Below are 137,509 nucleotides of genomic sequence, written 5' to 3'. Positions count from 1 at the left end.
AAGCCCCTCAGGCTGCCGAGGGTGCCAGGGAAGAAAAACTGGCCAGACCAGGATTCCCCTCCCCCACGGGGGCTTCTGGAATGAGGCCTGACCCTGTCCTCCTCTGGTCCCCTCCGCCCCCTTCCTGTTTCTTCCTTGTGCAGACTCAGTCCCCACTGGACCCTGGAGGGAGTTCAGGGCCTTCCATTCCCTGAAGTGCTCTGCGCCCCTCTTAAGGACAACAAGGACCCTAGGTGACATGGCCCAACTCTCTTTTGAGTTCTTGTCCTGACGCATGCCCTGCTTTCTTTTCCAGGCTATATGTGCTGACTTTGGTGCAGAAGATATGCATGTGCTTAGAGGTTCAGTATCGCTTTCTCCCCCTGGCTTCTTTGGGAAAAGAGATCCAGAGAGGTGAGAAATTTTTCCTAAAGTTACATAGCACTCAGTAAGGATAAGGAAGGGCTAGAACAGACTGGAAACCAAGCTTCCCAAGGGAGCTGCCTCAACTCTCTCCACTTCCTCACTTGCTCCATGGTCCACTTCCACCTTGTCTTCCCCATCAGGCCACTGGAACAGCGTTAAGATCACAGTGACTTCAGTGTCACTAAATCCAATGGACATTTTCTCTTTTCGTCTTGACCTCTCAGCAGAGTTTGACTTTGTTGATGATTTCCTCTTCCACCTTGAAGTTCTCTCTTTCTTTGCTTCCAAAGCACTTTGTTTTCCTCTCTCTGCTCCGGTCACTTCTTAGTCTCTGTTGCCGGAAACTGTCCCTCCAGCTGATAAAGTTGGCGCCCCTCGGGGCTCAGGTCGAGGTTTTCTTCCCACTGTGCAGTCTTGTCCAGACCCACAGTTTCTACCACCAACCAGTGTCTCCAGCCCTGACCCCTTCTTTATGCCCTGACTGCCTCCTAACTGATGTCGTTTGGGTGCCTCAGGGACACTGCAAACCTGACTTGTCTAAAACTGAACCCATGATCTTTCCAAGTCTCCCGAGTTATACGGCCCTTCTGGGCACCCTTGAGCAAAGCAGCATCTTGTCCATCTCCCAAACCTAGTCCCCTTTGTGCTCTGAAACTCTGTAAATAGGGCCAACCAAACAGTGTTGTGGGCTAGAAATCTAGGACTCTTTTTTTTTTTTTTTGGTCTTTTTAGGACCACACTTGCGGCACATAGAGGTTCCAAGCCCTAAGGGTCACATTGAAGCTGTGGCCTATACCACAGCCACAGCAACGCCAGATCTGAGCCAGGTCTGCGACCTACACCACAGGTCATGGCAACGCCAGATCTTTAACCCACTGAGCGAGGCCAGGGATGGAACCTGCAACCTCATGGTTCCTAGTCGGATTTGTTTCTGTGTGCCACAACGGGAACTCCTAGGACTCATTTTGGATACCTCTTTCTCTCTCTTCCACACCATATGCAATCCATCAAGTGGTCCACCACCTTGAACAAGCCACCATCATCTCTACGGTAGCCTCCTGCTATCCGGCCACAGTCCAGCATTAGAACAAGAGATAGAGGGCAGTTAGTGCAGAAAGGGGAACAAGAGGCAGTTGTGGACTGACTCTTGAGATGATGGCATTCTAGCACACATTCTACAATTTGGATTGTTTTTCTGCAAGAAGATAATTCGTGAAATTACATCAAGTTAAGAATGCCAGATGTGGTAGCAAGTGCACCTTCATTTCAGCCATGTAACATCAATTGTGCTAAATTGCTTGATACAGAAAGTGGCTTCAGGTGTGTAGTTGTTGGCCTTTTATACCCCGTGGCTTTGAATTCCTGTAAGGCCATTAATACATGTGGTAGCAACTTAAAAATTTGAAAATAATACCCAGGTCAATGAAAAGAAACTAGGGACTTTCAAAATAATTAAAATTCCCCTTGATAATTATTCAGAGATGAAACTGAGTACCAGAAGGTGGGACTCACACCTAATTTATCATCGTGTCACCCATAGTAACCCAAAGTGCTAGCACACAATAATTCCCTATAAATGTTTTGAATAAATAAATGTGTGCCATCTAAAAATATGAGACTTCACCCTTTATTCATTAGTTAAGTCCTAAAAAATACCAAGCATAATTCAATGACACAGGAAGAGCTAAAGATTACCCAATTTCTATCTTTCTTCCTGGCTCACCCTCTCTGTCAGTTTAGTATTTGCTAGAATAGCACCTTTATTGATGACCCAGGCAGGGCAGGCAGAAGCCAGGTAGCTATAGTTGTGGGGTTTCTGGGAGGGGGAGCTGGCTGACTGTTACTTTTCTGGTGCCTGGGGTCTCAGTTTGAAGATTCCAAGCATTTTTCAGGGTGAGCTTATTAAAAGGCTTCAGGTCCCACTCCAAGGAGGAAAAGTAAGTTGGGGACCCCTTGTCTCCATGTTGCAGAAGAGTAAAGCAAGACCTAAAGAAGAGATGTGATTTACAAAGAACACCTGGAGAATTGGTAGCACAGCCAGAACCAGAGCTCGAATCTCCAGGTTCTTTCTCTAAGGATCTATCCACTGTAACAACTTGCCTCCTGGGATGGCTTGGGTGAGTCTCCCCAATGACAGGGGCCTTCCTGTAATTGAAATCAGTTTGAAGTCATCAAAGCAATATTGAAACAGAACAGAGTTGGAGAACTCACACCTCCCAGTTTTAAAACTTACTCCAAACTTACAGTATTCAAACCAGTGTGGTATTGGTATTAGGATAAATATATAGACGGATGGAATAGAATTTAACTGAAATAACCCAGAAATAAACTCATGCATCCATGGCCAACTGATTTTCAGCAAGGGTGCCAAGACCAGTCAATGGGGGAAAGAATTGTCTCTTCAACAAATGGTACTGGGACAACTGCATATCTATATGCCAAAAAATGTAGTTGGACCCCTTCCTCATGCCATATACAGTAATTAAGTCAAAATGGATCAACAAACTATATATAAGAGTTTTATAAACTGTAAAACTCAGTGGAAAAGATAGGGATAAATCATCATAAACTTGGACTTGGCAATGTTTTCTTAGTATGAGTGGCAAAAGAAAAATAGATGAGTTTGGGAGATCCCATCATGGCTCAGTGGTGACAAACCTAGTATCCGTGAGGATGTAGGTTCGATTCCTGGCCTCACTTAGTGAATTAAAGGATCCGGCGTTGCTGTGAGCTGTGTTGTAGATTGCAGCCACGGCTCAGATCTGGTGTTGCTGTGGCTGTGGTGTAGACTGGCAGCTGTAGCTCTGATTAGACCCCTACCCTGGGAACTTCCATATGCCACGGGTGTGCCACCCCCCAAAAAAAGGACAAAGGTCTAAATAGACATTTCTCCAAAGAAGGTATACAAATGGCCAAGAAAGCACATGAAAAGCTGCTCGACATCATTAGAACTTAGGGAAATGCAAATAAGAGCACAATGAGGTACCACTTCACACCTACTAGAATGGCAGTAATGATAATTAAAAAAAACTCTGAAAGTAACAAGTGTTGAAGAGGTGGAGAAATTGGATCCACTGTATATCACTAGAGAGAATGTTAAGTGGTTCAGCTGCTGTGGAAGATAGTATGGTGGTTTCTCAAAAAATTAAACATAGAATTGCCACGTGATCCACTTCTAGGTATATGCCCAAAATATAGAAAACAGGTGTGGGAACACTTACATGTGAATGTTCCCAGCAGCATATTCGTAATAGCTAAAAGGAACAGCCCAAATGTTCATCAGCAGATGAATGAATAAACAAATGTGAGTATACATACAGCTGAATATTATTCACTCATAAAAAAGGAATAAAGTGGAGTTCCCATCGTGGTGCAGTGGTTAATGAATCTGACTAGGAACCATGAGGTTGCGGGTTCGGTCCCTGGCCTTGCTCAGTGGGTTAACGATCCGGCGTTGCTGTGAGCTGTGGTGTAGGTCGCAGGCACGGCTCGGATCCAGCGTTGCTGTGGCTCTGGCGTAGGCCGGTGGCTATGGCTCCGATTTGACCCCTAGCCTGGGAACCTCCATATGCCGCGGGAGCGGCTCAAGAAATAGCAAAAAGACAAAAAAAAAAAAGGGATAAAGTACTGATACATACTTCAATGTAGATGAACCTTGAGAACGTTATGCTAGGTGAAACAAGCCAGGCACAAAAGATCACATACTGTAAGATTACATTTATTTTGTATTTTAAGTTTTTTTCTTTTTACGTCCACACCCTTGGCATATGGAAGTTCCCCAGCTAGGGGTTGAATTGGAGCAGCAACTGCCGGCTTACGCCGCAGCCACAGCAACTGCAGATCTGAGCCGCAGGTCGTGGCGACACCAGGTCTTTAACCCACTGAGTGAGGCCAGGGATCAAACTTGCATCTTCAGGGACACTCTGTGGGGTTCTTAACCCCCTGAGTTACAAGGGAAACTCTTATGATTCCATTTATATGAAATATCCAGAATAGGCAAATCTAGAGAGACAGAAAGCAGGTTGCCAGGGGCTTAGGCAAGGGGGGATGGGGAGTGCCTGCTTAATGGGTGTGGGGTTTTCTCTTCGGGTGAAAATGTTTTTAAACTTGATAGTGGTGATCACTGTGGTTGTACAACATTGTGAATGTACTAAATGTTACTGAATATACACCTTAAAATGGTTAATTTTATGTTATGTGAATTTGACCTCAATTTTTGTTTTAAAAAAGAGTTAATTCACTCGGAGAATCATTAAGAAAGGAAAATATTTAAGCCTGCTGTGTGCTTCTTATGGAGCAAATAACTATGTGACTGACAACTTTTCACATTCTAGCCAGTGTGGGAAAAAAGAAAAAACAACCCACATCTATTTTCTGGAGCATGCAGAGTTGCAAAACATGTGTACTGAATAAAGTGAAATTATGAATTGATGGAGCCCAAGAGGCCAATCTACCTAGCTGGCTGAGATTTTCCCTTCTAACCAGATGTGTCCCTGCCTCCAAGCGGCATTGTCTCCTTTCCCACCTGGCCACATCTATTTTTCCCCTTTTACAAAAGTTCAGCCTTCCCATGGGATCCTGGGCTGGGGGATAGGGTGGGATGAAGAGGGGGGCATATTCTAGGAGACTGAGCTTCCACATGCAGCAGATTGGTTGTGATAAGAGAGAGAGCATTCTTGTCAGCTGATGGAGGATCCCTTAGAAGCCCAGAGGTAAGAGGCTGAAGCATTTGGTTGAAGAGACCCTTAGAACAAAGCCTGGTACCAGATCTGACCTCAAGCCCATCACCAGCCAGGTGCACATGGAGCTCAGGAATCAGAAGTAGAAATATCTGTGATAACGGTGGCAGGCAGCAGGTAACCGTTGGATGGACTAGCCTGATAGATGATAAAGGAATCAGGGTCCTGGCGTGAGCTGAGTGATTCAGGATAGGATGGTGAGCAGAATGAGGAGGCTGGACCTGAGAGAAAGCAGTACTGGGGATGCCTGGAGGGACCTCAAGAAGTCATACCGAGCCATCTGGCCTGCTCTGGGTAAACAAGGTTGATGACTCCTCACCTAGATGGTCCAATCCAATGAACTACCAGGTTTATAGGATTCTTCTGCACTGGTTCCCACAAGTGACCCTCAGATATCTCCCTTCTGGCTTCTGTGAGCACTCTGTCTCTGTCTCTGGGTCCCGACTGCATTCTGTGATTGACGTTTATGGACGTAATTAAATCTCTTACTGACCCTAATCCCCTTTTGGTCAGATGAATCTGACTAATCTTTGTTTTCACCACAAAGCCTAATATAGTCCTTTATTCTGAGAGGGTACTGATGAGATGTCTATTGTGTGGGTGACTACTGGGGACAGGTTTTTTTTGCCAGCAGGCTTTCACTGGGAGAGCATGACGTGAACTTCACATGGGTCTGATGGGGTGTCAAACACGGAGGTCTCAGGGATGGCCCAGGGTTGACCTGGCTAGTCCAGTTCTAACTGTTTACTCCTCTCCCCATTGTGATTGATTCAGATGTGTGATCAGAGCAGAACCATCAGAATCCCCTCATGGGAGGTGACTCGTGGACTCTGGAAAAGTCTTTCTTTCTGTAGGACCATGAACTGCTAGGCTGGAGCCTAGAGGGCCCCCTAAGTTCTTACCATGTTGCGAGCCGTTTGTGGGAATCAAGACAATTGATTGAGGCAGCAAAGGCTGTGTATGGAGAGAGGCTCGCAGCCCTTGATGATTGCTGAAGTCATTATGGCTCTGGATGCCCACCTAGAGGGCCCATCTAGGTTTGAGTTTTGGGTTTTTGTTCTTTGTACCCAAGAGTCCTGACTAATCATGACTGGATCATTATTGAGAACACCCTATTCTGAACCTCACTTGGCAGTCGAAGGAATCTTAGGCAGATTTTAGGGGGAACAGTAGGAACTTGGTATGAGGTAGTCCTGTGGTCGCCTCAACTTTTAGAGATTAACTGAAAGCTAGGGCACTTGGGGGAAACCAAGGAATGCTTAGGAACTTGGACTTGCCAATAAACAAAATGCCTGGGTGGTTGTGATGAAATTAGCCCTGGCGGCTGGTGGGGGGGGTGGGGGTGGCGGAGTGTGGGGGCTGAGGTAGAGACGGTGAGAGTGAGAAGACTGAACCATCAGGAGGCTAAAGGCCAAAGATACTGGGAATTCAGGCCAGTTGGCTGCAGAACCAAGAAAAGCATGGCTGAAATGAGTAGAAATTAGGCCATATGCATTTGTCTCTCCCACCCTCCATCCACCCATCGTGTATGCCAGGTGCTGTGTCACCTGCTGAGGTTATGAGGGTGAATACAGTGACATTGCCCCAGCCCTCTTGGACTTCCTGTCTGGGAGAGAAGACAGGTCACTAAAGTACAGAGGACTCTGTAGCATGGAGCAGGGAACAGGGAACCACACCTAACATGGTCAGGGGTTGGGAAGGCTTTATTGAAGAAGCTTATCTTCAGTCTATTTAAATTTATGTAGCTATGAAATCCTTGGATGTGGGAATCATACTTTCATTTATTTCTTGTTAAAACAAATGGAGCAGGGAGGGCAGCCCAGCTATAAGCACACTGTAGGGTCATGAGTAAGTAGGTCATGTGCCTGACATACAGAGGACACTGAGTAAGTCATAGCTATTACTTATCATTTCTTGATTTAGCAGAGAAGGGACACCAGTCAATGGTTTCCATGTCAGTAGTTTCGCCTGCTCTTCTGTTTGTGGACTGAACGGTTGGGGATGTGGATTAGCAAATGGTGAAAGCGGACATCTTCCGCTTGGTCCAGTCCCTTCAGTTCTGCTGTGCTCAGTGAAGGTACGCTAATTGAGTGGCCACCCACCCTTGTTGCTGATAAATTATTTTAAAAGCAAAGTCTTTCTCTTGGTATTTGGAAACATATCTTCGAGTCTATGTAAACAGTTCTGTGACCACTTTTTTTTTTTTTTTTTTTGATAGCAAACCATGCATGGTGGTCAGGGGCTACATATTTGCAGCCTAATTAAACAAATCCAATAGACATTGATTGGATGCCAACTATGTGCCGAGGCTGAGCTGGGCGCTAAAGATAGAGAGATGGAAGGAGATGATGGCAGAGGAGAGAGAAAATGCGGTCGTTACAATCTGAGGTGGTTTCAAGGGAGAGGAGGTGCTTCTCAAGAGTTGTAGAAGGAGCAAGGAGCAGTGACTTCTTCCTGGGGAAGGATGAGGGATAGCAGTAGGAACTTGGAGTCGGGAGGTATAACATTTAAGGATGTGACTGTCACCAAGGGGGTGAGGCCATTGCATGCTGGGAGCTCTGTGGGTGGAAGCCTGGAGACGCCAGGGTGTTCTGTAGCTCCCACTCGGGCTCTGTGGGGAGGAAGGTGGAGAAAAAGGCTGGAGAGCAGGTGGGGGTGGATGCTTCGTAAGGGCCCTGGACTCTGCCGGTAAGGAACTGTGAAAGGTGTTGGTCAGGATCTGAAGTGATCAGAGTGGCGTTTCTGGAAAGGCCCTCGGACAACAACGTGAAGGGTGGACTGGACAGGGCAAGCGGGGGCTGCAGACCAGCCTGGGGGGATTGAAATAGCTCAGATGAGGCACAGTGGTGGGCTGTACCAGAGCTGTAGCTGAGGGAAACTTTGGGTGTAAAATCAACAGGATGTGGCAAAAGAGGCAAGAGGGCATGGAGGATGACTCGCAGGCTTTGAATTCAGAGGGTGCAGGAATGGGGCAGGGTGGAGGAAGAACCTAGACTGACTTTCCTGGTCTGGCCTCACCAAACTCTGATTCTCTGGGGGCAGAAAGATGGGTCCTGGGCAGGTCATAGGAGTGTGGGTGATCTGGACAGGCAGTGGTCTCAGCAGGGAAGCCCACTCTCCTGAAAGAGCACACAGAGTCATATTTGGAAGGAAACAAACCATCTAGGGGCTGGAGGAGTGGCCAGACCCTTACACAAATGCCTCAGGGAGCAACATGAGCTTTCCAAAGCTGCACGTGCTTTCCCAGTGGGCTTGTGTGGGCTTCGGACACAGTGGGGATGAATGTAGGTGCACTTTCAGAAATGGAGGAAGTGGAGTTCCCGCTGCAGCACAGTAGGATAAGAATCCAACTGCAGCGGCTCAGGTCCCTGCGGAGGTGCAGATTCCACCTCTGGCCTGGGACAGTGGGTTAAAGGATCGAGAGTTGCCATTGCTGCAGCATAGGTCTTGGCTGCAGCTCGGTTTCAGTCTCTGGCCCAGGGACTTACATATGCTGTGGGGGTAGACCTAAAATGACGGAAGGGAGGGAGGGAGGAAGGGAGGAAGGAGAAAGGGAAGGGAAAAAAGAAATGAAGGAGAATCTGTTAGTCTCATTTTCTTATCTACTTTCCTTCTCTAAATGAAGTCAAGTAAAAAAAAAAAAAAAGGAAAAACTGCGGTTTCAAATGTGCAGAACGAAGCAGTGGGTTTGTGTATTCAAAGGGCTTCTGTTCCCTGAGATCTAAAAAAGATTGTAAACTCTCCATTTAAACCTTGTTCTCTATGCGGTTTTCCTGCAAAACTAAATAATAAACATCACCAGCCAGGTTAATTCAACCCACTTCAGCTCAAAGCTGAAGATGGGCCATTCTGGCAGCTTCTTGTCTCACCTGAGTCTCAGTTAAGTTCCTGAGATCTGACCCTTCTTATCACTAGTATCACACTTTGATTTTTGTTTTCCACTTAGTTGGATAACTCAATGAAGGAAAATATGCTAATAGAAGACAAATGATCTCATTAACATGCACTACTAAACTCAGCGATGGTGACATGGCCCAGAGCCGTCTGTTTGTATCTGGGCAGCATCATCATGTGAAAGTTCAAAAAGTAGTTTCAAGAAATGTCATCCAGAGATCCGAGATAGACCTATAATAATGAGTTCCTAAGTGTTTATGTTTGAAAGTATGGGCTATATGAGGGTTGCATGTTTAAAATTGAGGACTACCTGGCTTTAATTTACAGATTTATTTTCGTAAAACTTTTTTTTTTTCTATTTCTTCACTTAAAAATTATGTGGAGAATATCCAAGGCTCTTTTTTTTTATGCCATGTGTGCAATTTATATGAAATGCCTACTCTACTGTGATCCCCTGTGGGAAGGGGAAGGAAAAACAGGAGGGATTGGAAGTGACATGCAGGGAGACCAGGTCACCCATCAGCCATGTCGTCTCCGGTGAAGGTTGAGGTGCTACAGTTACTAAATAAAGTGTTTTCTGGTGGAACCTGAGCTGGGGGGGGGGTCTCCTGTCTCAGGGGCATCTGGCAGAGTGCAGGCGGGGGGCCTGAAGCATGACGATGACCATGAGGATAAAGAGCAGTTGGCAAAGAGAACCGTCAGACCCACACCAGCACCCACCTCTGCCTCAATCCCAGAATGCAGGGGTCTTGTGCTGTTCCTGAGATGGGAGCTGCAGAAACCTTCTCCCCCCATTCACCATGGTGAAGACACCCCCACCCCGGACTTAAGCCCCTCGTGCACATAGAACTTCCAGTGGGTCCTGCAGTGACCCAGCCAAGAGGTCACCATGCATTTGAGGAAAATACATCAAAGAGAAACCAAGACAAACATTAAAGGAAACTGAACGTAACACAATTTGAAGAGCAGAAGAAAACTTAAGATAATTAATTAAAATAACTGTAATTAATATATTCCGATGATAAGACTTTGCCTTAATGAAATAAGACTAGAAGTTACGAAAAAGCAATAATCAAGAAACAGGAAAGATCTCTTGGAAATTAAAATACAGCAGAAGAAAAGGATTTTGTAGGAGGGTGTAAAGATAAAGTTGAAGATATCTTCCCAAAAGTAGAACAAAAGATAAACAGAAAATAGGGAGTTCCCGTCATGGCTCAGCAGTACTGAATCCAACTAGTATCCATGAGGATGCAGGTTTAATCCCTGGCCTCTCTCAGAGGGTTAAGGATCTGTGTTGCTGTGAGCTGTGGTATAGGTCGCAGATGCAGCTTGGATCTGGAGTTGCCATGGCTGTAGTATAGGCTGGCAGCTGAGGCTCCAAATCAACCCCTAGCCTGGGAACCTCCATATGCCACGGATGTGGCCCTGAAAAGGAAAAAAAAAGCAAATAAGATATGAGACATTTAGACTGTTTAAGATGTCTAATATCCAATTAATACATGTTCTAGAAGGAAGGAATAGAGAAAATGGGAAAGGATAGAAATTAACCAAGAAATAATACACGATTGTCTCCCCAAATTAAAGGAGATAATGTTTCCAGATTGGCAGTCTGTTGATTGATTGTCCAAAATAATGAATGAAGAGACATATTAAATATCACAGGTACAGAGAGAAGTTCTTTAGAGCTTCTAGAGAAAAGAGCAAGACAAGGTCCCATACAAAGATTATGGAATTGGAATGGTGTCTTGAGAGATCTGACAGCTTCTATAAACTAGAAGAAGGAGCAGTCCTTCAAAAATACTTTTACAATTCTTTTAAAAAAGGTTTCTAATCTAGAATTCTATACCTTACCAAATGAAAAATACTCTTTCTTGAGAAGGTACCAAAGCAGGTGCTCTAGCAAGACAAGGGAGTAAACCAAGAAAGTGGAGGCCACAAGATCTAGGAAACAGGGTTCCAGCAGTATTTTTACTGTCAGAATAATCATCAATTATTATTTTATTCAAATATTGTAGTTATATTGGCAGGATGAGAGAGAAAAAGGAAAAGCGGAGCAGTGTAAAGTTACTGAGCTCTCATTTGCCATAGGAAGAAGCCATTAAAACTGATAAACAAAAACATGGCAACATCAGTACATTATTCAGAAACAGGCAAATGTCAGAAGCAGCACCAGGGGTTGACAGTGCTTTGGCTGCCCCTGGAGCAGAAGTGGGGTGGGGAAGGGAGTGGACAAGGATGGGAAGATGGATAGGGAGGCGCTGGAGTGCTGGAAACCAGTTTTGTTGTTAAACATTCCCTTTTACTACTAATTGATTTAAAATTAAAAATTTGATTTAAATAAAATTAGTAAAAACTGTACATATTACTTTAAAAAAATTTTTTAAAATTCTGAGACTCGAAGAGTCAAGTTTACATGTGGGCAATGAACACAGTCAAGTGACAGTCCTGGGGGCGTGGAGAGAAGTGTTGGACTTCCATTTCTGCATAACCCTTGGTTTTTCTGGCTGCTGCAAGCCCCAGGCTTGGGAACCCGAGACTCCAGTAGCTGTCACTGTCGCAGGCTTCTAGGAGGCAGGGCGGGAGAAACACTTTCACCAACGTGCTAGGTGGGGACAGAGGTAGACATCCTCTATTTGCCACACCCAGAGCACCCCCCGCCACCTCCACCGCCCCCGTGTCCCCAGCGCTCTGGGCACTCTCACCCCCTCAGCCTCCTACCCCCTGCACCTTGTCTGCCCGCCCCCCATCGTCCGAGGTGCCCTCCCCCAGCCCCACTGGCGGCCACCCCTCCTCCGGCTGCTGCCTGCGGCCACTGGAATCCCTGTCGCCCGGACTCAGCTGACAGCGGACAGACAATGGTATTTCCCATCAGCCTGGGTATCAGGAGCCGGCCTTATCCAGCGGTGTTTTTCTATTAGTCTAACACCCCATTGTCCACCCCTTATCACTGAAATGTTGATGTCATGCCTGGCTTGGAAGTGCTTTCTGCATCTCCGCTTGGGACAGCTTCGCTTTAATTGGGGGAGGGGGAGGGGTGGAGAGGCCCATTTATCACAATTCTCATGAGAATTCACCCCTCTCCTCTGCTCTGGGGCTGCTGAGGGCGCCACGGTGGGGTGATTCCCAGTCACCGTTCCTGGCCTTTCTCTCAGGCTCAGAAGCTGAAGTGCTGGGGGGTGGAGGATGCTGGGGTGCCTTGCCCCGGAGGGCTTTGGGCTGTGGGCTTTTGGAGAACTGTAGTCCCCTTGGCAAGCTCTGGGTGGGGAGGGCCCATGCTCTTCCTTCTGTGAATCTCCTGCCGCCTCTGGAGGCTCCACCAGAGCCTGTTCTTGGGGGGCACTGGGTAATTCTACATGGGATAAAACCAGAGGGTGGTCCAGTCTGAGGGACCCGCCTTCACTTCTCTTCCATCCTACCCCCAACTCCCCCTTGCTAAATTACGCCAGCTTCTAAGGAAAGTCCTAAAAATATGATCTATGCTCTCCCCGCATGCTCAGTCCTTCCAGATTGTTTTTTTTTCCTTTCTTTTTTTTTTTTCTCTATTTTTTTTGGCTGATCCTACAACATGTGGAAGTTTCTGGGCCAGGGAGGTAACCCACACCACAGCAGTGACCCAAACTGCTTCAGAGGCATGCCGGATCCTTAACCTGATGTGCCACAGGAGAAATTGGCTTCCTGGATTCTGTTCATTCATAGTGGAGGTCTGAGCACAGGAGACTGTGTGTGCGTGTGGGGTGGGGGAGGGGTGTTGCAGCTACTGTAGTTATAAAGCCCCTCAGAGAGTCTGGTTAAGAAAGAAAGTGCGCCCCTGCAGTTTGCTGGGTGGAATTACTTAACCTTTCCAAGACACAGCTTCTTCATCCATTAAACAGGTCCAGTAAGGGGGCTTCTCAAGGGATGGTCCTGAGGCCAGAATTGAAACAATTAAGATGCTCGGCTGAGTGTGTGGCTTATAGTCACATGCAGTAAATGGTGGCTGCTGTGTCTGTAGCTGTTTATGGCTTTGGCATGAAACCTGGTCTGGGGAGTTGGTGAGCAGGGCAGAGGAGAGGTGCTAGTAGGGGTCAGAGGTCATCCTGCTGGCCTCCTCCTGGAAGAGCTGGGGCGAGGAGGAGGTGGGTGCGGTGGGCTAGGCCTACTGTGTTTGGTTGCCAGAGGGCAGGTGACACCATGGGGCCTCAGGTTTTGACCTCAACTTTGAGTAGAAAATCAGTGCACACTGTAAGCATTTGGAGACTTCTGTTCTCTTTGGAGTCAAAACGTAATACAGTGGGTCTTTTTGAAGGGCTCCTGGGTAAATTTAATTTGAAACATAGTTGGCAAGCTCCCTTTGAAGGTAGTTCTTTCTGTGCAGAGTGGCCTCGTGAACCCACCTTTATACACACAAACCCCACAGACGGGTACTGCTCCTGCAAGAGGTGAGGGGCTTGAGGCCATTCCATCCATCCTCCCCCCCGCCCCAGGGCTCTGGAACCCTAGGCTGATAGTAAGTACAGACCCTAAAGTTCAGGGTCCACATGGGAACCCCACGCCATTAGGTTCGCACCAGGCCCTGTGAGCTGGCAGGCAGTCTCCATACCTGAGGGTGCCGGGCTTAAACAGAGCTTGAAGGCAACCCTGGGTCTTCTGAGTCCACATCCAGGCCTTTTCCAGGACATCAAGTGGCAGCAGATAAAGCGCTTGGCTTTGTCTCTTAAACACACATTCCAGGGACAGAAAGAAGCTTAGAAAACAGAGGCGGGGACTGTCTGCTTTGTCATTGTGTTTGCTGGGTGATCTTCGTTCAAGGGGTCTTGCCACATTCTCTGGCATCCCTGGGGATCTTGGCCCAGAGGCCAGGGCTAAGGGGCCGAAGGGGTCTAGAAGTCCAGCATTGGGGTACACTTCCTTGACCCCAGCTCCAGGCCACATGGGATCTGCCGCCTTCCTGATGGGATCTTCTTTGGGATATTCCACAGGTTGAATACTACAATGAGACAGAGGCAGAAATAAAGTGCCCTCTGGATAGGAGATGGTGTTTTCCAGGGCAGCTTTAAGCAAAGTAAATTTTCCGCCCCCTAGGTCTCAAATCCACCAGTGATCTGAGCCCCATCTGCAACCTACACCACAGCTCGTAGCAATGCTAGATCCTTAACCCACTGATCGAGGCCAGGTATAGAACTGGAGTCCTCATGGATACTAGTTGGGTTCATTTCCACTGAGCCACAATGGGAACTCCTCATCTGTCCCACTGTAAGTTGCAGATATATCCAGGTGGGCCACACCTCAGTCACAAAGACCTTAGAGCAAGTGAGGAGCTTGCATGCATTCTTCTGAGACTGCAAGGTGCCCTGGGAACAGACTCAGGGCAGACGGGCCAGTCCAAGAGGAAAGGGGCAGGGAAACAGAAGACAAGTGTTGCTGCTCACTTGTCTAGGTTTTTCTTCTTCTTCTTTTTTTTTCCATGGGTTGGGACCTCGCTTCCTTTCCAGTTTCATATTTGGAACACGTGTTCCTTCGGTTCCTTTGGTCCAAGGCAGCATTTCCTGGGTCACTTTGCTTAACCAAGCACTTAGGCTCCTTAAGCTTTGATGATCTCAGAGCATAATTTTTGAGAGGTTAGAGGGCTAGGCTGGGTTTCTTGGAAGATTCTTACATACACTGAAGTGCCTCCTCCCTGCCCAGGTAAACAATGGAGTTTAGAGCGTTATCAGAGCTTTACAGATACTGAGTTAGCACACAATGCTCAGCTCGTCCCTTTCTCCTTTCTGTCTTCTGCCTCTGTCCTTGGCCTTTCACCTTTCGCCTTTCACCTTTCTCCTTTCTCTTGTGTGATCTGCAAGTTTGCATGTGAAATACAAGTAGTCTGTGGCCTGGATGAAGAAGTTGTGTATTCTTCCTTGACAGGCACCCCCACCCCAATTTCTTTCTCTTTCTCACAGAACCCTAAATAGCACATCCTGTGCTTTATAATGATCATGTGTTCATTTCTTGTCATTACCTCTCAGTCGAGAGCCCCATCAGGTCTCATGTGTCCCCACATTTCAGCCCAGGCTGGCACATAGGTGTTCAGAAAACATGGGCCAAGTGAATGAATGAGCTGGTGAAGGAGTGCTGTGCAGAGAGCAGTAATTGTGGGGGATGGATGGACTGTGCCCTCAACGTCCAAGGCAGGTTTTGTGGAGGACAAGCCAAAGGGCTTGAGTTCAAGCAGGACGGCCACATGGGTTAGTGATGGCCACCCCACACCTCAGCCTCTTGGAACAGGATCCAGAAGTGATGTTGGAGAGAGAGGACGGAGCAGGAAGCGGAGGTTCGGGATAGATGCTTGTCCAGGGTCAGGCTCGGGGAGAGGAGCAGATGCCTCCAGGCTCTTCCTGACGATGGCTCCGCACTGTCTCTCAGCTCCGCGCCTCCCCTGGCTCTGCAAGGAAGCGATGGCGAGAGTGTCACACTGCAGGGTGACCAGGTCAGAAAGCCCAGGCGCCTGCACAATGCCTGCACCCTGTGTGAACGGCAGCACCAGGCTGCTTCTCAGGAGGAAAGCAGAGTGGGAAGTGGTGTGTGCAGAACAGTAGACGTGCGCTCGCATGCACGCGCACACGCACACACACACACGCTGCGTGCACAGGCTCCCCAAGTCCCCTCTGATGTCCGAAGCTGAAGGAAGCCATGGAACCATGCGGCTACTGCCCAAGCCTTCTTGGTGGAGCATCTGCTGCTCTGGTCACCAGAGACCCTTCATGGCCGCTCCTGAGGTCGGAGGTCATGGGGAGGAAACAAAGCATCGCTGAAGCCACTTTCAGGGAAGATGAGGAATCAGCCATTTAGTTGAGCCCCTACTTGTACCTGCAGCAAACAGCCCTGGAGGGACCTGGGCTTTTAACAGCCCACCCTGCACAGCCCTTGCACTCAGGACGATTAGGAACTCCTGGGGAGGGTGGGGTTTGCCTGGGCCTGAGTCTAGGGCAGCATCTGCTCCCTGGACAGAGGCCCGCCAGTTCGGCGCTTCTGGTGGGTCTGTCTCAGTGAGGCCTTCCTCCCCGCTTCCTCACCCTCTTCCTCTCCCCTCCGGGCTCCTCCCTGGCGCTGGCTCCAGGGGGGAGGGGGTGTGCTGCCTGTGTGCCGCCCCTTTATCTTGTCTCCCCGTTTCCACTTCTATCAGCCACTATCTAGCGCCATCCCACCCGGGCGCGGGCAGGGCAGGAAGCTGCCCTGACTCTCCTCTTTACTCTCCATCCTCTTCCTTCTCCAGAGACAAAAGCACAAACAGCCTGTTAACAGATCTGCCATTTCCCTGGCTCCTTGACTTCATTTCCCACTCATTTTCTCACAGCCCCCACTTTCCACCGCAGGCGCAGGGCTGTCCCCTCCCAGAGCCGCCTGCTCCCTCTTATCCTCCCTGAGATCAGCCTGGCCCCAAGTGACCGACTAGACTAGCCGTCTGCAGGGATGGGACGAGTCGGCACTCCAGTCTGCCTCATGGACCACATGCATGGCTGTGGCTCCGATTGTAGCCACAGGAGGATTTTTTTTCTTTTTTGTTTTTTGGGTCAGAGAGGATCATACATCCATTTATTATGTCACCATTCACTCAGATATTCACTGCGTACTTCCAACGCTGCTGCTGGACACCCAGAGAGGGCACCATGCAACCTCTGACCTCAAGTAGGCTGTCACTCATGGGGGCGGGGAGGTTGCTGGACTGAGTTAAAGTGCTCCACCCAGAGTCACCAAGTGCAACCAAGAGCTCGGAGAGCTCAGAGGCGGGTATGGACACTAAGCTCTGGTGTTGTTGCCTCGCTGTGTCCTTGTCCTCGTGGCAAACCCTTGGGCAGCTGTGATTATTATCTCCAGTTTGCAGAAGAAAGACTGAGGCTTAGACAGCTGAGTCACGGCTAATGCATCCTACAGCTGGGGTCACAGCTAGAGCCCCATTTTTCTTGAAGACCTTGCTCAGTGTCCCTTCCGGCTTTATCCAGCCTTTCACACCTTGGTCTTCAGCGAGCACTGGTGAGAGAGTGAGCACTGGAGAAATTACTGGCTCAAGATATTTAATTGCTTCAAGCCTCAGTTTTCCCCATCTGCAAAAGGGGTGATAACAGTACCTAGCTCCTGGGTTTATTGTGGGTTTTAAAGGGATGATGTGTATAGGGTGCTGATCACAGGGGCTGGCACAGGGTTCTATACTTGGTAAATATTAGCCATGAATATTTTTGTAATTTTCATTGTTAGTACAGAAAAGGTACCAGGGGGGTGCTTTTGCAGGAGACATGGGTCTTGGAAGTGGACTGTCAGGTATAAATTTTGCAGTTCCAGTTGTAGGTTAAGGATCTGGCATTTCTGTGGGCTGTGGTATAGGTCGATGATGCGGCTTGGATCTTGAGTTGCTGTGGCTGTGGCATAGGCCAGCAGCTGCAGCTCTGATTTGACCCCTAGCCTGGGAATTTCCATATACCGCAGGTGCAGCCCTAAAAAAAAAAAAAAATTGTATCTGTTTTCCAAATGCTGTCAGTGCAGCATTTGCACTGGGCATGATCATCTCAGACTGAGAGGATCTGGATGGACAGAGCCCCAGAGTTTGTCTTTCCATTTTCTCTCAAGTTTGCCCTGAGTCTCCCTGGTGTTCAAACAACCTGTTAATTTCAAAGACATCCAGGTCTTTCAAAAGCCTGAGCCCCCTCTCTTGCGTTTACCAAGCTTCGTTTTTCCCCTTTTAAGAAATATTGTGGTAAAATATACCTAACCTGAAATTTACAATTTTAACCATGTTACGTGTACAGTTCAGTGGCATGAAGTACAATTCCCGCCGCTGTACAGCCAATCCCCACCGTCCATCGCTGGAGCTTTATCATCATCACAAACTGCAAGTCTGTCACTGTGAAATAAGAACCCCTGCTCCCTCCAGCCCACCAGCCCCCGGCCCTCTCCTTTCTGTCTCTATGACGCTGACTCCTCTAGGTGCCTCTGTGAGTGGAATCATACAGCATTTGTCCTTTTGTGACTGGCTTCCTTCACTCAGCACAGTGTCCTCAAGGTTCTTCCATGTGGTTGTCTGTGTCAGAATTCCCTTCCTCTTTAAGACTGAATAATATCCCACATATGGAGATGCCATGTTTGGTTTATCTGTTCGTATGTCAGTAAGCACTTGGGTTGTTTTCATGAGCTTCTGTGTCTCATGCTGCTCTGAACATGGTGCACAGATATCTGTTGCTGGATCAGGTGGTAATTTTGTGTTTCACGTATTGAGGAGCCATCATACTGGTTTCCATCGTGGCTGCACCGTTATACACTCTCCCAGCAAGGCACAAGGGTCTCCACTTCTCCACATCGTTGCCAAGTGCTTCAGGAATCAGTTTATTCTCTATGGGTGGGGGTGAAAATGTGATTGTTGGGAAGGTCAAGGCCTCCAGTACCCTTTACAGCCATCCTGGGCTGGCCCCGGGAACCAGCCAGTCTAAATCTGCTCCTTGGTTCCTTCCGCAGCCTGAGCAGCCCCTGCCCCTCGGCCAGTACTGCTGGATGCTGACATGGGGTTTCCTCCTGCTTGCTCCTGAGGTGCCCCCCACCCCACACCAGAGGGGGCACAGACAGGACAGGGGGACGCCGCTCCCTTTCTCAAGGAGGGTGAGTTATTGAGGGAACGCTGGCTCCCTGAGGAGCTAAATCATCCCCTGACTCAGACAGCAGCCCTTTGCCCCACGGGGAGCATCACTCATCCCGGCACCCGCGGGACCAGGCTCTGTGTCAGGGGAAAGCATGGCTCCCCGTCCCCTCACCCGCAAACTCATTAATCATCCCCATTAGAATTTCGGCTCCTCAGATTAGACATGGAACAGCTGGCTGAGCCAGGGCTCCCGAGGGCGCCAGCAGTTTGTTCTGGGAGGCAGGAGGGGATGCCTTAGGGACAGGGGACCCCAGATGCCAGGACTCTGCCCAACCTTCCTCCAGGCCAGCAATTCCCCCACAGCTGGTCCCTGTGAGGCAGGAGGACCTCAGGCCCAGGGTCCCCCAAGGACGTGAATGGCTGGGGGAGGGGAAATGGGGAGTCCAGCAGTGGGCAGTGGCCACATGGCCCATTTGTGGCTCTGGTCCCAGCTCAGTGTTTCTTGGATAAATGTTGTAAATCTCTGCCCTAAAGTAACATGGGTCTCTCCATCCCCAACTTCCTCATCCATAAGGTGGAAGAAAGCCCGGACCATTGATATGGCTCCTTCTGGCTCTGTCTACAACATTAACATTCAATGCTCCGTGTAGATTGGCCACAAGTCAAAGTCCGCTGGTGCTGAGGTTTGCTTGGCTGTTTCAGTTGGAGTGGTGGATTGGATTGACTGTTCTGGAATCTCTCTAAACCGTGAACATATCACCAGACGAATGAACAATGGTTTTAAAGAAGCAACCTGATCTGTAGTCTTAGAGTGGCACAGCTGGGTTCACAGACAGTTAGGTCATTTTCCTGACTGGGGGGGTGTATGTTGTGCCTGCTTAGTGGACCCTGAATTCCCTACAAGAGGCGGAGCCTAGCGTTGGCACCACTGCTAACTAGGAGATTGAGAGCAATGCTGCCCCAGCACACCTCACCGACAGCTGGGTGGTCACGGGCAAGGATGGAGGATCCCCACGTAACAGTTTTGACCATGGCTGCAGGTGATCTCATCACAAATTCTGGTTGACTGGTCCCCCGATGTGAGCTGAGGGCCCTTACATCTGCTACAGAGTTGAAATAGCACACATCCATTCTTCGCACTGGGTAAATAAGATCTACCATTGGGTGGAGGATTGTGAGCAGATGGAGGAAAAGATGCCGCATTAGGAACCAGAACACGGGAGTGCTCACCTCGCAGCACCACCAATCAGCTGGGTGACTCGGCAGACAGAGTGGATAGAGGGGGGTTCTCCTCTGCCCAGCCTCCCCCCATGAAGCCTTGCGTCACCCACCACACCGCATGCTTAGCCAATCACTGATGTCGACCCTCCGATACAGTGGCCAGTACATGTTACCAGTAGGGCCCTCTAGTAGGGTCCTTTCCTGGGGTGTATACAGGCTGTGGGGAGACAGAAGTTCTTATTGAGGTTGCTGAATGTACATTAGACATCTAGAGCTGTGGTTGTCATAAAAAAGCATGAAATGCTGCCATTTGCAGCAACACGGTTAAGAACCTGACCTAGAGATTATCATACTAGGTGGAGCAGGTCGGACAAAGACGAATATCACGTGATACCAATAAAACAGATGATACTAATGAACTTGTATATGTAACAGAAATAGAACCACAGACTTAGAAGACAAACTTATGGTTACTGAAGGGGAAAGGGGGAGGGAGGGATACCTTAGGAGTTTGGGATTAACATTAACACACTACTGTATGTATAACCAACAAGGAACTACTGTATAATGCAGGGAACTATACTCAGTGTTTCCTAATAACCTGTAAGAGAAAAGAATCCGAAAAGGAACACACACACACACACACACACACACACACATAAATGTATAACTTAATCACTTTGCTGTATACCTGAAATTAATACAACATTGTCAATCAACTATACCTCAATTTAAAAAAAGAAGTCTAGGAGTTCCTTTTGTGGCCCGGCAGATTAAGAACCTGACATAGTCTCCGTGATGATTCGGGGTTTGATCCCAGGCCTTGCTCAGTGGGTTAAGGATCTGGCATTGCCGTGAGCTGAGGCATAGGTCACAGATGTGATTTGGATCCGATGTTGCTGTGGCTCTAGTGTAGACCAGCCGCTGCAGCTCTGATTCCACCCCTAGCCCAGGAACTTCCATGTGCCATGGTGTGGCCTTAAAAAGAAAAAAAAAAAAATCTTCAGAGCTGTTGTTAATTCCTTTCCCCCTCTGTGTGGAGGAAGTCTGCCAGCTGTTGCTACAATGCGGTGTGATGGAGGAGAGAGCGAGCCAGCAGCTTTGAGAGCATCCTATGAGTCTCAGGGCCCAGCGGTGTCTGATGTCCCAAATATTTCACTGTTATTTAACCAGGTCTGAGTTGGATTTTGGTCACTTCCACTGAAGGAATTGCAATACAGAAGGCCACGTCACCTCTAGGGCTTCACTGACTCATTCAATTCATTAAAATAAAGATACTGATATAGGTGACTTTCCCAGCTCTGTGATTCAACTTCTGCTACAAGAAGCAAGAAATGTGGTCCAGTTTCCTTAGAAAGCTTACAACAATTTTTTGTTTGTTTGTTTGTTTGGGGGCCACACCCAAGGCATATGGGGATTCCCAAGCTAGAGGTCCAGTTGGAGCTACAGTTGCTGGCCCACCGCAGAGCCACAGCAATGCCAGATCTGAGCCACGTCTTCGACCTATACCACAGCTCACAGCAGCTACAGATCCTTAACCCACTGAGCTAGGTCAGGGATCAAACCTGCAACCTCATGGGTGCTAGTTGGATTTGTTTCCACTGTGCCAAAATGGGAACTCCAGAAAGCTTACAACAATTTAAGGATGTTAAAAAATATATAAAAATTAAAGAAGAAAGAAACCTTGCAATAAACCTACAAACTAGGCTTTTCCCTCCTCAAAATCCTGATATTCACTCCTCAGGCAAGAAGGCTAGGGTATAGACAGTGGTTGGGTGCTTATCCTCTGTCAGGAACTACAAATACATGTATTTTCTCATTTCCTTTTTTTTTTTTTCTTTTTAGGGCTGCACCCGTAGCATATGAAGGTTCGCAGGCTAGGGGTCTAGTCAGAGCTGTAGCTGCTGGCCTACGCCACAGCCACAGCAACGCAAGATCCCAGCTGCGTCTGCGACCTACACTATAACTCATGGCAATGCCGTATCTTTAACCCACTGAACGAGGCCAGAGATCAAACCCACGTCCTCATGGGTGCTAGTTGGGTTTGTTACTGCTGAGCCACAAAGGGAACTCCTTTTCTTATTTACTTTTCACCAGCTCTTTGAGAGAAGTGTTAGCCCCCTGCCTGTGTTTCACAGATGAGGAACCCAAGGCTCATGAAATTATATAACTTGCCCAAGACCACAGGGTTAGTGAGACAGGGGATTTGAATCCAGATCTGTATGACTCAGCCCTGGCTTCTCGTCTTTGTCACAAATAATCCCACCAGAATTTTTATGTTAGTCAGAAGTAGGCGCCCACGGCACTGACCTGATTCTGGAGGCAGAAGTCTGACAGGCTCTGCCAACACTGAGTTCGTCTTCAGCCATTCTCCAGGCTATGCAGTCCAAAAATGTTATGTTTTTTTTTTAGTCTCTGAAGCAATTCTTAAGCAGCTGAGTTCTTTTTGAACTGGCTTTTGAAAATCCGTCTCCCATCTTCTGGCTGACAGTTTCTATCATGTCTTAAGATCCTGCCTGGACTCAAGCTTCAAACTTGGGTGGGACGTGGCAGGAGTTTAAAAACTCTGGGGAGAAGGACAGCAGCCCCCTCTGAGGGTTGTGCACCAGACCTCCAACAAGACCCTAAGGAGGACAGGGAGTGGTCCCAATCCTAACAGCCGTGAGTGCTCACGGAGCCTCTGCTGTGTTCCAGGCGCTTTGGATAGCTTGGCTGGTCCTTACAATCATTCTGAAAGATTCTCGCCCCCACTTCACAGGTGGCAAAGTACAGGCTCAACGAAGTGAAATAACTTGCTTGGATGCCAAACGCTTCCAAAGTGCATGTTCATTCTGACACCATCAGAGGTGCCAGGAGATGCCTGGGGATTCCTGCGTAGGTGAAGATTACCCCTTGCCCAAGGCAGAGCCAGGCTTCACCATCTGGAGCAGGCGAGTCAGGCAGGGGCGGGGTCTGTGCCTCTGTGGGTGGGAGATCTGGAACACAACTAAGGCCTCTGCTTGTCCACTGATGTCTCCTGCTTCATTGTGGCTTTGACCACCATCAGTCATGTCAATACAATACCTGGAACATACGAAAGAGCCACTGCTTTGGGGGAATGTGCTCAGAGCATAGATGCCTTTTGGTTCCTCACAGCCAGAGGGTATAAAGTCCTTCAGGTCTCAGAGTTTGGTCTGGATCCAGTTGTTCACCTTTGGGACATGGAGCCAGAAAGACCCTTCGGTCCCTCCACGAGCCTCCTGTGGAGCTATCCAAGGTCCTGCAAGTGTTCTGACCTGTGCTCCCTGTAATCAACTGACCCTCCACCTTTCTACCTGTGTCCTTGGTCTTCTGGCCTTCCCTGAATTTGGACCCCACCAAAGTTTGTCCATCTGATTTTTAGGACTATCCCCTTTCACTCATTTTCTAGGTTCTGCTGACCTTAGCTCACTGACCTCCCCACCAGTCCAGGGCCCCCTCTTAGCTACCGTTGTCCATGCTGATAATCAGCTGACCCAACCGTCCAGCACTGCATGCCACTCTGTCTCCCACCTCCTCCCAGAGCTACTGGTTTCTTGAATGGTTGTTCCTTGGAATCTGGTTGACTTCTAAGAGACACCCAATTTACTGATTTTGTTCATTCTTCTTTCTTGACCCTGTAACCAGCCACGTATGAAATGTTTCCTGGCATTAGAGCAGTGAGAATAGTCTCATTCAGTAAGGTCCATGCCTTGAGGAGGCCTGCAGCTCTGTCCTGTCATGTGGTTACATTTATTCTATGTATCTCGAGACAGCAAATTGATTCTTTCAAGAGAATTAATTAGGAAGCAAGCTTCCATTAAAATGTGCCATTCTGCTCTCTTGAGAGTCGGAGCTCTGGTGTTCTGGTCTCAGCATTGCTCCTGACCAGCTGTGCGACCTTGGGCAAGGCACATAAGCCAAGCAGCCCTTTGTATCTCCTGTCGTTCATTTGCTTTCTTGTCAAACTTTTACTCACCATGCATCTTGCCCCAGGCACTAGGCTAGGTGCTGGGGATGCTCCAAGGAGAAAGATGCCGTTTCTGTCTTCAAGGAACTTACAGTCTAATCTGGGAGACCAATATGCATATGGTTAAAATAAGGTAATGTAGTAAATCATTCCAACAAGAGGAACAATGTGCCGAGGGTACACAGATGCCAAATCTGCCCTTGCTGTTCCCTCTGCTTGGTAGGCTTTTCTCTCAGACACGTGCATGAATCACATCCTCACTTTTGCAGATCTTTGGTCAATGTTATGTTATCAGAGAGACCTTCCCTGACCACCCTATTTGAAATAAGAACCCCACCCCTGGCCTGGCACCTCCCTGTGTCTCGCTTCTGCTTTTTTTTTTTTTTCATAGGATTTATTATCCCCTGGCAGGAAATAATCCCCCAGCTGTGAGTTGGAGGATTCAGCTAATAATCCCAGTAGTGGGTTGAATGGTGTCCCCAAAATATACATTTATGTCCTCGCTCCAGAACATGCAAATGTGACCTTATTTGGAAAAAAGGGTCTTAAGATGTACTTACGTTAAGGATCTTAAGAGGAAGTCATCCTAGATTTCCGCTGGGTGAACTAAACTTAATGACAACCATCCTTTCAAGAGATGGAAGAGGAAACACAGACACACAGAGGAGAAGACAGAAGCAGAGATTGGAGCAGTGCAGACACCAGCCAAGGAAGGATTCTCTCCTAGAGACTTCAGGGAGCATAATCCTGCCAACACCTTGACTTCAGACTTCCAGCCTCCACAACCCTAAGAGAATAAATTTCTGTTGTTTTAAGCCACCAAGTTTGTGATCATTTGTTATGGCAGCCTCAGCATATGATGCAATCTCTGTATATCCTATGGTCATCTTCAGGCCAAACCATCTGAAACCTGAATCAGAGTTATGGCTGTGAGATTGTCATTTAAAAATGCCAACATTTTCAAAGACTCTCATCAGCGGTATTTGTGGAAGTAGACACAACTTGGGAAGAACATCAGGTGTTGTCGGTCCCTTCCTTTGCACGGTGCTGGGCACACATATAGAGCAAGGGGTGCTCTCTTGCTGTTTCCAGGATAAGGAAGATGCATGATCATCTGGCCCCAGTGGGGAGATGAAAACCACCAGCCTTGCTAGAAAAAAGGTAATAAAAGGGACACATTTTAATTATAACATGACTTGTAACAAAAAAGAAATGAACAAGGACCCAAATTTCTGCAAGTAAACAGTTATAGAAAGTGTACTACAGCTGCACTGTGGAAAGGCCATGTAAACATCTCTATTCTACTTCGGATGTGTGAGGACAGTATATGAGCCCGTCCAGTGTATCACTGCAGTTTATTAGAAACATGCACTACTGCTGAATGTCCCCACAGAGGCACGTAAATCCTCTGAAAAGACCTCTAGGGACACAGTTCAGCTGATGGCACTGATTACACTGGGGAGGAGGCAGGATTGAGAAGTGTTCAAGGGGATTTTCACTTCATCTGCTTGTCTCAATCTTTTTACAATGACTTGAGCCATTAAGTTCTTTTATTTAAAGATTTATCATTGTATTGCTCTTATGATACAAGGATCATCAATTTAACATGTGAATAAAAATATTTTTTAAACAAACAAATAGAGAAGAAAGGAGCCCAGCTGAGAGTGTGTCACCGCGATTACTGGCTTTGTAGCCAGCTTCGAGGTGGATGGCGGAGGAGTGGTGGAGTGGGATCTGCGGTTCTCTGAGGCTCCAGCTTATAAACGGATGCTTCTACTGCGAGTTCTTTTCTGCTTCCTCGTCATCCTGATGGGGCCTTGACGTGAAATCTGTGAACAGACGCAGCCCTAGAACCTTGCGTTCCAGACACAGAGCGCTGACCTGGCAGACCCTGAGACGTGTCCCTTTATCTCCACTCCCGCAGCCCGGAGGCAGGGCCTTCGGTGCCCTCCTCCAGCCTGTTGGTGAGGATCAGCCAGCCACAGCCCCACCCGGCCCACCCCACCTCCTCGGCCAACCAGGTTCAGAGTGGAAGCATCGCCTCTGACCTTGTGGTGTGTGTGAACCAGAGGCCAGCAGAGGACTTCGGAGAGAATGGACGCCACTGCGTCCCCACCCCCATCCCAAGGGCTCAGCCAGGGAGGCAGCCTTTCTGGTCCCAATAACACAGGACGCCTGGGACCATTGGGACGAGGAAAAGGACCCGGGCTGTCACACGGTGGGAGAATCCTAAAATTATGTGTTTACTAATGTAAATTAGTTATTTTTTTAATGCAAAGGAGAAAATGGACTAAGACTTTAGGGCTTCTTCAGCGAACAGATAAGGCTCATTTATAACCAATGTATGTTGTTGATAAGCCAAATGATACAATACTAAAAAAAAAAAAATCACCTTTTTCTCAGAAAGCCCTTCAGCTCTTTCCCCGACTTCCTACTTCTGTGCATTAGTACTTTTCTTAGCTGCATCTTCCAAATTAAAAAAAAAAAAAAAAAATCAGGCCAAAACTGTCACAAGTCAAGAGACGCCTAAGGAAACTTGATGACAAAATGTAATGTGACATCTTGGCTGGCATCCTGGCACAGAAGAAGGACATTAGGTGAAAACCAAGGAAATCTGAATAAACTGTGGACTTCAGTGAATAGTAACATACCAGGATTGGTTCTTTAATTGTACCAAGTGTATCATATGAATGTAAGGTGTTACCAGTAGTGGAAACTGGGAGGGGGCATGTGGAATTCTCTGTACTGTCTCAGCAAGTTTTCTGTAAATCTAAATCTATTCTAAAATTTTAATTAATTAATTTATTTTATTATTATTATTATTATTTTGGTCTTTTTGCTATTTCTTGGGCCGCTCCCGCGGCATATGGAGGTTCCCAGGCTAGGGGTCAAATCGGAGCTGTAGCCACTGGCCTACGCCAGAGCCACAGCAACGCGGGATCCAAACCGCGCCTGCGACCTACACCACAGCTCACGGCAACGCTGGATCCTTAACCACTGAACAAGGCCAGGGATCGAACCTGCAACCTCATGGTTCCTAGTCAGATTCGTTAACCACTGAGCCACGACGGGAACTCCAATTTATTTATTTTTGTTTGTTTAAAGAAATCAGGCAGGGCCTGGTTTAATTGGTGCTCATGCCAAATGAAGCTTACAGGGGGTGGGCAGAATTCAGCGTTTAGGGAGTTTATGATGAGTTGATTTGACACAAGACACAAGTGCTTTGCTGTCAGCGGTCTTCCCGCTGTTGCTGTGGACCCTACGTCAGCTTCGTGAGGTACTGTTATTCCCATTTTACAGAGGGCGAAACCAAGCTCAGAGAGATGACATGGCTTCCCGCCACCTGCCCCAGTTGGTGCTTTATTTGCTCCTGTAATCTGGATAATTTATCAAACTTGCCTCGTCTCTTCATGCGTCAGTAGGTTTATCAAGCGCTCACTCTCTCTTCTTTTCTGCCCAGTAAATTGTCCAGCCTTTTCGACCCTTTTAAAGTGTCCTCAGATTTCACTTCCTCTGTGAAGTCCTCCTGGATGTTCTCATGATTAGTCACCCCATTCTCAGTGCTCTTTCTGAACTCCCCAAAATGAATTCTCTTCTGGATTTACCTGACCTCACATTGGATGGTGAGCAGCTTGAGGCCTGGGACTGTGTCTTTTTCCTCTTCGAATCTGCAGTCTGGCCTGGTGCCTGGCCAACCTCAGCTGGACAATCTCTTGAACTGAACTGAAGCTAGTATGAAATAGGATTAGTTTGCTTGGGCTGCTGTGGCAGGTACCACAGACTGTGGGCTTCAACAGCAGAAATCTATCCTCTTACAGTTCTGGAGGCTCAGAGTCTGAGGTCAGGGTGTCAGCAGGGTTGGTTTCTCTTGGGGCCTTTCTTCTTGGTGTGTAGACCACCACCTTCTCCCTCTGTCCTCACACGGTCTTCCCTCTGTGTGTCTGTGTCCTGATCTCCTCTCCTTATAAGGACACCAGTCATATCAGGTTAGGGCTCACCCTAATGACCTCATGTAACTTAATTAGCTCTTTAGAGACCCCCCTCTCCAAATACGGTCACATTCTGGGGTGCTGGAGTTAAGACTTCAACACAGGAATTTAGAGGGGATGCAACTTAGTCCACACCAAAGCCAGGGCAGGCTGTGGGGCTGGAGAGGCGTGGAGAGGGGAAACCACCACCACCACTTGAAAAGATGCAGGTGACACGTGGGCCTGAACATTTCTAGGCTGGAGTCCTCAGGGCATTGCTGCTGTTCCAGAGGGAAGGATGCAGGAGGGGCTTGTCCTCAGAAAATGATCTGAGATTGTGAGATGCAGGAGCTAGGAAGACGCTAGTTTTTATTTATCACCGCTAACAACTGCTTCAGCCAGAAGAGGATCCTGAGAGCCTTGGGTCTGTGCTGTGCTTTTTGGCCTTGACCTGGCTATCATTGCGCTCATGGTCTCCCTCGCACGCCTCTTTCCCTTGCACTGTTACTTTTGCCTGGTCCAGCCCACACAGCACGCCACATCCTCAAGGCCTTGTGCTCTGGGGCAGGGGGAGGCCTGGAATGGAATTTCAGACTAAACTTGCACTGGCAAGCTACCTTCTCAAGGGCATGGCCATGTCCTGGACAGCAGCTGCAGTGGCCCAGGGGGAGCCAGGAAGCTCTAGTTGCTTCTTGTGCATGGAAGGGGATGGTCCTGCCAGACAGCCCACTCTGGGGAGGGTCCTGCAAGCCCTGTCCCCAAGGTCCTGGTCGCCTAGAACCCTGGGAATGCACAAGGACAAGGGCAGCTGGTTTTGTACCATCAACTCTGCTACTTTGGGAATAAGGGTTTGTTTTGTCAGGCGGTGGCTATTTATTGAGCATGTGGTGAACATCATTTTCACGACTTAATAGTTGGCAGAGTTGCCTCACAGACAGCTCTCCATTCGATCTGCACGGATCTGACTGTCCATATCCCCGTCCTGCAGGAGGGGAAACTGAGGCCCAGCAAAGTGGCATGAGTCACCCAGTTGGCAGGGGGTGGAAGTTGCATTGGGGAACAAGCCCCTGGCTCCTGGGACTGGGTTCTGTCCCTGTGCGAGCTCACTTGGTCCCCTCAACAGCCCTGACAGGAGGGGCTGGGGCTTCTCCTCTCCAGTGGGGATGATGCTTGGGGGTTACGTGAGTGCCTGCGGTACCAGCAGCACCCACTCTGATGACTTCTGACCTCGGGTGCTTTCTTCTCCAGCACATCACTGTACTGGCACAGATGGGACCCAGTGGGTTTGGGACTGAGCCCTGCCCTCCGTGTGCTCTGGCTGCTTGAGACCAAGGTGGTGGAAGGATGTGGAGGCAGGTGGCGGTGTATACACCGGCTGGGGAAGGGGTGGTGCCACTTCTTGATGAGCCAGGAGTTATGCTGGCAGCAGCTCCTTGTCCACAAACACGGGAATGCTGTCCCTTCACCAGTGCCTCCAGAGAGGAGGCTTAATGGAGAGAGCATGGGCTCAGGAGTCAGACAGTCTGAGTTCATATGCTGCTGCTGCCAGAGTCGAGCAGCACAACCTTGAGTGTGTTAGTTAATTTCCCCGAGCCTGTTTCCCCACCTGAATGATGAAGGTGGTAATGCCTTCCTTGCAGGACCGCTTAAGAGGTGAAAATGAGACAATCAATGTATTGTCTGGCACTGTCCCTGAAGCCTGGTAGACGCTTAGTAAGTGGCAGGTGATATGATGACGATTAGGGAGTTCCCGTCGTGGCTCAGTGGTTAACGAATCCAACTAGGAACCATGAGGTTGCAGGTTTGATCCCTGGCCTCGCTCCGTGGGTTAAGGATCCGGCGTTGCCGTGAGCTGTGGTGTAGGTTGCAGATGTGGCTCGGATCTGGCATTGCTGTGGCTCTGGCATAGGCAGGCAGCTGTAGCTCTGATTTGACCCCTAGCCTGGGAACCTCCATATGCCATGGGAGCAGCCCTAGAAAAGGCAAAAAGACAAAAAAAAAAGATTAAAAAAAAAACAATATGATGACAATTAGCACGTGGGGCTAAGTACCTGGCGTAGTGTCCTGAGTGATGTGTTGGTGCCCAAGGCGCAGAACAAGCTCTGGGGGTGATGTGTGGGTCTCTGCACACCTCTCCTCCCTAGCTGCAGACCCCAGGCCTAGCTGTGCAAGTGTGAGGATTGCTAGCTGTGGACTTGGGCACTTTTCTTCATCCAAGTCTCCTTTGCTCATCTGCAAGATAAGAATATAAAGTGCCTTCCTCACAGGGTTGTGAGAATCCCATGAGGTCATGCAATGTACACATCATTATCATCTTTATTGTCTCGTGTGCCAGCACGACCATCTGTGCCTGGAGATCCACGTAGAAAGGACCAGCGGCCTTGCCTCACTTACCGGAGAGGGCTGTCACCGATCAGTGACGTGTGCTGAAAGTAGATTAGGATCATGAAATCCATGAGCTTCCCTTCCTGAAGTAGATGATCCCAAGATCCTGTTAGTCTAAAGCATGACTCCTGGAGTTCCCCTTGTGGCTCAGTGGGTTAAGAACCTGACTCGTATCCAAGAGGATGCAGGTTCAATCCCTGGCCTCACTCAGTGGGTAAAGGATCCGATGTTGCCACAGACACGGCTCAGATCTGGCATTGCTGTGGCTGTGGTGTAGGCCGGCAGCTGGAGCTCTGATTCGACCCTTAACGTGGGGACTTCCATGTGCCACAGGTGCGGCCCTAAAAAGACTAAAAATAAAAATACAGCATGACTCCTTCTTACTGTGGGTTCTAGCCGTCTTTTTGTCCATAAGGGACTCAGGCTGGCTGATCTCTAAATTCCTTTTTAGCACCATCATTCTGGAACCTCAGTGACTCTCTGCCTTGGCTGAGCCAAACATGATCCAAAATGCTCCTCTCCAGAGAGCTGCTGCCTCAGGGAGCAGGAAGGAAATCAGCTCCTCCTGGCCCTGCCTCTCAGGGCCTCCGGAAGGCTCCACGACTTAGTGGGCGGTCCCGGGTGGTCAGGAGTGCTCCCCTCCAGCCACGGGTCCCAGCCTGGTGGGGAGAGGTGGGTGCAGCCTCTCTGCTGTGCACTTTGTCCATATCAGGCAGCTGTTGAGTCTGCTGGTGTGGCCATGAAACAGGGCGCTCAGAGCTGCTCAGCTGTAAGGAGCGATGGACCTTGACCGCCAAAAGGGCCTGTGAACAGGCCTTAGTCATCTTCCCAGAGGAGAGAAACATTGAAAACGAAGCTGGAGAAGAGAATTAACATCTGCCAAACTTCCCACTCTGTCAGCACCATGTAGTTTCTCAGGATATGGAGAGGAAGAAGACAAGGAGTCTACTGTCTAGGACACAGACAAGTTGCTTAATTTTTAGAATTTTAAAAAATGTCTGCTTCCTCTAACTTGAATATAAGCTGCAGGACAGCAGGGAGTTCCTTCATCCTGTTTGGCAAGGCATCCCTGGAACTGGCAGCGTGTCACACACGTGGGAGACTCTCAATAAACACTCATTAACTTACTGGAACAACTGCAATATTGCAAAGTAAGAATGGAAGTGTGATCAAGGTGCTGGAAGAATGGTGGAGAAAGTAAAAGCCAGAGAGGTGACAATGGGACTGGGTTTTGAAGGATGAATAGGAGTTCATCGAGGAGTGAAGGTATCAAAGTTGTTTTTTTCTTCTTGAGTTAGATTTCAGGATAAACTTTATATATATATATATATATATTTTTTTTTTTTTTTGTCTTTTGTCTTTTTTGTTGTTGTTGTTGTTGCTGCTATTTCTTGGGCCGCTCCCGCGGCATATGGAGGTTCCCAGGCTAGGGGTTGAATCGGAGCTGTAGCCACCAGCCTACACCAGAGCCACAGCAACGCGGGATCCGAGCCGCGTCTGCAACCTACACCACAGCTCACGGCAACGCCGGATCGTTAACCCACTGAGCAAGGGCAGGGACCGAACCGGCAACCTCATGGTTCCTAGTCGGATTTGTTAACCACTGCGCCACGACGGGAACTCCAGGATAAACTTTATATTGATGATAGTCATAAGCTATGATAGGAGGTGAAGGTATGAGTCATAGAGAAAGAATAAATGTCTTGAGGTTACCACATGGGGGAAGAGAATTGATGGATATTAATTGCATGCCTTGTATGTGCCCTATGCTGTGCCAGGCACTTAATGCATATGATCTTACTTGTTCCTTCTAACCCTTCTGTGAGATAGGCGTTTGACAAGTGGGTGTGCAGGCTTGGAGGGCTTCAGTAACTTGCTCTGGGCCTCAGGGTTGGAGGCTGGAGTAGACCTAGGGCTTCCTACCTCTAAAGCTCCCATTCTTTCCTGGCCAGGTTGACCCTCCTTCCAGGCAGGGGATCTGGCCATCTTAACCATAAAATAAATGAATTAAATGCCCCTCCAGAAACAGAGCCTTCTGTTAAAGCTCCAGGCCCCAAGGCCAGAGCTTGAATATAAACTCTAAACTTTTTAACCCAAAAAACAAGATAAAACCAAAACCTAAAAACCCAAAAAACTGAGCCAGTGGCCTTTGTGCTTTACTTTCTCCCTGTCCAGGGCCCTCATTGTCCATCCTCCAACCCAAGGCCTTGGGACCACTCAGAAGCTCCAGAAGGAGGCTGGAGCCACTCCATCCACCAAGACTTGAAAGGCCCAGGTCAGGTTTGGGGGCAGGGGAGAGGGTCGGGGAGCCTGGTTGTTCCAGAGGGGAATCAGAGCCTGGAGGTCCCTAGCCCTGTTCTCTTGCAGGGAGGGGATTGTGGGGGTGGGAGGGGATGGAGGGGCAGAGGAGGAGATAAGCCAGTGGTCATTTGTCTTTTTAATTGGCTCAAATGCTCAGAGGAGAGCGGCGGCGTTGTTATCCTGGCTCAGGCGCTGGACCGGATCCAGGCTCCAGGCCTCGGAACTGCGCAGCGTGGGCTGCAGAGAGAGGCTCTGCTCTGCCCTTCACCCAGGAGAGGCCCCTGGCGGGGGTAGGGGGGGGCGGTGGCTTGGGAGACAGGCTGGGAGGCAGCAGCACGTGGTTGGAGGCAGCTTTTGCTTCTCTGGCATTTCAGAAATTTAAGACTAATTCAGTGACTGAAACAGACATATTTTAAAGCATCCGTGGCATCTGAGGGCCCCTCCTAATTCATCCCTGTGCCTGTGGATGAAGCCTGTCAACCAGCTACGGCTAGAGGTGTCTACAGGGAGGGGCAGTTTGGGAGACGTTTGTCTGTAACTTGAACTTCCCTTAACTGAGGATGGTATAGATACTGCTCAAGCAGGATCGTAACATATGCCCTCATATTTGCCAGCCCGTTTATAGTCAGCAACGTCCTGTTGCGTTTATGCCACCATTTGGGTCTCTGAAACAATCGGGTGGAAAAGGCAGGACAGGTACACCTTCCCACGTCACAGGTCACCATGAGGAAACTGCAGCTCTGAGAGGTCGGTGACATCAGGACACTGGGCTCTGTGGCTGGGAGTCAAGTCCAGGTCCTCTAATTCTGCATCTGTGGGTCCCCAAAGCTGTCCACCCCACAGATGAGCTGCACAGGTGATGCCTGGCATGGCCTCGTGGTCCCCAACAACGGTCATTGGCATAGCTTTGAGGGGGACAGACAACTCAGTTCAAGTTCCCATTCAGAGCCCTGCTCAGGCTGGTGAGCCATCGCGGTGGGGGAGGGGCACTCCCAGCCATTGAGGTGGGGAAGGAGGAGGACCGGGTGGCCCCAGTTAGTACCAGGGTGTCCAGGCAGCCAGGAAAGCAGATTCTGCCAGGCCTGAGCGGGTATTTGTGGCCGAGGGTCTTCAGGATGCTGAAGGCTGCCCTCATGCCTGGCCCTCCCAGATCTCTCTCCAAGGAACCTGTACCCCATCTCTGACTAGAATGTGCATCCATGGTCTCCATATGTTTAGGCCAAAGTTCCCAGTTTTCATCTCTGAACCCAAAGCAAAGGAAGAAATGTTGCCTTTGCATCCCTGAAGCTCCTAGGCCTTTGGGAGGCAGCGGCTTGGCCTCAGAATCCTCCAACTGGTCAGTGGGCATCTTCTGGCCACCAGGAGGCCCAAGCCTTTGCCCTCCAGCCCCAGGCCCCACTTACCTGCCCTTGGCTTCCCTCTCTGCACCTTGCCCTGTGGAGCGCCCAGTGTGGGGAAAGGGGAAGCAGGTGCCACTGTGGGGCCAATGACCCAGGGGGAGCATCCTGCTCTGAGGGAGCCAGGTGGCAGGTGCAGAGATGGTGTGTCCCAGCCTCTCCCCTGCACCCCCTGCCCCCTGGCTCCTGGAGGGGCTGGCAGGTTGTACAGGTGGAGGGTCCCCAGGCATCCCTAGGGTCTTCCTGTGCCTCCCCTGTGGTGCTGTGGGAGGGACCCAGGAGCCAGATGGGGATGCAGCATCAGAGAAGAGCTGGCAGCAGCAGGGAGGGGCAGCTAGAGAGAGGCTCCGGGTGGTTCTGTGAGGTGAGGAAAGGACTGGAATGGGGCAGTGCTGGTTCAGAGTCCTTCTAGGGCCTATCGGGGAGGTGGCCTGGCTGAGGGTGAAGTAGCTTATCAGGTGGGTCCCCCGGGGGCTCAGAGGCCCAGCTGGGGCTGAGGATGGGCCACATCAGGCTCAACTGACTGCAAGTTTGTCAGCCTGGGGCTTGGACCTGACTCACATGATCTCACCTCCTGGTCCCCAGTTCTGGGCTGGACCCAGCTTTTGCAGACTGGGGTGGAGATAGTGGTTCTGGGATTCCAGCCCCCACTGCAGGCTCAGGGCCCTGTGCTGTCTTCCAGACACATGTGCGGGATACTTGCCCCTGGCCCAGTCCCTCTCCTCTGTGCCTGGGCCTCCCCAGGAACTGACCCATATGGCCCTTGGGCTTCCTGGGCCCTTGGGCTTCTGGTGAGTCTGGCCCATGTCAGGCCAAGATATCTGAGGGTGAAATACTTGCACGAGGGTGACGGCAGGTGCTAAACAACTGTGTCTCCGTCCTGGTTCAGTCCTGTCTGCCCTCACTCCAGTGCTTGTGCTCCCTGGGGACAGGCCCTCCCTGGTCTCCATTTCCTCTGCAGGGCCACCTCCTGCCTCTTCATCCTGGGCGGCATCTTCCCGCCTGTTCTCATCTCTGGGGCCTCACCGCCCTCTGTTAGGCTGCTCAGCAGTTCCATCACCTGAATAAGCAAAGTTTAAAAACCCCACTACTTTAAATCAGGGAGCAGATTTGTTTTTCCTAGTTGGACCTTGACCAATCATGTCCTGAGGGCAGCAATGGTGACCCCATTTTACAGATGAGATTGACCAAAACTGAGGGGCTGGGTGACTTGGTCAAGTTCACAAAGCCAGGAAGTTGGAATTTGAACTTGGATCTGGTTGAATCTCCAGGTCAAGTCCTTTTTGTCACAGCCACCAGCAACAGTGTCACCACACACTTCGTGTTCCTGTGGTTTATTAAAGCACTTTGACAAGGCTGTTCCTCATCCACCATTTACGGTATTGTCACACTCCCTGATGAGGAGACAGGCTTAGAGATGGGGGTGACTTCTCTGAGATAAATGGCTGTATATTTAGGAATATTCAGGAATTCAGACTCTACTTCCTGTCCTGGATGGAGGCCCTCCCTGCCTCTGCTCCTGCTGTCCAACCTCCTGGAGTGCTCCCTGCCAGTCTTCAACCTCCAAATATACCTTCCCTTTTTGTTTTTAATTGTGAAAATATACATGACATAAAATTCACCATTTTATTTTATTGTATATATATCTTTAAATTTTTAAAATTTTTGCTTTTTAGGGCTGCACTTGTGGCATATGGAGGTTCCCAGGCTAGGGGTCCAATCAGAGCTACAGCTGCCGGCCTACACCACAGCCACAGCAGTGTGGGATCTGAGCCGCATCTGCGACCTACACCACAGTTCACAGCAATGCCAGATCTTTAACCCACTGAGCGAGGCCAGGGATTGAACCTACAACCTCATGGTTCCTAGTCGGATTCATTTCCGCTATGCCAAGACGGGAACTCCTTAATTTTTTTTTTTTGATAACGTTCACCATTTTAATTCTTTTTGCGTGTACCATTCACTGGCATTCAGTCCACTCACAAGGTTGTGCGACCATAGGCACCCTCGGTCTCCAGGACTTTTCCCATCATCCCAAACTGAAACTCTGTATCCACCCTAAGCACCACCTGCCGGTGTTTTCCTCCCTACAGCCCCTAGCTACCACCATCCTACTTTCTGTCCCTATGCATTTGATTACTTAGAAACCTCATATAAGTGAGATCATATGGTATTTGTCCTTTGGTGACTGGCTTCTTTCACAGGGCAGAATGTCTTCTAAGTTCATCTGTGTTGTAGCCTGTGTCAGAATGCCCTTCTCTTTTCAGGGCTGAACAGTATCCCATTGCATGGAGAGACCACGTTTTGTTTACCCATCAGCCATTGGTGAATACTTGTTTCCACCTTTCCTAATCTTCCTACCTCTTACGATTCAGCTCAGATGTCACCCCCCTTCCCCAAATCGATACTGCACAGAGGGTTGGAGGGCAAGGCAGCTCCTCCCCCACAACAGTCTTCAGGATAAAGAGCAGTCGACTGGTTGCCCAAACCTGTGCCAACCTGAGGCCTGGCATTGTGTTCCTAACACTGAAAGTCACTGACGGGATCAATCAGACTCATAGGGCGACCTCTCCTCCCAAGAAGGAAATGTCTGTATCAAGTCCATGTCAGACACCACTGGTGGGACGCTATGAGGGCAGGGTGGGACCTCTCATGGGCTCCAGCTCAGCCCTCAGACCCGGAGGGAGTCAGGATGATTGAGCTTGGGCTCTGAGCACTCCTGGGGCTCGGGGTGGGAGGATCATAAAGCTGCTTTATTCTTTAGCAGGTGTCCATAATTGGCTACTGCAGACTCTCTCCATCTACCCCTGAACCGGTCAGCAGGGACTGGGGTCCTGGGCATGAAGCACCAATGCAGGAAAGAAAATGAAAGAAGGCATCAAGGAAAGGAAGAGAGTCAGGAACAGAGGCTGACAATTTTGGAGGAGTGCTCTAGATGCTTAAGAATTTTTTGCTTCTTCTCTGAAAAATAATTTCAAAAAGTCACTTTGGGTTTAGATTACACATCGCTGACCCCTTCCAGTGTTGGGACTCCTGAGCTTTTCCTCTCGCATTCCATGGAAAAGAGAAGCTCAGTGTTTGTCACTGAGAGGACCAAGTCCCAGGGAAGTGGCGCACTGTAGCAGTTTGCCAGCAGGTGGCAATAATGTGTCTCAGGGAAAGGCCTTTCTGTCTAATTCACAAATGCCCTGGATGGGTTCCTAGGTGGCCTGGAGGGGTGGGGGTGGGGTGGGGGGAAGAGGTGTGGCTTAGACACTACCTGACTTTCCTTGACATCTGTCAGATGCAGATTAAGACCTGCCAGTGGGTTAGAGGCTACTCCATACGAGGTCTGTGGAGCTGTTACACCCCTTCTACGGTGCCTCAGAGACAGGAGTAAGACCAAGGAGTAGCTATCATGGGAAAGCGAATTGCGTTCTGACCCAGGATGACCTTTACAATAATCAAAGGTGTCAAAGGTTGATTAGTGAGGCCCTCATCACCAGAAGGATTCAAGATTGAGCAGATGACCCACCCTTTCTTAGTGACATTGCAGAGGATCTTCAAACATTAGATGAGTTTGGGTTAGGTGGCCTTTCCAACCCGGAGAGCTCTTCCTCTTATTTTACTAAGAAGAAAATGACGGCGAGTTCTTGAGCTCATTGAAGGCTTTATTTGCCAGTGACTCACCTGTCTCTAGAACAGAGGCCCATGTGGGAAACATGTCAGTAATACGGCAGCCTTATTAAACATATGGAGGCCAGAGGATTGGGATCGGAGCTCTTGTTAGCTCACCTGAGCAACTTATGAAACCTCCTCATCAGGCTGATGGTAAACGAGGACCCTTCCCACCTCCCTGATGGTGCCCCCCACCCCAGTGTAGATGTGCTGGTTGCCACATCTACACTGCCATCTTGAAACTCCAGATGTGCACTCAGAGAACCCCACCTCCAAACACCAGCCCTCAGCATCTACCAGACACAGGGGGGTGAGGACAGTGGTCACCAAATGCTCTTTCACTTTTCCTCTCTGTCTCTCAGGAGACAGAACAAAGCAGAAGTGACACTGCGGCTGCGCAGCCGTCTGGAGAGCTGGCCTATATCCAACCAAGGACTCCCAGTGTCCTAAAAATACCACTCCCCATCGCAGTGTCCCATCCCAGCCCCCACGTCCAGAAATCCCTGACAGTAACCATATGCCAGCACCAAGTCAGTCCAGGCAGCGTTGGCCAATGTCAGCCACAGTTGCTTGTAATCTTCAGGGAGGAAGGGCGGTGCCAGAAGGGACCGGCTTCTTTATCCACATCACCCAGATATAAACAATATCGGGGACTCATGACAGGGTGCGCCTCCCAGGCCAGTCCCCCTGAACCACTTCTCCATGAGTGAAGTTACCCTCAAGCTCGGGGCCTAATGGTTCCCGGGATTTCGGCTTATTACTCTTATCTGCTGGAGGCAAAAGCACCTCCGTGAAAGACATTTTTGGTGCCCTGTTCTGGATGGCTCGGTAATCCTCTCATTTATGTATGCAGACAAGGAGATCAAAGCCCCGGGGAGATGCATAAAACATGTCAGGGCTGGGAGCTGTACATCCATTAAAGCTGACAAATGCTTTGTCCAGCTGATGGGCGGCCAGATAGCCACCCTGGGGGACAGGAGAGCGGCCAGGCTCAGGGATGGAGGCCGGAGAGGCCGGGCCAAGACGGAGACAGAGCTGGACACTCAGGGGGAGTGTGGTGCTCAGGCCCCAGCCCCTAGGCACACCCCGATGTTTCATGCGGACGACTGAAGTTTTCTCAGTCTCAGGACAAGTGCTGTGTAGAAAAGCAGGTTCAAGATGCTCTTCCAAGAAGCCTTCTGTTGATCAACTGCAGGGAGCAGGAACGGAATTCCTGAGAGCAGGGAGGGCAGAGAAGAGGAGCAGGAGAGAAAAAGGCAAGGCAAGGATGTCCTTGTTCTCTTTTAACCAGTGCAAGACCAAAGTGCTCGCCTGGGTCCCAGCCTGTCCCCTCTGCAGCTGCCATCATGTCCTCCAGTTCTTTGGCGAGGACAGGAGTGTGCTCGCTGGGATCCGAGGAGAAGGGCCTTTTGGGAGTTCCTGCCCAAAGGAAATCATCCGTTTCCCTCAGCTTTTGAGGGGGGAGGGGGCGCTCTGCAAACAGAGGAGCAGAGCATCTCCGAGGGCCTGATGCCCTCCTGGCCAGTGGGAGGACAGGCTGCTATTTGTCCCCAAATCAGGAGAGGCCTAAGTGAGAATGTGCTTGGGTGTGTGTGTGTGTGTGTGTGTGTGTGTGTGTGTGTGTGTGTGTAAGAGAGAGAGACAGAGGCAGAGAGAGGGACAGAGAGAAAAGGATAGACTCAAGGACAGAGAAAGAGAGACAGAAAGACAGGGACAGAGAGAGAGAGGCAGAGACGAAGAGACAGAGACAAGAAAGCAAAGGATAGAGAGACACAAGGACAGAGAGAGAGAGACAGGGACACACAGAAACAGAGAGACAAAGAGAAGGGACATTGAGAGACAGGGACAAAGAGAGAGAGAGACAAGGACACATCAGCAGAGACCAGCCCCAGGAGCTGAGGCTGCAGCTCCCTTAGGACCATGGCGCAGAAGGCTTCCTTTGAACATGCAGGAACCTGGAGTTCCAGCTGCTGAGCTGCACCAGCACCTGCAAATATTGCTTTGCTTTCCTAATTTGTATGCCTTCCAAGGGAGCCTCCTGCTAACTGCACAGTCTGTGGTGGCTTTGTATGGGAAGTTTCCCTTGGAAGAGGCAGCATGTGCCCCCTGCCAACCGCCCGCCATGGAGCTTCCAGGGAGGCCTTGTCTTTAGTCCTGAGAGGTGTTCTGCTCAGGGTGTGAAGGCAGCACCATTGCTAAGAGAGGAACTGGTTCACACAGTAGCTCTGGCTTTGCCCCTCTCCCTCTGGTCCCTTTGTCCAGTACTGGGCTCATGGTAGCAGTTAGTTCTAGAAGGAAGAGCTCAGTTGAGCTCTTCCTCACGTGAGGTGGTTGGGATCTGCAGTCCCCATTCCACCTCCATCCATCCACGAAGACCTTGTCTGAACCTTAAGGCTAAGAAGTGATGGTCTAGGTGGCCCCTACCTATGGGTGGGCCTGACTGGAAATAGTAACCCATCTCCCCATGGAGACAGGGTAGTTCTTCTACCCCCAAACCCCCACATCTGTTTAAACCCATTGCTTAAAATGACATGTATTTGCAACAAAAAGACAGTGCTGTTGCAAACTCGTAATATCAGTGAACAAAATAACAGATTTAATGAAGCAGTCGTTTTCCTTTCCTAAATGCTAGTTCTTGAGGAAACATAATTTTTTTTTTTGTCCTTTTTAGGGCCACATCTGCGGCATATGGAGGTTCCCAGGCTAAAGGTCTAATCGGAGCTGTAGCCGCTGGCCTATGCCAGAGACACAGCAATGCCGGATCTGAGCCGGATCTGCAACCTACACCACAGCTCCCGGCCATGTCAGATCCTTAACCCACTGAGTGAGGCCAGGGATCGAACCTGCAACTTCATGGTTCCTAGTTGGATTCGTTTCTGCTGCGCCACAACGGGAACTCTGGAAACATAAATTTTTAGTCGGAAAGAGGTGGAGAGATAGATGGAGGGGTTTGGCATGCACCTGAAGGGTTTCCTGAGTAACTACGAATGCTGTGATGACACTGTTCAACTTTTAAAAAATTGTTAAAACTTAAAAATTGTTCAATTTAAAAAATTTAAAACCTAATATATTTTCCTCCCATTCATACAGATCCTTTTCTATCTTTTACTATGTATAATTCACGTCATTTAAGAAAATCTCCCCTGTTCTGAAACAAAATACTAGAAAGAACAAGAGAAAGCAAGATAGGAAGGGGGCGAGGTTTCCCCTGAGAAAACTGGGCCTGAGCTAAAGCAGAGATACAGGAGTTAAGAGGGGACATGTGTGTATGTGAGCAAGTGTCTGATCTGGAGTGAACTGAGTTTGGGACAGAGAACCACAGAGTGTTACAAAGAGGAGAGGGCTGAGTATAAGTAATTCCTTCAAAAAGGGAAATGGAAGGTGGCCTGCCTGGAGACCTGTCTCTCTGTTTTTGTTGCCAGCCACCAGAGGGCAGCACTAGCTCAGAACAGTTTTGTTGCTCAGCAGTGAGTCTCTGGCGGGTGAGACCTTTGGGAGCAGCTCTGGCCAGAACCTGTCTGGTTCTCAGATTTTATGAAGCTCTTCCTCCTCACAGCTAAGGCCACCCTCACTCCAAGTTCTGAAAAGAATCTTGATCTCAGGTCACGGTTTTAAGGAGCTCTGATTTTCATGCTTAGCCCCTAATCTTAGAACCATGTCACCAAAGCTTTTGATTTTTGTCCTTAACACCAAGATCTCACTTGCATCCTCTTCTACCTTCTAGCCACTACTTCCTCTTTTAAGAAAAGCTTCCTAGAGCTCCTTTCTCCCCTGTTCCCCCAGGATTGGAGTTCTGCCCCATACCCTGGGGACAGAATTTCCTGATGGTCTGCCTGACTATGTAGAGACTGGTACCCAATGTCACTGCTGACTTCTCTGATAAAACTGCTTGCCTGGATGCTGCCTTTGCCCTGTCTGAGGTCTGTCCTGTCCCCTGTGCTGGGGTTGCCCTTTCAGCTCCTGATCCTCCTGACCTGCTCCAGGCTATTACAGTTGACCTTTAGATCCTTTTCTCTAGTCATCCCCTGAGTAGGCTCTTTCTGTTGGTGTTTCAGAGTCCCAATAGGCTTTTCCATCCTTCTAGAGCATCCTTCTCCAGTATGAGCCTGGCTAGCTTCTCCACTTGATTTAAAGCTCAGCTCCAGCAGCTTGTCCAGTGGGAAGCCCCCCCCCCCATTGCCTGACTTGGGGTAGGTGTCTTCTCCCAAATGTTCCCTGACCCTACAACTTCTGTTCAACTGTCTTGTGGAGTTACACAGCCCCTACTATGCCCATGGGGTCCCCTTAGTTTCTGGTGGTCCGGGACCCATGCACTCCACACCCCAAATGCCTACACAGCACAGCCAGTCTTTCTGAATGACCATTGACTGTTCAGCGAATCCCGGAGTGAGTCAAGGGTATTTGAATGATACACTTGCGTTTCCCTAAGTATGTTCCAAGAAATCTTATTTCCACAGAATGATAGGTATTAGTGCACAAAGGTTTTGGTAGACAATTAATTTGGAGAAATGCTACCTTAAGTAAAGTAAAACACACTTCTCTTTTGCAGTGTTTTTCCTTCTTGGAATATGTTAGTACATATTATTATCTCAAGGAGTCTATGGTTACATAGGACTGTGGGCACATCTGTTGGGAAACTCTGTTAAAACCCTTCACACGAAGCATCCCAAGAGACAGCAGTGTGATCATTCTCATGGAAATAAGTCCCTGTGGCCACAGTGACACATATCCAGCCTATGTGTGTAATTAATCATGCAGCCAGTACACTTACCTATGCCTTATACTAGTTATTCAGTCTTTGAGATCTGTGGAAACCCGATTAAACTTCAGCATTCCATACTAGAAATTCTTTATATTTTCTTCATCATTTCTTTAGATTTTCAATCCAGCTATCCCTTTAGTCAGGGACCCTCCTCTTTCTTCTTACCAGATGGAATTCATCCGCCTAATTTGTGAATTTCGACATTATTTTTTCATATTTTCCCACGGTGCCCTTTTGCTGCACAGTTACTTCCCTGGGTTTCAGTGGGACTCTGCAGTCACCAAGTGGCTACCACTCACCTCTTAGAAACCCAAGAAACTCAGCTTAAATCCTGCATTGCTCTGGCTGTGGCTGTGGCTGGGAGCTACAGCTCCGATATGACCTCTAGCCAGGGAACCTCCATGTGCCGTGGGTAGGGCCCTAAAAAGCAAAAAAAGAAAAAAGAAAAGAAACACAAGAGAGGGACCCCAGAATGGCGGCCCACACAGACTCTAAGAATTCTGTGTCCTGCCAAAGGGACTTCCTGAGGGCCTATAACCCTCTCCAGCTCTGGGAAAGGCCCCATCAATCCTCAGAACACTTTATCTGAGCTGACTCAGAGGGGGCTGAGTCCCAGTCTCATCCCTGTGCTCCCTCCCTAGCCCTGCGAGGCGTCCCCACCTGTCTCAGAGCTCCCTCACTCCTCTCAGGGGAAAAGAATGGAGTGGGTGGGTGTGGGAGGTTTATATCAGAGCAGAAAAGACAGCAGAATGTCCCATCAATCACGGAGCATTAAATACATGACCCAGGGGTTAGGGAGACCTCTTCTTTACAGCCTTTAAGAACTTAGGCATGGGTGTCTGGAACGTTTATTCCTGGGGGTGGGGTAAGAGTGTGAACCAAATGACCTCCAGGGGTCCTGTCTGCAGGGGGCATCAGAACCACGTTGGCTGACGCCTGTTCTCTGACGAGGATGGAGGAGGGAAGACGGTGGGTGGAGCGGGAGGCAAGAGTAAGGGCAGGCAGGCTTCCCACCATGGCTGTCTCAATGCGTGCATGCATCAACTAGCTGCTGAGTGCCTACCATGTGCCAGGTACGGTTTAGGACCCATAGGACATAGCGGTGAGCAAGGGGGCTGACTCTCTCCAGATATCTGCAGGGTACCCCAAATTCCGAATCGAAGATAACTTGATCAACAAATAATTTTTAGGTCTACTCTTTGCCAAGTTAGGTGCCGACTTTGTGTTTGTCTGTTTTTTGTTTTTTTTTTTCTTTTTCTTTTTAGGGCTGCACCCATGGCATATGGAGGTTCCCAGGCTAGGGTCAAATCAGAGCTACAGCTGCCAGCTTACACTATAGCCACAGCGTAGCCAGATCTGAGCCGCGTCTGTGACCTACACCACAGCTCACGGCAAGGCTGGATTCTTAACCCACTGAGCGAGGCCAGGGATCGAACCCGAATCCTCATGGATCCTAGTCGGGTTCATTAATGGCTGAGCCACAAAGGGAACTCCCCTTAGGTGCCAACTTTATATTTCTTTTCATTCTTCTATTGTGGCAAAATACACATAACTATTGCCACCTTAACCATTGTTAAGTGTGTGGCTCAGTGGCATTAAGTACATCCACACTGTTGTGTAACCATCGCCACCGTCCATCTCCAGAACCTTTCATCTTCCCAAACTGAGACTCTGTGCCCATTAAACACTGACTCTGCATCCCCCTCCCCCAGCCCCTGGGAACCATCATTGTATTTTCTGTCTCTATGCCTTTGATTACTCTCACAGAATCATACAGCATCTGTCCTTTTATGACTGGCTTATTTCACTTAAAGTCCTCAAGCTTCATCCATACTGCAGCCTGTGTCTTTTTAAAGCTGAAAAATATCCCATTGTATGTATATGCCACATTGTATTTATCCATTCATCCGCTGATGGACATCTGGGTTATTTCCACCTTCTGGCAGTTGTGCATAATGCTGCTATGAACTTGGATGTACAGCCAGCTTCAGTTCCGTTTTACCAGTGTAGGCATGTGCCATTTCCGGGGGGAGAGGCGGGAGGAGGAGGCAATCCTGAATCACACCAGGCAAGTTAGGATGTCACACATCTAAAGTGGCCGACTCCATGAGTGTTTTGTGACTGTAACATTCCAGTGGATCTGAGAGGCAGGAAACAGAAGGCTAGAGACTCCAGGGAAGATCCTGAACTCATCTGAGGTGGATCTTGCAAGTTCGATCTAAGGAAGAAATAAGACATGACCTTGGGGCTCTGCACCTCCTCTCAAGGTGAGTGAGGCCAGATTCACAGGATGAAGGACACGAGCTGAGGGGCAGGTGTGAGACTCACTTAGAGACCACCCTGGATGTAGACAGACAGTTGATGAAATGGAATCTTGGGGTCTCACTGGATCCGGAATTCTCACACCCTGCAGTCCACGCACCACTAGCGTGGTTGGGGTGGGTGCTGGAAACACAGTCTGGATTGTTATATGTGGATTTTCCAGACCCCTCGTTTCCCATCCTGGCATGTCTTGCCACCTCTTCTTTGCTGCTTATTTACTTCAAGACGTGGGCAGAGTAAAAGAAAGTTGAGGAAGTGTTAAATCTTTAAACAGATTCTTTTTTTTTTTTTTTTCTTTTTAGGGCTGCACTTAATGGCATATGGAAGTCCCCAGGCTAGCGGTCAAATCAGAGCTACAGCTGCCGGCTTATACCACAGCCACAGCAACGCGGGATCTGAGCTGTGTCTGCGACTTACCTCGCAGCCTGTGGCAACACTGAATCCTTAACCCACTGAGTGAGGCCAGGAACTGAACCCCCGTCCTCATGGATACTAGTCAGGTTCTTAAGCCACAGCGGGAACTCCTAAACAGATTCTTATGATTGGTCCTGACCAAGGATAGGTGATCAACATCAAGGTGTTTTAAGTATGTGAAGATGTCAATGCATTGATCACTCGCTGGCCAGTTATTCCCTGATTCTCCGACCCTCTGAAGCAAGTAGAGGCTGGGACAATGGGCTGGGCTGCTGGCTCAGGTGCAGGAGAAGTTGGAGGTGGAGGCAAGGACAAGGTGGTTTGAGGACACTGGAAGCCAGATGGGGTGACAGGGAGAGAGGAGGAGCCAGAAGGACCCAGGACAAACATAAAGGATGGCAATAACGAAAGATGCTGAGCACTTTTTTTTTTTTTTTAAAGCTGAGCACCTTCTATACGCTAAGGCCTGTTCTAGGCCAGGGATCCAGCAGGGAACAAAGGACTGCTCTCATAGAGGTCTTGCGTTCAAGTGCTTTGCAAATGTCCAAACACCTTGTGGCTATTTCTCCTGGTCAATATGGATCAGACCTCATGGATCAGAATCTTACCCTTCCTTCCTCCCTCTCCTTCCTCTCTTTCATGTATTAATTTATCAATCAATGATTAATTACAGGATTGGTAAGTGGGTGGAGCAGGGGGATGCTGTCAACATTGATTTCCCCTTTGGTGTCATGGATTTCGAGTGGGAAGAGGAAGGAGAGGCCAGGAGCCAAGGAGGCATCATCCTTGGGGGAAAGATGCTCATCCAGAGCTGTAAGCTGACCTTTTTGTAGCCATTGTGACTCTGTCCTGAGTCACTGGGGACCCGGCTGATACTTGAGCTCAGAAGCTGACAGGATTGTTCAGAAGGAAACCAAAGCAGCCCCACCCATGTTACCGTTGGTGACGAAAGTCTCACACAGAGAAAACAGGGCAGTATTGCACAGGGACCAGAAGGAGTAGCTCCAATTTTTAGAGTTCCAAGAAGGTGGAAGGTGTGCGTGGAGTAGGAGCTTAACACATGAGACTAATGGGCAGAGTGTTTGGAAAGAACGGTAGGAAGAAGGGCAAGAATTTTGGTGTCAGAAGGAACCCAGTTGTGGTCCGATCTCAGCTGACTGCCCAAATAGTCCTCAGTTTTCTCATCTATAAAAGGAGAATAAGAATAGGATCCACTTCATGAGGGCAGAATGAAGTAAGAGGATTAGCCTCCGAGGGTGTGGTGAGCCCTTGGCCATAGGAAGCCCTTAGTAGATGGTAGCTGCCATTTTTTTGGTGGTCACAGCTATAATTTGGCCATCTCCCCCTCCAGGCAGGGTCTGAGCCTGAACACGTGTTCCATGTGTCCAGCAGTGCTGCCCACAGGAAGACTGAAGAAGGATGTAGGGCGTCTCTACCTTGGGGTTGGGGGGGGGATGATGAACAAGCCAAGTGTGTGGAGGGCCCAGCACACAGAGAGCGCCCCCAGATGCCAGCTGTTAGTATTGGATTACGACTCACCATTGCCAGAGCCCAGCTTCAGCCCTGGGCTGCTCAGCCCAGAGCTAGGACTGGCGCCTCTGTGGGAAGTGGGGAGGCTTGGCGGTCAGGCAGGGTGGTTATACCCTGGCTAAGTCGGGGAAACTCTTAGCTACTTGAAAAGGGTGTGAATAACTCGTGAGGCTGTGTCTCATACCTCACCTCATTTTGGGTGGGGGTCAGTGAAGCAGATGCTGTCACCCCCGCATGAGGACCCAGATGATGGAGTCCGAGAGGCCAAGAGCCTTCTCTAAGCCCACACGCTTCATGAGTGGAGGCCCCACCTGAGCCAGCCGACCATAGCCCCAGGGCCCTTATAAAGGAGAGAAATGTGACTGGGCTAGCTCAGCTCTGTGGGGGCCTTTCAGCTTCATAGTTATATGATTCTATCTCCACGTTCCGTCCCTGACAGATGTCACAGACCAGACTGCCTCTGTGGCACATCCCAGGGTCCTCAGCATCCTAGGAAAGGACTTTTGGAGAGGGCAGAGCACAGAGCAGGAAGGTGCTGACCAGCACGGGGGGGGCTTCTCTGCGCCTGGATGCTGCACTGGGCACCACACGATCCCATGCTCACGAACATTCCAGGCCAAGGAAGAGGAGGCATTATTCTGCACTGGCAGAAGAGGGGACTGAGGTTCACACTGGTGCCATGGAATCCAAAGATGTATATGGGGGGATGCCGGGAGTAGGTAAGTCAGAGGGGCAGTGTTTCAAGGAAGGGGGCCTCCCAGGACATCCCTTAACCCACCATCTGCACAAGGTACCTTGGGCACACCAGTGGCCACTGGGTCCTTGGCTCAGGTCCTCCTATGCTGGGATCTGTCTTCTCAGCCAGGACCCCCTCCCCCCAGGCCTGTGGCTCCTGGCAGAGGGCGAGATGCTTCCTGGCTCATCCAGATTTGACGCGGATGCTGTCATGTCCATCTCGGTGTTTACACCATCGCCTCCGAGAGCCCTGAGCCTCCAACACAGGCCCCCATCAGCAGGGAGCAAGGAGAGATCCGGATGCCTGAGCAGCTGCTGGCCCCAGGCTGACCCCCGTGACCCCAGAGTTATCGCAGGGACTTAGTGCTGTGGTGGGCCCAGGACCACCAACGATGCAGCCAGGACAAGGGTGGGGGTGGAGCAAAGAGGGAGGCTCCCCGGGGCCCTTGGACCAGTCCACACGGTGTTTAGTGAGTGCTCGCTGTTTGCCTGGACAGTAATGCAACACTGGCTAGCATCTCCTGAGCATGTTGCAGGCACTGCCTCACTGACCCTCACCACGGCCCTGGAGGTAGGCATGGGTGTTACCCAGACTCTGTGCCCGAGGAAACCGCGGCAGCAGAGAGGGGGTAAATGCCTCACCCTGGGGCACTCCGCATCCAAAAGTGACAACACTGGGATTGTTCTTGAGACCCACCCCTGCTCCTCCCTACCCTCCCGCCTCACTCTACGTCTCTGGACCAAAGCCTACTTGAATTCCCACCAAGCCTTGCATCACTGTCTGTGGTCAGCAATCCTTGTGGGACATAAGAAACTGGAGAGATGAGGGAGGGAGGAGGGGGAGGGTCTCAGTGTCAGTGGGTAGATGGCCCACCACTGGCCCCACCCCAGGCCCACCCCAGGGGACACCACCTTCAAAACACGGCTTGTTAACTTAGGGCTCACCCAGCCACAGGGAAGGGAAGGGACTTATCCAAGACCATGTGTTTGTCACCTCCCCTGGGTGGGTGGCGGAAGTAGCGGGTAAAATTTCTATGGGGTCCCAGCCTTTCCCCAGTAAGGTTGATCACAGCTGCAATGAAACTCAAGGGACAAATCTTGGAATCCTCGAGCCAGAGAGAGGTCATTTCCTCCAACCCTTGTCTGTAGACATTTTTAAAAAGATTTTTTCCAAGTGCTGTTAGGTTGAGCCATATGAAATTGCTAATTTCAATTATTTTTGTCCAACAAAAATGACAGTTTTATATGGACCCTCTAATACTTGAGAGAGACCCGAGAGAATTTTCTCAAAAGACCTAGACTGTAACTCCGATAACCCTGCTTTACTCAGAGTCCTTTCTCATCCATCTGCCTGTTCTCAGCACAGTTTATCCAGAGCCATTTTTGATGCTAGCAGCTGGGTCTCAGACCTGCCAACGTCACCAGCTGAGGAATAGTCAAAGGGCACTGAGCTGGAAGTCTACAGCCATGTGAGTTTGAGCAATTCATCTACCTTCCTTGGGCCTCAGTTTCCTCATCTGTGCAGGGTTTTTACCATCAGACAAAAGGAAACCTGAGAAGTACTGAGCTCCAAGCACCCAGTCAGGGCTTGTGCAGTGTGTGCTGGGTGAATCCGAGTCACCAAGATCCATGTTCAGCTCAGAAAGAGTCCCCCACTTGGGCATCAGCCACTCCCACCCCAACTCCACCATGGAGGGAGCCTTGCAGGTGCCCCAGGCCATGCCAGCTGCCACCGTGTCCACTTCAGCCTTTCTCTACCCACCTCTACCTACTCCACCTCTTCCACCAGCCTGCCTGGTGTTGTTTTGCCAGAAGCCTTACAAACATGTTCCATCCTGCTGGCGGGGGCTCTGGGTTCAGGAGACGGCCACCCTCCACTGTCCTCAGATCCTAGACCCCCTCCCCCTCCCCCAGCCTCCCCAAAGCCCACCACTTACAGCATCCTCACACCACGACACACCTGCCCCAACAGACTCCCCTCCTTCTGTGATTTACTCACCCCAGGGTACTACCACCCCTACAACACACCCAGCCCTTTGTGACCCCCTACTTCCCCCAGAGCCCACCTGTCCCCATGACACCCCACTGCTCTTTGATTTTTCCCCTGGACCCTGGGGGAGGGGTCCCCAGCACTTTTAATCATCCTGGGAAATGGAGAGAGGGCCCCTCACTCACTGCCGAGGATAAAGGGGCAGAATGAGCCACTGCTGGGGTTCCAGGCCCCCCTGGGGGAGACTCAGGGCTAGAGCTTACAGGGTCCACCAGGAACCCCTGCTTTCTGGGAAGATGTCCATTCAGTGGCCTGTGTCCAGATCCTGGTTCTGCCACATACTTGCTGGCGACCTTGTTCGCTTAACATCTCTGAGTATTTCCTCGTGGTAAGGATGGGTTGGATGTTAGGATGGTATAAAGATTAAGTAGCAAGAAGGCAAGCCCATCACCTTGCACAGTGGCAGACTCATGGTAGGTGAGCCATCTGTGCTGGGTGCCATTACTGTTCTTATAGGAAGAGGATGGCCTGAGGCCTGAAGACTGTCACGGGGATGTTGTGGAGGGAGGAGGTAAGTTCCCACCCCCACCCCATTAGGATGCTGGCCTGGGCCCAGGAGAGGGGCTCGGTCACCATCAACCAGCCCAGATCTGGTCCCTGGACCTCCCACTGGCCTCCCTCTGTGCAGGGCCGATAAGCCTGGTGACGGCACATTAAAGGTGTAGTGTAGGGCCGGCCTCCCCTAGAGGAGGCTGCTGATAACCTGCTGGGGTGGGGGGCGCTATCTGGAGAGGAAATGGGCTGGACTGGGGGGGGGGGCGGTAAATGGGGCCCAGTGTTAGGAGGTCGCTTAGAGCCCCAGGGCGGGACCCCACCCTGGGGTCACGTCATCCCTTCTCTGCCACCAGGCACAATTGCATCGCACAATCCATCACTGACGATGCCTGGCTTTTTTGTCCTCCAAATGCATTAATGCATTCTCATTCTGAAAGATACTGGCAAGCAGGAGACAGTAACCGGTGAGCCCCTCCCTCAGCTGCCTGTTCCCTGAGCCCCGCCCCCACCCCAGCCCTGCTGGGCTCTCATCTGTGAGGGTCATTCTGGTCCCTTTGCCGCACATTTACAAACACATGAGGGGGTGTGTGATAAACACGAAATTGTGTGTGTGTGTGTGTGTGTGTGTGTGTAAAATCACGCCATGTGTCTTTTTCTGCACCTTCCCCATCCCAATCGACTTGACGTGTCTTGACCGTGTTTGTGTATTGTATTCATTTTAATGACAAGGCTAGTCCACAGAATGCACGTACCTGCATCTGCTCACATCTTCCCATCTTCCCCATCGTTGTACCTTCAAGCTGTTTTCCGCGTTTGCTTTAGCTATGACAGCATGTGGCCGTGAAGGGTATCATTGGCACATCTTTGAGAACGAGGGCGCATCTTAGCGTGTAATGGTTTTCTAGAAATCCAGTTGCTCCACCACTGCGTATGTGCCTCCCTAACTTTGAGTGGTGCTGCCAAAAATGCTCCCCCAAAGGCATTATGAAATGACACTCCTGTCATCACTAGATGAGGGTAAACATTTTCCCACATCATCCAATGCTGTTGGCTATTGGTGGTATTGCCATTTTGCAATCAGGTATTGTATTACTATTTAATTTGCACTTTTCCACTTACTGCTGTGGTTGGGCTCCCTTCCCTATGTTACTTGCTCTTTGTAGCTCTCTTTCTGTGCAGTGTCCATGCCAGTCATTTGGGTTATTTAGAACCAGGGAGGACTCCTTAAGTTTTCTTTGCAGTCGTCCTTTGTCATATAGGTACCGTGAATATTTTTTCCCCATCTGACACTTTTAACTTGTTCCCATGTCCTTCCTGAGATGCTCATGTCCTCAGGAGTGATCCCTTCTTTTACTTCTAGATGTTTAGCCCACATATTATCCTGCAGAAATCTGGTACAAATAGTAACAGGTACCCTTTTACTGAGTGCCTGTCATGTGCCAGGTTTTCTGCAGAGGACTAGAGAGGCACTGACCGTCCTGCAGAGTGGGTGCACTTGGCAAGGGAGGACTCAGACTCCAGGGGTTGGCTGAAGGCCACTAGGCTGAGCAGGACTCAGCCCCCAGAGCCACGACCACTGGCTCTTTCCTTCCCAGTCTCAACCCATTTCTGGAGTGGCTCAAACCATCCTTGCCTAGGCCCTGATTGGCCATGTTGTTTTGACTTCAATATATTACTATCTGTGGGATGTGGGCAAAGAGCAAAATAGTGACTTGTCCCCATTCATTCATGTATTGGACAAATATCCACTTGAGCACTTTCTATGTCCCCAACTCTGTGCCAGGGGCTGGGGACATGGTGTGGAAAAGACACTGCCCAGGAGTTCCCATCGTGGCGCAGTGGTTAACGAATCCGACTAGGAACCATGAGGTTGCGGGTTCGATCCCTGGCCTCACTCAGTGGGTTAAGGATCTGGCATTGCCATGAGCTGTGGTGTAGGTCGCAGATGTGGCTCAGATCCCGCGTTGCTGTGGCTCTGGCGTAGGCTGGTGGCTACAGCTCCGATTCGACCCCTAGCCTGGGAACCTCCATATGCCGCCGGAGTGGCCTAGGAAATGGCAAAAAGACAAAAAAAAAAAAAAAAGACACTGCCCAGCTGAAACAGAAGGGACAGTCTGGCCAAACCTTTCCTTGTTTTGCTGTATCATTTGCTCACTCACTCAATAAATATCTGTGGATCACCTGGGATTCAGGGGACACTGCATATTTTTCTTAGTCTCTGGTGTGGCACGTGGGATGCAGTGGGCCTCCTGTTTAATGCTAGGGGCTATAAATGAGCAAGAAAAACACAACATAGCATGTTTCCATTGTGGCTCAGTGGAAATGAACCTGACTAGTATCCATGAGGATGCAGGTTTGCTCCCTGGCTTCTATCAGTGGGTTAAGGATCTGGCATTGCTGTGGCTGTGGTGTACGCAGGCAGCTGCAGCTCTGATTTGATTCCTGGCCTGGAAACTTCCATATGCTGCAGGTGCGGCCCTAGAAAGTAAAAAAAAGGAAGGAAGGAAGAAACAACACGAGCCAGAGATGATGCCAAAAAGCTTGCACAATTCTGTGATTAAGTCTCTTCTGCGGGTGCCCTGGTCTGGTTGGTTTTGCATGCAGGCATGCCCCCCCCAGGCACACACATGACACCCTCGCATGCACAGCACCCCCCACCCCCCTTGTCCAGCCTCCAGGATGGAGGACACATATTCTGTTTGCTCCGGGAGGGCATACAGCCCAGCCCGTCCTTGCATGGCCAGGTCCTCATGGTTCACAGGAAAGGCCATTCAGTCCAGAGCGATGAGCAGGAGGCTAATTTTAACAGGAGTCATGGAGTGACCTTGGCACAAAAGGAAAGCCTCCAGCAGAGGCGCCCCCAGATGGTAACCTTGTCCTTGCAGAAGACATCAAGCTGAGATTAGGGACCCCCGCCCTCCTGCCCTCCCTTCATCGCAAGTGATGCTGTCAGCTCACAGGCATGTCCCCTTCACCTCATCCGTCCTTGGTAATCTGCCTTCAGACCCCTTGGGACTGGCTCCCATCAGCCCTGTCAGCCTCTGCTGCCCGCAGGGGCCTGGTGGTCCAGGGCCCAAGCTGATTGGAAACGGGGGCAGATGGGTGGGGGTTGGGTAGGCCAGGCTCCCACACTTACTCCCAGGGGACCTCAGGGAGATGCTGTCCGGCCTACACCCCCCACCCCATGGTGTGTGGGGGAGCTCGTGCATGTACTAACCTCCTACTGCATACATGACCCTGTTTCCTAAGTTTTATGCACATCCTTCCAGCTCATCCTTGGCTTCCCTTTGAGGTGGTACACTTATATCCTTTCTAAAGATGATGAAACTGAGGCTCAGAGAAGTTAAATAATTTGCCAGGGATTCCACAGCCAGTAAGAAGGAGGGCCGAGGGAGAACATAATCACCACCTGGTTCCTCCAAAACCCATCCTTCTGCAACAGGATCAGAAGGTGGCCCAGGAGAGAGGCCACAGGGATCTGGGCCCAGCTGGCCAGGAGGCCTGGGGCAGCTCCGGCCATGCCCCCAGCAAAGCATCACCTCTCTCGTGCTCCCAGGAGACTCCCGCTGGAGAAGGCTCTGCCCAGAGGGCCACCTGGGTTGCATCCCAGATGCCTGAGCTTGACGGGTGGCCTCACCTCTCATCTGCAAAGGCGACTCGTACCAGAATCTACTTCTGTGGGTTGTTGGGCCAGCTAAACACAGTTGTGTACCTGAAGCAAGGCGCTGGCAGGTGTCAGGGGTGGGCGGCACACCTGGCACACTGCTGCATATTCCCTCAACAGGCTGTAGTTAAGGCCACTTTGGGAACAGGTTCTCATCTTCCTCATGGCAGGATCAGGGCCAAGTGAGGACCTGAGATGTCATCAAGTCCCTGCAGGTGCTAGTCAGACCTTTTTGTGTGCCCACCATTCTGCCCACAGACTTTAGTTCCCCCTGGTACTTTCTAGACACTCCCCAAGGGCTATTTTTAGGGAGTTGGCTGCTGTCAGGCTGAGTTGTTACCCATGAGTCATCAACAGAGTCCTGACCTCCCTCGCAGGGGCTCTGGCCACCTCCCCTCCCTGGGACCACAGTTAACTGTCTCAAGGATGAGACTCCGTCCAGCACAGCAGCCGCATCAGCACCAGATGTTTCTCTTCCTTGCTTCTCCCCCAGCAGGGGCTCCGAAGCCTCCTGTCATCCTCTCTGAGCCGTTTGCTTAACCTTATTAAGAGGGTGGCCCCGCACGGCCAGTCAGCAGCCTCGAGTGGGTGGTATCCGCCCCGCTCCCCACTTTAATCTCAGGGCTGCTTGCTGGGCCCCTCAAGTGCTGGGCGTGGAGCCAGCAGCCTAGGTCCAGTGATGCCATGGCAAGTGTCAGGCTCGGCCCCGCTGTTGCCTCCCCTCGTCCAGGAGGAGGAGGAAGGAAGGTGGCTGTATACTTGAGAGGTTGTGTGAGGCCACGCGGAGCAAGGGAAACTCCTTTGTAAACTGTTGAGTGCTGTGCGCTTGGGAGCCCCATTCTCATAAGTAACTGTTTCAAAGGCAGTAGACTCTGTTCCGTGAAATGAAAGCCATTCTGGTTCAGAAACAAGGTTTCCAGGGAACCAACTCATCAGATGGGGAGAGTTCACAAATAGAAGGATTTCCGTTTTCAGAAAAACCTGGAGTAAACTAATAACAACCCACCAGGAAAGCAGGTGAGTTGGAGTGGGCAGACGAAGCACCAGGTCTGGAGGGCAGGGCCCTGATATGGGGGCTCTGTGCAGCTCTGGGTTCTTATCTGAACCCCCGTTTCCATTTGTGAGAGGGCGAGGGTGGAGGGAGCTTTGGATTGGATGACTGCTTTCCAAAACAATTTTAAAGCCTCTCTCGGTTTAAATAATGCCTGAGAGGCAACTGAACACGTGAACTGGAGGCAAGTGGGCTGCTGTGCTTCAAGTGGGTGGGTGGGCCTTCCCCTCTCACCCTCTCCCACTGTAAGCCCCCTACTCCTGACAGCCCAGCATAGATGCCCAGGGCTCTGAGGAGCATGGTTTGAAACATCTAGAGCAGATTCTTTTTGGAAGCATAGTTGAGATTCCTCATTCCACCATTTACAGCTGTGTGGCCCTGGACTGGTTACTTACCCTCTCTGTGCCCCAGTTTCTTCATCTGTAAAATGGATCATAGAATCAACCTCTTTCTCTACACCCAGTAAATGCTGATGGATCATGAAGGCTCTCTTTAGCTAAGATTCTAGACCATGGTGCCAAGTTTGGCTATTTCTTTTTCTTTTTCTTTTTTTTCTTTTATAGTCACATCGACGGCACATGGAAGTTCCTGGGCTGAGGGTAGAATCGGAGCTGCAGCTGAAGGCCTACACCACAGCCACAGCAACACAGGATCTGAGCCCCATCTGCTACCTACACAATAGCTCATGGCAACACCAGATCCTTAACCCACTGAGCGAGGCCAGGAATCGAACCTGCAACCTCACAGAGACAACGTTGGGTCCTTAACCAGCTGATCCATAATGGGAAGTCCAAGGTCAGCTTTTCCTCTCATCCAGAAGACTCTACAAGCTCAGTGTGGCCATGGGATGTGCTGACAAGCTGACGTCAGAGACCCGGTTGTCTGTTTCCTCTGCTCTGCCAGTGGGTCACAGGGGCCACCGCCCTCGGTTCGCACCCCCCTGCAGCTGGATGCTCAGAACTGGACATGTTTTATCCCTGTGAACACTTTAGGGCAGAGGTCTGAGCATAAGCCCACCAGATGCAGACCTGCCTGGGATGTCTGGTGGGCGCCTTGGGGGAGTTAACCCTGAAGCAGCACCAGACAGACTTGGGGTGCAGGAATTGGGGGCTTGGGGGCAGAAAGGCTCTTCCCCCAGAATAGAGTCCTCCTCCACCCAGCTGGGACCCTTCAGCCAGGCCCATGAAGCCCCCACCCCCAGGCCCAGTAGGAAGCCTCAGGACTTCTGAGGCACTGGCCTGAAGAGGCTTCTCCTGAGCACATATGGGGACAAACTGGAAAACTCAGACATTAAAGAGGACCCAGGTGCTGAGGGGCCCAGAGCCAAAGAAACTTGGGTTATTACTTTTGAAATGACACCATAGAATGGCTATTATCAAAAAACAGAAGAGGTCAGGAGTTCTCGTCGTGGTGCAGTGGTTAACGAATCTGACCATGAGGTTTTGAGTTCAATCCCTGGCCCTGCTCAGTGAGTTAAGGATCCGGCATTGCTGTGAGCTGTGGTGTAGGTCACAGACGCGGCTCGGATCCCATGTTGCTGTGGCTGTGGCCTAGGCCGGCAGCTACAGCTCCGATTAGACCCCTAGCCTGGGAACCCCCATGTGCCTCAGGTACAGTCCTAGAAAAGACAAAAAGACAAAAAACAAACAAACAAAAAAACCCAGAAGAGATCAAGTGCTGGTGAGGCTGTGGAGAAACCAGAACCCTTGAGTGCTGCTGCTGAGAATGTAGAATAGTGCAGCTACCACAGAAAACAGGTGGCTCCAAAATAGAACTACTAGGTGATCCAGCAACGGGTCTCAAAGAGATATTAGTACAGCAGTATTCACTGCAGCATTACAATACTCAAAAGGTAGAAACAGCCTTCGTCAAACTATACACGAGTGGATAGATAAAATGCAATATATACAATGTACAAGGGAACAGTGTTCTGTGTTAAAAAGAAGGGAATTCTGATACACCCTGCATATGGATGAACCTTGAAGACATTATGCTGAAAGAAAGAAGCCATTTGCAAAAGAATAAGGACTGTATGATTCCACTTGTATGAGGCTCCTAAAGTAGTCACATCCAGAGAGGCGGAAAGTAGAATGGTTGGCCAGGGCTGGCATGGGGGAGGGGAGAACAGGGAGTTAGTGTTTAATGGAGCAGACTTTCAGTTTGGGAAGATGAAAACGTCTGAAAATGGATGGTGGTGATGGTTGTACAACAATATAAATATACTTGACACTACTCAATAGCACACTGAAGGGCCCGAGATGGCCAGTCTTATGCTATGTGTATTTTACCACAATTTAAAAAACCCAGACAGCATAAAGCCTGGGGAAACTTGAGTATTACTTTTAAAGAACCCAAAGGAAGCTGTGGTGGACCCTTTTATAAAATTAATCATTGAAGACAGTTTTATCCTTTGTATAAATCTGGATTTTCCAGAGTGACTTTGCTGAGAGCTGGTCCACTAGTTTTTCCAGCTTTGCTTTGGAGCTTCCTTATTCCTAGATGGGAAGTTGATTCCCACCAAATAGTCTTCATCTTGGAAACTAGTCAGTTATAAGAATATACTGATACCTCTGTGTGTCCAGCTCTGAGCAGGTGTAGTGAGAAATACAAAAGAAGACACAGTCCGTACATCTGTGTGTTACTATTTGCTATGGGCTGAATCCCTGCCCCCCCATTCCTGTGTTGAACTCCTACTCCCAGAACCTCAGGATGTGACTGTATTTAGAGATGGGCCTTTTAAAGAGGTAATTAAATTAAATGAGGTTATTGGACTGGACCCTGATCCAACGTGACTGCTGTCCTTGTAAAAAGAGGAGATTAGGACATACACACAGAGGGAAGGCCATTTGAGGATGAGAACACAGGGAGAAGACAGTTGTCTGTAAGCCAAGGAGAGAAGCCTCAAGAGCAACAACACTGCTGACACCTTGGTCTTGGACTTCTAGCCTCCAGAGCTGTGAGAAAATAAATCTCTGTTGTTGAAGCCCCCCCAGATTGTGGTGTTTGTTACTGCAGCTCAATATACTAAAAGTCTCTTTATTTTTTACTTTTGCTTCTTAGGGCTGTACCTGCGGCATATGGAGGTTTCCAGGCTAAGGCTTGAATGGGAGCTGTAGCCACCAGCCTACATCACAGCTCACAGCAGTGCCAGGTCCTTAACCCACTGAGCAAGGCCAGGGACTGAACCCACATCCTCATGGATCCTAGTTGGGTTCATTAAACCACTGAGCCACGATGGGAACTCCTAAAAGTCTCTTTAAATCCAAACAGTCCTGCAAGGGAGTCATTGTTCTCCCCTGTTTGTAGATGAGAAAATGGAGGTTCAGAGGACTTGAGTTACTAACCCAAGGTCACGTAGATGCAAAGGGCCGCATAAACCCAGGTTCTTGACTTCAAACCCGAGTGCTCTATTTTCAGTTCTGCCCCGAGGGTGGAAGCAGGATGAAAGCAGACCAAAAAAATCCTAGCAACCAATAGAGAATAAAACGTCCAGGGGCACAGTTGGAAACCTACACCCCCAGTCCCCTGGCCTGAGACAGAGAGGACAGGGGAAACCCAGTTAAGGGTGATGGAGGTTGTGGATCAGGGTCTTTGGAGACTTTCTTTGGAGGCTATTGTAATCATAATGTTTCATAAGCTAACATCTCTGAGCATTGTCCATAAGACCGGAACTGGGGTAAATGCCACACATGTACTGTTTCTCCTGAACCTCGAAACAAGCCTATAACCTAGGAGTTGTAAGTGTGCCCATTTTACAGATGAAAAAAAAAAAGAACCTGAGGCACAGAGAAGTCAAGCAAAGTATCTGAGGTCACACAGCTAGAAGAGGAAGTGCTTGAATTTGAGCCAGGTCTATCTGACCCCAAAGGTCTTGCTGTTGCTCATTTTACAGTAAACACAGCAAGTGTGCCCCAGCGCTGGGGAGAGAGGGTGACAGGGAAACAAAATCCACAACGGTTGTGAGGCTGGGGCGCATACCTCACCAGAGCGCCAGGTGGTGGCAGCGGTCACAGTCTCCACCGTCTGAGGCCAGGGCCCCTTTGCAATACTCTCACCTGCACAGGTGGCTGGGAGAAAACTCCTCCATACTCATGAATAAGAGGCTGGGGGCAAAGAGGGGGTTCAGATCCAGGGTCTGGCAGCAGTATCTGGAGGGAGAACTAAGAGCCTCTGGACAGGCCTGGGTGTGGAAGTCCCTGCCCGCCTCCTCATTTGGGGAAAGAGCAGAGCTATAATAATGACGACCCTTCCTCCTTCCCTCCCTTCCTCCCTCCCACCTTCCCAGGGCTGGGGAAGCCAGCATGGGGACACGCCCTGGAAACAGCAATACTATGCACACCTGTGTCCTTCTCTGCCGGGTCACTTCTGTGCCCTGCAGAATTAGCCCTTCCCAGCCCAGCATTCCCCCCCCCCCGCCCCCTCCACCGCCCACTCTGCTGCCACAATCCCCCAGCTCTGCTTGGGGCCACATCCCCTTCCCACTACTGATGAGCCCTGTGACCTTGGGACCCCGCAAGCTCTCTGTGAAGCAGTTTCTTCCTCTGTGCATTGGTGGGAGTATTTCCAGCTCTTTGGTTGTCACAGGATTAGAGGCAAATTGTGGCCACGGTTTTGTGGGGAGGAAGGGAGAGACAAATAGGTGGAACGAGGGGATGGCACCTCAACTTATTCTGCGTGCTGGTGTTAGGGGGAAAACCTGTTATTATGCATGTGCAAACCCATAGAATACAATGCAGAAGGGTCCTAATGTAATCTATGACTTCAGTTAATAATATGTCAGTGTTGGCTCATCAGCGGTGATGTATCCCATTGTCCCAACATCTTATTAATATTATCATTTATAATGGGGGAAATGGGGGCGGTGAGGAGTAAATGGGAATTCTCTATACTTTTCACTTATTTTTCTGTAAACCTAAGAGTTCAAAAAATTAAAATCTATTATAAACAAAACAAAAACATGACAAATGAGGAACTTCCCTGAACAGCTTGGACCCTGGCACCTCCCTTTGTATTGCCATTCCCTCCACATCTGTTTATGCACCTGATCCCTTGACCCGGAGCCCAGGGTTTGGCCATTTCATTTGTGCACGCTCCCAAAAGGCGCTGTCACCACCGCGGGCTCTGGCTCTTTGTTAAGGGACCTACCCCTGCTCTCCGCGCCGCACCCCGCCCCCCAAAACCCGGATGCAGAGGATTTGTGAGGCGAGGGCGCCACCTGCTGGCCTTACCCAAGCTCCCCTAAATGGCAGCGACAGTTGGGTCTGTGCAGATGTCTGGGGGCTGGGGGCTTGATTTCCACACAGTGTCATCCGGCGAGCCCCTAGAGGCACCACTCATGCAACCAGTAGCGAGGTCAAGGCTTGTCGCCAGGGACGACACGGAAAAGGTCAGATCTCCTGACTTTATTACAGGAAAGTCCCAAAGTGCTGACGCACAGTCTGGGTCAAGTGGGAACCCAGGGACTCAGGTCACCTGAGGCCGACTCTTTTTGCTTTTGGTGCCAGCACAGGGAGCCTTATAGGACAGGTGACAAACACTTAGGAGTGTGCCGGGCACTATTAACACCTTACCAGGTCATCATCATGAGGAACTTAAGAGGTAGGTACTATTGTGGTTCTTCCCATTGAACCAATGAAGAAGCGAAGGCACAGAGAGGCTAAGTAACTCTCCCAGGGGCACACAGCGGGAGAAGGGTGGGGCTGCGATGGGATTCACTCCAGAATCCAAACCTTGACGCCCCCCCAGGCCGCTCTACCTCTGGTTTCCCCATCTGAGAAATGGGCCTGTCAACCCCTCCCCGCCTTTCCCACCCATCGGGGGCTGAAGAAGTGCGGGCTGGACAGGCAGGCAGGCCTAGGGCTGCAGCTCGTATTGGGCCTCGGTGGCCGTGTGGAAGTCCTCGAGCACAGACTGCAGGAACTCGAAGGTGGGCCGCTCCTCGGGACGGCTCCGCCAGCACTCGGCGATGACCCCGTTGTACAGCTCGGGCGGGCAAGAGTCCGGGCGCGGCATGCGGTAGCCGCGCTCTAGGTTGCGGATGACCTCGGGGTTGCTCATTCCTGGAGGTGGAGGGGACGCAGGGCGCGGCTGAGGGGCGGCAGGCACCCGCCAAGCACCGGAAACGGTCTCCTCCCTTGCAGGCCCTAGGTGCCACCTCGCTGCCTCCCTCTATTGACTTTTCAGGGCTAGGAGAATAGCTGGAATCCAGGCTGTGGAGTATCTGTGTGCGGGGCAGTTCCTCCTAGACGGAACTTACCTCGCTTACCTGTGATTGCCCAGGCACATAGCCAGAGCATATCTCTCACGCAGGTGACCTGAGGAAGGCCCCCAGTGGCTGAGGGGGACAGCTCGCTGCTTTCTGACCTGCGGCTGGGGGGCTGATGAGGCTTCCGGGGAGGCACCCAATGAAGGCGAGAGAGGGCCCACCTGTCCTCAACTGAAAGCAAACCAACTGGAGGAAACCTGAGTTCAGACCCTGACTTTTACTTAGTTCCAGGTTTGGGGGCTCACTGACTTCTGCTGCACCAAGGGGATGCAGCCCTGGTGCCAAGAGCAACTGTTGAGGCAGGGGCAGAACCCCTTCCCAGAGGGGCGCGCCTGGCTTTCTGTCTCCACCATGGGGCACCCTTGTGACACGCAGGCAGGCAACCCTGGGCACTGAAGACAGGACGTGTGTCATCACAGCCATCTCAGGACCGTCCTGAGCCAGGAGAGTCACTGCAGGACGCAGCCACCTACCTGGGTAGGGCACACGCCCATAAGTGACCATTTCCATCAGGAGGATTCCAAAGGACCACACATCCGCTTTGATGGTGAACACCCCAAAATGGATGGCCTCTGGGGCAGTCCACTTGATGGGGAACTTGGCCCCTGCAAGAAAGCCACCAGCAACTTTGTGAGGCTGTGACTGACTGGCCCTCTGCACCCCCAACCCCCTGCTTGTCCTCCCCTCCCCACACTGCCTGTGGAGCTTGGGCCAGAGGTGCATCTAGGGAGTCACTCAGACCCCTAGGACATATGAACAGGTGTGTGCAGGCCCTTGGGGTCCACAGCACAAAATGACAGCATGGACACAAATACCACCCCTGCCGCCAGCGCTGGGTCTTTACCAGGCAGCTGGAGCATGTGTTTCTATCTTTTCCACCTCCTACGAGGTTTGGTTACTAACAGGCGCCCAGGGCTTGGGCAAGTCATTTAACTTGTCCCTTTGCTGCAAAACAGAAATGATGACACAAGGCTCATGTACCTCCTGGGGTCACAGTGAGGTACGACCCCAAATCCTGCTACCCTGTGAAGCCTGGAGGACGGCTGCAGCCTGGTGGGCATCCAGACCTGTGGCTTAGCCCTTGATCAGCCCCCCTTGCCTGGCTTGCTCGCCTGAAGTTCCCTGGGGGAACCAGCCATAGGGATCTTTCTCTTGTATCAGCTGATAAATCCTCTCAGCTAATATCGCTCACTAACTTCCTTGAAGAAGTGGATCTGATGGCTTCAAGTTCTCTTGTGAAGAGATTTGGGCCTCAGTTTTATGAACAAAGTAAAACTGAGTGCCTGTGGAGACTTTCATTCAGGTATTAGGTTTTGCTGCTCATACTTTAGAGCTGTGTTTTCCAAAGTATGTTCTGTGAACCCCTAGCTCTGTGGGAGGTTAACAGAAGCTATGTGGGAAAAGTATTTGGGGCTCAAAGTAGTTTGGGAGACACGAGGTGAAGCAAATGTACACTATTCCTTAGCTGCAGGACTTCTCAGTGCCTTTAACGTGCTGCTGTGTTCTGAGACTCTCCAAGGGGGGCGGGGCTGGTGGACTGTGTGATTTCTCGAAATCTATTCTGTCACGGAGCCATTCCTCATGAGGCTCCAGGGCTCCGAAGAGCATATTAGGGACATACTGATGTGCTGGGGCAAGGCCATAATAGCGGAAACCATACTGCCTCGTGAAACCACACTGCTCTCCTATCTCCCACGCAGAGCTCCGCTGTGTGTGACAAGAAGTCCGAGGGGGCTTGGGGAGTTGGGGGCTCTGCTTACCCTCTTGGGCTGTGTATTCACTGTCAATGATCCGGGCCAAGCCAAAGTCCCCAATTTTGCAGCACAGGGTCTCAGACACCAGGATGTTGGCTGCCCTCAGGTCCCGGTGGATGGAGTTCATCTGCTCGATATACGCCATCCCTTCAGCAATCTGAGGAAACAGACACACATGGTGAAGGCCAGCCCCATGGTGGGTGGGGGAGGGGGAACTTCACCCCCTCCAGCCTGGAAGGGGAAGCAGAACCTGGATGTTTGGTTTGGATTTTTTGGGCAGGTGGGGCTGGAGAAGAAGTAGGTGGAGTAGGAAGATGACTTGAACTGCTTCTCGGATGAACAAGCTATAGCCTCCGGGCTCTGAAAGCCCAGATAGGCAGAGATACTACCCCTCACCCACCTCTCCTGCCCTTCTGAGTGACGGCAGGGGAGGAAGATAGCAGAACGAAGGCAAGAGAAAAGGAAGGTCTCTTGAGAGGGAAAGAGAAGCAAAGGAAGGGACTCGAGGGGAGGAGAAGGCAGAAGGGGAGGGAGAGGGTTTCATTTGCGATCCTCAGATTGGGGTCATTGCTTAATCTCCCTGGTGGGGAGTGGGGGTCACTGTCCTGACCCAGAACATGAGGGGAGGGGTCTCCAGGGCCAGGAGCTGGGGTGAGCATTAGGTAGGACCTGGTGGAGGATCTCAACCTGGCACCACCCACGGCAGGCACCCAGGGTCCCCATGGAACAGAGGCGGTAAAAGAAGAGTCTTGCTTCCATCCCAGATCACCAGCTCTGGGCCAGGAGGAGCTGTCTGTGCTGCCCTTGGCCCTTCAGCAGAGGAAACTAGCTCAGGCTTTATTCACTGCACTCCCAGCAGATAGATGAAGAAACTGAGGCAGAGAATATAGAGCCAATGCACCTCTTCAGAACCAGCACTGGAGTTGACCCTACAGTTGACCCTGTTCCCATTGCATTGGTTTATTAACTTATTTTTATATTATATTATATTATCATTACAGTATATTATATGAAGTCATACTATATATTCATATCAATCCCTTCACTAAATCATTCCATCAGTACACATTTGTTGGTGTGGTACTGTGGGGACTACAACACCATATCACATATCCTTTGTATCTGGACGGCACTTAGCAGTACTCATCCCATTAACAAATATATACTATTGTACATATCTATCTATGTGTGTACTATATGAGCAGTATGAGAAATTTCAAAAAAACCAAGAGTTCTCATTTGTGGATCAGTGGTAATGAACCCCTCTAGTATCCATGAGGATGTCGGTTCAATCCCTGGCCCTGATCAGTGGCTTAAGGATCCAGCGTTGCCATGAGCTATGGTGTAGGTCACAGACATGCCTCGGATCTGGCGTTGCTGTGGTTGTGTCATAGGTTGGCAGCTGTAGCTCCAATTTGACCCCTGGCCTGGGAACTTCCATGTGCTGTGGGGTGCGGCCCTAAAAAAAAAAAAATTTAAGACCGGTGGAGCAGGACCCAGATCTGCTTTCAAGAAGAATCCACCAGGCACAGTGCTATGAGGACACATAAGCAAGGTGCTCTCTGCACTTTCCTATCCAGGGAAATTGAATAGAAGTGACCTTGACCCAGGTAGTGAATGTTGATTAGGACTCTGCCAGGTGAGAAGAGTCAAAGGTATCCTTGGCAGAGGGAACAGCTGGGCAGAGGCTCACAGGTGTGACAGGACAGGGGAGCTGCCGTGTGGCTGCAGAGTGGGGCATGTGGGCTTGTGGTTGGAGGGGAGCTTTGCATCTCATGCCCTCGAGCAGGAAAAGGAGCACCCAGAAGGCGGTTTGTGCGTGTGCATGTGTGTGTGTGTGTGTGTATGTGTGTGTGTGCAGTGAGGCATTGGCATCATCATAATGTGGTTTAGAAGCCATTCACCTGGGAGGTTCTGATTTTTTGGTTTCCTAACCTTCAGATGCTTGACCACACCTACTTAAAAACTCAGGTTGTTTTTTGCACCTCTTGCCTCCGGGTGGCCCAAGATTTCCCCAAGGATTGACATCAGAGAGTGAGAGAAGGAAAAGAAAGGGGGAAGAAGAGAAGTGGGCAGGCTTCTCACTGCACTGTGGTTTGAAACCAATTACCCACGTTAATTTTCCGAGACCATCCCGCCAGCCTGTTCAGCCCAGGCTGTGCTCACCTCAGTGGAAAAAAGGGGTGGGGACCTCAGTTCCTGCCCTGACGCTAACAGATAACGGACAAGCTGGGGAGGGGGCGGTGTGGGATGGGGGAGGTTCCTCTCTGTAGCAGGATGTGTGCCTGAATGTGTCTCACAGGCTGACCACAGACCAGAGCTTTTCTGCTGAGAGCTCCAGTTTTAACAGACACACACTCAGAGCCCCAGATGTGCTGTGCTTCCAGTTAGAACCCTTGGCTGAAAACCCCAGGGAGGAAAGGTCCCTCCTCTTTGTTTTGCTCTTTGCCTCTGACGTCTGTGTCTATACAAGGCATCTGTGAGCACCATCTGAGGACAGATGAGGTCACTACGAAGCACTGGACGACCACGTGACCTGGAATACCTGGGAACTCTCTGGGTTTCCCCGCACCATAACTTTCTCTCTCCTTCTCATCCTTGGCAATAGAACCAGCTTCTATCCTCATGGTTGTCCAGGATAAAGACTACCCTTCCCAAGATCCCTTGCAGCCAGGTGTGGGCAGGTACCAGGAGGATGTGAAAGTGTAGTGGGTGACTTGGGGATGTGCCTCTAAAGGGAAGGAGGTAGGCTTTCATCTTCCAAGTTCTTTTTTTTTTTTTTGTCTTTTTGCCATTTCTTGCGCTGCTCCCGCACGCAGCATATGGAGGTTCCCAGGCTAGGGGTCGAATTGGAGCTGTAGCCTCTGGCCTACGCCAGAGCCACAGCAACTCGGGATCTGAGGCGTGTCTGCAACCTACACCACAGCTCACGGCAACGCCGGATCCTTAACCCACTGAGCAAGGCCAGGGATTGAACCCTCAACCTCATGGTTCCTAGTCGGATTCGTTAACCACTGGGCCACAACGGGAACTCCCCGTCCCTCAACTTCTTGCTGGCTGAGGACAAGATAGTAAAGCATGAATAGCCACTCTGGGTGGGAAGATGACCTGTAAGACCCATGGCAGAAGTTGGGGTCCCTGTGACTCTGAGGGGCAGCCCTGTACTGCCCACCTCTGAGGTTTACACATTTAAGCCACGATGACTGGACTTTCTGTCCTTCACAGCCCAGCCTAAATCTAAGGGACCCAACCTTTAAACACTTGATCTTGCTAAGCCACGGGGATGGGGGAGAGGGCCTGGGCCCTGGCCTGATACACTTGGGGCTTACGAACCTGGGCCGACATGTCAATCAGCCTGGGGAGGGACAATCGGCTACCTTCATCCGTCTTCAAGAAATCCAGCAAACACCCTAAGGAAAGAGAAGCTGTGACTGAGCCTCTGCAGAATGACCCCACCCTGGCTATGCCGGCCCCTCTGGGTGGGAGAGCTCCCCACCTGGATAACCTGCTCATTCCTTGCACAACTTTTCAAAGTGTCTTCTTGCCCCCTTCACCCTTGGTCAGCAGAGATTCTGCCTCTGATGACCAAGGGTGAAAGATACACCATGATGGGAGTTCCCGTTGTGTCTCAGCTGGTTATGAACCCAACTAGTAACCATGAGGATGCGGGTTCAATCCCTGGCCTCGCTCAGTGGGTTAAGGATCCTGTGCTGCCATGAGTTGTGGTGTAGGTTGCAGGCGCAGCTTGTATCTGGCATGGCTGTGGCTGTGGCTGTGGCATAGGCTGGCGACTACAGCTCCAATTCACCTCTAGCCTGGAAACTTTCATATGCTGCAGAGGTAGCCCTAAAAAGGAAAAAAAAAAAAATTAAAGTTAAAAAGAAGGGACACTCCTGAAATGCTGGCTGAGTGGCTCCTGCCCTGAGGACATGCTCTGTAAGGACCACTTACTTGTCATAGTCTCACCATCCTCCCCCTTGCCCCCTATGCACATGGAAACCCCTAGATCTGCAGGATGTTGGCTCATGGATCCAGCCGTGGCTCAGTGATGCCCTGTGGAGGCCCCCTGGCCAGTCCAACCCACCACGGCCTGTCAGCCTTGGCTTGGCTGCCAAGCCTGGACCCCCGCCCTCAAGCCTCCCCCGCTTTGTCTGAGGGATGCAGCCCCAGGCAGGGTATCACCTCTGGCCATGTACTCGGTCACAATGTAGATGGGCTCCTTGGTGACCACAGCGTAGAGACGGACCAGCCTCTCGTGCTGCAGAGTTTTCATCAGGTTGGCCTCACCCAGGAAGGCCTCTGGAGACATGGTTCCCTCCTTCAAGGTCTTGATGGCCACCTTGATATTGTTTTTGTAATAACCTGAGCCCCGGGGGAGGAAGAGTGTGAAGAGGATGTTCGGAAGAGTCAGAGGTGGTGGGATGCAATCCCTTCATCACAATCTACATAAGCTTCCAGGAGCCATCCCTGTTCCCTAGATGGGGCCCTGAGGCCAATGCTGCCGCGCCCCCAGGTGGTCCTGGGTGGGAATTACAGCCCCTGAGGGCAGTGGATGTAAGCTTACTTTGGGGGATGCCAGCCTGTCCCAGCCTCCCCTGCTAGACAGGAGCCCTAGGCCCTGAGGAACGTACCTTGCCTGGGAGGGGGGCATTTCACCTCATTGCCTCCCTCACCCTGTTCTGGAGTGCACCCCTTTTGTCCTTCATGTAGCCCACCTCCTATCCCCACAGAAGGAGTCTCTTCTACAACTTGATCACTTCAGTATGGAAATAAGCATCACAGCCCAGGGCAGAATGGAGAGGAGGCAGCAGTACCTGGGGCCCCCCTCCCCCGTTTCTATGCCCCATGATGTTCCCTTCCAGCTCCTTATAGCATCTGCACCTGCACCACCCCTTCTAAGAGGTCCCAATCCACCCTGAACCGTACAAGTCATAACTCAGACTTGCAGGGACCCAGGGGGAGTGGCTGTCCAGGGGCGCCTCAGGCATCAGTCCTGGGAAATCATGCCCCAGAGATGTGGACCTTTCCCTCTTTTATATTCTGATAGCACCCATGGTGAGCAGAGGAGCAGCCAGCAACTGGAATTGAAGGTGAGGTCTCAGGGCCCGGAAGTTAAGTGACCGACCAGTCTCAGAGCTGCAAGTGCAACTTTGGTCTGGAGCCCCTGGTTCACCGCTCGCCTCGGTTAATGCACCATTTCTACCTGATGAGCGAAAGCTCAGAGGAGTTAGGGAGGCCTTCCTGGGCAACCAGGGGTCAATGACAAAGGCAGCTCTGGGCAGCAAAGAAGGGAGGAGGGAGCGGGCTGAGGGGGTGGGAGAGCTGGATTCTACCCCTGCTCCAGTGCCATGTGTTGGAACCGCGGAGGGCAGGGTACTTCAGTGTTCTACGCCTCTACTCCCTCATCTGTAAAATGGGTGTAAGCCCGTCCCATCCCCCTCACAAGCCTTTATGGGGAAGCATGAGGCCATGTGCAAGTTCCAAGCCTTCCGTGCTTCAGGACGCAGGGCAGGAAGAGAGGGGCTCCGTGTGGTACCACATACTTACCCATCCAGACTTCGCCAAACTGCCCAGACCCGAGTTTCCTGACCAGCTTGAGGGACTGCCGGGGGATTTCCCATTCGTCCTGGGCCCAGGGGTTCTGGGGGGCAAGGCTCACGCAGGGTTGGGTCAGCCTCTGGCATAAACCATCCCCTTTCTCTGCATTTGAGAAGAAGAGATGGGGCTGGAGGTCACCAGCACAGCCAGACTTGTATCGTTCCCATGTGAGCAGAAGCATGCCCAGCAGTGTCCCCACCCCTTCCTGCCAGCCCCAAGTTCACACTTGCACGCGTGCACATGGGGCACACACAAACTCAACTCTGCATTTGTTTCACATCAAGCAAGGCATGCTATCACTGCCCTGCTGTCTTTAAAACTGAAAATGCTTGTTTTTCGCCAAGTGGTCACATGTGGAGCCATTAGAGGGGATTAGGGACAGACTTTGAGTCATTACCTTGTCTGTGGTCAACACCTTAGGTCCAGCCTTGGGATAATCCCCCCTCCCCAACCAAGACGGCACCAATGATTCATGCAGTCTTGACATCTTAGTGGCAGAGAAATACAAGGGCTCCCCTGCACTCCCCATCAGATGCCCTCTTACTAGAATAGTGCTGCACCAAAGCCTGCAGAGTCGGGAACGTGTTTCGGGGGGAGATGTAATAGCCGCCTTCATCCAGGGAACGGATCTTATAGTGTTTGATCACCTCCCCCTGGCTGGTCACATCCTTCACAGACAGAGAAAAGGTACCTAGAGGGTTAATAAAGACACACGCATGAGAAGTAAGGCAAAGAAAAGGAAAACCAGGACTGGGATTCGGACTTCTTTTCAATGCCTTTGGAAAAAGTTCCTCAAATTCTGCTCTCCATTTTGACCATTTCTTCCTTCCTTCCCTCCTTCCTTCCTCTGTTTTTTGGGCCATACTAGAGGCATATTGAGGCTCCCAGGCTACAGACTGAATCTGAGCTACAGCTGCTTTGCCTACGCCACAGCCATAACAACGCCAGATCTGAACCGCATCTGCTACCTGTGCTGGCCTACACCACAACGCAATGCCAGATCCCCAACCCACTGAGTGAGGCCAGGGATTGAACCCGCATCCTCATGGATACTAGTCAGGTTCATTATTCTGGTCAGGTAACTTATTCTGTCATAAGTTACCGTTTCCTTCATCTCAACCCCACCCTCCTGGAAGCCTTTCCTATCAGCTCCCTCTAACCCTGTCCTTGCGGTTCCTCCCAAGTCTCCCACCGCTCAGCCAGGGAATCCCAGGACTCTGCAGCAGGCAGGATGTTGTCTTAGCAACCATGCTGTTCCCACACTTGGGTACCTGGGGCTTGAGGACCTTGTTCTACAAACATTGAGAAAGAGAGAGTTGTTGGAGGGACTGGGAGATTGACTGACTGTTGAGTCATTCATTCAGGCTGAAAGGCGGACCCTACCCCCACATGCAATAGCAAATTGCAATGCCAAGCACGCGTGTCCGTGGGGGAGAACATCATAAGCCACTTCCCAGGGGTTCTGTTCAAATCCCTACACATATCTCTGTATTCCATCATCTAGGTTAATGTTTGCCTATAGGCGGGGCTGGCAGATGCCAAGGGTTAAGAGCAGTTTAGGAGGCAAGAGTTTTCAGATGAGAAACTTCCCATGAGCTTGATGTTTTTATAAAAAGCCTCTGTCCAGCTCTCAAACGACCACACCCCTTCACTCTTATTTGGAGGATGAGGAAGCCCAGAAGGGGCGTGTCACTTGCCCACGGTCCCTCCACTGGTTTGGCAGCAGGTTTAGGGGCTCCAGGGTCCTCCATAAGGGCGAACCTACAGCCAGCAGTACCACCCTCCCCCGCCAGGTGTCAGGCGCGGACACCTCTTGTCCTGGGTGTGGACACTGGCCTTTGTTCTAAGCTGTTTGTCTCCGGGCATCTTTCCTCCCCCATTAGACCATTCTTCCATCTTAAACCCTTTCTCCCTTCCCTTGGCCCCTGTGTCTCTTTCATTGCCCACCTGCAAAAGGATGCAGAGAGGCCATGTGCCCTGAAGTGCACTATGCTGCCACAGGCCGCCCCACACCTGCAGCCCCAGCCCAGCCCACTTGCTGCAAACTGTCTCCCTGACTTCGCCTGGGTGGGTGCCACGTGCCCGCGCATCTCAGGAACCAGACCGTAGGCCCTTATCCAGTGTGACTGGTGTCCTTATAAGAAGAAGGGATCAGGACACAGTCACACAGAGGGAAGATGGTGAGGACACAGGGAGAAGGTGGCCGTCGGCAAACCAAGGAGAGAGGCCTCAGAAAAAACCAACTCTGCCGACAGCTTCATCTCGGCTTTCTAGCCTCCAGAACTGTGAGAAAACACATTTCTGTTGTTTAAACCTCCCCGTTCCTGGTACTTTGTTACAGAAGGCCTAGCAAACTAACATAGAATCTCACATTGCTGAATGAAGGTAACCAGACACACCAAAGTTAAAATGGAGTGATTTCACTTGTATAAAGGTGAAAAACAGACAAGACATGGTGGTAAAACTATAAAGAAAGGCAAGGAAGGATTTCCATAAAATTTAGGATAGTGGTGGTTTCTCTTGGGGGTGGGGAGGTACATCAGAAAAGGGGTACAAGTGGGGGCCGTGAGAGGGGTTCTGGGTGTCTGGAACATTCTTGCTCTCGTGGTTACACAGGTGTTTACGTATTATGACTCTATAATTATGCACTCCATGCAATTTTTAGATGTTTCATATTTTATAGCAAAAGGAACTTTAAGAAGGAAAGGCAGATAACTAATGACAGAGAAAGAGAAAAGTCTGAGGGTGGTGGCAGAAACGTTCCACTCGGCCGTAGATTTGAATCCATGAGTCCCCCCGGTTTTCATAATCATAGCCCCCTTTCCTATCACAGGCCATGCCCCCAAACTACATTACTTCCCAGGTTCCTGGGAGTCTCTGAGTCACAGCCTTTGGCTGAGTTGACCTCTAAATATTTGGCTCCCAAATCCTTTGACTCCAAAGTGTGGCTCTGGGTCACACCTCCTTCTCTGCCCCCGTGGCCCCAGTACAGGTGCATTTCCAGCTGGGCCCTGGGAGAACTGTCCCTGTGCACAGCCTCAAGCTCAATTACCGGGCATCTGGGGGCAGTAGGGAGCCTCGGTGGAAGCTGCCTGGTTCTCCTGGATGGCACCCTCCCCGCCCCACCTCCTCAACTCCAGAAGCAAGGCGGCAGGTGGGGCTTCTGGCTACTCAGGGAGGTAGCAGGGCCTGGGCTTACCTTTGCTGGTTTCACTCTCTCTAATAAGAAAGGAGCCGACCTTATTGACTGGAGCCAGAAGCTGCCTCTCGGCATCTCTCCGGCAAATTGATCTAAAGAACCACCTGGAAAAAAAAAATGCGAAGGGAGGCAGACCTCAGAGCGTGGCCGGGCCCTCCCCCCCGCCAGAGATAAAATTATGTTCCTGTTGCCACCCTAACCCTTACCTCTTGCTACACGAAATGCCCCTCTCTCCCTTTCCCTGCAGTCTGTGATGGAATGAAATGAGGATGTGACTTGGTGCCTTTTGGTCATTTTGCTCCGGAAAGATGACACCTTCCCTTGTGGCCCACCCTCCTGGGGACCAGGCCTCCATGTTCCCCCTGAGTACGGGCTGGTCAGGGTAGACACGCCCTGGGTCCTTATGCTGGTCCAGGGAAAGGCATTGGGCCAAGAGTGCTGGGCTGCTGGACGGGAGACCAAGAGACGCCACTAACTGGTTCCAGCTCGTGTCTTTGACAGGCCCTGAGCTCCATCTGTTTTACCTCCTCTGCAGTTGTGGAGCAGAGGCAGGGCCCAAGGCTGCCAGGTATAGGTGGGTTTTGAGGATGCTGGGGCAGAGCTCTCAGGAGAGGCCCCCAACCTGCGAGCCCCTGAATCCTGGCCCTGGAGGCAGGGGAGGAGGGTGGCTGGTCCAGGGCCCAGACCTAAGTGCATCCTCTAGCAGGTTAGTGGGGAAGTGGGCAGCTCTCATTTTACAGATGGAAAGAGTGAGGGCGTCAGAAGAGCGACGCCCTCAGTGTCATACAGAGACTTAAACGTCATCATCATCGTCATCTGGGACCTTAGCCACGTCTTTCCCAGGGGTTCCAAGTCCCTGCCCCTTTCCTGTTCCCTCCGTGCAGGGGCTCACACCCTGCTCTGCTTTTCAGCCCCTTCCCAGCTTGGCCCTGGACAAAGCAGAAGCGGCCCGAAGGCCTCCGCTTGGAGCAGCTGTCTGTCCACCTACTTTTCCACTTCCAGGGTCTCCACTCGGGCCACAAAATTGCTGGGCACGTAGCCTTCTCTTCCTGTGGTGAGAGACTTGGCCAGCCACCAGTCTCCATCTCTGGGCAGGGAGGAAAAGCAGAATGAGCAGTGGCTTCCAGGGGCCTCTCTGGGCAGCTCACAGCCCACAGCTGCCCCTCACTCACTGGAGGCAGAAGATTCAAGAGGCAGACAGCGGGTATGGGGAGAAACTGGGGCCAGTGGTTCAACAAAGGGGCTGCCTGGATCATTCCAACTCGCAAGCATCCAGTGGGCCCAGGGTGCTCCTGGTCCCGGGAGGAAGGGGATATCGCAGCCTCCACAGGTGGCTGGTCCACACAGCCTGATCCACCCAAGAGGGCTCTAGTGAGCAGCCTTCCTCTCGATTAAGGGGGCACGTTTAGAGTTTAGCGAGTGCATTGGGACAGGAAGGGAAAGGCGGAAACGAGGAGGGCTGAGGACAAAAGGATGAACCTGAGGTCAAAAAGTAAGCTGACATTTGAGAGGGAGTAGGTTTGGAGAAGTTTCTGAGAAGAAACATTGAAAATAATATAAAGCTGAGTTTGTGGGATCTCATGCGAGACCTTGTCTGGCAAGGGAGACAAATCTGGACACAACTGACTCTAACCCAGAGCTGTGATGAGCAGCCACCAGGCACGGTGAGTGTCCCGAGGGCTGCACGGAGGAGGTGACATTAGAGAGGTTTAGAAGGAAGAGTAGGATGTTGCCAGCAGAGCAGGAGGTAGTGAATAGGAACCACCTCACCAGAAAGACTGGAAAAGTAGGGGGAAGGAAAGCAATTGGGTCAAGCTAAGTGGCTGGGCTGGGGGGCAGGGCACTGGAGAAGAGATTCTAGAGGCGGCTGTGGGTGTGTGTGTTGGGGGGGGGGGTCCTGCCAAGACACTTACTCCTTCAGGATCTGCAGCTTCTCCCCCTTCAGCATCTGCAGGTCCCGGTCGTTCATGGCATTGTAGTTATACAGGGCTACCACGAAGTGCTCCTCTAGAGTGAACAGGGAAGAGATGGCCACGCTCAGGCCGCTAGAGCCACGGAAGGGACTAGAAAAGTCCCAAGGAGGGGTTCCTGTTGTGGCTCAGTAGTAACGAACCCGACTAGTATCTATGAGGACGTGGGTTCGATCCCTGGCCTCGCTCAGTGGGTTAAGGATCTGGCATTGCCATGAGCTGTGGTGTAGGTTACAGATGGGGCTCAGATCTGGCATGGCTGTAGCTCTGATTGGACTCTTAGCCTGGGGCTTCCATATGCTGAGGGTGTGGCCCTATAAAGCAAAAAAAAAAAAAAAGGAAAAGAAAAGAAAAAAGTCTTGAGAACTTAGGGAGATCAGCTGGGTGGACCCGAGGGCCCCAGACCCAGGTCTGGGAACCAGTGTTGGCTGGTCCCGGAACACCACGGAGGTGGTGAGCCTTCCCCACTTCCCCTTCTCCCCCTGCCCTCCTGCCTCTATTCCAAAGGGGGCAGTGGCCTCAGAACACAGCAGCTGTAACCATGACCTGAAACCATGCCCAGGGCCCCATCGTGATGCTCTGGCCGGCAGTACCCAGACATGCTGGTGGTCCCTGCAATGGTGGGGAGGGGGCTCCAGAGCTAGGCTTATGATCTTTCCAATGACCATGGCTTGTACAGCTCTGGGAAGCCAAGACCCCCCTCCCTCCCCTGCCCTGGAAAAGTTTACCTGAAACCCCTTAGCTTCCCAGGGAGTAGAAGTAGATGACTCAGCCTTATCACCAAAGCCTGGCTGTGACACCTCCCCTCGGCAGGAAGTGGGGCTGGAATAGAAAGAAGCCCCTCTGGTTCTGAGATTCAAGTTCTTATGCCCAAGGCAGTTGGTTTATTTCCTCCGGCAGGAAGTAAAGGATCACCCCTAACGGTAATTAACTGTGATTCTCAGCAGGATAAGAAACACCAGGCAAGGCCACTAACAAGTTCCAGCTCAAGAGCTGACAGACTCTGAGCTCCTCAGGGGGAGGGGCCACTTTACCATCAGCTTTATCTCCTCCCCAGTCCTGGGTCTGAGCCTGGCTCTGGGCTGTTTGTCCAGTGCCAGCTGGGCTAGTGCATTCAGGCCCCACCTCCTGGCGTTGGGTGCAGGTGGCTTATGAAGATGCTGGCAGAGCTCCCCCAGGAGCCCCATCTCTGAGCCTCCCGCCTAGGCCTGAGCCCCTGCCCCAGAAAGGGGAGGTCATTTGTTATGTCACCTCACAGTCTGGCCTATCAGAATGGAAGTGGGGACTGGGGGTGCGATTGGCAGGGGGCCTTTGACAGTGGGCTGGGAAGAAAGACCGTGGTTCTGTCTGAACCAGAGCGAGGGCTGGGACTCAGGGCCATTGGCCTTGGCCCTTGGAGATGAGAAGCTAGAATCTTTGAAAGCCTCGGTTTGAGGATGTTGTTTGTATTTATGGAAACTCTTGTTGTGCTCCTTCTTTTGTTTGTTTGTTTTTCTTTTTAGGGCCGCATCTGCTGCGGCATAAGGAAATTCTCGGGCTAGGGGTTGAATCGGAGCTGCAGCTGCTGGCCTACACCACAGCCATAGCAATATGAGAACCCAACTCACTGATCAAGGACAGAGATCAAACCCGCATCCTCACAGACACTAGTCAGATTCTTAACCCCATGAGCCACAGCAAGAACTCCTGTGCTCCTTTATAGTTTGTAAAGTCTTAAAACAAAACAAAACAAAACACCACCTAGGCTCAGGTACCCTGGAGGAGCTGGTGCTGGGCACCTGAAGAGATGCCCCAAGGGCAGGCAAAGCCTGGGGCACCTTGCTCAGCCTCCTCCCAACCTTCTCCTTTCCCACCTTGAGGGTCTGTCTTGTCCAAGCTGCTCCCACCCCAGCCCCAGTTCTAACTGGGCGAAGCCAGAGCCTGGAGGCTGGGGCCAGTGCGGCCTCAGCTGTCAAAGCAGTCCTTTCTTACCTTGGTCCGGGTGCGTGGTGTTGGGAGGTGGGGGAGCCAGGTGATTAAACACGACCTGGAGCAAGATGCACGCATGGTGTTAGTTCACGACCCCGCCACTGGGCAGGGCTGGGTCGGGGGAGATGGCTGGGTGCCAGTTGGTGTAAATTCTACACCTGCTGCCACAGCTCTCCAGGTGCCAGTGCCACCTCACACAACCCGGGGACAACCTGCCCAACCACATGCAGGGTTGGAGAAGGGGCATGTGATGGGGAGCAGCTGTGGGATGGGTGGGGGAACAAGATTAGCCGGGTTAAAATCCTGGCTCTGCTTCAAGAGATGAGTATTTGAGAACAAAGTATTTATTCTCAAGGAAAATTATTTAAAAAGCCTATTTCTCTAAAGCTGAACACATGTTTTCCCAGGTATGTGCCCTGTAGAGAAACCTTTGCACAGGCACGCTCCCAGCAAAAAATAAAAATGAAATAAAATAAAAATTGCTAAAGAGTACAAATCATCCTATGACCAAGGACAGACACTAGACAAACTGAGGCAAGTCATGCACTGAAATCCTGGGCAACTGTGGGACTTGGTGCTACGGCCCTGGGCACCGATGTGGGTAAAACCCACAGACATCAGGGGGTCTGAAACCCACTCAGAAGAATACATCCTGTTGGATTTAAATGACTCAAAGTTCACAACAGGCAAAATTAAACTGAAGAGTGTTAAGAAATACATGTGATCACACCGAGAAAGCAAAGTTAAGGAATGACAAACATACTCAGGAGAGTGGGGCCTGGAGTGAGTGGGGCAGCACAGGGTCTCAACAGAACCAGTCACATCCTATTCCTGAAGTTTGGAGGCTGTGCTACAGGGTCAATGTGCTCTTCTTTCAACTGGACTTGTGTGTTACAAATATTCTTTTATTCTGTGTTTACTGAACACAGTTTTAAAGTAGCATTTTGCAAAATGGCTCCATTGAAACTATAAACACAATATAAATAACACAGAAAAAGGGTCTGGGGGAAGGGGCTCTGAAATGCTAACTCTGGATGTCACTGGATAGTGGAATAATAGTCACATTTTTATCATTAATATATATTATGTGACTTTTTTTTTTTTTTTTGCTTTTTAGGGCAGCATATGGAAATTCCCAGGCTAGGGGCCAAGTTGGAGCTGTAGCTGCCAACCTATGCCACAGCCACAGCCACGGCAATGCCAGATCCAAATTGTGTCTGCGACCTACACCACAGCTCATGGCAAGGCTGGATCCTTAACCCACTGAACAGGGCCAGGGATCGAACCCACTTCCTCATGGATATTAGTTGGGCTCGTTAACATTGAGCCACAACAGGAACTCCATATTATGTGACTTTAAAAAGTTGATCATTCATTCAACAAATATTTCATTGTTATTTGCCAGGCCCTGCCCTATATTGAGACATGGATAGATAAGATACTTAAGAAACAGGATTAGCAATCCCACCACCACCACACACACACACACACACACACACACACACACACACACACCCCACACACACCCTTCACCCCAGTCAGGTGACTGTCAGAATAAAGCGATGGCCAGCTGGACGTGCTGGTGGGGCAGAGAGAGCAGGAGAGGAGGTCCAGGTGTGAGTCCCAACCACCCCAAGCCAAAAGGGGGTAGGTGATCAGGCAGGAGGAGACACGAACGGTCATCTAAAAGTACATCTTTGAAATGCTGCTGTCAAAGGGTGCCAGCTGCTTTGTGAACAAACCAGGACTCCCTGAGAACCTGAGGGCCGTCTGGGGAGCAGAGGATGGCACCTTCCCGTTCTGGGGTGAGACAGCCCAGGAGGGCCAGCTCCTTGGGAGGCCAGCAGCAAAGCCACGAGGGGGACAATGATCTCCGGGAGCTGCTAAATGCCCCAGACCCTCCCCCACCACACTTTTTCCTCCAGGTGACCTCTTTGATTTCCTTTTCCCTTCAAGGCTGTCCTTGCACAATGAAAACTGGCTAAGAATTGCTGGGGACCCACCGGGCCTGGGCCTGCGCTAAAGGCAATACGTCCATTATTGCATTGCATGCCTGTATGCACACTGCATAGGTCACATCCCCATCAGAAAGGCACTCTGACTATACCCATTTTACAGATGCAGAAACTGAGGCATAGGGGAGTTAGCGACCTACTTGGAAGCACACAGCTGATAGATTTAAGCTCGGCAATCTGGCTGCTAAGCACTGTCCTATTCTGCCACCACGGCATAAGTTGGGAGGGGGCCTATTTGTCAGAGCCCTCAGTCTAGAGATGGCACTGGCTCTGGGTGGAGGCAAGCGGCAGCTGTGGGAGCCTGGCAGGTGCTCTGTGCCCCCTCCTTCTCCTCCCCTCCAGCTGGACACAGTAGTCACTCACCAGGGGCGGCAGCGGTGGGGGCTCTTTGCTGTAGGTGCTGGCCTTTACAGGGCTCCATCCGTCCTTACCCTTCTCCTTGACCTGCCTTTTGCTGCTCACCACTCCCATCCTGTTGGAAAGTACACAGCAGATGGGCAATGTGAATAGGTTTTCAGAGGCTCTGTGCACAAGAGCTCCCTCAAACCCCTTCCGGTGGCCTATTAGAAACGAGGGGAGGAAGAAGGGCAGTGAAGTTCAAAGTCAGAACATGGGATCAGAAAGGGGTTGGGTGGGCTAAGTTGCCTCCACCTTTTCCCCCAGAGCTGGGGGAAGTGCCCCAGAGAGGAAAGATGCTTGGTGCCCCAGAGAAGGTCTGGCCTGAAGAAACTGCCAGAAACCCCTGGGGTGGATTCCAGGCCCCTGGGGACGGAGCCCTAAAGAGTCTGGCCAGCAAGTCTGGTGGTCCCGGTTTCTGTCTTCACTTGGGAAGTTCATATTTCCTCTCTCGGTCTGTGTTAAAACACTCCGAGGTTCTTTCCAGTTCAGATTTTCAGGTGAGATGCTGTAATTTAGGGCATAATGATAGTAGAGGCATCTAAGGCCAATTTCTCAGTAATATCAGGGAATCTTTAGAGATGAGTGAAATATGATCAAGAATTTTCTTGGGCAGGAATTCCAAGGGAAAATTGTGTTTTCTTACATTTCTGGTACAAAAGTCTTTATTATTGTTATTTCATAGGTTCTTTCCCACTCCACTTCTAGGATGAAATCTTGATGAAGGCTGGGATCTTTGTTTTATACATTGTTAAATCCAAATTGCTAAAACAGTGCCTGGTGCGGAGTAAGTACTTAATAAATATTTATTGAACAAACAAAATAGGAAATATTATGAAATTTTTAGAAAATGATCTTTCACGTTCTATTCGAAGTGAAAAAAATTCACCAATTTACAATCCCTCTTCTGAGAGTCTCACAGTGTAATAAAATATCATTATAAAGGAATATATGAGGAGCTACCATAATGGCACAGCAGAAACGAATCTGACTAGGAACCATGAGGTTGTGGGTTTGATCCCTGGCCTCGCTCAGTGGGTTAAGCGTGGTTTAACCCGTGGTGTAGGTCGCAGACACGGCTCAGATCTGGCGTTGCTGTGGCTCTGGTATAGGCCGGCAGCTGTAGCTCCGATTAGACCCTTAGCCTGGGAACCTCCATATGCCACAGGTGCAGCCTTAAAAAGACAAAAAAAAAAAGAAAAGAAAAAAAAAGGAATATATGAGATATAAATGTGTTTATTGCAGCAATTGTTGTAGCAGCAAAAAAACAAAACAAACTTTGTATTGGCTCACCAGCTGGGGAATTGCTGAATAAATCTCTAACTTAACGCAACTATTAAAAAGAATGTGCTAGGTCTTTACCAGTGACACCAAGAGGGATTTCTCCAACATACCATTAAGTGAGAAAAGCAGGATGCTGAAAAGTCTGTGAGGTTGTTCCATATGCAGAAAAACCAAAGAGTAAGAAAAGAAACCCTCAGACACGCATGCATGTGCATGCATTTTCATAGGCATCTGTTTTATATGGAAAGAGCTTTGGGAGGATAAACACCAAGATGTTTACTTTGGTTATTGTCGAGGGAGACACAGAAAAGGGAGGTGGAATGCTGCCCCCTCCCCCCTAAAAAAAGCAAATTAAAAAAAAATGTGTGGGAGTGTTAGGGGGCTGTTTATGCAAAGCAGGGCTCCAAAATATATTTCCTAAAATGTTGATATTGTTTATCTCAAGCAATAGGACTTCATGTGACTTTTACCTCCTTTCTTAGGATTTTATATACTCCTTGAATTCTTTCATAAAAAGCATATATCGTCAGTACAAGCAGAAATCTGAAAAGAGACTTTGCATAACTTGCCCAGTGATAGAGGGGCTGCCTGGGCTCAGGCTTTTCCTGACCCCTCCAGCCTTCTGGTTCAATGAAGCCTCCGCAGGCAGCAGCTTCTAGAATTTTCCTGACTTGGCCTCCTGTTTCCGTGCCTGCCCAAATGGCCAACCCCCTCTGGTCAACCAAAATGCCACCGATTTTAAACTTTCTGGGCAAAAGTTTATGTCTACTTAAACAACAGAAATGAGCATTTACACGACTTGACAGGAAGTAACATTCCTACGATTACATCGCCAACTACTTACACTACCTTGTCCTTCGAGGCCTTAGCTGTGTGTCTGCAGGTGATCTTCCATGGGTTTTATCAATAACCAGGTTCTCTAGGGTCCCTCCACTTGAGAGGCTCTGACTGGAGCCTGGACTTCTCAGGGGCATGTGACGAGAAGAGCTGTGTCTGGTGCCTGGGCTGCCACCCCACTGTGACATTTTAGCAGTTTCAGGCTGGGTGGAGCCAGGAAATGCAGAGTCCACGCAGAGGCCCAAGGCAACATACATGGTTCTGGTGGGTCCAGGGGACTTTGCTGCCCTGAGAGGCACTGGCCTCCTTCCAGCAGTGAAGGATGGGTGGGAGAAGGTGTGAGGGGTGGGTGGGTGTGTGTGCCTATATGACAGAGCAAGTATACACGTGTATGTGTGTGTGTGTGTGTGTGTGTGTGTGTGTGTGTGTGTGTGTGTAGTGGGGGAAGGTTATCAAGAGGAGGTGAGGTGGAGGAGGGGACTTCTGCTTGTTACGGTGGAATGGATTAGACCCCCTGTGTAGACTCTGACGGGAGCAGAGAGATTAGTGTTGGCCCCAGGGGAAATGCTTCAAGCCTGACGCACAGCCTCAGCCTAGGCCTGACAGGGGATGTGGTAGAGGCAGCAGCTAAAAATAGAGAAACTAGAAACACTTTATTTACAGTTGCCAGCATTTTACAGGTTGAAAACACTTGACATATACGATTTATTGGATATTCACGTAGCATCGATAGGATGGTTATAATTATCCTCCTTTTACAGCTGAGGATGGAGTGGCGAGGTGGCTTGCTAAGGTCACAATGAAGGTGGCCGAGCGCGGTGCTAGGGAGGGTTCATGGCCTCAGTGCTGCCCCGAGTTCACTGCCCAAAGCAGGTGCATGGATGCCCTGTCTGGGGCGCCATCCTCTGGGCACACAGTTCAGGTTCAGATACCCTGTCCAACTGGACCACTTCAGTGATGCTAAGATAGATCTAAGTTCAGGTGATGCTGGTCTGATCCTTCCACTGAGAAGCTCATCAATATTTCAGCTAATGTTTCCATGAGAGGTCACTAAATACTAATGTTCTAATTCCAGTATTCCTTCCATATTTGTTAGTAGGGAGTTGAGAGAGTGAAGGATGAGAAAGAGAGAACATCAGGGAAAAAAAAAATGCCATGCATAATTCCACCATGACAGGGTAGTGCTCGGATATAGAGAAATAGCACTTTCCCCAAGACAAGGGGGTGGGAGCTTTGTTCAGAAAACATTGGCTGGACTGTATGATAGAATGAGGAAATGTGTCTACCCCAGGGAATTCCTCGTGCAGTACTTCTCAATACTAGTAGAAAATTTGCCCAGTGCTTACATAGGACCTTTAATAGAGCTGTAATTTCTGCCTGATTGTGTCAGGGCTGCTGGGTGAGTAGCAGTGGACTTGGACTTGTGTGTGCCCTTGGTCAGAATGGCTGTCAGCAAGGTCTAGTGGAGAGGAGGCAGAAGTGTGACTATTTCAGTTTTGTAAAGTGAAAATATTTCCGCTGTGGAAATTCATTCTCCACAATGGTGAAGTTGATAGAAAAGATTTTCAGGTGGTAAAAATTTGAGGGTGCTGAGCAAAACTTCAGGAAGGAAGCCAGCATTCTTGTGATGGTAAATTAAATAAAACACAGACACTGTGTCACCTACATTTGATTCTGCTGACATAGCGAAGCTTAAAATTTGTTAGTCAATTACGCTAAAAAAATGGACCATGCTGATATTTAAATTCTTGTGATAATTGCCAGCCTGTAAACAAAATTCTTTTATTTGGAGACATCATGAAAATTGATATTTTTAAAAAACCGGGAGTTCCGCTCAGCAGAAATGAATCCGACTAGTACCCATGAGGATGGGGGTTCCATCCCTGGCCTCACCCAGTGGGTCGGGGATCCAGCTTTGCCGTGAGCTGTTGTGTAGGCTGGCAGCTATAGCTCTGACTTGACTCCTAGCCTGAGAACTTCTATATGCCAAAGGTGTGGCCCTAAAAAGCGAAAAAAAAAAAATATATGTATATATAAAATATAAAAAACTGCGCAGTAGTGTTAAATAAAACAGGTTATTGATAGGCAGAACCAAATGCAACTACTGCTATATTTTGTATTGGTAGGACTGTGAACCTGAATCTACTTTTCAGTTTCTAATTTTTTTGCATTATTTTCATAAAAAAAAATGAAGTCAAGAGTTCAATACTTCCTAATGGAGTCAGTTATAATTCCTGAGCACAGTAGTTAAACCTTGGCTTAGAGCATCACAGCCCAGAGTTTTACAGATTCCTGAGGTCTAGCCCTAGTAGTTCTGACAGGTAGGTCTAGCCTGGGGGCCCAGGATCTGCATTTTTAATTTATTTTTTTATTAGGGTAGTGTTGATTTACAGTATTGAGTCAGTGTCTGCTGTACAGCATAGTGACCCAGTCTCACACACACACACACACACACAAATACTTTTTCTCCTATTCTCTTCCATTATGGTCGATCCCAAGAGACTGGCTATAGCATAGGGATCTGTATTTTTAATTAGGGCCCTGACTGTGCTGATGCAGACAGCTCACAAACCCCACTTCATGAAGACACTGTCTTTTTTTTTCTTTTGGTTTTGCTTTTTAGTGCCTCACCCATGGCATACAGAGATCCCGGGCTACGGGTGGAATTGGAGCTACAGCTGCCGGCCTACGCCACAGCAATGCCAAATCTGAGCCACATCTGTGATCTACACCATAGTTCAAGGCAATACCAGATCCTTAACCCACTCGCTGATCGAGGCCATGGATCGAACCCGCAACCTCATGGTTACTAGTTGGATTCGTTTCTGCTGCGCCACAACGGGAACTCCAAGACCCTGTCTTTTATTGGGCTGTACTCCTCAATTATTACTTGCAAAAAGAATTAAAATATAGTCCTGCCAACCTCGGGTATTTCTTCATGTGAGTCCCTCATAAACAATGCTTGTAGTTTTCCTGCCAGTGATCCTCTTGTCTTTAAAATGATTTTATTTGTCCTTCATACACATATTCCGTATATATTAATATCTTTCGACACAGTTTTTTGACATGGGGGAAACAGCTTCCCTTTCTATGACAACAAGCTTTGCTCTAATACCTGCCAGCTCACAGAGCCTTTTCACATGGGTATCTCAGGAACCTGAAAATGACCCTGTGAGCTGAACAGAAGCCTTGTCCTCTGGAGGCTGAAGACAGAGGTGAAGAAACAGAAGAAACTGCACAGGGATTTGAGTCCTGTCTCTGACTTGAGCCTTGCTCTCTCACACCAAGGCCCACAGGTGTCTTCCCAGATGCCCAGCTGTCAAACCTGACTTGCTTTCAAAAGGCACCAGCCATCACTCCATCCTTGTGAGCCGCCTCTCCACTGCTCATTAAGCACAACCCAGCATGTGGGATTTGTAAACAGAAGGGAGGCATGTGTACAGAAGCCCCTCTCCCAGGCTTGAGGGGGTGGGGGTGGGAAGACATTTAGACTGAAAAAGCGGGCTCTATTTGATGCTTGCCAGCAGGAAGTTGGAATAGGTTATAGACAGAAAAAAAAAAAACAAAAAGAAAAGAAAAACATCTTAGGTCCCTGACATTTGGCGGTTAACTCTGATTATGTGGCTCTACAGACATCAACGTCCGGCTAGAGGCACAGAGATCTAGGATTAACTATGAAAATTCTGTTGTAGGATTTGCCTATCACATGGGAGCATGAATGCCAATGATTACTAGCGCCTAGTGTTCCTTCCTGATCAAGGCTGGACACTCTGCCATGTGCTTTACAAACAGTGTATCTACCCTGACAGTAGATCTACTCCTTCTCATTTTACAGATGAAGACACTGAGGCTGAGTGAGATCTAAAGACTTGATCAAGACCATACAGTGGGTCATAAACTGATATTTAAAAACCAACTCTTGTGGTGTTCCTTGGTGGCCTAGAGGTTGAGGACTCGACGTCACTGCTGTGGCTTGGGTCACTGCTGAGGGGTAGGTTCAATCCGTGGCCTGGGAACTTCCGCATGCCACAGGCGTGGCCAATACCTACATACAAATGCATAAAGCCCAATTCTCTGGCTTCGAAGTCTGGCTGATTCTGTTCTATTCCAAGGTCTGTGAGGTAATGAAAATAAAACACCTATGATGACATCTGTGAAGAACATGAACCTGATTAGAAAATTAATACGTAATCAACAAGCAAAAAACAAGTAAAAGTAGATGACGGGATTTTAGATCGGGATGGGGGGGGGTCTTGGAGATTTTCAAGTTATCCAGGTATTTATAGTTACTATTGTAATTCTCATTCTGGACCAGCTTTGCCATTCCAGGGCCAAGCAAAGCTGTCCGGGGGAGCCGTCTTAGTGGTGCGAAATAAGCGTTTAACCTCACACTGACGAAAGCTGTGGTGGCATGCTTTAGAGTTCTGTTTTCAACCTCTCTCTGTCAAGATTTTATCAGCCATTTGTATGCAGACTTAAAAATCTTGCTCATTAGAATTTCTGAAGATGCAAAAGGAGAGGAAAAACTAGTAGAGGCCAGAATTTTTTGAAAGCAATCCCTCAGAAATGATTGCTTGGAACGAACATGGTGAGTTAAAATTAGAGTAGAAAAGCATGCAACTTAGGCTCATAAAAATCACCTAGTGAGGCATCATAGCAGAGGGGCTCGCCTCAGTAACAGTATGTGAGACACAACATGACAGGGGTGACGAGGAACGCACTTCTTGCCTTTGGGAATTCCCAGAGATGTGCTGAATCTTGGCTTTGCTGCTTAATAGCTGTTTGAAAGACGATGTGATTTATTCACTCCAAGCCTTTGTTTCTTCATCTGCATAATGGAAATAATATATTCGCCTGCCCCATTATGATAAAGAATAAAGACAGTGTATCCAAGAGGCTGGCGTGTAGTGGGTACTTCACCAAAGTAGCAACTTTCATCTCAGAAAGACTTAGAAATGCCATTAGGTAATAAATTCACATCTGGGGACAAGCACCACTATGACTGCCTTGGACAATAATAGCAGCTGACATGATTACTGGTGTCAGGCACTACAGTTAGCATGACATGCCTTGCTTACTTTATTTTTTAGGGCCACACGCGCAGCATATGGAGGTTCCCAGGCTAGGGATCAAAACGGAGCTGCAGCTGCTGGCCTACACCACAGCCACAGCAACGCCAGATCTGAGCCGCATCTGCTATCTACACCACAGCTCACGGCAGCATGGGATCCTTAACCCACTGACGAGGCCAGGGATAGACCCTGTGTCCTCATGGATGCCAGTCAGATTCATTTCCATTGAGCCACGACGGGAACTCCTACTTTTAAGAAAGCCCATCTTACTGCTTTCTTACCTACTCTGACATCTTTAGAAGAGCCCACACATCTTACACAAAATGCATTGTCTGTCTTTCCATCAGGGAAGGAGCCTCTAGGGAACTAGTTCTATACAACTGCAGAGAAAACCTATGGCAACTATCAATACAGATCAATGCTGTCCTTTATCCATAAACATAAACAATCAATATGGTAAAATAGCTATAAAAGGAGTATAATCTATAAAAATATTGAATCACTATGTTGTATACCTGACATATAATTTTGTAAATCAACTATACTTCAATTTAAAAAAAAAAGTAGAAAGACAGAAACAGACCCATGTAAATATAGTCAACTGATCTTCAACAAAGAAGGAAAGGCAGTTTAGCAGGGAACAGATAGTCTCTTCAACAAATGGTTCTGGAACAATTGAAAAACCACTTACAAAAAAATTAATGGCTTTATTTCCACTTTAATGCTAGCAGAGGAGTCTAAAACAGACTGCTGTACATGGATATATATATTTGTATTTATTTATTTATTTATTTATTTATTTTGGTCTTTTTGCTATTTCTTGGGCTGCTACCGTGGCATATGGAGGTTCCCAGGCTAGGGGTCCAATTGGAGCTGTAGCCACCGGCCTACGCCAGAGCCACAGCAACGCGGGATCCGAGCCGCGTCTGCAACCTACACCACAGCTCACGGCAACGCCGGATCGTTAACCCACTGAGCAAGGGCAGGGACCGAACCCCCAACCTCATGGTTCCTAGTCGGATTCGTTAACCACTGCGCCACGACGGGAACTCCATGGATATATTTTAAATGTAACAACAACAACAAAAGACTTGAACTGTACACAGAAGAAGGCAAAAAGATTCTTTCATATCAATCTTTTCCTATTGTGCAGTTTCTGAATAGGTGAAAACTAAGAACACATTTTCCCCAATTGAATTTAGGATGAAATAATACAACTTTTTGATCAACCACGGAAGCTGTCTTTCATCATTAAACCTAAGAGATTTTTGAAATGGGAGTTATCATATTTTTGAGTCATCGGATGGTCTCCTTGGCTCCTAAAGTCTGAGTATCATTGAAATGTAGCAGAAAGTCTTCCCATGAAACCGAGAAGGACTTAATGGCAACAGTGCCATTTGGAGGGTGATAAAAGTTGAGATGCTTCTGTTCTTCTGGACAGCAAGAAGAAAACTATTACTTTTATCCAAACTAACAGGAAGTGAGCCAAACAGTGAAAGAGTTAGAATGGAGAATGTAATTGTTCTCTTTTTACATAGAAGAGGGACACTTTTTCAGCCCCATTTAAAATGAATTCTGTGCTGAGTCCCTGCTCTTTTAGAAGGGCAGACTGAAGGTCAGTTATTGCTAGAAAAGACAGAAGCAGCCCCCTTTCCCACCTTGAAGATGAGTCACATGAAAAAGCAGTTGGTTTGGCTTGAAGCCCTCCGTGGACAATATCGATAGCACAATCCATGAAAGAAAAAAATTGGTAAGTTAGATTTCATTAAAATGAAGTTTTTGTTCTATAAAGGACACTGTTCAGAGAGTAAAATGACAAGCCACATTCTGGGGGAAATATTTATAAAACATATTTGACAAAGAACTGGTATTCAAAATATGCAAAGAACTCTCAAAACTCAACAATAAGAAAAAAAAATCCAATTTAAAAATTGGCAAAAGAATCTGTAGCAACATGGGTGGACCTAGAGATTATTACATGAAGCAAAGTAAGTCAGAAAGAGAAAAACAAATACCATGTGCTATCACTTAAACGTGGAATCTAAAATACGACACAAATCAATGAATCTGCGAAACAAAAATAGACTCACAGATATGGAGAACAGACTTGTGGTTGCCAAGAGGGAGGAGGAGTTGGGGAGGGAAGGAGTGGGAATTTGGGATTAGTAGAGGCAAACTATTATATACAGAATCGTTAAACAAGGTTCTAATGTATAGCACAGGGAACTATATTCAATATCCTGTGATAAACCATAAAGGAAAAGAGTATGAAAAGGAATATATATATGTATGCCTGAGTCACTTTGCTGTATAGCAGAAATCAACACAACATTGTAAATCAACTATCCTTCGATAAAATTTTAAAAAATGCACAGAAGAGCTGACCATATACTCCACTAAAAAAGATAGAAGATGACAAAAAAGCGTGTGAAAAGATGGTTAACATCATATGTTGTCAGGGAATTGCAAATTAAAACAACAATGAGAAATTGCTGCACATTCATTAGAATGGCTAAAACCCAAAACACTCAGAGCCCCAAGTGCTGGTGAGGATGTGGATTCACAGGACTGCTCTTTCATTGCTGGTGGGAATGCAAAATGAAAGAGCTACTTTGGAAGACAGTTTGGCAGTTTCTTATAAAATTAGACATGCTCACACCAAGTGATGCAGCAATCACACATTTTGGTATTTACCCAAAGGAGTTGAAAACTATGTCCACACAATAACTGGCTCATGGATGCTTATAGCAGCTGTGTTCCTGATTGCCCAAACTAGAAAGCAGCCAAGGTGTCCTTCAGCAGGTAAATAGACAAACTGTGCTACATCCAGACAATGGTATAGTATTCAGCACCAAAAATAAATGAGCTATCGAGCCATGAAAAGACATGGAGAAAACTTAAACACGTATTACTTAGTGAAGGAAGCCAATCTGAAAAGCTACAACTCTCTGACATTCTTGAAAATGCAAAACAAAGGAGACAATACAAAGACCAGTAGTAGCCAGAGGTTCAGGAGTGGGAGGGAGGGGTGAACAGTTGGAACACAGGGGATTTTTAGGGCAGTGGAACTATTCTGTATAATAGAATAGTGGTGGATACGTTTTGTACATTTATTAAACCCATAGCATGTACAACCCTAATATAGTGAACCCAAATATAAACTATAGAATTTAGATAATAATAATAATGTATCAATATTGGCTTATAACAAAGTACCACAATATGCAAGACCTTAATAACAGGTGAAAATAAGGGATGTATGTGTACTTTCTCTGTTCTTTTTATTTGTCTTTTTGTAAACATGAATCTGTTCTAAAAATAAAGGCTAATAATTCTAAAAAAACTAATATATAATCAATTCATGAAAAAAAATTGAGACAATCACTAGGAAAAAAGCACTAATATTTTTATCCCTCAATGCAAATAACAGAAAAAGAGAAGAAAGACCATAGAGGAAAATAAACAACATGATAAATAATAAAAAAAATTTCCAAAAGTTAAAAAAATAAGTCTTAAAGTGGAAAGAGCACCCTGATTTTTAAAAAATAAGCATATTTGATAAAACTTTAGAGTTCCAAGAACATTCAGGAAAGCATAAAATTTTCTGTAGAAAAAGTTTTCCTACAAGGCAGTGTGCATCAAATGGTCATTAAATTCGATGGTAGAAATGGAGCCATGTTTTTAAAGTTCCTAGTGGGAATATTTCAAACCTAGAATTCCATCCCTAGTAAAATTATCAACTGGCTTGAGGGAAGGGACTGTTTTGAATATGCAAGAATTTGAAAAAATTCACCAAGAATACATTGCATGCATCTTGAGAGAGCCTTACCTCCAGTTATGAATATTTATAGAATTAGCCTCCCCCCCCCTCCAAATTGGGCAGAAAATTGTTCAGATATTGGACAATACTGGACTATGATCTCTGGGAAAATGAAAACACATGAGGTGAGCCTGTGTCCTACAATCACCCAGATTACTGCCAGAAAGTGGTTTCAAAGCCAGCACCCTGGGGAACCCAGTGGTTTCACTGAGTTGAGGAAACAGCAGAGTACAAAGAGGCCATGGTGTCTAGAGATTTGCAGGGCAGGGTACCGCAGAAGAGGGGGCCGTTCATGGAGAGTGGGCATGCACCATGGATTGCAGAAGGGCCCCACAGCTTTCTGACCTCCCCTTAAATATCGATCTGTGCATGCGTGAAACCACCCGAAAGAACCATTAGGAAACAGTAGTTTTATCAATTCCCAGAGATTCTGCAATGCTGGAAACGGGTCAAATTCCCATCATGCAAAGTAGAGAGACCTAATAGTACACAGAACTGAGAAGTGTACCGTAATTAAGCCTTACGTTCTTTAAAGAAACACAGCAGTACTCAGCACTTACTATAAATTCACAATGTTGGGCATTCAATAAAAATTACTAGACATACAAAGAAACAGTAAAACATAACTCTTAACCAGGAGAAAAGTTAAAAGGAACAGAACCAGAAATTATAGACATTCTCTTAATTAGTAGACAAAGACAAGACAATATTACAAATTATATAAACTGGTTCAAGCATATAATTTAAAACACTAAAATGATAAGGAGGGAAAAAGATAAAAAGACCTAAATGGATCTTCTAGAGATGAAAAATACAATCCATATGTAAAATTAAAAAAAACCCTCTTCTTGATGGGATTAAAAGTACATTAGACACTGTTAAAGAAAAGTCAGTGAGCTAGTAGACATAGCAATAGAAAAAGAAATTAAAGTGAGAGAAACAAAGCTGGAAAATGACAAAGCGTTAGTGACCCTCGAGGCAACGTGAAGTGGTCAAAAACCATGTAACTTCCATCAGAGAGGGGATGGAAGAGAAAAACATATGAAGAAATGAAAGATGGAAATTCTAGATTTGATGAAAACAATAAACCCAAAGATTCAAGAAAGTCACTGAACCCTCATGTATGAAGAAAACCATACATCATAATCATAATCAAATATATGTTATATCTCTAGACAAAAATCATAAGAAAATTTTTGTGACATTGGCTTAGGCAAAAAAAAAATCTCTTGGAACATATAAGCATGAACTATACAAGAAAAATTGATAAATCAGACTTTTTCCAAAATTAAAAATTTCTGCACTTTATAAACACTATTAAGGAAATGAAATAGGTGAGCCACAGATAAGGGGAAATATTTGAAAAACATATATCTGATCTGAGAATATATAAATAACTTTTACAAGCTAATAAAAGAAGACAAAAATTTAACTTAATACTTGAGCAAAGAAAATACTATATGAGTAGCAAATGAGCATACGAAAAGACGCTCAGTACCGCCAATCATTAGAGAAACGGCAATTAAAATCACAGTGAGATACCCTATACAAGCTCCACAACAGCTAAGATTAAGATTAAAAGACCGAATGTAGCAAATGCTGACCAGGCTTTGGAGAAATGGTCACTCTAGTACAATGCTGATGGCAAAGTGAAATGGAACGGAAACTGGTAAACAGTGTGGGAGCTTCCTATTCTCTGATCCCGAGATTTCATTTCTAATTCTTTATCAAAGACCAATGAAGACATCCAACACAGTCACGGCAGCTTTACGTATCAGTTCCCAACTAGAAAACAACCCAAAGGTCCATTAACTGATGAATGGATTTAAAAAATGCAGTTGTAATTGACCACTTTACCTATAACACGACCTGCAGAGAAAGGAGCAAACACAAGAACACCTACTGTCTGATGCCGTACACAGTCCTCTCTGGTATCTGCAAGGGCGGGGGGTTGATTCAGGAGTCCCCACGTTTACAAAAATCCCTGGTTCTCAACTTCCATAGTCCTTTTGTATACACAGGTTTCCTATCTGCAGAGTCAACCAACAGCCGATGAAAATTTCAATAGAAAAGAAAGGGTGCAGGTGAAAGGCAGGTAAGGAAGGGCATTGTGCATCTTTCATAGTGGAAATCAATACAATTAGCCCAGAGATTGATTGATTGATTTTTTTTTTTTAGGGCTGAACCCATGGCATATGGGGGTACCCAGGCTAAGGGTCCAATCCAAGCTGTGGTTGCCAGCCTACACTACAGCAACGTCAGATCTAAGCTGGGTCTTTCACCTACACTTCAGCTCACAGCAACGCCAGATCCTTAACCCACTGAGCAAGGCCACGGATTGAACCTGCCATCCTCATGGATGCTAGTCAGACTCGTCTCCACTGAGCTACCCGGGAACTCCCAGCTGAGAGATATATTTAAAATCAGAGTTGGTATTCTTTAAAGTTTAAAGAATCAAAACCTAAAACTATTATCACTGTTTATTTCTGGGTTGGTAGCAGGGAGGCAAACATATTTTTCAGTTTAGACCATTTGGAGCTTTCCACATTTTAAGAAACATTATTCATGGATAACATATAATAATAAGCTCTAACTCAGTAAAAGAATGGGTAGACAAATAAATTACTAAAAGAATAGAAGATCTGACAAAAATGCCTAGAAGACATTATTGCTAAGTGAAAGAGTTTATGGCAGAATGCTTGGTATACAATGATTGTGGAAAAGAAAAAAAAAAAAAGGAGTTCATAAATAAGTTTGCAAATGAAGACAAATGAGAGAAGCAAGATTAAAAGGCCTAAAAGGACCTTTTAGAGATGAAAAATATGATATGTAAAACTAAAAAAACCCCCCTCTAGATGGTGTGAATGAAAGCCCTTGGTATAAATAAAACTACTGGAGTGCCCATCGTGGGGCAATGGAAATGAATCCGACTAGGAACCATGAGGCTTCCGGTTCGATCCCTGGCCTTGCTCATTTAGTTAAGAATCTGGCACTGCTGTGAGCTGTGGTGTAGGCCTGCAGCTGCAGCTCCGTTTTGACCCCTAGCCCTGGAACCTCCATATGCTGCAGGTGTGGCCCTAAAACGACAAAAAAAAGACTGGAGTTCCTGTCGTGGCGCAGTGGTTAACGAATCCGACTAGGAACCATGAGGTTTCGGGTTCGGTCCCTGCCCTTGCTCAGTGGGTTAACGATTCAGCTCTGCAGTCAGCTGTGGTGTAGGTTGCAGACGTGGCTCAGATCTGGCGTTGCTGTGGCTCTGAGGTAGGCTGGCAACTACAGCTCCCGATTCGACCCCTAGCCTGGGAACCTCCATATGCTTCGTGCGGGAGCAGCCCAAAGAAATAGCAAAAAGACACACACACACACAAAAAAGACCAAAAAAACCCCCAAAACAAAAAGATACCCTGCTAAAAAGACAGCTTCTGGAGAGTGAAATTCACAAAGTGAGTGGAAGTCTTTACGTTTTTTTTCTTTATAAACCTCTGTGCGGTTTGGATTAAACACAGAATTATATACTTAAATATGAATATCCTTAAATATTGTTTTTCATATGTGAAATTAAAAGAAAGAAGATATGCAATTACCTAAAAAAAAAAATCTGGCTGGTGTGCCCCTGAACAACCTTTGAAAGAATGAAAGAGGTGACAGAATTCTATCCTTTATGGGTTCAGGCCGTGCTCCTCTGATGAAGCACATGAAATATACTTTCCCCTTTACACATGTAATTTGCTTTTGTTACAGGAAATGCAGAAAGTAGAGAGGAAGATAAAAATTACCTACAACACCGCCATCCAGACATAACCACTGCTCGTTAACATTCTGGTATGTAATTTTCCACTGGCATTTTTTTTTTAATGCAAAACTGGGATCATTATCTATAACCCGTTCAATGACCTGTTTTTAAGAGTGTGTCATGGCCATCTTTTCCTGTCATTACCCATTTCGCCTGTAGCATCACATGCCAGGCTGTGGGGCATTTTATGGGACGGTTGTATCAAGCTTATATTACCCATTCCACTGGTTACCCAACCAAGCTGTTAACATTTTTTTTTTTTAAGTATCAGAAATAATGTTGCAAAGATGTCCTTTGCTCATGTATTTTATCCTCGTTCATGTTCCCCATTAATCTTTGTTGAAGTTAAAAATCCTAGAAGTGGGATTGCTGAGCTCAAGAGTTTAACATCTTGAAGTCTTCTGATATGTTTTGCCAAAGTGTCCTTTAGGCATTTCACACAAAGGTATGTGAGTATATATTTCCCTGTACTTTCTCTAAGAAAGGTTATTATTTTTTTATATTTACTAAGTGAATTTATTTTAAAAACTATATTTTTACTTTTTTTTTTTTGTCTTTTTGCTATTTCTTTGGGCTGCTTCCGTGGCATATGGAGGTTCCCAGGCTAGGGGTCTAATCGGAGCTGTAGCCACCGGCCTACGCCAGAGCCACAGCAACGCAGGATCAGAGCCGCGTCTGCAACCTACACCACAGCTCACGGCAATGCTGGATCGTTAACCCACTGAGCAAGGGGCAGGGACCGAACCCGCAACCTTATGGTTCCTAGTCGGATTCGTTAACCACTGCGCCACGACGGGAACTCCCATTTTTACTTTTTAATCTAATTTTTGTTAGGCAAATAATATATGCATGTTGAAAATCAGAAAATTCAGACCTCTGTAAAAAAAAATTTTTAAATGGCTCAATCCCACCACATATGGAAAACCACTGTGAACATTTTGGTAATGAATATTTGGAGTTTTTAACGTACGCATATACACTTAAGAAAATGAAACCAGACTGTTTATACAGTATTATAACACGGTTATTTCAGTAAACAGTACAGGGTAAAGTATATATACATAAGTACAATTTGGGAACAATATAAGCTGCATGCAAAAGCTCCAAGGCCAGTGCTAGAACCCGAGCCACAGTGGTGCACTGATTTCTTAACTGCTAGGCCACCAGGGAACTCCAGCAAAACAATATTAATAATTGTTTGCCATCTACAGACTTCACATTAATTTATTTAATCATTATTCCTTGAATAAGTTATTTTCAACCTTTGACTATTATAAATAAACCTGTAGTTAATATTCTTGTAGAATATACAATCAGTTGGTTTGATATTTTTAAAGCTATATTTCTATAAATGGAATGACTAAGTCAAAGATGCACCTTTTTAAAGATCTTGAGCTCTGCAGCTAAGCTGATTTTTTACAAAAGTAATACCGATTTATGTTCTCGCAGTGATGAAGAAAACCATCGCTCATCCTTGGTCAACAGTTTTTATCAAGTTTCAAAGAAACCTTTGCCAATCTGCTAAATGAAAGTGATAAACAACATAGTTTTAATTAAGTTTTCTATTAATGTTTATCATGTGCTTGTCAACCACTTGTATTTCTCATTTGATCAATCGCTTATCCATGTCCTCGCCTCATTTTTACATTGACATGTTTATCATTTTCTTAATTGTATATAGGACTCTTTACATGGTAAATATATTTAATTTATACATTAATTTGTCATATATGTTGTAAATATTTTTTCTCAATTTATCTTTTGCTTTTTAATTTTGTTTATAGTATTTATTGGGCACAAACGATTATCATCTTTATCTTGTCAGTTCACTAATCTTTCTTACCAATCTTTGCCTTTGGTGTTTCCACTTAGAAGTACCTTCCTTACCCCAAGATTATAGACAAATACACCCCGCTGAAGATATGTAAATATATACATATAATTTTTCACTATTAATTATGAGTATTTTATATGCATAAAAGCTAAAAATGAATGTAATAGACCTAATATCAAATGATATTAATATTTTGTCACACTTACTTCAGTTCATTTTTTCTTCCTCCCTCTCTATTTTTTTTTTAATTAAAAAAAATTTTTTTTTTTAATTTTCCCACTGTACAGCAAGAGGGTCAGGTTATCCTTACATGTATCCTCTCTGTTTTTATGTCACCCATATAACTAAAATTTAATCATTATTTTCTCCTTTCTTTGTCTCCAAAGTCATCATTACCTTGAAATGAGTGGATGTTATTACCACGTATGATTTTGTACATTTATGACGTACAGATAAATAGCCACAAGCAATATATATGTTTTTGTACGCTTTGCAAAAATGGCTTCGTAATGCATGTCATCTTTTTGCCACTCGCTTTTCTTTAAAACTCAAACTTATGTTTTTGAGATGTGTTCAATTTGCTACACAGACCCTTAGCTCTTCTATTTTAAACTTGATTCCATTAAGTGAATAAGCCTCTTTGTATTTGTCCATTTATTCATTTTTCACTGAGGAGCAGTTTAGCTGTCTCCGCTTGTCCAGAATGACAGCTTGCACCGTGAGCCCATGTCCCTCATGCACACGTGTGCACGTTTCTCTGAACATAGTGGCTCTAGTGGACCGTGAGGTCCTCAGGGCCGAGATCCTTCAGCTCTGCCGTGGATCCCCAAACAGCCTTCAAAGTACCCACTTTTTCTACCCCCAGCAGTACCTAAGAGTTCTCACTTCCTCATGTTCTTGCCAAAACTGGTGTTATGAGACATTACTTGTTACTAATTGGATGGCTGACGAATGGAATCTTTTTGTTTTAATTTGTTTTTCCTTGGTTACTCTTGAAATATTTATTGATTCATACAGATTTTTCCCTCTGTGTATGGCCTATTCATATCTTTGACCATTTAGAAAAATGCAGCTTAAAAAAAAAACCCTCATTTCTAAGAGGTGTAGACCTCCAGTTATAAAGTAAATAAATCATGTGAGGTAATGTGTAGAATGGTAACTATAGTCCATAATACTGTTTTGGCTGTATTTCACATTTCCTCCCTTTGTTCAGGCTCTCAGAAGGGAATTCACTTTGGACCAACACTGAGGAACTGTTTCAGGACTCCTGATCCAAACCGTCAAAATACTTTCCAGAAAGGCTGAGACAACCTGGGCTGCCAGCAGCCCCAGAACCCACAGAGGCAGGTGGCCCTCTGGCATCAAGCAGTGCAGGATGGACCCCTGCCTCCCTCATTCCTTGTGGGGCGCCCTATCTCCCGGACAGAGGTCTGTGAGCACAGTCCTGGGCACGTGGTGGGAAGCGGAGACCAGAGATGCGCTATGGAGCTCAGTGCAGTCTGGCAGGGCAGCAAGCGAAGGCGAGGCTGGACAGCGAATAAACAAAGAAAACGGCCAGTCCTTCCCGAGAGAGGCTGTGCAGAGAGCAGAGCTGGTGCGATGGACGTACCTTTGCGGCAGGGGCTATTCCTCCGAGGAAAGACCTCCCGGGATCTGAGTGACTGGAGACAGCTCTCCCAGGTTGAAAGGGCAGGGGGACCGCAGGAGGAAAAGCCCTCGCGGGGCTCAGCCTCGAGCAGAGCCAGCAGGGCGAGAGGCGGGCAGGCCAGGGAGCTGGGCTTCCTTTCAAGAAGCCGCGTGAACCCCGGGCGGTCTGCAAGCAGGCCCACTCAGCTGTTAGAAGGATCACGGCAAGCTGCTGGGTGGAGACCGTGGGGCCCCAGCCCCGGAAACGGGGTCACCAGGTAGCAGACGCTGCAGGGCATGTGGTGAGAGGCAGTGGACGAGGGCGAGGAGATGGGGGACGTGGAGGGAGATGGGGAGATGCCAGCTCAAGGGGACAATGACCTTAAGGTGTGGGAAGGGCTGTCTGTGGAGGGAAAGGGAGGCTGGCTCCTCCTGCAGAATCAGGACCTCCTGCCCCTCCCCCACTTACTGTTTGGCGGTCCGCGCTCAAAACTGGAACCCAGTACCCAGCAGGGATTTGGCAGGTCAGTTGTTAGAAATTGAATGCACTGAATAAACACACATGAAAGTGGCTGGTTGAACCAGGAAGTTGCGCTCTGCCGGGAGAACCCACCATCCAGAGCCTCAGCGGGACCCTGAATTTGAAGTTCCTCTGTGCCTCGTTTAGTGCCCCCAATGCCTGTGTGAAGTCAAAAGGCAGCTCAGTGGGGGGGGGGGGGGGCTGCCACTGGAAAACCAGGAAAGCTGGGATCTAGACCTGATTCGACCATCAAGCGGCTGTGGCCACTGCATCTTCCCCTGCTCTCTCCCAGCCTGTGTTTCCCCTTCTGTAACATCATTGGAGCAGCTGTGTCCATCACTCTCACTGTCCTCAGCATCTGCGGACACCCAGGCTTCACATCATCTGACAACTCCTCTTATAGCCCCCTCTGCTCCCACTGGGGGCTCAGGGCTGGGATGCTCTTGAAGCTGCTACAGGAAAAGGTAACTTTCTGGCTTTCCAGAGGTCACTCTCCGCTGAGAGGGGGCCCTTGATTCATGGCCAGTTGTTGAGGGTGGGGAACAGAACCCCACGGCGTAACAAGGCCAAGGGCTCTGATCGCAGAGCCGGGGGCTGCACCAGCGGCAGGCAGGGTCTCACGGCAGCTTACTCCAGGCTGAAGGAGTGTGGTCTTCAAGAGCTGGGAGGTGGCCTCCTGCCCCAAGGTGCTGCTCACACCCAGGAAAAGCGCTCTCTCAACTATGACTCAGAGAGCAGGCAAGGCCGGGAGGAGTAAGGTCTAAGCTGCAGATGTGGGAGGCTCTCAGAAGCTTGGAGGCCTCTGGAGGGTCCCGGTGTGCTTGGAGGCTGGAAGTGCCGCAGTGCCAGAGGAAAAGGGCCAGAGGAAGGGTTTAGAGCTCAGAGGATGAGCTGACAACATCATCGCTCATATTGTCACTTGGATTTCTAGTAAACAGCTCAGACTTGAAATGGCCAGGAGGAACCTCTAATCTTCCCCCAAACCTGCTGGTCTCAAGTCTTCCCCATCTCTGTAAATGGCACCTCCATCTTCGAGTTGCTGACAGTCTTTCTCCTCCCTCCCACAAACAATCCATCACAGCTAGGAATGGACCACTTCTGCCTCCCCTGCGGCTACCCCAGTCTAAGCCAGGACCTTGTAGTGGCTTCCTGGCTAGTCTCCCACTCCTTCCCCTTCCCTCCTGCCAGCCTGATGCTGTGAGATGTAGGTCAGACTGTGTCACTTCCCCACCTGATCACCCCTCGTTCGGTGCAAGTTCCAGTGTCCTGTATAGCAGTTCCTCAGAAAGTTAAACACAGAATTAACATATGACCCAGCAATTCCACTTCTGGGCATATTCCCAAAAGAAGTGAAGGCACAGGCTGGAGCAGATACTGTCCGCCAACATTCGTTCAATATGCAAAAGATGGAAACCCCCATATCCATCAGTGGATAGATGGATAAACAGAATGTGTATGTACATACAATGGAATAGTACTCAGCCTTACAAAGCAGGGCGATTCTGACACAGGCTACAACATGGAGGCCTCTCGAAGGCATTATAGTGAAATTATAGGCATGTTAAGTGAAAGAAGCCAGACACAAAAGGGTAAACACTGTATGATTCCACTCATGTGAGGTCCTAGAGCAATCAGATTCCTAGAGACAGGAGGTACAATGGTCATTTCCAGGGACTGGGAGGAGGGGAAAGGAAGCTAGTATTTGATGGTGTGCTCATGTGCTAGGGCAGCCATAATAAAGTACCGTGAGTGGCTTAAACAACACAACTTTATTTTCTCACAATTTTGGAGGCTAGATGTCCGAGGTCAAGGTGTAGGAAGGGTGTGTTTCTTCTGAGTCCTCCCTCTCTGGCTGTGGACAGCCGTCTTCCTCCTCTGCGGTCCACACACAGGCTTCCCTTTGTGTGTGTCTGTGCCTTCATCTCTTCTTATAAGGACACAGTCATGTTGGATTATGAAATAATGACCTCATTTGAACTTAATTACCTCTTGAAAGACTGTCTCCATATACTATCAGTTCTGAGGTGCTAGCGATTAGGACTTCATCATATGAATTTTGGAGGGTGGGGAGCACAGTTCAGCCCATATCAAACAGGTGCAGAGTTTCACTTGGCGAAGAAAGTTCTGGAGATGGATGGTGCTGATGGTTGCACGACTATGTGAATGAACTTGATGCCACTGAACGATGCACTAAAAATGGTCACTTTTATGTTACATATGTTCTACTACACACACACAGAAGAAAAAGAGCCCAAGCCCCCAGGATCCACTCCTCTCTCCTCTCCTCCTCCTCCCACCACCCTCTCGCCCACCCTGCTCCCAGCGCTCCACCTTCCTCCCTGGGCTGTGAACACACACAGCCATTCCCACCTCAGGGCCTTTGCCCTGGACGGTACTCTGCCTGGTCCATCCTCCCCCAGATGCTGCTGCTCCATCACCTCCTTCAGGACTCTGTTCAAATGTTACCGCGTTAGCAGAGGGACCCTCTCTAACCTTTGAAAATGACACAACCCCACCCGCCCCCATCAAGCACTCCACTCTGATTTATTTTATTCTTCAGTGCCGATCACCACCTGAGAGCATAGATGTTTCCTAATTTGTTTAGTGTCTGTCTTCTCCCATGATGAGAGGCCTTTGTTTTGTCCATGGATGTGATTCAGTTCCTCAGTAAAAGCACACGTTATTTCCTTGCTTTTTTAAATTTTTAAAAATTAGGAGTTCCCGTCGTGGCGCAGTGGTTAACGAATCCGACTAGGAACCATGAGGTTGCGGGTTCGGTCCCTGGCCTTGCTCAGTGGGTTAACGATCCGGCATTGCCATGAGCTGTGGTGTAGGTTGCAGACGCGGCTCGGATCCCGCGTTGCTGTGGCTCTGGCGTAGGCTGGTGGCTGCAGCTCCGATTAGACCCCTAGCCGGGGAACCTCCATATGCCGCGGAAGCAGCCCAAAGAAATAGCAAAAAGACAAAAAAAAAAATTAAATACAGTTGATTTACAATGTTCTGCCAATTTCTGCTGTACAGCAAAGTGAACTATATACATATAGCATATATATATATATATATATATATATACACACACACATTCCTTTTCTTATATTATCTTCCATCATTGTCTGTCCCAAGAGATTGGATAGAGTTCCCTGTGCTATATAGTAGGGCCTCATTGCTTATCCATTCTAAGTGAAATACACACAGATCTTCCTTCCTTCCTTCCTTCCTTCCTTCCTTTCTCTCTCTTTCTTTTTTTCTGTTTCTTTCTTGCCTTTCCTTTTCTTCACATTTTACTGCTGCACATGTGGCATATGGAAGTTCCTGGGCCAAGGGTTGAATTGGAGCTACAGCCGCAGGTCTACACCACAACCACAGCAACACTGGATCCGAACCGCATCTGCAACCCCATGCTGCAGCTTGCAGCGATGCTGGATCCTTAACCCACTGAGTGAGGGCAGGGATTATCAAAACCTCATCCTCATGGACACTATGTGAGGTCCTTTACCCACTGAGCCACAATGGGAACTCCCACACAGGTATTTCAAATGAACAAATGGCCCGCTCCTCTTTTGCTGTGGCATCCACCCTACTATCAACAGAGATGGTTGAATTTGTCATCAGACTCGGCCCCTGCGACAGTGCTTGAGGTGTTGGGGGTGAGGGCACTGGGCTTCAGGATTATTCCATGATGCCCTAGAATGAAAACCTTGCCCTCATTTTGGTCCATGGCCTTGTTCACCTCACCCACCAGAACTACTGTTACCACTTCCCCCGAGGTAGCAGGAAGAGGAGGGATTTTAAATCACCCCGAGTCACAGCTCGGCCTCTTGTTGGCTGACCTCCCACCCCAACTCTTCTGAGAGCAGCTGTGGAGAGCTCAGGCGTTTCACTGTGCAGCACTTTATAGAAGCTACAAATGTAATGGCAACTGCTATATTAAACGCACACTCCACACTTCAGGTCTCCATATGCTCCCCTCCAAAACTGTCCAAAAAAGGTCTCCCTGGGGGTGAACCTGTGGTCAGCTCACCGCCACCCCTCCCGCCCCTGAAGTCCTAGTTCCTGAAAGCCCAGCAGGGTGTCATCATTCTCCCTGTCGCTTCCTCAGAACTGGCCCTGGGAAGACTTTCAATGAGCCTCTGAGCCCCCTGAGGTTGCAGAGGGTTTATCTAAACTTGGCAAGTCTGAGAAATCAAGCCCACATCCACCTCTATTCCTTCCTTTCTTCCCTCGCTCTCTCCCTCCCTCCACAGTTTCCAGTAAACTAAGTACATCTCATTTCCTATCTCTCCCATAATTGTGGAGTTTTCTGGTTCTAGTTCTGGGTGGGATGGGAGAAGATGGAGAAGTACAAGACACCCTGGAGCATCTTTCTCTCAATAGACACGAATAGGTGTTTCCAGGGTGGACCTGGGAAGGTGAGGATAAAGCAGCAGCATTCTTCTGACTGCTCTGTGCTGTGCCCCAGGGTGGGGGAGGGTTCCACCATACAGGTTACCAGAAGCCTCACTGGGCTGTCCACTGCAGGGTTGGTCAATTTTTTTTTTTTTGTTTTCCACTACGACCCTTAGTAAGAACATACTGTACACCTGCAAGATAGAGCAGGCTCAGGTACAGGGGTGCACAGGCACCCTCACGCCTTGAAACAAAGTCTGGTGCACTTTTACCCTTACCTCAAGAAATGCAGTTGAGTATTTGCTATTCCCTTATATTTCTTTAAAAAAGTTTTAATTGGGTGAAACAAATATAACATAAAATTTCCCTCTCTCTTTTTAAAAATTTTTGATTTACCGTGTTCTGTCAATTTCTGCTGTACAGCAAAGTGACCCAGTTACACACACACACACACACACACACACACACACACACACACACATTCTTTTTCTCATAGTATCTTCCATCATGTTCCATCACAAGTGATTGGCTATAGTTCCCTGTTACTGTCTTAATTTTTAAGTGTACAGTTCTGTAATGGTAAGAATATTCTAATGGGAAGGGGGAGGGAGAAGGATGGACAGGGAGTTTGGGGTTAGTAGATGCAAACTATGACATTTAGAATGGATAAGCAATGAGGTTCTGCCATACAGCACAGGGAACTATACCCAGTCTCTTGGGATAGATCATGATAGAAGATAATATGAGAAAGGGAATGTACGTTTATGTTTGACTGGGTCACTTTGCTGCACAGCAGTAATTGGCATATTTTAAATTGATTATACTTTTAAAAAGATCAAAGAAAAGAATATTCACATTGCTGGACAACCAGTCTCCAGAATTTTTCATTTTGCAAAACTGAAACTTTATACCCACTGAAGAAAAACTCCCCATTTCCCCTTCCTCCAGTCCCCAACAATCACCATTCTACTTTTGGTATCTATGAATTTGACTATTCTAGGTATCTTGTTAAGTGGAACCCTACAGTATGTGTCCTCCTGTGATTGGATTATTTCAATTAGCATGACATCCTCAAGGTTCATCCATGGTGTGGCAGGTGTTTGAATTTTCTTCTTTTTTTAAAAGGCTGAATAATATTCCTTGGCGCTTATACACAATCATTTATTCATTCATTCGACCAAGCAGCTATTGTGAATAATGTCACCATGAAAACAGGCATGCAAATATCTCCTTGAGGCTTTGCTTTCTCTTCCCCTCTCGGCCCCTCTCTGCCTTCATTATGGTCCATAAATCACCTGTCTCCACTTCTGCAACCTCAGCCTGTTATAGCCTTTGCTGTCATCACCTTCCAACCTGTTGACACTTCCTTTAAGATTCAGGGGTTCTAGTCCCTGAGCCAACCACACTGTGTCATCAGCAGCCTCAGTGGGGCCCAGTTTGTGGACTCACCCTGGAACCCTGGGCAGGCTCTGCCCAGATTCAGCACCAGAGCTAATCCAGGTGGTGGGTGTGGAGGTGAGAGATCAGGTAAACTGCAATAGCATATGACAATAAGTATTTTATCAAGGGCAAAAAAAATGGAGAGAACTTTGTTTCAGCCTTTCTTGAATAATTAATTACTTTTTTTTTTAGCAAGGCAATCATTATTTTTGCCCAGAAAACCTTGAAAATGAGTAATCTGTATTCATCTATAAGATGAGGCAAAGGCAAAAAAGCTAAAAATGCTTTTATGAAAGCAAGTTCCTGAATGATTTTATATTAAATAAGATGAAATATATAAAATACTTGCAATAGTGCTTTAACAAGTAGTAAGCACTCAGTGAATATCGGTTATTATTATTATAGCATGGCACACTAATATGTTATTGTAGTGACCCCAAATCGTCAAGAAATAATATCATTTGTTCATTTAGAGCCTGTGTGATTTAGGGCGAGACTTTTAAATCTCTCTGAGCCTCAGGTTGCTTTATCTATCTATAAAATGGGGTTAGAGCTAGGTTTCCTGCTTGCCTTAAAAGATCAAATGAAAATCATTTAAGTAATGTATAAACTTTAAAAGGCCATATAAAAATCTCTGTTAAGGAGTTCCTGTCATGGCGCAGTGGTTAACGAACCCGACTAGGAAGCATGAGGTTGCGGGTTCGATCCCTGACCTTGCTCAGTGGGTTAAGGATCTGGCGTTGCCGCAAGCTGTGGTGTAGGTCACAGATGCGACTCTGATCTGGTGTTGCTGTGACTCTGGCGTAGGCCAGCGGCTACAGCTCTGATTTGACCCCTAGCCTGGGAACCTCCATATGCCATGGGAAGTGGCCCTAGAAAAGGCAAAAAGACAAAAAACAAAAACAAAAAAACTCTCTGTTAAGACCAAATAATAAAACATAAAATTTTAGAACCGTCTGTCTTTCCGACAATCCACATCCCTGTTGGATAACTGATGCATCATCAGACTGATTTCAGTACAGTGTTCGGAATGAAGATTTTTACATGCTAATGATGATATTGACGAGACCACATTAAGGTATGATAATAAGTTTTGGAAAAGATCTGAGGTTAATATTGACTTATTAATATGATAGTATTGACTTATTAATATGATAATAGGTTTTGGAAAAGAGCATGAGCTCAACATGATTATTTTGGGCGTAGGTCCCTAGGTCTAATTGAAGTGAGTCTTTATGCAGGCAGCCCATCCAGATGCATCAACTCTGGGGAGCCTTTCCTGGGACTCCATCCATTGCATCACCACCTCCTCTGGCCCACAGCACTGCTCACAGTGCCAGTCACAGTCCACTGGGCTTTCTGTTTAATGTCTGCCTTCTAAATTAGACTTGTGAATGCCTCAAGGGGGAGGGCTATTTCTTTTTTTTTTTTTTTTTCATCTTTCTATCTTAAGGGCCCATCTCAGCACTTGGAAGATATTAGATATGCAATAAAACTTTCTCTTCTTTTGAGTGAACGAATGATTTAATCAATCAATCAAAACAACCCAAATATAAGAAAATGCCTACTTCTCCACTTCCCCCTAATACCTCACTGCCATAAAGGGTAAAGAGTTTAATTTACCAGGACAATAGTAGAAAGATGCCATGCATAGCAAAAGCCAGTGTTCTTCCATATACTGCTTTTTATTGCCAGACAATACAGCAGGGCCAGCAAGGCACATTGATCTCATGTCTGATGTTGTATTACATCTAAGAGGCCCTGATGAAATTATAATTTACTCTTTCTTGTTGCATAATCATTTCCCATATTTCAGGAAGCCTTTCCCCTTTAAGGGCTTCCAAATTTCAGCAAACATAAGGGGCTAACTTAGCAGAGATTCTCAGAGGAAGCAGGGAGACCTGAGATTGAATTTTGCCCCCTCTTCTTGCCCGTAGCTATATATGCTTGAGTTTAAGGTGATTCAGGACAGGATTACTAAGAGAGAAAGAAATCGAACTCATTTAGGAAGCTAAAGTCACTTACTGGTGCCAAAGAGTTTGTTGTTAATAAAAACATCTGTTTAAAGAGAAAAGACCCACTGGTATTCAGAAAATCGTGGGCTGAAATCTCCCACCCCTTGTGTTGAATGGTTGGGTTCAGTCTCTTGGATTTCAAAGTTTCTTTGGCTCCTTAAGCCTTGAGTGATAACATTTCAGTTCGATAAACACAGCTCATCTCCTATGGTTAATGCTTGTAGCAGGAAGAACAATTAACCAACCACAAGTATTTCTGTGTCAATCTGACTCCCAGGAGAGAAATGCAAGGCTTTAAAAAATGCCAAAACATTTCCTTTAGTTAAGAACCAAGGACGGCCATAATCACAGCAGAACCTCTTACTTTTAACACATTAGCAATTAGCTTCGGGTAAAGAGTACAAAAAGAAGCAGTTCTCTTAACCATAATGCCCTTTGGCATAATGGATACGCACACACAGATCTGGCGGTGAAACAGACTTGAGTTTGAATTCAAGGCTCCCCAGATGGGGATAATGTCATCCCCATTCCCCCCCTGGACTTCTTGATGTAGACGCAGATCTTTAGAATTCTTTCATTTCAACCCCAGACTCCCAAAAGGGGATGGAAAGGGAGGGGAGAGAGAGCGCAAGAGAGAGCGAGAGATCCGTTGTTCAAAAAGAAGCCACAGCCTCCTTTGAGAATCTGATGAAACTGCAGAATACATTACAGAAATACACTGATGTGCATACATGTCCCACTTTGTACTCCATTTAGAATCCCTCTTCCCCCAGACCCTTCAAACGCCTCATGGACCTCTGATTAAGAACCTCGGTTTAGACGATGGCACAAATGAGGCCTTGGGTTTTGTTTCCTTATGAGTCATTTCATTTCACAAAGAGGAAAGTCTGTTCTCCAGCCAAAGACCACATCAGTAATGCTGGCCAGCGAATCCAGTTGCTGACAAGGGAGCTATATGAGAAGAGAAGAAAACTCAGGCCACTATCACCACGACTTCAAATGCAATTCCAAGTCCACCCTACTCCACTCCCAAACGAGCCTTTCATCTTCCTATATAATTGCTGTTCCTCGGAAGAACCAGGAAAGAATACTCTTTGGCTGTGTGATGTAGTTCAGAATAGCTTTGCAAGCTACGTGTTCTTTTGTTTTTAATCATAGCCATCTATGATGTTTTAAAAAAAAAAGCAAAGTAGATGTCCAGTTTGAAACACAGTTAACCTGATGAAATATCATGCAGCTTCGAAAATAATCATTGTGAAGTCATGGAGCCACGGGAAAGATGCTTATGTTAAGGTGAAAAAAAGAAAGCAAGGAGAAAACACCCAGAATCCAAAGGGCTCTGTCCTTTATGACTCCAGGGATAAGAAAATGCATCATATGAACCAAGATAAGCAAGTCTTGGGTAGAAATAAGAGGTTAGTGGAATGATTAATGGCTTGCATCTGTTTCCCCCAATTTTTTGGTATTATATGATTCTTACCATTTTAAAGAAAGGAAATCTTTTGGGGGAAATCAGTACAAAATTAGCCTGTTTTTCCAAATGGCTGTGGCTGACTGATTTCCTGTGTCTAAGTGGCCCAGCCCTTTCTGTGGCTTCCCTGTGAGCAAGCTAAGGCAGGCTGGCTAGGCGACCTAGTGGAGACCCCACCACAGACCCCGCTGAAAGCAAAACCGGAGCCTGCGAGTGAAAGAGCCGAGGGCGCGCATCCGCGTTCCCAGCAGACCCTGCAGGGCTTAGGTTCTCGGCATCCGAGCCTGGGCCACCAGGGAGACTGGTTCCTGCAAACAGCATGGAGAAATTTATGTCTAAATCTATGTGAGCTTCTGCTTTTCAGATTCTCCTCATCCACAAGCAGACTGATGCTCGGAGTCTGAAGTAAATGACGTATCCAGACCCATTCCTGGTGGGGTGGCATTAGAGTCCCTCCCCTGCGAAGCTGGAAACAAATTCAGGGTCCTTACAATATCCCCACCGGGTCCCCTCACGCCCTGAGAGGTTAGCTACTCTCATGGCAGCCACTGAGAGAAAACGACCAGAGAGCAACCTGCGGGGGCGGGAGGGAGGTGGGTGAGGTGGGCACAGCAGCTTCATCAGTCAGGATCTTGATCTTAAGGTCATGGTCAGCACACGGGTTATTAGCAGGAGGCTCCTCTTAGGAACATTGCAGCTCTGACCTCGGGCCTGGCTCCCTTCCCTCAGCCAAGCTCCTAACTGCCACCCTCTCATCGCCACTGCCCTGCAGCTGGGGCTGGGGGGCGGGGGGGGGGGGGGCGTGAACAGCTACAGCTGCTGTCCCCGCATCCTGCACATGTGACATTTCCTTCCCAGAGTGCACTCAGGGCTGCCCTTGGGCCCCGTGCACAACCCATCAGTACCCCCCCACACACCTCCAAGCCTCTGCAGGCCTCCAGAGAGATGAGTGGCAAGCCTATGGCAGGGTCTGGGTGACAGCCCCATCACAGACAGATCGGAGTGGGCATGATGGGTGCATCCCTGACCTCACAGTGACTCTCGTTTCTGTGCCCTGGTACCTCAAGAGTCTGGCTTAGCACGAGGGCCAGTAAGTGAGGACTGGACTGATAATTCTAGGGCCAGGGACAAGGATTTGGGGGATTTGGGGAGATGTGGGGAGCAAATGAAAGCCAATGGCAAGGAGGCCATGGGCTAGTGGGGTAGACAGAGGTGATACTCCCCAGGAAGGGGAGAAGGGAAGCTGGCCTGTGGTGACCCAGCCCCCTGGACAGGAGAGGCGTCCTCTCTGGGGGCCAGGCGTCTGCAGACGCCTCCTAGCAGAATGGCAGCTTCCCCAGCAGAGGTTTCCCGGATGCCGCATGAGCACCACCCTGAGCAACTTGTCCTCGGCTCTCCACATCCGCTCCGTCTGCGGACTGTGGACACAACACGTGGGTGGTAAGCATCCTTAGCCTTACTGGTGCACCCGGTCAGTGCTCAGCACACAGCAGGCATTTCACAGATTGATGAATGGTGAATTGAGAGCACTGGTTTTGGAGTCACACAGACCTAAGTCTGCATCTGGGCTCTAGCTGGCCAGCCCGCCCCTTGGCAAGCTCCTGATGGCATCACAGGGCCACAGTGGGGATGAAGTGAGCTCACGCACAGAGCACCTGCACATCCCAGGCCCGTTCAAGCCCCGGCAGCTGTTCCCAAACTAGACCATATGCACACAGGCAGGTAGCCCCATCAGAGGGCGGAGTGGCAGGAATGGCCAGAGGCCATTTAATCCAGACCCTCCTTGGGCAAAGTTGGAACCTGAGCCCAGAGGAAGGAAGACAGCAAGGCCAGTGGTTAGTTGTGGAAATGCAATCTTGGGGCACAGCTAGCTTGGCTGGCCTCTCTGGCGCTCTCTTCCCAGCTCCCCTGGCTTCTTCTTCCTCCTGGTTCCGGGTTCCTCCTCCAGTCCAGCTTGCTAAAGCCACCTCTGACCCCATGACTCTGATCTTCTCAGCTGTATCTCTACCCAAAACTTCAGGTCCACCCACTGGAATTCTCTCATTAGCCATTCCTAAATTCCAAGCACTTGCCCCCCTCCTGGTTTGGACCTTCTATCTCCACTGGAGACACCAGGCTCCTGTCCCTTTAAAAGTCCTTGAGAGCCTTGGCTTCTCTTCCTCTGACACCTCCCAGCACAGTGATTGTGGGGGTGTCCCCACCTCCACTCAGAACAGCCATAGCTGCTTTCCTTGGGGTCAGTGACACCCATCCCCTGGCTCCACTTGTATTTCTACATCCTCCTGGCAGTGCTGGCTTTCAGCAGGCACCTGTCCTGGTGAAGGAAGCTGGGAAGCTCCATTTGACCAGGAGGGGAGGGTGGGAGCAGGTGCCTTTCTCTGGCTGCCCAGGCAGGAGCAGCTTCAGCATAGAAGAGGCCCTGGCAGAAATAAGGGTGCAATGAGTCCCACCCCTCTGCACCTGTGACAGGGCCACCGGGTCTGGCTGTCAGGAGAGACGCCTGCCAATGTCAGCCTCGACAGTGGAGGCGGGGGGCACCAGCCCGCTGTCCTTCACTGAGCCACAGGTCCCTCTAGGAAGCATTTCCATCTGGACCTCTAGATGACACAATGGAAAAGGGCTGCCCGGTGAGGGCCACCCCACTTCTCAGAGCAGGAAGAGAATCCCAGGAGCACATGGAAAAGTCACCTGATCCCCTGGGAAGTCAACTACAAGCCAATCCTTCCCGTGCTGGCAGCCCCAGACCTTACTGATTTGATGAAATCTCATCAAGGCCACAAATGATCCTTGCCGAAAAGTTGCCCATTCCACAAAAGCATGCCAGCAAGTTCTGGGAGCTCGTAGGCTCCCTGAAACTCATCAAGGGTCTCTGGTCTCCAAGAGTTAGGTCACCAGATGCAGCAACAGGTGCAGAGATACAGCAACTCTGGGGAGAGGGTCTCCATCCAGGGCCGTGCAACCCCCCCCCCCCCTTTCCCTGCCACCTAGCACACAGCAGGGCCACCAGATCCCTGGGCCTCTCCTGCCAGGTTCGGAACTCAGGAGAGTCCAGGAGGAGGGTTAGTCTCCACATGTCCCCTCAGCAAAGCCAGATGCAGTCAGGACACGGATCTGCACCTTGGCACTGAGATGTTCTGCCTCTCAGGCAGCTGGGCTCTGGGGCCAGCTCGTGCAGGTTTGTAAGAGCCAACTGTTCATTTGGGGGAATTTGTGAGCTGTTCATCAAGTACACCCTTATTCAAAATTAAACCATACGAAGTTAAAATATATAAAATATAATTAAATGACATATTAGAAACAGAGGTAATAAAACACTCAAATTTCATCACTCCCTAGTTATATGATTGCATCTTGCTGTTGTCTCTGTTCCTGAGGTTATTTCCGTCGCTTGTATCTATAGGGCGGACACACTGTAATGGTGAGCCACCTGGCCTCTTCCCAGCTTCTGTTCGGCCAAGTCATGTTAGCAGCTTGAAATTGGCTCTGGTGGGACTGTTTATACCCCAGGAATAGGCAAAGGATACCCGTGTAGGGTCAATTTGTTTGGTTGATTTTTCCTGACTCAAGACAGTGATGGAGAAAATGTTCATAATGTTGATTTTACTTGAAAATATATCCTATATGTAGCTATGACTAGGACCCTTAAAATGGGGAAATTAAGTAATTAAAAATTACTATCCCAGCTAGTAAAGAAATGGGTCACCCCACAGCTTCACAAGTGCAGTTCCAACACGTCTTTGTGGTTTTACTCTGATCTTACTTCTTGGCATAAATGAAAATATCAGTGAAATTCATGTGTATCAATTGCAGCCATAGGTTGATTTTGAGTACAAGAGTTTGGCAAAAGTCCACAAGGCCATTCTATGGAGAATCAACTGGCTTTACGGTATTTCCAAGAAAGGCTATTCTGCGTAATGTTATTTGTAAATTATGTGTCACACATCCTTTATACCAGTTAAACTGATGATTAACCTGTGTGTGTGTATATTTGTTTCCCAAAAACCTATTGATTAAGCATTTGCCAGCACACCCCTGCTCTCAGTCCAGAAGATGCCTATGTCCCCCCACAGCATTGACAGATGCCAAGGAGTCTGCTAGACAGACAGACAGACAGACAGACCCCACAAAATGGAAATAACTCCTTTCTATTAGGAAAGGAGACTTGACTTTTTTTGGTAAGCCACCCCAATAAAAATCACAGAATGACTTATTATTTTGATCCTCTCTTCAAGTGCAACACTTTTTTAAAATTATTTTTTTATTTAATGATTTTTATTTTTTTCCATTATAGCTGGTTTACAGTGTTCTGTCAATTTTTTACTGTACAGCCAGGTGACCCAGTCACACATATACACATACATTCCTTTTTCTCACATTATCATGCTCCATCATAAGTGACTAGATGTAGTTCCCAGTGAAGTGCAACACTTTAAAAAAAAAAAAAGAATTTATTTTTTAAAGCCTCATTGTACTTTAGAAATGGTAGGAATAAAAAGAATCTTACCATGAAATAATTTTATATTTATATAAAATTATATAAATTAAATAAATTTATATAATTATATAAATTATATAAATTATGTAAATACAGTTATATAAATCATATACAAATTCTACAAGTATAAAATATAAAAATTTTATATTTATATAAAATAATTTTATATAATCTTTGGAAGAGTATAAGGTGGAATAACTGTAAAAATAGACAATTAGGCTTTTTGTCTCACTGTAATAGACTCTCAGCTGAATATTTTACCATAGATTGGTCCTCTTGGTAAAAAAATTAAGAATGGTTCTATGTTCTGTACACAGAAGGGGAGATAATTCTTTTTGCTCAACCTCACCATGCATCGAGTTCTTTCCAAAACTCTGTCCTGTTTTTTCATTTTTATTTTTACTTTTAGGGCTGCACCTGCAGCATATGGAAGTTCCCAGGCCAGGGTCGAATTGGAGCTGCAGCTGCCAGCCTACACTATAGCCACAGCAACACTGGACCTGAGTCACACCTGCTACCTTCACTGCAGCTTGCAGCAATGCCAGATCCTTAACCCACTGAGCAAGGCCAAGGATCAAACCCACATCCTCATGGATACTAATCAGTATCCTCATGGATACTGAGCCACAACGGGAACTCCTGTCCTGTTTTTGTTTTCATATTTATTTATTTCCTGATATTTCCAAAAAGATTTGAGGCCACTTACAAAAATAAATAGGCGAACTATTACATTTAGAATGGATAATCCATGAGGTCCTGCAGTACAACACAGCAAACTATATTCAATCTCTTGGGATATGATGGAAGATTATACAAGAAAGGGAATGTGTGTGTATATATATATATAGGTCATTTTGCTGTCCAGAAGAAATTAGCACAACATTGTAAGTCAACCATACTTTAATTTTTTAAATGTAAAATAAATTAATAAATAAATATGAAATAAATACATAAGTATGAGAGAAAAATAGATGAAGAAATCAGAGCAAAGGATGGGTTAGGGCAGGAAAGCAAATTTGGCAGTAAGACTGGTACACAGAAATACAGACCCTGAGATGGGGCTACTTAACTGTTCGTGGCTAGATGCAAATTTGGCTCAAAGTGTCTTAGAGTCTGAAGTCACGGGAGAGACGTGATCAATTGGAAGAGCTGGTATCTGTTGCTCAGTGGGTTTCCCAGGTCTGAAGTCTGAGAGTAATTCTCCCGTGGCTCCTTTTAGGTGTTCTGAGGCCCATGGTGGGCGGCAGAGGTGGGGGTGGGGTCTCAATAGCATCGCAGCCGTGACGCCAGGTCCTTCCTTGTTCCTTCCAGGAGCCTTGAGCATCCGCCGAGCACAGCTCGTCCTCTCCAAGAAGGGGGCCTAGGTCTGATCCACAGCGCTATTCCCTGAACGCCCCAGCCCTGAGATCCAGACATGCAGCTCTCACACCCTGGGAAGCATCCCAAATACCTAGATTCTTGTCTCTTGATCTTATTTACAAACCCATTTCCTCTTTTGAGAAACGAAATCACACTGTCGCTTTTCGAGATTTCAAGACATAAATACTGTGCCTACAAGTAAATCTAAGATGTTACAGTGTGAAATGTGCCTTTTCCCATTACAAGTACTCCTCTTACGTGGAGAATTGATCAGAACCTAGATGGAAATACTGTGTCCTCTTCAGTTTCAACTCATCAAAGAATTAGGGCTTTGGGGCGTAATTCTTATGACTGTGATGTGCTATTATCAACAAATAGAGAAATGAGCCTAGAGAGTATATGTCATTTCTGAGGTAGGTAAGGACACCAATATAGACTGAGGTCAAACAACTGTTATTTCAGAAAGAAAAATAGTGACTGAAATCCAAAGCCCAGAAGCGGCAGGACAGAGCCTTGAACTCAGGCCCTCCATTCTGTAAGCTGAGGCACCTCACCTCTCAGGCACGGCTACTTGTCTTTCTCCTGTGCCTCCAACTTCTCATACCTACAGCACAGCGAGAGATAAAGTATCCTTCCTAAATACTGAACTTGGGGATTCCAAATATTTCGGGGTGGGCAGATCCTTTGGGGAATCTGACCAAAGCCATAAACGCCCTTTATGGCAGAACGCACATGTCCACAAAAACTTGCATACAAGTTCAGAGAGTCATAGACCCCATGACACTTATCAGGAGTCTATGGCCTCAAATTCAGAACACCTGATTTAATCCACTTAGCACTTATCACCTCGTACCTGTGCATACACAAGTGAACACACGCGGCCATCCCCTGCACATAGGTGACCTTGAGTGGGAGCAGCTCTTTAAATTCTGCAGCCCCAGAGCCTCACTTGCCTCACCCTGGTCCCAGAGCAGCAGCCCAGGTAACAAGGTGTGCAAAGAGGCAGCAGAGTGGTGGTGACAAGCACTCAGAGAACCGCTTTCTACCTCCATGGTTTCGGAAGCATCACCCCTTGGGTGAGGGAGCACCTGTGAGCTACACAGCAGCCGATGGGGAGTCCAGGCCTCTCAGGGACAGCAGGGATGGGGATAGAGCCTCTGTACTCCAATCACCTTGCTCAATCTAGCTCTCACTCTGTGCCTGGAGCTGGGTGCAACTGTTCCCACTTCACAGAGAGCTGGACCATTTGCTCACACTCCCCCAACTCCTCAGACGGCAAGTGGCAGAGCCAGGTCCCAGTGTGGAACTGGCTGGCCCTGAAGCCCAGTGCCCTCCTCTGGCAGGAGCATAATGTGCCAGAAACCTAGTTCACCCCATCTCTTTCTGCAGGACCCCCCCCCCCCCGCCCTCCATTAAAACTCCAGTGTGGCAATGGCCTTGGAGCTCAGTATGGCAAAGGTAATGGGAAATCTCACACGTTTTTTCTCCTTCAAACTTTCCTCCTCGTGTCTTGACCTTCATTTTTGTTCACAAGTGTGTCCTTATTTCTTTCATTCAAGAACCTTTTCACAGGGTGCCCACCCTGTGGCAGGCAGTGTTCTGGGTGCTGGGACCGAGAGTGGGAGGGAGGGAGGGGCTGGTCCCTATCCTGGAGAAGCTCAGGTCCAGAGGGGCAGAAGAACCGCAAGCAAATAGCCCTGAGCCTATCCTGGAGGCCCTGTAGACACAGGGAGGGGTTTGGGCACAGCTGACAGAGGAGAAGATGTTGGCACGGATCCCAAGAATCAGGCCAGTGGGACTTGCCTGGGTGAGAGAAGGGGGAGGGAGCCCAGGCAGAGGGACAAGCAGGTGCACAGCAGGTGCTTTCCCGAAGCAGTGGGGGAGAAGGAGATGCGACAGGAAAGGGACTTTAGGCCCAGTGGTAATCAACACTTTTCAGTTTTGATCTTCATCTAAGTGTTGTGATTTTCATCTAAACGCTGTCTCCCCACAGCTTCATAATTCTTTCTTCTTTCTTGCTTGCTTCGGAAGCGTTTCTCTAATCTCGCTGAGACATCGCCTTTGAACAAGAGCACACCTGCTCTGCCGGGCGCGCGCGCGTGTGTGTGTCTCTGTGTGTGTGTGTCTGTGTGTGCGTGTGTGTCTGTGTCTCTTACGGGTGGGGGTCGGGCTTCTCTGTCTTCCAGTATCTCCCCAAACATCCTTACAAGGAAGGATGCTGCCCCTGGTGGTTGCATCTTGCTACTGCAGGTTCTAGGCAGGCCGGTGAGGGAGGGGGAGGGGGGTTGGTGCTCAGAGGCCAGGTTGTCACCCAAGCAGGAGCTGGCTCTCAGGGTTCCGGTCCGACTCTACATCCCTTAAGCCACAGCATCGCTCACGGGGGAGTTTTCTAGCACAGCTCACAGCACAGCACACATTCTGCGGATGGCTGAGCCCAGAGCACTGCAGATTCCATCCGGATATGTCACGCAGGGGCTGGACCCTGACTGGCCTCCACGCTCAGCGCTCGCTTCCTCACTGGGGAGGGGTCGGGCTCAGCGCTAGCTTGAGGCACAAGAGCCTGGTCCCACGCAGTGAGCCCCGCCCGGAGACCGAGATGGGGTCCTTGGCCCTAAACCCCCTGACACAGAGTGAGAAAAATAAATTTCAGAAGTACCAGAAGAGAGGAAAGCATAGAGCTTTCTGGGAATAAGGTGAGGGCTGGGAGAGAGAATGGTAAAAAAAAAAAAAAAAAAAAAATGCCAGAACTGCTGTGTTCCAGAGTGTTCAAAGAGAAAGTGGGGCCCAGGATGCCAGTTTTTCTAAGTACGCTCAGGCTTTGACCATTTTTGATGCAAGGCAGGATGAGCATAGTTTGTTTGTTTGTTTTTTAGCTTTTTACTTTGGAATAATTTTAGGCTTACAGAAAAATTACAAAGATAAGATAGAGACTGCCTGCACATCCTTCACCCAGCTTCCCCCAGTGCTGGCATCTTACTTGACGGTGGCACATTTGCCAAAACTAAGAAAGTCGCATCAGTACAACGATTGTCATTAATGTCCAGACTTTATCTAGAGCTCACCTATTTTTCACTGATGACTTTGTTGTTGCTCCAGGATTCCAATCAACCTGGATGTGAATTTCCTATTTATACCCCTCTGATATTGGACAGTTTCCCCATCTTTCCTGGCTTGTCACAACCTTGGTGATTTTGAGGGTCAAATAGTCTGTAGACTGTCCCTCAGTTTGGGTTTGTCTGATGTTTTCTCATGACTTGACTGGGATTTTGGGTTTGGGGAATGAATAGCACAGAGGTGAAGTACTTTGCTCTGTGCAGCCAAAGTCACACATTAAAGACATCATGACTGATCCGTGGAGATGCTGACCTTGACCATGTGGTTGAGGAGATGTGGCCAGGATCCTCCACCTCAGCATTACCATTGCCCTCTCCATTCTCCCTACTAAGACCCATCCTTTTCAGGCTGAGGGGATTCCAGCTCCCTGCATCTATCACGTGGGATTCTTCTCTATAACTACGGAAGTGCAGTGATAACAAGTCTTTTGGTCCTTGGTAGTGTGGGCAGTTGAGGGTAAACACAGTGGCCAGTTAGAAAACAACTGGAAAAGTTGTCAAACCCCTAGAACTTTAAAAATCCTCTTAAAATATGTTATCAACTCTTCTTTCCTTTTCACAGTTGGCTACATAGATCTCTTAGCCAAAAAGGCCACCGCTAAACCTATTCCATCACCCCACCCCACCCATGTCTGAAAAATGGAAAATCTTATTTAAAAAAAAACAAAATGAAAGAAAAGCAGCGAGTCATCATTGACCTTGAGCCAGACACTGCCATGCATCTCTGCTGGCCTCCAGCAGCTCTGCACTGTGGCATCCTATATCATGCCTTAGAGGGAGGCTAAGTGACTTGCCCCGAACCCCCAGGTGCCCACCCATCTCCCACCAGCAGCCTCCTCCTGTCTTTCCTCTGCAGCGCCTTCACTGCCTTTACTAGCTTAGAAAGCCCGCACAGCAGAATCTACCCTAGATGGATGAGCTTTTATAAATCAAAAAAACTCTCTAAAATAGAAATGAACAAACAATAGAGCCACCTATACACGGGCTCATGGGAACATCTTCTCTGTAGGGTACCATCCATAGCGATGTTCCTGCCCGATGTCCCACCTACAGGCTCCAGGCACTGTTTGCATCATCTGAGGAAAGGAGACAGCAGGAGGGCGGCAGACGCGACTTACCTTGGCAGTATTCAGTGGCCTCTCACCATAGCTCTTCAGATCCCCCTGCCCTGCGGTGCAGTGACCTTCCAGCTACAGCCAGCGACTCCCGAAGCAATCCTGAAGGCCGAGCCCATCCCGGGCGTCTTGATTAGCACAGCGGCTCGTGGCTTCCTGCCGTCGGCAAGCACCCAGCTGAGGTGGCAGGCTCCCCGGTCTGTGGTCACAGCTGCCCCCAAGGAGCCCCGCCCCTCCCGCCAAGCCCTTTGAAAGCTTCCGTGGGCTTACTGGGTCCAGGAAAAGCCTATGAAGAAGGACCATGAGCAGCTGGTCTTCCACTGGATGGGCCACGTCAGTCACAATGCCCCGCTGCCCCCAGAACGTCTTCTATGGGGGTTTGGGTTCAACAACACGGATGGTGTTTTTCCTGCAGTGAGCCTGGCAGAGTTAGTAAACCTCCAAGATAACTCTGCAAGGTGTTGGGCTCTGCCTTGTGATGTTTGTTGGCCAGCCAAGGAAGAGCTTGGCCTCTGCTGCCTGTGCCACGTACGTAAGCAGGGCAGCCCTTCTCCCAGGCTTGCTGGTTTTGTGTTGTCTTCCGAATAGGCCTGATGGTCCTTAGCCCGTGAGGTACAAAGGGCACAGACAATGGAATGGGTGAGTGGTAGCACAGAATTGGCTAATTCCCCGTTGTTTACAGCATTCTAGCCAGTCCTCAGTTCTGAGCTCAGAGCCTCATCAATTATGTTACTTTACTCAGCTGTGGCAATGCAGAGGGGCAGAGAATGATGATGGGAATGGAGAAGGGCCCTAACATCTCAGTCCCACTGGCTGAGGCACAAGCAGGTCCAAGAAGCCTGCTGAGATGACCTCTGGAGGCCTGCTGGTCCAGCTGGACAGAGTGAGTCACTGGCCACCTGCTTCTTTCTGACCCATGGACCAAAGGGGACCAAGAGTCTCCTCTCCTGCCTTTACATCACAGATGGTGGGAGTGGGGAGGGAATTCAGACAGGTCTGTATCTGCCTCTACTCCTGACCTGGGACCACAGCCCAGAATCTCTGCTTCCCCATGGAGTTTCTCTCCTTGGAGCTTAGGACTAAGACAATAAAGCTCTGCAAATTCCTAGTAAGAAAGAGCTTTTGCCAGGTGTTCCTAGCAACCACAGCAGCAACAGAGTTCTTGGGTTCTAAGCTTCCTTAGAAACAATCTGCTTCATTTCTCCCAAAAGGCTTTTGTGAGAATAAGTGAGTTGATGTATAAAAAGTTTCCATTACAATCTTTAGCATAGTAAACTCTGAATAACCGGTCGCTGACATGAGCATGTCATCTAAGTCCCAAATCTGATCTTCAAAAAAAACCTGCTTTGTCTTGTTACATCCTTGAGAGCAAGGGGCTCAGAACAGTGCTCAGACATGGCTGTGCTCAGTGAATCGTAGGTGTTATTAATTATTTTTGAATTCACTTCCTGACACCTGACTTACATTGGACCTAAGCATTTAAATACAAGTTCAAACACTCCCAAACTCCTGAAACTTATGATTTACAAGCTACTGATTTGAGGGGAGATTATTCGGTTTTGTTATTTCAATTCAATTAACACAACAAACTTTTGTGATTGTTGCTTTGTGGGTAAGCACACATTAGAGGCTAGGGACACAGCTCTCAGCTCTAAATAGGCAAGCCTGTCCTTGGAGGGGCTCAGACTAAAGAGGCTGGGAAGGGATCTGGTAGAGAGAAGACTATCATGGGGTGTGGTAAGCGCAGCCATAGATGCCTTTATGAGGCACAGTATTGGAACAGGGGCAGAAACAATATCTCTATCAGGGGTTATTAGGGGACGTTACCAAGGAAACTGCTTTGAACACAGTTTGTCACTAAGGATCCTTCAGACTCTCAGAGGCAGATACCTGTGCTGAGGTCCCCTTTTACTGACCAAGGGTCCAGTGATACGGACTGAATTACAATCTAATGTATTTTTGTTTGTTTTATTTCTTTCTTTTAAGGTCTGCACCTGTGGCATAGGGGTCCCAGGCTAGGGGTCGAATCAGAGCTGCAGCTGCCAGCCTATGCTACAGCCACAGCAATGCCAGATTCTTAACCTACCAGGTGAGGCCAGGGATTGACCCGTGTCCTCATGGATACAGTTAGGTTTGTGACCACTGAGCCACAAGAGGAACTTCCTGGTGTGTGTGTGTGTGTTTAAATCTTTGGGGCTTAAATTAGTGGGTTTTGAACAGCCCTTATACATTTGAATCTGAGGATACAGAGAAGACAGTGGGAAGCTGGGACTCCACCTTTCTACAGAGAAAATCCACTTCCCTTAGACTCTGACTCATATATTCAAAGTTAGAGTGAAAGGGGATGTGAGAAGGTTGCAGAGAAGGCAGTTCAGGTAAACTGGCTTTCATATGATCTGAGGAAAAAGAAACTTTACCTTTCTGTCCACCCCCAACAGACAAGAGTCAAAAAAAAAAAAAAAAAAAAAAAATGGATCCAGCAGCCACTCAGAAAAGAACAAGGAAATGACCTTGCTCTTGGGTTTCTTGTTTGAGCAGAAGTGAAAGTTCCTTGCAGCCATTTTCACCCTGGCAGAGTCGGAGAATCCATGAGAAAGGGAGATAGGCTGGGGGAGATTGGGAAGGACCCAGGGGGAGAAGATGGGAAGCCGCAGGACATTTTAGGTGAGGACAGGGGTGTCCTTTGCAGAAACTGGTGTTAGAGAACCTCAGTGAGGGCTCTGAAATCCCCAGCTCAGCGTTCAGCTTCACTGGCTCCCCCATTTATTTTTGCACATTTGAGGTGCCTTATGCAAAACCTGGAGCTGTCCTTCCGTGCGTCTTCACCAGCCTTCTGACATCAATACATTTCTGGAAAAAAAAAAAATCAAAAGCTGTGAGCAATAGAATATTAGAATAGAAGAAACATTAAAATAATCCAGTCCAAGACTGACTTAGGAATGGTGGTGTGAGAAGCTGGTTGATTTCTCTCTAAAAAAAAAAAAAAAAAAAAAAGTATAAAACCAGATAAAGCTGTCAAAACCAACCATTGGAAGGCACTGGAGCAGGACCAAAGGCAGATGACAAATTGAGACATGTTTAATCTTGAAAAACTGCTCCTGTATCAGAATGGCCAAGAATCTGTGGCCTTCTCACTTAGAAGTTCTACCTGCCCCCCAGCCCCACACCTCAGCTCGGGTGATAAGAACCCCAGCTTCACCTGTGGGAATGATGGGCTTGTTGGGTGGCTGTTTGTGAAAACCAGCCACCAGCTGGAAGTGACAGATCTGGTCTGGAATGGGGTGATGAGAACTTGCTGTTTATGGGTTAAAGGTCATGGAATCGAGACCCAAGTTCAAGACCCAAGTTCAAGACCCAAGTGAAAATCTGCAGCTTTACTGGCTTGAGAATGTAACCGCCGCTCAGAGTGGGTCAAAGGTCACCCAGGCAGGTTAATGAGGGAAACCCTGGAAGTCAGAGAGCCACGAAGGGGCTGAGATCACAAACGCCCCATGCGTCCCTGACTGACTCCTAAAATACACACGAGTCAGGGAGACCAAAGTGTAGAAAAATCGAAAGCCCAGGGAGACCTGAGGACTTAAAGTAGATTTGAATTTATTCCTCCAACCACACACAGCTCAGGCAGCAGAAGGCGAAGGCTTATGTTCAAGGTTTCCGAGCATAACTCCTGCCAGGTAATTGGCTGACCACTAATAGTGCACAAACAGGGGATGCTTTTAGGGAACCAGACTAAAAACAAAGTAAAATATTAAATGTAAAAGCTGCACAGTGATATCAATGACCACACACCGTGAAGAAAACCAACTTTGCAATTCAAATACAGAAAAGCTCATTTTAAAAAATTAACAGGAGTTCCCATCATGGCACAGCAGAAATGAATCCGACTAGGAACCATGAGGTTGTGGGTTCGATCCCTGGCCTTGCTCCACAGGTTAAGGATCCTGAGTTGCTGTGGCGTAGGCCAGCGGTTATAGCTCTGATTGGACCCCTAGCCTGGGAACCTCCATTTGCTGCAGGGGCAGCCCTAAAAAAGCAAAATAAATAAATATAAAACTCTTTGCAATTCTCCCTTAAAAAATTCACACAATAATAGCAAAAAACTAAAGGAAATCATTCTGACTGAAAGAAAATGATACCAGATGATAACCGGTTCACAAAAAGAAATGAAAATCACCAGAAATGGCAAGTTTGTGAGTAAATTTAAAAATATATAATAATGTAATATCTTCTCAATTTAAAAAACACATATGGTTGCTCAAAGTAGAAATTATAACGTCATACTGTGGGTTTGTAATGCATATAAATATATATATGACAATAATAGCACAGAGAAGGGGGGTAAGAAATGAAGCTATACTTGTGCAGAGTTTCTTTTTTTTTACCAAAAAAATCAGTATTAATTTAAATTAGAGTGTGACAAATTGAAGATATACTAGAGGAGTTCCTGTTGTGGCTCAGCGGGTTAAGAACTCAACTTAGTCTCTGTGAGGATGCAGGTTCGATCCCAGGCCTCACTTAGTGGGTTAAGGATCCAGCATTGCTGCAAGCTGAGGCATAGATCGAAAAGGCAGCTCAGATCCCGTGTTGCTGTGGCTGTGATATAGCTCCAGTTCGACCCCTGGCCTGGGAACTTCCATATGTCACAGGTTCAGCTGTAGAAAGAAAAAAAAAAAAAATGAAGATGCACTAGAATAAACAGGAAGAAAAAAAATTAAGGACATTTACAAAGGAAAGAGGAGAAGTAATCTCAGCAAGTTAGTTCACTAGGACATCCTAGTGCTCGTCCTTACCAACCTCCTCTCCCACCCCAAAGTAATGAATAAAGGACTACAAACAGATGAAAACAGCACTGGGAGAGCTCCGAATGAAAGAAAGAACTTGCAGCGAGTCAGTGGAGCACAAAACCTGACGATGGCTGCTTGGAAAAGCATAGGACATCAGCTTCCCCGGGTCCCCCTCCCCTAGTCTGGCACAGCTCAGTGCCAAGAGAGAGGCCCTGAGCATAACCTTCCCACACGGGGGGGAAAGGAGATCAGGAAGGTCATCGCGGCCCTTGTCACCACTGAGACACCCAAAGCTTTCGTTGCCAAGGACCTCCACAGTCTTTGTGGACACTGACCCCAGCAAATGGAGCTGCTTAGAATCCATCCTGCTGTGCCTCTCTGGAGAAGAGGCCACTGCAGTGCTCCCTGCCTTGAGAGGAGCCCCCACTGCATGTTCCCAGGGCCAAAGCTGCCACATGTCCACTCCTTCCCCCACAAAACAGTTGCACACATGCCCCAGGTTCTATCTCAAGAAGCTTCTCCATGTACTCTGGGGCCTCAGACACTGGCGCCACCACTGCAGCAAGTGCAATGTGCCCTGAGCTCCAGAGCCATGGTTACTCCGTGTGCGCCTGGATGTCGGGCACCAGTACCATTGTCACAGCAATGCCTGTATCCTGGATCTGGGGGCCACAGCAGCCCTGCACATATCCTGGGTGCCAGGCTTGGCCCTATGGCCACTTCATACATGACTGCACCTCAGACTCTGTTGCCACCACTGTGGTGACCTTGCCTTCATGCCAAACCTGGCACCAGGAGGGACCTTCTTGACCACAACATCCCCTGTGGGGAACAGAGAAAACAGGAGCACCCCAGCAGCCTTCTCCAGCAAGGACCCCAACAGCCCTCACCCCCACCTTGAACACCCATCAAGTGTCCAGCACGATGGATAAAATGAGCCCTTGGCACTGTATCATCAAATTCCAGAGCAATGAAGTGAGGAGAACATCCACAAGCTGCCAGAGAGAGAACAGGGGACAGAGGACCAAGGACCAGTATAGCTTTGGACATCTCAAAATTATCCTGCAAGCCAGAAAGTAATGGAACAATGTCTTCAAATTCTCAGGAAAAATTATTTCCAACTTGAAATTTTGTCTTAAGCCAAACCATTAATTAGGGGTGAGAGTAGAATAAAGACATTTGGGGGCCATGCAAAGCCTCAAAATATTGGTTCCATGTCTCCTTTCTCAAGAGAGGACTCAGCGAGGAGTTCCCATTTCAGCTCGGTGGGTTAAGAACCCAACATAGTGTCTGTGAGGATGTGGGTTTGATCCCTGGCCTCGCTCAGTGGGTTAAGGATCCAGTGCTGCCGTGAGCTGTGGTGTAGGTTGCAGATGCTCTGATCTGGCATTGCTGTGGCTGTGGCTGTGGCGTAGGCTGGCAGCTGCAGCTCCAATCCAACCCCTAGCCCAGGAACTTCCATATGCTGCAGGTACGGCTATAACGAGAAAAAAAAAAGTGGGGACTCTGTGATGTTAATCATCAAAGAGAAGAAATAAATCAAGGAAGAAAAAGACCTGGGATCCAAAAAAAAAAAAAAAACGAAACCAGCCAATGTGAGAGAGAAAAAGAGATTTCCCCCCAAACAATGAGAAATCTCAAGGAAACAACAGTGGAGGAGGCCTAGGATATAACCCATGCATTTTGGAGGTGGGTCAGAGGGCTCTGGGGGGTTTCTTCAAAAAGGCAATAGTATCGCATTTCCTGATATGTTCAAATGTATTAAGAAGAGATTTACACAACTCAAGACAACTAGTTTGGAGGGCCGAATTAAAGAGAAACATCCATAATTAAGCAAATGAAAAATCAAGTCAGTCATCCAGGAAAAACTTAATAGTGTGTTTGAAAAAAAAAGCATAATATACTATATGGCTCAGCTGTGAGTAGAGTTTATATAATCATAATACAGACACTGAATACTTATAACAAATTATACAGCTCTACTGAAAAGATGGTGAGATAAGAAGGGTGGGTTGGAGAGGCTGAAAAAGAGATAAATTTAATTCATAATAAGAAATAAAAAGATCATATATTTTTTAGATCATTCCCATCTAAAACTGAAAAATGAAAAAGTAGCGATCTGAGCATGCTGTTTGGCAAAACGGAGGGAAACTTCACAAACATCTGTTGAAAATTCTGAAAGAGTGGGTGCCGGGGAGCAGAAAAGAGCAGGCAACTGGCAGAGGCAAAGGTGCATTTTTCCCATGGCAAGCTTCTCTGAGTCTTCAGAGCACATACATGTATGACCCTGATAGACACTTACCAAAAAAAAAAAAAAAAAAAAAAAGGAATTCCTGTCGTGCTCAGTGGTTAACGAACCCGACTAGGAACCATGAGGTTGTGGGTTCGATTCCTGGCTTTGCTCAGTGGGTTAAGGATCCGGCATGGCCATGAGCTGTGGTGTAAGTCAAAGACACGGCTCAGATCTGGCATTGCTGTGGCTGTGGTTTAGGCCAGCGGCTACAGCTCTGATTAGACCCCTAGCCCGGGAACCTCCATATGCTGCAGGAGCGGCCCTAGAAATGGCAGAAAGGGAAAAAAAAGAAAAAAGAAAAAAGAAAGAAAGAAAGAGAAATAAAACAATTGAGAGAGAGAACAGTATGACCCAGGTTATGGGGAGAGAGCTTCTGTACTCACAAGTGGAATATTGCCCAGAAGCAAAAGGAGATTCTGGGACTGCCGCCCTGAAAAAAATCTCGAGGCAGCAAGGAAATGTGATTTTTAGCAGCCATCCAGAAGTTCACCAAATTGGCGGTCTTGTCCCTAATCTTTGGGAACTCCAGTAGGAAAGGACTTTTTTTTTTTTTTTTTTTTCAGAAATAGCTCTGCTGAAAACTAGAGAGGGTTCAGGGCCTATCATTAAGGTTTTGAATATCACAACCTCTGGATCCTAGAGGAGCTGCCTGGAGACAAAGGGACCGGAAAGCACAGAGCAACGGCTTCCACATTTGTTCATTGTGGCCCAGAGTTTACATTACAACCCAGTATACACATGTGAATAACTAAATCCAAAATTTCACCAAAATTATATAGTCTTCTCTTTTATTTACTCTATGCTGCTCCATTCCTCTCCCTACCCCTTTCTCCTGTGTGCTTGATTCCTTTCTGTTCCATTTCATTTTTCAAGGGCTGGTTTTGACCTACTAAATGATTTTCACCACCACTCAGGCATCAAGCCCCGAAAAGCTCAAAACGCTGGTGAGAAGCATCTCGAAGGGAATTTTGAGAGCCTGGGAAGCACTGGTCCCAGACGGAAGAGCACAGGTGCGGCTTAGCATTGAAACCCCAGTTTTATAAACTCACTAGCTATGCGATTCTAGCCGCCCACCTAACTGCCCAACCCTCAACGCCCTTGTCTCTAAAACCAAGATAACAGAACCCACCTCTTCTGGTTCTTGAGATGGCAGGCAGGTTTGCAGAGGGCCTGGCCCTCAAAAGGCACTCAGAGGTGTTAGGTACCTTTTCTCTTAAGGCGGAGGCGCAATGCCCCAATAACATGGGTCCTTACAAGTGAGTCTTCACGTGACCCTAAAATATCTTAGTGGTTGAGCAAGACTGTCTCTTTCAGGGCTGAGCGCCCAGAGCAGCAGTGGCCCAGGCAGGGCAGTAACAGAAGCTGAGGCCAAGCCTGGTCACTCAGACCAAGGGGCTTGGAACCCAGACCAAGCCCCAGCAGCAGGAAGAAACAGGCCAGAGTTGGGGAGCAGTGGCAGCAGGACATGGGATCTGGAGAATTCCCTGGAGACCCAGAAATGTCCTATCTCACCCAGATCCCGCCTCAAATAGCTCCCACCCCTGCTTTAACTTCTCTTTTACAGATGGCCAAAGGGTGGCAAGGCCTGGGGCAAACAGAGAGGCAGAGGAGACTGCAGAGCCCTCCTCCAAAGCCCCTTTTGATTTGGTGTACAGAGCAAGCCAGGTCACAGACAAATCACTTTAATCCTTCAATTTCCTTTTCTAGAGAGAGTCATACTTGGGTACAGAATTTCTATAGAGATTAGCAAAATTGTATTGGCACCATCACGAACTGAAGATTTATGTCTCCCCCAAATCCATATATTAAAATCCTACCCCCCCCCCCGCCCCCCAGTGATGGTCTCAGAGGTGGGCCTTTGGAGGTGCTGAGTCATGAGGGGGTCGCCTTGATGAATGGGATTAGTGCCTTCACAGTAAGAAACATGATCAAGTTTGTTTCTCTCTTCACTGTGTGGGGACACAGTGAGAAGGCAGGCATCTGCCCACTGGATCTGCCAACGTCTTGACCTTGAAATGACCAAGACAGGTGCCAATACATCATAAAGCTATAAGAATGAAAAAAGTGTGGTACTGATTGATGCAGAAAATGACAACTTGATCATTAAAATTGAGGAGCATGATCTGTGCGTGCATGGAAATAGTGTATTAAAATATTGGCTTTTTGGAGTTCCCATCATGGCTCAGTGGTTAGTGAATCCGACTAGGAACCATGAGGTTGTGGGTTCGATCCCTGGCCTTGCTCAGTGGGTTAAGGATCTGGTGTGGCTTTGAGCTGTGGTGTAGGTCACAGATGCGACTGGGATCCCACAGATAGGGCTTGGATCTTGAGTTGCTGTGGCTGTGGTGTAGGCAGCAGCTACAGCTCTGATTAGACCTCTAGCCTGGGAACTTCCATATGCTGCAGGTGCGGCCCTAGAAAAGATAAAAAGACAAAAAAAAATTGGCTTTTTAAGTCAGTGCAGAAAGGATTCAATAGGTGATGCTGGAATAGTTCGGCATCTGTATTTCTATAATTTCTAAAGAATATAATTATGCGCTCAACTTCAGTGATAACCAGAGAAATAAAAAGTAACTATGAGACACCATTCTCCTCCATCACAAAAAGTCAGATGAGGAAGAGGAGTTGGCTTGGTTAATGGGTTAAGGGGTCCTGTTGGTTAGAATGCAAATAGTTACATAACCATATGGAGGGAAATCTGTCAGCATCTAGCAAAAAGAAAAAGTCTCCTTCACCCACGAGGTCACCTCTAGGAACCTGCCATGGAGGAGCACAGGTGGATGAGGATGACATTGCCCCACTGTACTGGGGACAATGGACATGTCCATCAGGAAGGCAGTGGATCACTGAAGTGGCTCAGATCCACATGTATCAACATCAAACACATATTGAGGAGGAAAGACGCAGGTTGCAGAGCAAACATACAGGATTGTACCATTAGGGAAAATATAGAAAAACTAAACGGAACTGTGTGTGTGCTCCATACACATGTGTATAAAAGTAAAACTATGGGGGTTCCTGTCATGGCTCAGTGGTTAGCGAATCTGACTAGGAACCATGAGGTTGTGGGCTTGATCCCTGGCCTCACTCAGTGGGTTAAGGATCCGGTGTTGCCATGAGCTGTGGTTTAGGTCCCAGACCGTCGCTTGGATCTGGCGTTGCTGCGCCTCTGGCATAGTCCAGAGGCTACAGCTCCGAATTAGACCCCTAGCCTGGAAACCTCCATATGCCATGGGTGTGGTCCTAAAAAGACAAAAAGACAAAAAAAAAGTAAAACTATGAATAAGGGAAATATACTCTAAACGCATAGCATTGATTCTGGGGAAGAGGGGAGAGAAGATGAAAAAAGAAGAGGTCAGTGGCAGGAGCTGATTAAAAGGGCCTTAGCCTTACCCATAATGTTCTAATTCCTTTGAAAAATTAAAAGTAATCAATGAATTTACTTATAACAAATATACTTTTTTTTTTTTTTTGGCCAAGCTCATGGCAGGTAGAAGTTTCCAGGCCAGGGATCAAACCTAAGCCACAGCGGTGACAACCCACTGTGCCAACAGGGAACTCCTCAATTAGTATACTTTTAAAGATAATATAGAGTATGGAAAAACACAGAAGCAAATGTGCTGAAATATTTAATAAAAGTTAATTATGGGTGGTGATAATATGATCGATTTTTCTTTTCTTTTTGACATTTTTTATTTTTCCTTATTTTTCAAATTCCCAATATCTGCAAAGAAACAGGATCAAGACTAAAACTGAAGGCCCCCAAATATTTGTCCCTGCAACAACCCAGGGATCAGGCTCTGTGATGAACAAACAGGCAGGTATCCTGCAGGGCCAGGCCCAGAGGGGCAGGGGGAAGGTTCATGCTGCCTGGGCCTTTAGGGCCTCAGCTTCCCGCCCAGGATCCCAAGAGGGGGTCCTCACTGCTCTGCACTCAGTACCCCTGCCTAGCCCATTCCTTTCTCAGGCCCTGCCTCCGTCCTCCCCCCATTCCTACCCAACACCTGTAGGAGTTTCTGGCCTATAGCCAGAGGGGCCTAAATTCTCCCTTTGCTCAGGCATCAAGAGGCACCACCTGCCACAGGAATGAAGCCCAGGCCTGGAAATGTGCCGGCCCACTCTTCCCTCCCTCTGCCCCCTCAGCTCACACACATTCCAGATGCCCAGGTGAAAACACCTCAGCCTCCTGGGCCTTGGGGGAAGGTGGGTCACGTCGTGGAATTTTCCCAAGTCATAGCTACTGACTGGAAAACATCTGAATGTCCCTGCTCTTGTGCTCAGGACTGGAGAGGGTGACAAGTCCGGGACTTGCAGCCCGCTTCCCGTGCGAGTGGCGGGGCCCTTGGGGAAGATCCCAGGCTTTAGCCTCGGCCTCCCCAACAGCTGAGTGGACGGAGCACTTCACCCTTTGCTGTTTCCTGAGAAAGGAGGTGGTGTCATCTATACCCTCTTTCAGCTCCTTAGAAGAGAGGACCACAGAGTTCCCACTGTGGCAGAAATGAATCCGACTAGGAACCATGAGGTTTCAGGTTTGATCCCTGGCCTTGCTCAGTGGGTTAAGGATCCAGCGTTACTGTGAGCTGTGGTGTAGGTCGAAGACGCGGCTCAGATCCAGGGTTGCTGTGGCGCTGGCATAGGCTGGCGGCTGTATCTCCTATTAGACCCCTAGCCTGGGAACTTCCACATGCCGAAAGTGCGGCCCTAAAAAGCAAAAATAAAATAAAATAAAATAAAAAAAGAAAAGAAAAAGAAGGAAAAGAGGACCATCACTCAGGCCAGTTAAAAACAGGGAGAGAGGTGACCTTCCTGCCTCTCTGTAAGTCAGTGCCAGGGAGGCCAGTGGTGGCCACATCAGAGGTGAACTAAGGGAGCCTCCCTGACTCCTGCCTGGGATGGAGGGGCGAGACAGCCCTGGTCTCAAACCATCCACCCCTTCACCAGTAGCCCATCTGCACACTCTGCATCCCAGGCTTAGCTTGGTTCCTCCCATTCCTTCTTTGGCATCAGAAACCAGACACAGGGTTCATTAGAATGTGTGCTCATTCATTCATTCACTCCTTTGCTCACTTACACAGGCATCGTTGATTAGGCTCCCTCCATGCTCCAGCTCCGTGCTGGCACTGGGGACATCTCCAGGGATGGAAGTGAGTAAGACGCCATCCTGGACCTGGCAAGCTCTGCATCTATTAGGAAAGACCGACAAGACATCAGTGACCTCACGGTAAAGAGAGCAGCATTTTGTCTAAGGTAACAGGGAGGCATAGGTGAGGGACACTAATTCAAGTCAAAGGAGTGGCTACTGCAGAGAGGAAAGAGGGAGGTCAAATCAATACACGTAGAGAAAGATTAGAGAATCGATGTATCTGGGGAGTCCTGCAAACAGGTACATCTGACCAGATTTATTCAACATTTCTCCCTTTCAGCACTTAAGTAGCTCACACTTAATTACCTCGCCCAGAGCCTAGTATTTTGCGGGTACCAACTATGTTTGCATGGGCGTGATTGTATGTGAGTGGGTTTTAAAAAGCTAATGGTTCTTCCTTCTGAAGGCAAGAGGTCTTTCGTAAAGACATAGCACAGAAAGACTGAGATATGTAAAAGTTTGGATCTTAATTGTATTTTCAACTTGGCCTCTGCCTGGTTTCTCTGGGGCCCTCTGTGATTTCTCTTAGACTCTGAGTCCCACAGGACCGAGATGCCTTCCCAGCTGGACATCAGGGTAAGAAGGGTCAGTTTAGGGGGTGAGGGGTGGTGGTTAGAGGAGGTCCAGCTCCTCTGAGGTGTTGTTCCCTCCTCATTGCCGATGCATCATTTTCCCTCCTTGGAAAACTTCAAAGATAATCTACCCCCCTTTGGTGCATAAGCCCTGACTTGCAAAGATGCAGAAATGCCCACAGGGAAAACTGACTTGGGAAAACTGAGGTCAGGTCCAAGAAGAGAGAAGATCCTACAGAGAGAGAGCATGGAGAGGCTGCCTGGGGTCAGGGTGTACCCCAGGGGGCTTGCTGCAGGACCACTGACTTGACCCTTCCTGCCACAGCTAGATTGTCCGGCCTGAGTGGACCATGGCCTTCCTGAGGGGTCAGGAGAAAGGGCCAGGCTGCAGTGTCCTGTTCACTCACACAGCTCCTGACTCCGGGACGTCAGGCCACTGAGGAAGAATGTATCCCAGAGGCTCTGTCCAATCAAGCTCTTCAAGTTAAGAAAATACCACAGATTGGGTGGTTTGTAAACAATGGAAATAGATTTCTCACAGTCTGAAGCCTGGGAAGTCCATGATCGAAGCTCCAGCAGATTCGGGGTCCAGTGAGAGTCTGCTTCCTGGTTCACAGTGGGGGGTTTTCCCACTGGGTCCTCACTGGGCAGAAGCGGGGAGGGTCTCCATGGGGTCTCTTAATAAAGGCCATAATCCCATTCTTGAGGGCTCCACCCTCATGACCCAATCACCTCGCAAAGGCCCCACCTCCTAAGAGCATCACATTGGGGGTTAGGATTTCAACATGTGAATTTGTGGTGGAGGGGGTACATTCAGACCATAGCGCCATTCCAAACATTTTCTTCCCTTCTCTTTTCTCCTTCCCTCCCGCCTTCTTCTTCCTCTTCTCCCCCCTCTTTTTCTTCATCCTCCTCCTTCCTCCTCTTCCTCCTCCTTCTTCTCCTCTCTCTCTTTCTTTTCTTTTTTTTTTTATATCTTTTTGGCTTTCTCTAAGGCCTCTCCCTCGGCATATGGAGGGTCCCAGGCTAGGGGTCCAATCGGAGCTACAGCTGCCGGCCTACACCACAGCCATAGCAACTCGGGATCTGAGCCACGTCTGCAACCTACACCACAGCTCCCAGCAATGCCGGATCCTTAATCCACTGAGCGAGGCCAGGGATCGAACCCACAACCTCATGGTTCCTAGTTGGATTCACTAACCACTGAGCCACTACAGAAACTCCCCCCCCCTCTCTTTCTATCTCATTCTCTCCCTCTCCTTTCTCATAAGCCCAAGGCATCATCACAAACAACAATTTTCGAGGAAGGCTGATTCTGTTTGCTAAACACTCCGATCCGATCATGAAGCATTAACCTGAAAGTGACCCTTCAGGGTGTTCTGCAGAGTGATTTCTCCGTGTGTCTGTCACCCGTCCCTTGGTTTCCCTCGTCCCTTTAGAGCATTAGCAAGTCCATGTCTGGGTGCCGCATCCGTTTTCCTCCCTTTCTGCTGCCACTCCTCCCTGTGGACCAGAACAGTCCTGGTCGTGAGATATTAGTCAGGGTGGTAGAGCCGACCATGCTAAGCGCTGGCTGCGTCCCTGCCAGGAAGAGCCCTGAGTCTGTGCCTCGGGACTGTGGCTGAACCGTGGGGAGTGTTTGCTTCCTCTGAGCTCTGAGCTCCACGCTCTGTCCTATTTTCCTAGTGTCAGGTTCCAAACAGAGCTACCTCGTGTTCTGGAAGACAAACAAGGCAGCTAAGACATTTGGGAATCCTGCCAGTTTGTTTAACGTCCGCTTGTGCTGTGGGTTAGCCTAGAACAAGCAACAAGCACGACCCACCTCAGAGGGGCTGCAATCGGAGAATCAGTTGGCGCAGAGACATGGCAAGAAACATCATTTACTGGGTGCCTACTCTGTGCTAAGCCTTATGTCAGGCATTTTATAGGCATTCATTCTAATCCTCCCAATGACCCACCGTGGTAGGTGTTGTTACCCCTGATGTGTAGATGAGGAAATGAGGCTCAACAGGGTTAGATGTTTGTCAAAAGCAGCCCAATAGCAAGAGGCAGAACCAGAACACAAGGTCCCCAAAGCTCAGTATCTGTCCTCCGCATCTTGCTGGTTGGGATAGGGTGGGAGGGAAAGTGTGTATCTCCTTTGTTTCAACTTCTACAGGGCTGTCAGTTTGAGTTGATTTTAGGAGAGCAGCTAAGTATAAAGTAGATTAGAGGTTCAAGTCTTGGAAGGGGGATGAATATGAAGACCCACTGAGCGGCTTCCCCCAGAATCCGTCCCTAGTGATGGATAACAAGAAATCCATTACCTTTTTTTTTTTTTTTTTTGTCTTTTGTCTTTTTAAGGCCACACCCGCGGCATATGAAGGTTCCCAGGCTAGGGGTCTAATCAGAGCTGTAGCCACCGGCCTAAACCACAGCCACAGCAACGCCAGATCCAAGCCGCGTCTGTGACCTACACCAAAGCTCGGGGCCACGCCAGATCCTTAACCCACTGAGCAAGGCCAGGGATCGAATCCACAACCTCATGGTTTCTAGTCAGATTCATTTCCGCTGCACCATGCCAGGAACTCCACAATTGATTATCTTTTTCTTTTTTGACTTGACCTTGTTTCTGCCTCTAAAATCCATGTTCACAGTCTAGGTTTTCTCAGTGGTAGAACAATCAAGTTCAGGAATTCCCAAACTACACTGGGTTCTTTTTTTTTTTTTTAAAGGACTGCAATTGCACCATATGGAAGTTCCCAGGCTGGGGGGTCAAATTGGAGCTGCGGACGCTGGCCTATGCCACAGCCACAGCAATGTGGGATCTGAGCCACATCTGCAACCTACACCACAGCTCATGGCAACACTGGGTCCTTAACCCACTGAGCGAGGCCAGGGATAGAGCCCACATCCTCATGGACACTAGTCAGGTTCTTAATCTGCTGAGCTACAGTGGGAACTCCCTACATCAGGTTCTTAACTGCTTAACCACAAGCCCACAGGACTCTTTTTCTCTCAGTCTAGCTGGCCTTGACCTCTTGCTGACCTATACTTGCAGCATCTGCCTGGCCCTCCCGTTTTGCAGTTTCTGGTCCTGTCTTCTGCCCAGCATGATGCATTCCATTCAGTGGGTGGGAGGGATCATGGAATCTTGGATCAGAAGATGCCAGAGCTGAACCTTTCATTCAAGTGACTGGACAGAGGTCTAATTACTAACAGAGCCAGGACTGGAGCCTGGATTTCCTGCTTCCTATCCAGGGCTCTTTCCATGTTCAAAGGAGGTGAGATGATGCTTAGAAGGATCTAGAAGGCTCTCCCCTGACCATCAGGGTTGCTTCACAGCCATCATTAGTGGCATCATTTCTGCTTTCCTTCCAGCACCATGTGTGCCCAGGGAGGCCTCATTCCAGCTGTCACTCAGAATGTGCCGTGCCGGGCCTGGAAACATCCTGCCAAATCTTCTAGATGGTGATTCTTACAAGGGTCCATAAGATAAAAGTGCAGACTCTGCAGGAGATGCCACATGGAGAGGAGAGTGACCGGGTGGCAAGAACTCACACTGTGTGCCGTGTCCTGGGCTTCTTAAACAAACCGGCAAGCCAGGCCTGTAATCAGGCCCACCCCAACACTGAGAGAGCCAAAGCTGGCGCATAAATGGAGGCCCCCATGCCATGTGTCTAAATATTTGAGAGTTGTAAACCAAGCTAACAAACTGTTAGACAATATTTGTCCTTTCCTCTTGCCTGGACAAACATGTCCTTATAACAACTTCAAAGGCACGTTCCAAATCCAAATGCTTGGACTCCTGGAACCACAGGGGCAGGGGATGAGGTCTCTTTCTTTTCTGACCCAAGCGCCCTTGGGCTTAGTCAGGGAGTCCCATTCTAAGAGTCCAACCTTGGGGCCATTGGGGCAGAAAATTCTTGGATCCCAGCTACTTAGAGCACAGAATAGGGAAGGAGTGGACCTGAAGGGGTCGTGACCTCTGGCCCCATAGCCCGCTCACCTTGGGGAGACCTCCCCCCCACAGGGTTCTCTAAAACATGACGTCCTTGGCAGGCCCTCTTGCCCACATGTAAAGCTAGTACTATTAACATGATTTCCATTTTACAGATAAAGTAACTGTAGCTCAGAAAACTTGGGTGACCCCTTACAGGCACACAGCAGTCACAGAAGGGCCAGGACTTGAACCTGAGCCTGCCGGCCTCCAGATCCCCTGCTGTACCCCTTCCCCCCCCCACCCCCCATGATGTTCTCCCCACTGTTCAGCATCACCTGGGAAATGCGGTGAGCCACTCCCCCCTGGGAGTCTAGATGCCCAATATTTCTCACCACTGGTAAAGTGAAAACAATCTCTTTAGTGGTCTCCTTGCCTCCTGTCTTGTCCCCTCATCCATCCAAGTTTTCTAAGACACAAAAGCCATAACAGGCATCCTTCTTGACTCCCTGCCTTCAGGTTCATGGTCCAAGACCTCAGCTGGGCCCATCACGCCCTCTTGTGCTCTTCACATCAGCAGTAGTCAAGCATCTTCCAACTTGCATACACCCTTGAAAGTGCAGCTCCCTCTCCTGGCACACGTGTCAGGCCCCCCCTGCCTCTCCCAGCCAACTCCCTCATCTTCCCCAGCTGGGCTTAGATGGCCTTTGTCACCTCCTCACCTCCAGGTCCAAGGTAGATGCTTTGTTAATTACTTCCTACACCAATAAGCTATGGGCACTGCACCCTGATGCCTAGCACCGGGTGCAGAGAGCAAGGCGCCCTTTAGTGCTCATGGAACTACCTGGTTCCCTGTGGGAAGGGAAGCTGGGTCCCGTCTCCATTCTGTGCTTCAGTCGGAATCAAGCCCTTCTGAGAGATAAGAGCAGTAAAGAGCCATTACCGTTGCCAGCATCAACGCCTCCCAGTGACAAACAGTTCCTGGATCCTCTTGCAACGCTGGGCCCACGATGGAAAATCCCTCCCAAAGGCAGAAGGTGGCAACCAGTGGACTCTGGCCCGGGGCTGCGAGTTGTCATTGCTCCCTGCAGCAGGGAAGGCTGTCACTCATTGTCCTCTGTGTCTGTAGAAAATAGAGCCAAACAGAAATTTCTTTCCTTCCTTCTCTCATTCAATGACCAGGGACCATATTTTAATTACCATGAGGGATGTACAGGACCTTAGACAAAGGACTTGGTCCTTGAGTAGCTTAGGAACACTGGTGGGGCTAGGCAAGACTAATTTAGAGAGTGCTTTGTGCTGTGGGAGCCCAAGAAGGCAGAGATCCACCCATGCTGTGCATCCTGTACATTCCCTGGGGAAAAGGCCGATCCCTGCCACGGTCTCTGCCAGGTCCATGGGACCTGCTGGCACCCCTGCCCTGTCACTTCCCCAGCATCATCTCCCATGGCTCTTGTCAACCCCCTGCTCACTGCACCTCAGCATGAGGGCCCCTGCTCTTCCTTGATTGCCTCAGGCATGTGCCCTCACAAGGTGCCTTGGCACTGGCTGCTCCCTCTGCCTGAAACACCTTTCCTCCAGATAGCTCAGGACCAACTCCCTCATCTCCTTCAAATCTTCACTCAAAAGTCACTTTATTCATGAGGTCATCTCAGGCTAGGGGTCAAATCAGAATTGCAGCTGCAGCCCTACATCACAGCCACAGCAATGCAGGATCTGAGCCACGTCTTCAACCTATACCACAGCTCACAGCAACACCAGATCCTTAACCAAACGAGGCCAGGGATGGAACCTGTATCTTCATGGACACTAGTCAGGTTCTTAATCCACTGAGACACAATGAGAATTCCTATAGTAGTGTTTCTTGACATTTCTAAGTAAAAAAAAATTCATTGTAGAAAATTAATGCAAGTCAAAAAGAAATTTAAAATCCTGCTATACTGCCACCCAGAGATAATCAGGGCCAATATGTGCATATAACTTCCCAATCTTTTTTCTACACATATGAAACAATTAGATATTAAATATTAGAGTGAAGGGTTTCATCATGTCCAATTTACTTAAACATTTGTGTTCCAGTCTTATTTACTTAGCATAAAACCAGTAGCATTGTCCTATGTCATCAAATATTTTTTGAGAATATTATTTGAATGGCTACATACTAGTCTACACTAGAGCTCTAACTGCAGTTCATTTGATCCCTGCATATGTTTAGACATTAGAGGCAGGACAGTTCCAACAGAGACTAGGCTCTTTTTCCTCCTCTAGCTTGTCCCTCCCTCGCTGACTGTCCTGGTCCTCATCACTGATCACCCTCCATCCAGACATGTGCCAGGCAGAGTAGGAGGCAGGAGGGGAAGATCTGCCTGCCCTGGTCAGGCTGCCCATCACTGTGAGGACAGAAGGCAATGTACTCACGAGAAACAGGAGCTCCATCAAATGAGGGACTGGGAGGGCGAAGATGGGAGAGAACATTTCCAGATGGAGTGGGACAGCTCCACCAAGAAGACACCGGAGCACCTGCCGCTGGCTGGGGCCAGAATACATTGATGAGCAGTGGGGCAAACGCTGAGCATCCAGCCAGGGTCTCATGGCCCGGGACAGCCAGTCCATGAGGATGCAGAGTCCCCAAGCTGGGACCATGCCTTCTGCCTGCAGACATGATTCCTGCCCCTCAGAACCTACAGCCTCAGAGGAAGACAGATACTAATCAAATAACCTCACAACTAAAGTTAAAATGACAACTGGCCCATGAAGGAGAGATGGGTGGGATGATGTGGACATGTCACCTGGGTTCCCTGAGGAGGCAGAGGGCAGCCTGCTCCATTTGGGAAGAGCAGGTGTAGAAGGACCTGGAAGAGTATCTGTCTGAAGAGCAGAGCATCAAGCAAGGCCAGGCCCAAGAGGGAGGCAGATCCAGAGCACATAAGCCTGCTTGACCATGCTAGGTCTTGACCCTGGAATGGATGAGAGCTGTTGGGGGGCTTTAAGCAGAGAAAAGCCAGGATTGGATTTCCATTTTGCGGAGTTTGCTCTGGTGTGGAGAAAGAGCTGGCTCAGGGGAAGGGGTGGGGAGCCAAGAGTGGGAGCAGGGCAGTCAGCAAGGGGCTGTTGCTAGAGCTGGGGCAAGCTGACGTGGGCTGGGGCAGTGGCAGAGAGGACATGGGTAGACGTGGAAGAACTGGATCCATATTTAGGAGTTAGAACCAAGACCGCTGGATCGATGCTGTGACTCTCTAGAAAACCCCTGTTCAAGTTCACTTGCTAGTTTAGAAGTATCAGCCTGTTGGCATGAAGAAGTGCTCCCACTGAGGGGGTATGTCTCCTAAACAAAGTCCCTTAGGGAATGTCCCGAGGGAAGGGGGAAAGAAGGAAGTGGGACAGGGCACTGACGGGGAGATGCAATGAAGGACATGGACACCAGGGGGCAGCACTAAGGCCTCAGGCCTCCAGGGAGCTGAGTCCCACAGAAAAGGCCAGCCCCTGTCCCCGTGTATACATCTGTCCTGGAAATAACAACGCCTGCCCTGCACCACCAGTGCTGCTGTGAGCATGGCAGATGAGATGACTCTGAAGGATTCTGCAAAACCCTTGAGTCTACAGAGAGAACTTGGCCATGTCTAGGCTGCCCCAAGTGTAAGGCCAACTTCCAGTAATCAGGCCTAAGGTGGAAGGTCCCAGGAAAAGGCATTCCCCAGCCCTCCCCTCTCCCCCCAACTGGACTCTCCTGTCAGGAGCCATCCTAAAGCCCAGGATGGGGCAGCACTGGCCACTGTCCGGAATGTATCTTAGGTGCCTGGAGCTCCAGGCTCTGGTGGAACAGGGACAACTATCTCTACGGGTTGACACAGCACACAGTATTCTGTGCCACCAGGCAAGCTGTGGTTAGTGGGGCGAGCACATGCTCTGGGGCCGGGCAACCCCCCCAACCCCCCACCTCCCAGCTGGTCTGGGAGACAGATCTGGAAAAACATTTCTTTCTTTCTTTTTATTAGGGCCACGACCTGGGCCGTGTGGAAGTTCCCAGGCTAGGAGTGAAGCTACCAGCCTACACCACAGCCACAGCAATATGGGATCCAAGCCGAGACTGTGACCTACACCACAGCTCACAACAATGCTGGATCATTAACCCACTGAGAGGGGCCAGGGATCGAACCCCCATCCTCATGGATACTAGTAGGATTCGTTTCCGCTGTGCCACAACTGGAACTCCAGAACATCTATTTCTTTTCTTTCTTCTTCTTCTTCTTCTTCTTCTTTTTTTTTTTTTTTTTGCTGTTTAGGGCTGCACCCACTGCATATGGAGGCTCCCAGGCTAGGAACCGGCCTATGCCACAGCCACAGCAAAGCGGGACCTGAGCCTTGCCTGAGACCTACCCCCACAGCTCACAGCAACGCTGGATTCTTAACCCACCGAGCGAGGCCAGGGATCGAACCCTAAACCTCATGGTTCCTAGTCGGATTCATTTCCGCTGAGCCGTGACGGGAACTCCCAGAGCATCTATTTCTACTTAGTCTCTCCGAGCCTCAGTTTCCTCATCTGATGTGGGGGGACACCCACATCTGCCCTGCGAAGTCGCTGTGATGGTGGGGCCCTCAGTATGAGCTTTGCTGCTGGTAGTAGGAACTCAAGCTGCTGGTGGGTGGAATGAAGGCGCTGGGCCTGCCTACGCGGCTGGAAGGGGGTTCTTCTGCCCGCTCCCCGCAGGCAAACTGCTGACGGTGGCAAAGCCACGTTGCCACTCTTGGGTGAAAACTGCCTTGGTTTCTTGGTTTCTTTCTTTTTTTTTTTTTAAAGTCTATTTGGGTTTGGTTTCATCTAGGGTTTGGCCATCGCGTGTGGTTTGCTTCTACTTGAGGCGGGGCGGCGGCTGGCGCGCAGGTCCTGACCAGGAACAAACAGCTAGAAG

The 137,509-nt window shown here is 48.6% G+C and overlaps 1 protein-coding gene and 1 long non-coding RNA gene across 6 annotated transcripts; one reads left to right on the top strand and one right to left on the bottom strand.

Annotated features, from left to right (window-relative positions):
* Window positions 1-30,791: 30,791 nt before the first annotated feature.
* LOC125115601 (uncharacterized) lies at window positions 30,792-96,555 on the top strand. The gene is made up of 4 exons (XR_007132139.1): window positions 30,792-31,431; window positions 32,341-32,440; window positions 92,463-92,543; window positions 95,562-96,555. It is a non-coding gene; the product is annotated as an uncharacterized LOC125115601 (long non-coding RNA).
* BLK (BLK proto-oncogene, Src family tyrosine kinase) lies at window positions 59,931-116,092 on the bottom strand. 5 transcript variants are annotated; one of them, XM_047759802.1, is made up of 13 exons: window positions 115,892-116,092; window positions 77,676-77,784; window positions 75,301-75,355; window positions 73,273-73,366; window positions 72,348-72,446; window positions 71,360-71,463; window positions 68,705-68,851; window positions 68,110-68,262; window positions 66,745-66,924; window positions 65,896-65,972; window positions 62,569-62,719; window positions 61,282-61,413; window positions 59,931-60,602 (listed from the first exon to the last, which is right to left on the bottom strand). In XM_047759802.1, the coding sequence occupies exons 2-13, from the start codon at window positions 77,781-77,783 to the stop codon at window positions 60,397-60,399; spliced, it is 1,506 nt and encodes a 501-aa protein (XP_047615758.1). In that variant the 5' UTR covers window position 77,784; window positions 115,892-116,092; the 3' UTR covers window positions 59,931-60,396. The 5 variants fall into 5 exon arrangements, with proteins under 5 accessions (XP_047615758.1, XP_047615759.1, XP_047615757.1 ...); XM_047759803.1 differs by lacking the exon at window positions 115,892-116,092 and adding an exon at window positions 79,837-80,193; XM_047759801.1 differs by lacking the exon at window positions 115,892-116,092 and adding an exon at window positions 79,842-80,193.
* Window positions 116,093-137,509: the final 21,417 nt, after the last annotated feature.

This window comes from Phacochoerus africanus, chromosome 15 (genome assembly GCF_016906955.1).
Source record: "Phacochoerus africanus isolate WHEZ1 chromosome 15, ROS_Pafr_v1, whole genome shotgun sequence".
Classification (NCBI taxonomy): Eukaryota; Metazoa; Chordata; class Mammalia; order Artiodactyla; family Suidae; genus Phacochoerus; species Phacochoerus africanus.
This window is presented reverse-complemented; position numbering and strand designations above follow the sequence as displayed.

What these genes read in the sequence shown, in the direction of transcription:
- BLK (XM_047759801.1), bottom strand. Translation starts at nt 80,086, where the DNA reads ATGTATGTTGCCTTGGGCCTCTGCGTGGACTCTGCATTTCCTGGCTCC. An exon ending in CCCCACCGCTGCCGCCCCTG is followed by an intron (nt 75,356 to 77,675) that starts GTGAGTGACTAC and finishes ATCTTGCTCCAG; the next exon opens with GTCGTGTTTAATCACCTGGC. An exon ending in GACCGAGTACATGGCCAGAG is followed by an intron (nt 65,973 to 66,744) that starts GTGATACCCTGC and finishes CTCTTTCCTTAG; the next exon opens with GGTGTTTGCTGGATTTCTTG.